The 141,684-nt window shown below is 38.1% G+C and overlaps 13 protein-coding genes and 3 pseudogenes across 16 annotated transcripts in view; 11 read left to right on the forward strand and 5 right to left on the reverse strand.

Moving 5' to 3' along the window:
• Positions 1 to 3,102: 3,102 nt before the first annotated feature.
• Positions 3,103 to 9,400, forward strand: LOC137731853 (Chaperone DnaJ-domain superfamily protein). The gene is made up of 8 exons (XM_068471099.2): positions 3,103 to 3,841; positions 4,636 to 8,083; positions 8,174 to 8,228; positions 8,362 to 8,444; positions 8,528 to 8,593; positions 8,686 to 8,775; positions 8,949 to 9,125; positions 9,227 to 9,400. The coding sequence occupies exons 1-8, from the start codon at positions 3,462 to 3,464 to the stop codon at positions 9,260 to 9,262; spliced, it is 4,335 nt and encodes a 1,444-aa protein (XP_068327200.2). The 5' UTR covers positions 3,103 to 3,461; the 3' UTR covers positions 9,263 to 9,400.
• A 1,104-nt stretch (positions 9,401 to 10,504) lies between these two features.
• Positions 10,505 to 13,053, forward strand: LOC137708267 (pentatricopeptide repeat-containing protein At5g66500, mitochondrial). Its single transcript, XM_068447312.2, has one exon. The coding sequence runs from the start codon at positions 10,661 to 10,663 to the stop codon at positions 12,266 to 12,268; it is 1,608 nt and encodes a 535-aa protein (XP_068303413.2). The 5' UTR covers positions 10,505 to 10,660; the 3' UTR covers positions 12,269 to 13,053.
• Positions 12,269 to 13,563, reverse strand: LOC137708277 (putative aquaporin SIP2-1). Its single transcript, XM_068447323.2, has 3 exons — positions 13,122 to 13,563; positions 12,732 to 12,992; positions 12,269 to 12,624 (listed from the first exon to the last, which is right to left on the reverse strand). The coding sequence occupies exons 1-3, from the start codon at positions 13,404 to 13,406 to the stop codon at positions 12,460 to 12,462; spliced, it is 711 nt and encodes a 236-aa protein (XP_068303424.2). The 5' UTR covers positions 13,407 to 13,563; the 3' UTR covers positions 12,269 to 12,459.
• Positions 13,564 to 18,507: 4,944 nt separating this feature from the next.
• LOC137711402 (uncharacterized) lies at positions 18,508 to 22,848 on the forward strand. The gene is made up of 4 exons (XM_068450641.2): positions 18,508 to 18,842; positions 19,241 to 20,076; positions 21,140 to 21,580; positions 21,989 to 22,848. Exons 2-4 carry the CDS (start codon positions 19,245 to 19,247, stop codon positions 22,162 to 22,164), a joined length of 1,449 nt encoding a protein of 482 aa, XP_068306742.2. The 5' UTR covers positions 18,508 to 18,842; positions 19,241 to 19,244; the 3' UTR covers positions 22,165 to 22,848.
• Positions 22,849 to 23,796: 948 nt separating this feature from the next.
• On the forward strand, positions 23,797 to 27,137 carry LOC137712449 (GTPase ERA-like, chloroplastic). 3 transcript variants are annotated; one of them, XM_068451520.2, is made up of 9 exons: positions 23,797 to 24,324; positions 24,432 to 24,577; positions 24,960 to 25,100; positions 25,174 to 25,290; positions 25,388 to 25,513; positions 25,958 to 26,056; positions 26,161 to 26,262; positions 26,528 to 26,608; positions 26,806 to 27,137. In XM_068451520.2, the coding sequence occupies exons 1-9, from the start codon at positions 23,961 to 23,963 to the stop codon at positions 26,890 to 26,892; spliced, it is 1,263 nt and encodes a 420-aa protein (XP_068307621.2). In that variant the 5' UTR covers positions 23,797 to 23,960; the 3' UTR covers positions 26,893 to 27,137. The 3 variants fall into 3 exon arrangements, with proteins under 3 accessions (XP_068307621.2, XP_088541875.1, XP_088541876.1); XM_088685749.1 differs by having other exon boundaries at positions 23,857 to 24,324; positions 26,764 to 27,023; XM_088685750.1 differs by lacking the exon at positions 26,528 to 26,608 and having other exon boundaries at positions 23,857 to 24,324; positions 26,806 to 27,023.
• Positions 27,138 to 29,109: 1,972 nt separating this feature from the next.
• LOC137724643 (mannan endo-1,4-beta-mannosidase 7-like) lies at positions 29,110 to 32,227 on the forward strand. The gene is made up of 5 exons (XM_088685752.1): positions 29,110 to 29,561; positions 30,066 to 30,260; positions 30,491 to 30,613; positions 31,013 to 31,215; positions 31,290 to 32,227. Exons 1-5 carry the CDS (start codon positions 29,229 to 29,231, stop codon positions 31,696 to 31,698), a joined length of 1,263 nt encoding a protein of 420 aa, XP_088541878.1. The 5' UTR covers positions 29,110 to 29,228; the 3' UTR covers positions 31,699 to 32,227.
• A 4,670-nt stretch (positions 32,228 to 36,897) lies between these two features.
• LOC137708995 (putative pentatricopeptide repeat-containing protein At3g47840 pseudogene) lies at positions 36,898 to 39,284 on the forward strand (annotated as a pseudogene).
• Positions 39,238 to 42,067, reverse strand: LOC137709003 (lipid phosphate phosphatase epsilon 2, chloroplastic). Of its 2 annotated transcripts, XM_068448152.2 has the most exons (5): positions 41,594 to 42,064; positions 41,168 to 41,393; positions 40,243 to 40,316; positions 39,599 to 39,822; positions 39,238 to 39,484 (listed from the first exon to the last, which is right to left on the reverse strand). In XM_068448152.2, exons 1-5 carry the CDS (start codon positions 41,936 to 41,938, stop codon positions 39,454 to 39,456), a joined length of 900 nt encoding a protein of 299 aa, XP_068304253.2. In that variant the 5' UTR covers positions 41,939 to 42,064; the 3' UTR covers positions 39,238 to 39,453. The 2 variants fall into 2 exon arrangements, with proteins under 2 accessions (XP_068304253.2, XP_088541879.1); XM_088685753.1 differs by lacking the exons at positions 39,238 to 39,484; positions 39,599 to 39,822 and adding an exon at positions 39,833 to 40,151 and having other exon boundaries at positions 41,594 to 42,067.
• Positions 42,068 to 49,257: 7,190 nt separating this feature from the next.
• On the forward strand, positions 49,258 to 50,115 carry LOC137713481 (GCN5-related N-acetyltransferase 5, chloroplastic pseudogene; annotated as a pseudogene).
• A 7,057-nt stretch (positions 50,116 to 57,172) lies between these two features.
• On the reverse strand, positions 57,173 to 73,388 carry LOC148690779 (uncharacterized; annotated as a pseudogene).
• A 2,045-nt stretch (positions 73,389 to 75,433) lies between these two features.
• On the forward strand, positions 75,434 to 77,467 carry LOC137728877 (uncharacterized). The gene has a single exon (XM_068467674.2). The coding sequence runs from the start codon at positions 76,505 to 76,507 to the stop codon at positions 77,258 to 77,260; it is 756 nt and encodes a 251-aa protein (XP_068323775.2). The 5' UTR covers positions 75,434 to 76,504; the 3' UTR covers positions 77,261 to 77,467.
• A 7,677-nt stretch (positions 77,468 to 85,144) lies between these two features.
• LOC137729043 (putative methyltransferase TCM_000336) lies at positions 85,145 to 87,182 on the reverse strand. The gene is made up of 4 exons (XM_068467867.2): positions 87,000 to 87,182; positions 86,495 to 86,902; positions 85,920 to 86,192; positions 85,145 to 85,568 (listed from the first exon to the last, which is right to left on the reverse strand). Exons 1-4 carry the CDS (start codon positions 87,159 to 87,161, stop codon positions 85,233 to 85,235), a joined length of 1,179 nt encoding a protein of 392 aa, XP_068323968.2. The 5' UTR covers positions 87,162 to 87,182; the 3' UTR covers positions 85,145 to 85,232.
• Positions 87,183 to 94,539: 7,357 nt separating this feature from the next.
• LOC137733947 (heavy metal-associated isoprenylated plant protein 43-like) lies at positions 94,540 to 95,659 on the forward strand. Its single transcript, XM_068473170.2, has 2 exons — positions 94,540 to 94,697; positions 95,051 to 95,659. Exons 1-2 carry the CDS (start codon positions 94,613 to 94,615, stop codon positions 95,356 to 95,358), a joined length of 393 nt encoding a protein of 130 aa, XP_068329271.2. The 5' UTR covers positions 94,540 to 94,612; the 3' UTR covers positions 95,359 to 95,659.
• Positions 95,660 to 98,382: 2,723 nt separating this feature from the next.
• Positions 98,383 to 102,344, forward strand: LOC137738229 (TIM-barrel signal transduction protein). Its single transcript, XM_068477864.2, has 9 exons — positions 98,383 to 98,730; positions 98,814 to 99,473; positions 99,934 to 100,140; positions 100,231 to 100,446; positions 100,564 to 100,780; positions 100,978 to 101,225; positions 101,381 to 101,559; positions 101,651 to 101,904; positions 101,994 to 102,344. The coding sequence occupies exons 1-9, from the start codon at positions 98,599 to 98,601 to the stop codon at positions 102,143 to 102,145; spliced, it is 2,265 nt and encodes a 754-aa protein (XP_068333965.2). The 5' UTR covers positions 98,383 to 98,598; the 3' UTR covers positions 102,146 to 102,344.
• Positions 102,345 to 122,300: 19,956 nt separating this feature from the next.
• Positions 122,301 to 127,379, forward strand: LOC137721069 (uncharacterized). The gene is made up of 4 exons (XM_088686906.1): positions 122,301 to 125,549; positions 125,618 to 126,003; positions 126,073 to 126,297; positions 126,646 to 127,379. The coding sequence occupies exons 1-4, from the start codon at positions 123,977 to 123,979 to the stop codon at positions 127,285 to 127,287; spliced, it is 2,826 nt and encodes a 941-aa protein (XP_088543032.1). The 5' UTR covers positions 122,301 to 123,976; the 3' UTR covers positions 127,288 to 127,379.
• A 9,675-nt stretch (positions 127,380 to 137,054) lies between these two features.
• Positions 137,055 to 141,684, reverse strand: part of LOC137739937 (abscisic acid 8'-hydroxylase 4-like) — a 5,196-nt gene continuing 566 nt past the window's right edge. Inside the window, exons 2-9 of the mRNA XM_088686596.1 lie at positions 139,548 to 139,872; positions 139,277 to 139,426; positions 138,766 to 139,017; positions 138,584 to 138,670; positions 138,352 to 138,430; positions 138,020 to 138,126; positions 137,704 to 137,822; positions 137,055 to 137,501 (exon numbers count right to left, since the gene is read on the reverse strand). Of these exons, the coding sequence (XP_088542722.1) occupies positions 137,408 to 137,501; positions 137,704 to 137,822; positions 138,020 to 138,126; positions 138,352 to 138,430; positions 138,584 to 138,670; positions 138,766 to 139,017; positions 139,277 to 139,426; positions 139,548 to 139,872 (1,213 nt within the window). The 3' untranslated portion in view covers positions 137,055 to 137,407. The remainder of the gene's footprint in view (positions 137,502 to 137,703; positions 137,823 to 138,019; positions 138,127 to 138,351; positions 138,431 to 138,583; positions 138,671 to 138,765; positions 139,018 to 139,276; positions 139,427 to 139,547; positions 139,873 to 141,684) is intronic.

Below are 141,684 nucleotides of genomic sequence, written 5' to 3' on the forward strand. Positions count from 1 at the left end.
CTAGGACTCCTCAAGTTCAAATTATAGATTTGCTACTCCCACAATCCCCATTCCTAGACCTGGCAATTTCTTACACGACTCGTTAACACAACATATAAATGACACCAGAATAAAGGGTTTCGTGTTAAATATGATAACTAATCGAGTTGTTATTGGGCCACATGAGAAGAACCCCCTTAATAATGGGTCATTCACAGATTTACATGAAGGTGACATTTGGATAACCTGTTTCGATACGTTAAGAAAACAATTATTTTGATGATTTTAATTTTTTATACTAAAAAAACTTACTACAAAATACAAGCGTCATAGACTATATATATATATATATATATATATATATATATATATATATATATTGTATATTAAATCTGTATTATTATTCTATATAAATTTTTAAAAAAATTAAGTTTTATTTATTTTTATAGTACACAATGGGCAAAGAGTGAGTTCAAAAAATTATAAAACATATTAAAGTCTTAATGAAAATATCATCAATATAATTCTTGAAGACAATATATGTCACATCCCCGCCCAGGATGAATCACTTCTCGGCCCTGCTCTACCACCGTAGCACGATATTGTCCGTTTTGGGCTTACCATTCCCTCACGGTTTTGTTTTTGGGAACTCACGAGCAACTTCCCAGTAGGTCACCCATCATGGGATTGCTCTAGCTCCCTTCTCGCTTAACTTCGAAGTTCCTACAGAACCCGAAGCCAGTGAGCTCCCAAAAGGCCTCGTGCTAGGTAAAGATGGGAATATACATTTAAGGATCGAGTCCCTGGACGATGTGGGATGTCACAATCCACCCCCCTTAGGGGCCCGACGTCCTCGTCGGCACAAACGCAACCAGGGTTAGGCTCTGATACCAATTTGTCACATCCCGGCCCAGGACAGATCACTTCCCGGCCCTGCTCCACCACCGTAGCATGATATTGTCCGTTTTGGGCTTACCATTCCCTCACGGTTTTGTTTTTGGGAACTCACGAGCAACTTCCCAGTGGGTCACCCATCATGGGATTGCTCTAACCCCCTTCTTGCTTAACTTCGGAGTTCCTACAGAACCCGAAGCCAATGAGCTCCCAAAAGGCCTCGTGCTAGGTAGAGATGGGAATAAGGATCACTTCCCTGGGCGATGTGGGATGTCACAATATATCAAGCTAAAATTTCAATACTATTTCCTTTGGTGATAGATGAAAATGGAATGGTTTAATTGTAAAATACATGCAAGGTTCCTCAACCTTGAAACACACCCTTTATTTTACATATCCTTGAACATTTGGTATTTTGTAGTAATGTACTAATATTTTTTTCGTTAGACTCTTATTTTGGGATATGTAATACTTTTTTTTTTTTTTGAGAAAGGGGTATGTAATACTTGAAAGATAAATATTTTTTATTTTTATTTATTTTTATTTTTTTATGTTTTGAATTAATATTTATGTGACAATGTGGTATGCATATACTAATTTTATAATATTTTTCTTTTATTTTTTTGTCGAATTATGTTTTTCATTTTCATCATTTATTGGTTTAAAATATATTTTATTTAATGGATAACGGGTCAGGTCATATTACCTATTAATTTTAACGGGTGGATTTCAAGTTGGGTCATATTGCCCATTTACTTTAATTGGTGTTACATGACACGATCTGTTAAGATATCAAATATGTCACAAACATGAAAAACACGACACTAATGTCAATACCAAGACAAATGCAACTTATTTTTTTATTTTTTGTTCAAAGACAAATGCAACTAGTTACTCACTTATAAATTGCCAAAGTTTCCCTCAAAGTTCATCAATTTTACAAACCCACCCCACAAAATAGTGAAATACTAGCAAACAAGGCGCCTTGTCATTCATTATTCTCTGTAGCAAGTCCTTCCCAAAGTGTTTATGCGGGAACCAGGTATCTGCTCATCGTACTCAAATTGGGACCCTTTTTGTGGACATTTTGATGCATTGAAATTGAACCTTATCTAAAAGATTGCAACCCAAATTGCCCATTCCCAGTTGCCCTTTTACTCATTTCATTTTTTTTAAAAATGATAAACATACACATTTTATAGCAGCTCGTCCATACTTGTGTTTAGTTATGTTCGTTGTTTTCGTTTGATTTATTCAACTAGATGACCATAAATAAAGAGAGATATGTAAGAAGTCAAAAGTCACACTGCATGTTAGTAATTTATTTATAATAATTATATCTATTTAGTAATACTTATAATATACTTATATCCATTTAGTAAGGGCTGGTTTAGAGTTCGTGTTTGGTAAATGAAAAAAAAATGTTTTTTTTCTTCTCAAAATCATGGGTTGAAAAAGACCAAAACAACATAAAACAGAAGCAGATCTACACAAACCTCTCAAAATTTTTTTTTTTTTCATTGAAGACGGGTGAACAGAACCAATTAATGAAATTTTCATATTAAAATCCTACCTCATCTTTGACACCCTTGTTTTTTTTTTTTTTTTTTTTCTTTTTTTGCTAAAAACACTTTTATCATTGTAGTTTACCAAATACTTACCTACTTCTTTTCATAGTTGTTTATTCTCATAGCATAGCATAAGTAGTTTTAAAAAAAACACAACAACCCCAAACTAGCCCTAATATTTATAATTAAATACAAAAAAAATAAACGAAGGAAGCACTTTTATGCATAAGTTAAAAGGTAATTTGCTGTTAAGTAAAATGTCTTAGATTCGATTTTTGTCAAATGTGAATTTGAATCACATTATTGTTAGCACATTGTGAGGCTTATCCACTCCCCCGCCCCTTAGTGTAAATAATATCGTTTATTAAAAAAAAGATTATTTGCTGTTGGTATATCAAGAAAGTTGTTACCTTGGACTTTTCGGAATGTTCACGTAACTTTTAACTGGAGTGTCAGTTTTTTAGCTGAACAATAAGAGCTCATTTGAAAGTACTTTGAATATTCCTGAAAGAGTTTTTGATAAAAATATTTTTTGAATCAATCCTTAGTTAAAATACAAATAAATCCTACAAAAATACTACTAAAATACTTTTTGAAAGAGTGTGCTTCTTGAATAAAGCATCCAGTATATACCATACGCACATGATATACGAAAATTCTCGTTCAGCAAATAACATGTTGTACTCAAAAGTTTCTAGTTGTCCACCATTTACCGGCTAAACCCCGTCACTTGTCCAAATCCATACAAATTGCCAAATCCGAAAAAAGGGAAAAAGGTGAAAGGAAAATTCGTCATGCAATTATACGAGTCCTTTTTGGTAATTTCAGACTTTCCTTTTAATTCCACTTTCGTCGCCCTGTGTCCGAGTTCTGAGTCCTGAGACTCTCTGCAAGCAGGAGGGACTCAGCGGCGGAGAGAGAAAAAAAAGTTAGAGAGAGAGAGAGAGCGAGCGAGAGGGAGGAAAACGAAACGCCTCGAAGCGCAAAACCCTAGAAACGCGAATTTTTCTTCTCTCTCTCATGGATAATTTATCACATTCTCGGCATCCAAACAGGTCTTCTTCCGCGAAAATGATGAACAATGGCGGCCTCTCAGCCAAGACGCTCTACGACGACGTTTACGGCGGTCCGCCGAAGTTCGGCCTCTCGTCCCTCTCGCCCCGCCTGGAGGACTACAGCGAGATTTTCGGGAGCTTCCACGCGTCACGCGCCTCGTCGATTCCGGTGCTGGACGTTCCCTCCGTCGACGAAAACGAGGTCTTCTTCGATGTGCGGAGCTCCGGCTTCGACTACAGCGAGGTCTTCGGCGGCTTTAACGGCCTGGATTTCGCCGTCGCGTACGACGACCTGGCTGATCAATCCCACGGCGGCGGCGGCGGCGATTCCTCCGACGAAGCCTGGTATGATCATGCATGTTTTTGTTAAATTCTCAGTCAAAATTTGTTTCCTCAGTAAATATGTTATTTTTATTTTTTACTGAAATGTGAATAGCATTTTGGGGAACATTTTTGAGCAATTTGGGGAAAAATCTATGTCTTTCTATTTTTTGTGAGTTTTGAGTGGGAACTGTAAACTTGGTGACCAAAACAAAACAAAGTCTTGTGGATTTAGGTATTGGGGTTGATTTAATGAGGTAATTAATAACATTTGATCTGGGTTTTTTCCGGGTTGGATAAGTAAGAAATAGTGACCGCGAGGAACTTGTAGCTGAAAGTGGTTAAGCGCGTTTACTCTTGCACCCGAGCTCTGTGTTCAAATCGGGCCTCCCGGAATATGGATTGTATAGAAAAAAGAAAGTAAGAAATAGTGTCCAAGGGGAGGTTATTTATTTGATAAAAGTTCGATTGAAGTAAAATTTTGACTTCTATGATTGTAGAAAGGCGAGATAAATGTGTTTACCCGGAGTTGGAGACTAACTTCTCTGTTAGGATCTGTGGGTTGTTTTGGTTGAAGGTTGTGACACAGCCCGTGTTCAACACCTCTCTTGATAAGCTTCTTGATCAATCTAATCATGTACTAATGTATCTGAGTGAATTTCTTTACACATGGAAGTATGAAAGAACAAGAAACATAATTGTTTTGTCTATCATTGCAATAGTAAATGAGGAATAAAAAGATTTTTTATTCTTAATTTGAAACATGCAATGCTATAATTTGATGTTAGAATATGTTTTTCTGGTTTCCTCATTCATAGGACTCCTGCAGAATCTGGTTCTCTGTCAGAAGGGTCGGATGATTGCGGAAAGAACCAATGCTCAAACGGAGATCCTTACCAGTCATTTGATGGCAGTACAGATTTCAGCATGGCATATCATACAGCTCATCAAACAGGCAGTAAAGATTCTCTGAATGGGATGACATATGTAACTCAGGCACATGTTGTTCCTGGATACACATTTGTGCTGGATGAAATCACTCCCTCCCAACAGACAGAACATGAGAATCCAATCTTTCAAGTAGCTGATGATAGCAAATTAAATATGAACTCCAATGTGGAAGTGGTGAATCAAAAGTATCTCAAAAAGACCATGTCACACCCCCCTAATGGTAGTTCTTCCGGACAGGCATTTGGAGACAACCTTAAACATGAAAGAGGACATGGTAGATATGGTTCTCATCATAGAAGGCCGTTTGTGACTGTATCAGACATAAGCCTTAGAACTCAGCCCTCTCAGTTGCCACCACCCTCTCGACCACCACCCATACTGGATGGAAGCAGTGGTGATTCTGGTAGATTGTCCTCAAATTCTAACTCGATTGCTTCTGATGGGACTACAGGTGATAGTTCACCCCGGTTCTTTGATGTCGAAGTGGATGCAAGTTCATCTGCAGCAATCTCTGCAGCTGCTATGAGAGAAGCAATGGAGAAAGCCAAAGTACAACTGAAAAGTGCAAAAGAGTTAATGCAGAGGAGGAAAGACGGGTTCCAAACCTGTACAACATCGGGTTCAAAGAAAGAAATGAAAGAGAAGGAAGGAATGGTGGGTAAAATTGTTGATGACTGCAATGGTGTGAAAGATGAGGGAGTGCAGGGCACTTCTGTACGAGAAGATGGTAGAATGAAATTTGTTGTTAAGAAGGAAAGGCGGAAATCTTCAAAGACGACCAGAGAAGTTCCAGAATTTTTAGAAGATGAAATATTATTAAATGTGGCTAAACATTTTGAACAAGAGAAGCATGGGAATGGGTCTTTCAAAATTGATGACGCTAATGAATGGCAGGAAGAAACACAATATTTTGAATTGGCGGCAATTGATGAGTCCAAGAAGGCTTTTGAGCAGGAAAACAAAGAGAAGATTTTGGTTCAGAGCAGAAAAAGTCACGAGAACAGGCATAAAGAAAAGGCAACCATGGAAGCATTAGAGCAGAAAGAAGAAATCGATAAGAAAGTAAGAGCAGTTATTGAAGAGGAACCAGAGAAGCAACCTCGTGGATGGGAGGAATGCAATGCAAGACCCAAAGCGTCTAAGGAGGCATGCAGTCGAAAAGAGCATGACAAAAAGGTGAAAGTGGCTGAAAAAATTCATGAGAACGGACAGCATGAGATGAGTTCTAGAATGGGGACTCTACCTGCAGAACCTGAGAAGCAAAGAGATGCTGAAAAATCAGAAAAGCATGACATTGTGCTGGAGGTTCAAGAGCAGGCCAGGAAGCAGAAGGTAAATGATAAAAGAATTAGAAGTGACAAAAGACTCAAGGAATCTCGCGGCACAAAAAGTTTTGAACAGAGACAACAAGAAGCTTTGAAGCAGGAAGAGAAGGAAATAAGGCTTAAAGAGGCATTTGAACAAGCAGAAAATGAGAAGAAACTGAAAAAGGTTCTTCAGCAGGAAGAAAATGAGATGAGGTTAAAGGAGGCTGCTCTTGAGCAGGTAGAAAATGAGAAAAGGCTGAAAAAGGCTCTTGAGTTGCGAGAGACTGAGAAGAAACTAAAAGAGGCTGCTGAACGGGAAAATAAGAAGAAACAGAAAGAGGCTGCTCAAATAGAAGAATATGAGAAGCGGATAAAAGAAGCTCTCGAGAGGGAAGAATATGAGAAGAGACAACAAGATGCCTGTGAAAGAAAGGAAGCTGAGCAAAGAATAAAAATGGCCCATGCTTGTGAGCAGCAATATGACATAAATGGATTAATGAAGGCTCGGGACAAAGAAGGAGCTGAGGGAAGATTAAATGAAACTTTTGGGCAAGTTAGAACTGAAAGCACGTTAGAAGAGGCTAATGAGTCAGAACAGACTGGGAAGACTGTTAAAGTTGCTGGTGACTGGGAAGAACTGAATGTCCTAAACACAGCAAATGAGGGGACAGAGAGGAATGAAAACGGTCAGACCTTGTACATGAAACAGGAGGATCTCAGGGTATCTGGTGATACATGTAACCAGGATTGTAATCAGAACTCTCAAGCGACTCGACTATCCAATAAGCATGATGAAAGCAGTGAAACAGTGGCAGCAACACAAGAAGTCCCTGCTCATGAAGGAAATGGAGAGAAAAGGACTGAACACAACAATAGTGATACACAGCCAGAAGTAGTACGAGTAAGTATGCTGATTGATTTGGAACTTAAAGCATCTGACGCATCTGCACACCATTTAGAAAATGGAGAGAACTGGTTCAGAAGGGAAGATGCCAGTGAGTCTCTTCCCGTAGATGACAGTGTCAAGAAAGCAAGTGAAGAAATTAGGGCTGAACCTAAAGCTAGCAAAGGGGAATTGGGGGCATTTGAAATCGACAATGTGCCGGTTGATGAAAAGCTCAAAGAATCTGGCATGGCCCAGCAAGGTACACAAGAAGGAAATAGCCAAGTTGCAGTGGAAGATGCCTATGAGTCGGTTCCTTTAGACATTCACATGAAGAAAGCCGGAGAACCTGGCAGTCGCTTTGGACCACCACGGGTTGAGCAATTTAATCAAATGGATTTTGATCATGAAGCTAAAAAGGACTTAAAGGAAGTTGAAGCTGCCTCAATCAGAGAAGAAAACAAGAAAGAATACTTGACACCTAAACTGGTGAGAGAGTTTGTTGAAAATAAAAGGAAAACAGCAGCAGCTCATCCAGCCATGACAGAATTAAACAGCCAGAAATCATCTGGGCAATTTAATGCAGGTCAGCCACCAGAGAGAAAAGAGAAGAGTCTTAAAGAGACCGTTAAAAATGGGGAAAAAGAAAATGAAAGATTGAAAAGAGAAAGAGAGCTTGAAAATGAGCGCCTTAGAAAGATAGAGGAAGAAAGAGAAAGGGAGAGAGAAAGAGAAAAAGATAGGATGGCTGTTGATAGAGCAACACTTGAAGCTCGTGAATGGCCGTTTTTGGATGCTCGTGATAGGACAGAATCAGCTGCTATTGAGAGAGCATCAGCTGAAGCTCGACAAAGAACAATGGCAGAGGCTCGTGAAAGACTGGAGAAGGCATGTGCAGAGGCCAGGGAGAAGTCATTAGCAGGGATGACAGCCATGGAGGCCAGGCTCAAGGCAGAGCGTGCTGCAGTAGAGAGAGCAACTGCAGAGGCTCGAGAGCGTGCTGCAGAAAAAGCAATGGCTGAAAGGGCTGTATATGAAGCAAGGGAGCGTGTGCAAAGATCTGTTTCTGATAAGTTCTATACTTCGTCTACAAATATTGGCTTAAGGCACTGCTCTTCATCGTCGGTGAGTATTTTTTTTTTCCTGCTGGATTTATCATCCTTTTAATTAATTCATATTGTCAAACAGCGATCTGAACTGGCTGGTAATTCATAGGATCTACCGGACAGCACTAGGGGATCAAGATATCCATATTCCTCAGTATATGGTGGTACGTGATTTTTAATGCTCCAATGGTTATTTAAGCAATCTTTCTTTAAACTTTTCATAGTTTCCATCAATATTTGAGTTATTGATTGGTTGGCTCTAAACTATTGTTCTTTTTTCAAAACTTTCTATTACAGAGAGATATGAGGTGGTGGAAGGTGAATCAGCCCAAAGGTGTAAAGCTAGGCTAGAGAGGCATGCTAGAACAGCTGAACGAGCGGTATGATTTTAAATCATTTATAATCTATGAGTGGTTTAGTCTTACCCGGCATTATAATTCCAAGCTTTATGGGACTGTTTCAGGCAAAAGCTCTTGCGGAGAAGAATACGCGCGATCTTCTTGCACAAAGAGAGCAAGCAGAGAGAAATGTAATTATTCTCTCTACATTAAATGAACTTTTATGACTTCGAATTGTTGTTTCATTTCTCGCTGATTGTCTCGGATCTAATTCTGTTTGCAGAGATTAGCCGAGACTCTGGATGCAGAAGTCAGGAGGTGGTCAAGTGGAAAAGAAGGCAACTTGCGTGCATTACTTTCAACTTTGCAATATGTAGGTGTTACTGATCTGCATACGTTTTGGCATTCATTCTTCATTGACTTCCTTGATCACTTGAGTTTAATTTAACAAAAATAGAACGTATCAGCGAATGAACCTGTTATCTTCAGTTGCATAGAGCTAGGCTCAATCAAGTGGTTAATTGACTAGACGTTTTTCATTGACAGATCCTTGGGGCTGATAGTGGTTGGCAGCCCGTTCCCTTGACAGAAGTCATAACAGCTGCAGCAGTAAAGAGAGCTTACCGGAAAGCCACTCTATGCGTTCATCCTGACAAATTACAACAACGGGGTGCAAGCATTCACCAGAAGTACATATGCGAGAAAGTTTTCGATCTTCTAAAGGTGCGTCAAGTGCAGTTGTCTGTTTGTGCCTTGAGTGATTTCTAGTTGTGCTTCTTCTTCTTCACTTGTTTGATTTTGTTCGTTGGTCTGGTTTAATACAGGAAGCTTGGAACAAATTCAACTCCGAAGAGCGGTAGCGCCGGCTTTTACGCATGCAGATATTATGTAATTTGATTTTTTTTTTTTTACCGCGAGTAATTATGTATCCTTGGCTCAAAAGAATAGTTGTTGGGTAAATTATAATTGAATGAAATATGGTGGTTGTATGTTCAAAATTTGGAAGACCAACGGGCACATTCTCTCTGAAGTAAAGGCATATGTAATAAATAAAAAGAAGGAGCATCTTAAATCTCCACCCGACCAAACTTAAAGACAAAAATTGAGTTATAAAAGCTAGAGAGGCTTACAGATGACTATTTTGCATGTGACAATCATGACGCCTCAATGATGTATAATTGCTGGAGTTTGACCCTTTTCTTGTTGATCTCTATTATTTTATACTGCTACTAATTATGATTGTATCTGTCTTTGCTTCTATACATTTGGTGGTTGTAAATTGTTAAATGTCTAGTGTACTGCCCATGTTCTCTTTTCTGCACTAGGGTTTAGGTCAATTTTACGTCATAAAAAATGCGTTGTCTCCCCGAGCATGAGTGTATTTTGAAATGTCAATATCAACTTTCATGTATTTTTAACTAAAAAAGGAAAGTACATGTTGTATGATGCTCGCATGTCAATGAGTCATGTGTCTCTTGCATTCAATCAATAAGAGTAATGTAGGGGAGACCATATTTTCTAGATGGTGATTCCCTCCACCTCCTTCCGTCTTTTCACAGTTTTTTTTTTTCCCCTTCTCTTTACTTTTTTCTTCTCTCTCCTTGCAAGATGAAATCCTGAGAATTCAAACAGGAGGGGAGGGAAAATCCTGAGCATTCAAACAAGAAGGGAGGGAAAAAAAAGGAGGGAGATAATCCTTGTTCATATTATTTTACCAACATTCATGAACAATGTGATGTGACAACTGACACATAACAAACATTCAATGACATGAACTTATTAATTTACGTGTCAAATACACATCACATGCAACATCATGTGGTAAAAAGTATGTGCCCTCTTTAGCATTTTCACGTAATTATTTTTTTCAAGACTATTTAGTTTTATGGTCTAGAGAAATTTCTCTTTGTAAGTAAGAGATTGTAAATTTAATTTTCATAAAGACGAATTCAAATAAAATTATTATGACTAGCTGTGAAACAGCCAAATTTTTCAAAAAGATGAATTCAAATAAAATTATTATGATTTTTCACTCAATATGAATAATCTCGTTAAGTTTATATTTTTTTCTAAGTTTGAATAACAATAAACAATTTGATGAGCCATGTGGATGCGGCGTCTCTTCCGGCTCTATATTTCCTTAATAACGCCGTATAAGACTTGGCTTCCATATCCTAACATGTTGGAGAAGGAAGCAAGCCGAGAGTGCCAGTGAGAGAGTATAACCTTAGATGTAAGACGTTCCCTCACCCCAATTGATGGCCGCCCTAACTCGTCCTATACGTTCCCTCCGCCTTCCCGCCAAATGCTATTTCAATGGTTTCCACACCCACCACCTGTTTGATGAAACGCCTCACAGAGATATCTACTCGCTCAACTCCCTGCTCGCCTCTTACACTCGCAACGGACAATTTTCCTCTACATGGGCTCTCTTCTGCCGCGTTCATCGCTTGAAATCCGACCTCAATGCCTACACTTTCACTCCGGTGCTTGGTGCCTGCAGGGCTCTTCCCCGCCCTGAACGTGGCAGGCAAGTCCATTGCCTGATGATCAAAAGTGGTTCCGAGTCAGGAACCGTGGCAAAGACTGCCGTCATGGACATGTACTCCAAATATGGGTTTTTGGAGGACTCTGTCAGAGCCTTTGAGGAGATGGAGTTCAAGGATGTTGTGACTTGGAACGCTTTGCTTTCGAGCTTTTTAAGGCATGGGCTTGCCCGAGAAGCGGTTGGTGTTTTTGAAGCAATGAGGAAGGAAAGAGTGGAGTTCAGCGAGTTCACTATGTGTTCTCTGCTTAAAGCTTGTGCCTTTTCCAAGGCATTTCGACAAGGCAAGCAGGTTCACGGGATGGTGGTTGTGATGGGCCGCGATATGGTGATTTTGGGCACTGCTTTGATTGATTTCTACTCTGCTGTTGGATGTATGAGTGAAGCCATGAAAGTGTTCTCGAGCTTGAATTGTCGAAAGGATGATGTCATCTTCAATTCTCTAGTTGCCGGGTGTGTTCGAAACAAGAAGTACGAAGAGGCATTGTCGATTATGTCCGCCATGAAACCGAATGTAATTGCACTTACTAGCGCTCTTGCTGCTTGCTCAGAGAATTCGAATTTGTGGATTGGGAAGCAGATACACTGCGTGGCAATGCGTCATGGGTTCATATCCGATACCCAAATGTGCAATATTTTGCTGGACATGTATGCAAAGTGTGGGAAAATTTTGAATGCTCGATCTTTGTTCAATGGAATTCGTAATAAAGATGTGGTTTCGTGGACAAGCATGATTGATGCATATGGAAGTCATGGGAATGGGGTTGAAGCTCTTGATATGTTCAACAAGATGGGGGAAGAAAGAACTGGAGTGTTGCCGAATTCGGTGACTTTTCTTGCTGTTCTCTCAGCTTGTGGGCACTCAGGGCTGGTGGAGCAAGGTCGAGAGTGTTTTAATTTGGCGATAGAGAAGCATGGTCTGGGCCTGGGTCCGGAGCACTATGTCTGCTTCATGGATATGTTAGGCCGTGCCGGTCAGATAGATGAAGTGTGGTGTGTGTTTGATGATATGGTTAAGCATGGCTTTAGGCCTACAGCAGCAGTCTGGTCAGCATTGTTGAATGCTTGTAGCCTTAATCTGGATGTTAAAAGGGGTGAGCTTGCTGCTAAGCATCTTCTGCAGTTAGAGCCCGATAAGCCCGGGAATTATGTTCTGATATCGAATTTTTATGCAACCATCGGAAGGTGGGATTCTGTAGATGAATTGAGGAGTGTAATGGAGACGAAAGGACTGGTTAAGGAAGTCGGAAGTAGCTGGGTTACTGATTCGCACTACCATGAACATGCCACCAGCCCTTACTGTTTGAGAAATCAAGACTAGTAAGAGAACATCTTTTGTTATGGATGCTAAGCTGGGGAAGGGCCGAACCCTCCATTTCATAGATTACAAATTCAAAGGCACAATGATTTCAAATACAGGAGAAACTTGCTTAATTCAACCATCGTCGATCTTCTCTAAATGTCGACAGGTTAGAACGTCCGTAAGACATGGAGAAATGCAGTGGAATTTCTTCATTCTGATTTAGCCTTGTTTTCTACCTTCTCCTCTTGGACTGGTGGAACGACAACCCTAAATGTCCATATTGCCAGCAGAGTGGCCTCTATCGGGGCAAGCCAGTAAACCATGATATGCTCCTTGGTAATATGGTCGCCGCGAGCATAAGCCCATCCCATCACCTGCCAAAGTCCATAAAGTTCAGGTTTAGTGGATTCAAGTTTCGTAAATTAAATCTCAGCAAGCTGAAACAGATTCACAGACGTGAAGAATCGTTGTAGGTACTTACAGAGGCTGGGCTCATGCAACCACCAGTCAGATCAGAGCCAAGAATATGAAGAGTTAACTTAGAAACACTGGAAATCCACGTCTTCCTGAAGAAACTCCCAGGGATTTTTCTGGCGAGTCCAAGCGAGATAGTAACAATTGCAAACGTCAGCAATCCTTCTGTAAGAGCACCTCGATGGATGTCAACGTTCAAACGAGGCCCCAGACCTATTTCGGGAAAGGTCGCAATTAAGAACCTAACCCCAGCAATAGAGCCAATAACCTGAAGAGAGGTAAAAGAAGATCATCGACTTTCCATCTATCCAAACAAAATTTTCTATCTAGATTCCGTTATTTTACTTAAAATTTTCTCTCTATCCAAACAAACCATCAACAAGTCAAAGGGGGTCACCTGAGCAGGGATTCTGGCAGCAACAGTGAAAAGAAAGCGCCTGAAACCCCCGGTAAACGCGCCGGTCAACACGGTCAAAGGATTGTAGGTGCCACCGTTGGTCACCTTACCCAGCAACGCAAAGAAAAACAGGTTCAAAATCGAAAGGGCGCACTTGATAATCTCCCCGCTGGGTCCGTGGCCAAACCCCAGAAAGCTAAACACGTAGATCTTAATCAGGACGCCCGACCATACCCACATGAACGAGATTACCAAATCCGACGCGAGCAAACCAATCCCCCCCATTTCTGCCGCGCAGCAATCTGAACCGTCGGTCGGTCAGCCGGGCCGGGCGGACGATGGTGGCCGAAACTGCCTTCCGAGAATTTGAAGGAAGACGACTGGTTTACTTCGACGGGAAATAAAAAATGAAAATCGTTGGAGGGACGACATTGACGCTTGTATTTTTGAAAGACGAGGTCAGAAGACCAGAATAACTTTCGCTGTTTTTTCTGTCGGATTGGAGATTCTTGGGCTTTTTTTCTGCTTATTTTACAAGCCCACCATAACGGGCTTTTTTTTAATTTTGGGCTGAAATCGAGAATTAAAAATAATAAACTGTTTTCGATATTATCTGAATGTGAGTAATCATGTATTCTTTAATCACGACCATAAAAATATTTCTGTAAGCCAATATTCCTACTTTCCTTTCTTTCTTGGGATTGGGATCTTTGTAGAAAGGCAGTTAATGCGTGCCGTTAATTTCCGATAAATTAAAGTAATTAATTTAGACAAAGACAATGTAAATAAATGGAGTCTGGCGAGATAATATGAGGAATCTAATGCTCCCTCCACTGAACGAGATTTAGAATCTTGGTGACGTGGACGAAGTTATGGTAAGTGGTAGAGAGACTATGGTTGCGTCACGTTTCAATATCTTAAACAAAAACTTTATTAAATGAGTTAATTAATTAATTTCTCCATTTCTCTTTCCTCTTCCCTACAAAATCTTCGTTGACATTTCATTGCATGCGTCAGCAAACTATAAAGCATGGAAACCCTAGATTTGCCTTGTCCTTTTTAACCAATGAAAAACTTTAGTACTTGCTAATAAGATTATTTTTAGCAAAAGTAATTGTAAATAAAAGTGGTTTACAGAGAAACAATCTTAAGCATGTTGTATTACGTGACTAGGTTGCATATCTAACCCGAAGAAAATATCAAATATTCAATTTGGATCCGCAAACCACTAAGGATTTTTCAATATAGGGTGGTAGTTGTTTCCACTTTAATCGGAGATAGTTTCAAATTTGACTCATTACATTAGAAAACTATATGTTATTTGTAAAACATATCTTTGTATAAATCTTATCGTATTGTCCCATTTGTCCAAACAAATACTAGTAACCTTATTGGAGGTAGGATGTCGTCACTAAAAAACTAGTAATTCTACTTTCAATTGGTAGAATAATTTTACATTCTTGTTCGGATTAATTTTATCTTAAATTAATGTTTTTCTTTTGCTTTTGGAATGGATTTAGGTTTACTTCCGTGCACTTTACTTTATCCGATTATATATTATTATCATTTATTTCGAGGGATCTAAAACTAGCGAAGGTTCTTTTGTCTGTTTCTAAATCGCTCAAATGATACAATAATATTTTATCCGTCACATCCAACTTCTTTTTTTTTTTTTGGGTTTACGATGCTTCAGAAAAAGGCCGGGTTTGATGAGTTTTTTATTAGAGTCCCATGCTGAAATTTATAAGATCGGTAGTTTGCCTCAAACTATAATTAAAGTTGAGTAGCTGGATTTGCACGTCTGGATCTTGACCGTTGCAATCCTGTTTCAAATATCGGTGCGCTCCATACGCTGTGTAATGTAAAAAAATTCATAAATAATAGGGAAATAAGGTGTTAGAGAAATTCAAACGTCCAAAAGCAATTGAGGAAAATCAAAATCCCTGAATGATTCGCAATTTCTCAATTCCCACTTAACAACCAGGTCATTCATTCTAAGAGCATTCCTAGTGAGGGGTTTTATATGAGACTGGAAAAATGGTGGATATGATCTATTTTAGAGTTCAAAGAAATCTTTGGAGCTTTATAAAAGAATCTCTCTCAATGAGGGGCAATTTCTTCCGAGCTCTATATAGGGCTATATTTATTTATTTATGTAGTAATTTGATTATGCAATGATTTTTTTTTGTGTTAACTTTACTTAAGTTGATTTTTGGACGTGCTATCTTTTTTGTTTTTGTTTTTTTTTGGTTTTATTAATCTTTCAACCTAAAAATGTTCAAATTGTGATGAAGTTAGATTTCATCACTTATGAATCATTCATTGGATTAGATTCTCTTATCTCAATCTCATCTATTGAAAGATACAAACTCCCACTTCGCCCTCTGAAATAATTTGATTTTCACGTATAGCACAACAATTTACCTAGCACCAATTGGTAAATTAGTATTAGACAATTTTGAATCAAATTTATTTGAAAATTTCACCCATCAATGCCCATGAACGTTAAATCAATTTGAAAGTTTTAATTCTTATGAAATTTAAAACAATCATTAATTTGCCAAATTGCAAAAAAAAAAAAATGTAAGAAAAAAGAATTATAAAAAAGGGAATAAAATGAGAGTATAAGTGTATTCACAAGTAGAGAGATAGTGATATAATTTTGCTCACGTAGGTTACTACTTTTTCTGTGGGACCGACTGTTTTTTGGGGCGAGATATAGCCCAATTGTATGCTATCCAAAAAAGGAAGTTGATAGCCTTAGTGGTGGATCTAGCCCCACTGGGGATGAAATTTCTCGCTACATCAAAATGATAGTTGATAGCTAATGTGACAATTTGACATTTTGTATAATATTTTCCTCCAACCGATATGTTAAATAATAATGTTATTTAATAAACTTTTTATCTTTTTGTGGAGTCCAATGATTAAGGGAACCAATCAAATATTTAAAAAACATAACAACATTTATTATATATTATATTAATCTATCAAAATATCATTTAATAAATTTGACAACTGCTATCAAATTTGACAGTAAAAGGCTTTGCCTTCAAATGACTCAGCGCCATCTAAGAAATTGAAGGCTCGGTTGGAGAGAGCTTGCTGCCATTTTTCATTGTTGTATGCCTACGTAGAAATTTTGACATCTCATTTGGAGATACACTAAGACTTAAAATGTAGTAGCTTTATGGAGGATAAAAGACCCATTAAGGATGCTCTAACTCTTCCTCAAGCTAAATGTTTTGACCCTGACCCCGCCAACGTTCCAACCGCCAGCAAACACGCCCTATCGAAATATAACAGCAGAAGAAACGTCACCGTACCGAGATTAACACAACTAAAACATGAGCGCTTATTGGGAAGCTTGAAAATCCATTCTACCCTTGACCTAAATCGTATATCGGCGGTCTGCTTGCCCACAAATTAAAATAACGCTTTGGACTTTTATGTCTTAACATTAAGAAAACCCTACGGGCTACTGCCAACGCAGCACTCAATTTTGATTTAATTTAATTAATACATGACCAAAACAAATGAAAAATTGCACAAATGGACCTGAACTTTCCCAGTTTTGAGAAATTGCGATATAAATGAAATGTTTTTACAAGAACACCCAAATATCATGTTTTGCCACTATTTGTCACTTATACTTCTCATAATATCTTAGAGCATCCCCAATGACGGCTCTATATGAGGTTAGAAAAGTGGTTGATATAGGCCAATTTAGAGGTCCTATGAATCTTTGGGACTCTAAAAAAGAATCTCTCTGTGCTAGCCCATTGTGAGACTAAACACACAATCTCTTCTTTAGTGTAGATAATATTGTTTGTTAAAAATAATCTCTCCCGATGAGGGGTTATATATTTTTTGGGCTCTATATGGGGCTATATATTTATTTCTGTAGTAATTTGATAACGCAATAAATTTTATTTTTGTCTTAACATTTATTGAGTTGATTTTTGGACGTGTTATCTTAAATCTTTTTATAAACTTTTCAATACTAAAAAGTTCAAATTTTGACAAAATTAGATTTCATCACTTATGTGTGTGTTATCTTAAATTTCATCACTTTTTATGAATTTTTTTAACCTAGAAAATTGAATACAAAGCACAACATTTTTTTCTTTATCAATAACACAAAGTACAATATTTTTGGATAAGCATAAACACAAACAAACTACAACATTAAGAAAGGCAACAAACTACATTAAAACAAATACATCATAATCAAATCTCTCCAGGATACTCCTCTAATGCAAATGGAGGTGATAGTCACCCTCAAAGTTTAAATGGCATGCAATTCTTTTTTTTTTTTGAACCTCATTTTGTTGCTCTCTTATCCACTCTCTCCTAGCCGGAGTCTTAATCTTTGAAGTTGCTCTTATTCTCAAGAAAACCTATCCCATCTTAGGATACATGTCATTTTCACAACTTGAGTACTTGAAAGTTGAAGTTAATTAACTCAATACATGCCCACTTTATTGCAGTTAAAACAGGTGTTTACGTGGTTTTTTTTTTCTCAAAGAAAAAAACTCAACAATTTCACTTTAGGTTTTTTTTTTTTTTTTTTTTAATTTTGTTTTTTTATAAATTTTTAACTTATTAAACCTATTTTGTAGTCGAGTGAAATGATGACAATAACCTTAAAAACGAGAGGTTCTTGTGTCCAACTAGTCGTATGCATGTCCACAAATTATTTTTGATCGGGTCACCACATTAGCTCTGGCAATATATACCACGACTAGTTAGCTTGACACTAAATGACACGAAAATAATAGGTTCTTTGTTAACTAGTTAATGAGGCGGGTCTTTATCTGGCCACTCGTTAAGATAATGGGTATGACACGTAGACGACACGAACAAGACCCGTTTGCCAAGTCTAGACATTAGGCATGATAGTTTCTTGCATGACCCATTAAATTGACACGATCCATTAACGAGTTGGGTCCATATCGGATCGCCTATCAAGAACCCGTCAAGATAGTAGATTTAACATAACACGATCTGTTAAGATAACGAGTATGACACAAATACAACTTGTTTGCCAAGTACACCCTACATGCATGAGGTGGGATAGGGGGTTCTTGTGTAACTTAAGGTTTGACCAACAAACTTTTTTGAACAATCGATATTATCTACATTAAGGGAGAAGAGGTGAGTTTAGTCTCACAATGGGTTAGCAATAATGTGGTTCAATTGCCTTTGGTGAGAATCGAACCTAAGACTTCTCACTTACAAACAAAAAGAAGTACCACTAGACTATAGTACTAGTTGGCGGTCTGACCAACAAACTTTATACTCTATCTTTGAACAAATGGTAATTGCAAAATAGAAAAAGTTAAAGTAGCATTGTGTAAATTTGAAATATTTGCAAAAGCTTGGTGTACACTTCTAGGAATAGAAAAAGGGACGTTTGAAATATTTGCGGGGACCGTGTGAGAAGGAGGCTTCAAATAGCGAGCGAGAGAAGCTCTCAGAAAAAGAGGCGGTCGTTGCGATAGATTTCAAGACCCATCCAACCAACTCGGAGGTTCAAATATTCTCTCTCATTTGGTGAAAGGAAGAAGAAGGTGGTGATGAAACCCCATAAAACCTAAAAATCTCGATAATGTTTCAGCTCTGCAATTGCACCCTCTCCTCTTTCTTCCGCATCGTCCTTCCCTTTCTTCCTCTCACCTGAACCCCCTTCTCTCTCTATCTCTCTCTTTCTCCTCCCTGGTATGCATCTTACTCTATCTCCGATCTTACTTTTCTGTTTCTGCATCTAGTTTTCATTTCATGTTTTTTATGTGTATTTTTGTTTGTGTTTGGCTGATGAGAATCGGCGTCTCCCCGAAACCTGGAGGATTTTCTGATTTTTTTTTCTCGGCAACCAAACATAGCGTTAGGATTCTTCCAGATTCGATTTATTTGCTTATTTATTTATTTATTTATTTATTTATTTATGATTAGTCTGTTTATTGTTCTTGAAATTGGAATTTGTGCGGCTTAGGTTTTTAATTGAAGAAAATGAATCGGATTATAAGTGTTTAATTTTTGGATTATAACTGCACAGCTAGGATTGTATTTATTTTTTGTTGATTTGGATTTTTTATGATGATGAATTGATGATGCAGAGCCATGCCGACTTTCACTGTCATAGCTTTAGATAGGTTGTTAGAACCTGGAGCTTCTTCCAAATCTGCTGACATGTCATCTCTTCCAAATTCCAATTCGAAGCCTCTTTCGAGTTCAATGCCGGTTCCTGACTCCAAGCTGGAGAGGAGGAACAGCACCTCCGTTGTGGAGAAGAGGCCTCATCGACCTCAGATTAGGCCGGCCCTCTATGCTACTCCGGAGGCCACACCGCTCCCGGATTCGCCCACTTCATTTCCTCCCTCACCTTACATCATCAACCACAAGCGCCGTGGTCCAAGGCTTATGAAGAGTTACTCGGAGCAGGATGTGTCCTTGCACCAAAAAGCTGGAGGTGGAGAGAAGCTCAATGGGGATGTCAACCGTGCGGAAGCCAAGGCGGCAAAGCTCAATGGGAATGTCAGCAATGCAGAGGCAAAGGTGGCAAATTCGCCTATTGATGATTTGAATACTTTTACTTTTCAGAAGCCTGTTGAAGTGCATCATTCAAACGGTGTCCATCATTTTGTGAGCAGTAATGGGCAACTTAGAGGCAGTAATGTGGAACTAGGTAGTAGTAGCGAGCATGAAGATAACTTCTATGTGTCCAACAAGAGAAGCAGTAATGTGGAACTGAGTAATGGTTCTGCTAGGGAAGATGATTTGTTGAAGCAAGTTGCCATGAGTCCAGGGAGAGATAGTGAACGTGAAGATTTCGTTGATCCGAAAGACTCCATGAGTGTCTCAAGTTACAACACTGATGGAGAGGGAAATTTTGGGGCAGAGCGTTCTGCACAGACCAGTACGCCCACGGGGGAATTTTATGATGCTTGGGATGGTATGTAGCTTTGCTTTTTTGGTTAATTTTATTTCCTTTCATTTGATTATTAATTTTTCATGAATGTGCTTTGTCCATTTATCTGTGAATTAATTGAGCATCATGATTGAAGATTGGAATATGCTGATTTTGCCATAGTTTGGTATCTTTACATAGAATATGATGTATATTTCTTTTCCCCCCTCTATATGTGTAGGGATGTGCAATTTGGCGGGTCATACTCATATATTTTCATCTCTTATGTAAATCTAGATTGGTGTTGAGCATGTAATCGTTTACTCTACCTTTTTAATTAATCACATTAGATACCTTGACCCATTCGTTAACTCTGTCGTGTTTTGGTTGACATGCATATCTCATGAATTAGAAACTCAAGAACAGAATTTTCATTTCGAACCAAACTCATTTCTTATATTTCATAAGGTAAGAACCACCTGATCCAAGTATAGCGAGAACTAATCTAGTGCGTTTGATATTCTTGTTAATAATTTGTATTATATTTGGATTCATATCAATTGATAGTTTACTCTAACTCGTCCTACCATACATAATAATTAATCCTAGCTTGTTATTTCGTATTGGGTTCAAGTTGTGTTACTGTTTTGTGTTTTCTTGAAAGTTAATCCTTTCCAGTTTATTTTCATAAAGGGTTTGTGTTGTGTCATACTGTTGCTGAAAATTGACATCTCTGTCTATATGACATATAAATGGTTCATTATTCATGAGATTACTACTAAATTGCTAATTATGATTAAGGGCATTCACATGCTGGTTCTCTAGAGATGCCCGACTATGTGAATTTTGAAATTGCATAGGAGGAGAGATTAAATTATGACATTCTATGCATGTCTTGTGTGTGTTTGAGAGCTTTTTGTTTAGGTTATGCATTAAAAGAACACTTCGTTTCTCCTGTTCAGAAGTTCAGTTTTAAATTACAAAAGGGTTTCCAAGTTTTGTATGCTTAATCTCTTAATGTTCTGTAATCCACCTTATTCTACTATGCACTACAATAATAAAGTTTTGGCATTAATGGACAACTTACTTTTATTGTTACTTTGTGTAGAACTTTCATCTGAGAGCGGGCAAGGGCAGCAGCTTTCTGTTTCTGACCTTGAAGTTGAATTGCGTGAAATGAGATTGAGCCTCATAATGGAGATAGAGAAGCGGAAGCAAGTAGAAGAATCCTTGAATAACATGCGAAGGCAGTGGCAGAGGATTAGGGAACAGTTATCTCTTGTAGGATTCACACTCCCTGAAGATCCCACTGTTGCAAGTGGTCACGAGCAACTAGGTTCTGATCCTGCAGAAGATCTGTGCCAACAAGTTTATCTCGCTAGGTTTGTATCAAATACTATTGGGAGGGGATTGATAAGGGCTGAGATGGAGATGGAGATGGAAGCTCAGGTTGAGTCAAAGAACTTTGAGATTGCTCGGTTGATGGACAAACTTCGTAACTATGAGGCTATGAATCAGGAAATGGTTCAGAGGAATCAGGATGTTCTTGGTGAGATTTCTATACCTTATGCCACTTGTTTATTTCTTGATTTCTAAGGCTTTAGTTAGTTATTCTATTGTTTATTAAATCAAATCATTTCCGATGCCTACCTCAGTCGAACTTGGTCCTCTTCCCCGTGTTTAACCCGGAACCCTCCATTAGGTGGAACATATTGTTTTATTAGTTTGTGGGATGCATTTAAAAATAATATGGGAACCCAGTCCTTGACGGGAATGTAACTGGAAATATTCTATATGGAAGTAAATTTTAACTGTTCTCTCTGTGCCCAAATATTGACTAAAATGCATCTGTGCACCTTCCTAATGCGCATAATGCAGCCCTTGGATCTAGCTCGCGTAATTAGCTCACCTAAGTTTCTCTGGTTTTTTTTTTTTTTTAAATTTTTTTATCATGTAGAGATGGCACGGCGTGACAGGGAGAGAAGGGAAAGAAGACAAAGATGGGTATGGGGCTCGATCGCTACTGCCCTGACTCTTGGCACTGCAGCCTTGGCGTACTCATATATCCCATCCAGCAGGGGATCGCCAGGCTTTGATTCTGAGGTTCCTGAAAGGAGTGATGCAGGCAAATGATAATCACTTTACGAAGCAACCGTGACCCAATGCCGTAACACAGGAGGAGAAAATAAAAGGTCTTTTAATATGCCACACCCTTTGTGGATCAACAAACATTCTCTCGCACTTTATACAAGTTAGATTTTCCTTTGATCTGAGGAGGTACGGTTCTACAGAAAACAATTCAAGTTTTGGCCATTACTGGCATATTGGAAGGTTTATAGATCACAAGTAGGAAGTCATAAAGTTTGAAGCTTCGGGTTGTCTCGAAGCGATTATACGCAATTTGTTTGCCCGTTAAGTATTCGGTTTTAGAAATAGTGCTTGTTCACGGTGCTGCTGCTGCACCAGTGCACAGCCCCTGGAACTTTTGGTCGAAGGCTATTTGACCTGCACTTTGATTTGCCCGTATTCGATTCCGTGTTTTTGCAATTTCAGTTTGAACTGAATTGGGTTTTCGCAGTTGATTCAGCAGCTACTTTTTTCCCTTTCACTCACCGGTCACCCTTATCAAGGGAATCATGCTTTGGCTTAAATCCTAACGACCAGATCTATTCGGCTTTTCGTTCACCCATAAGGAAAGTTGTAGGTTGTTTGCATGTTTTTAGTTCGTGAAGCAAAATATTTGATTTTGTACGTGTAAAGAGAGATTATTATTTGAGAAATTTTATTTAAATTCATGTAACCTCTTTTTACATCCAATTTGAAATTTTAAATGTTAATTGTCTATTTTACCCTATTGCATAATTACTATTAAGTACAAAATGAAATTAATAATAAAACTCAAATTTATCAATAAACCCAAATACTATAATTAAACCTTACGATCATTCTTTATTTATCTTACGTTCATTCTGACTAAAAGCCTAATAGCTCTCATAGAGAAAAATAAGTTTTTTTTTAATAGATGGATGGTGATTTTGAAGTTTTGAATCCTCCAACTAAGGTATGACTCAATTTATGAACTTTTTGTTCGTTTGATTTCAAATTTTTAGAGTTTAGAAGATGAGTATTTTGGTTTTAATTTTTTTTTTTTTTCAATCAATCCCGCATAGTTTGTTTATATTTCTGCAATAGCAAATTGCTGCAGTCGGTCTCCCACTGTTCAACTGCACCCCAAAAAACCAAAAAGACTTGCAAATATTGCAAGGACCTTGGATTCCATTTGCTTTTTCTGTTTTTATATTATTATTTTTTTTCTTCTCTGTCGGTGTAGTCTGATTACACCCTAAAATCATGGCATCAACATGAGTTAAAAAGTAAAGCAACGTCTCTTGATAGTATTATATACAAGCAAAAAATAGAGTTAAAAATCAAATGGGTGTAAAAATAAATCCACATATTGAATTAGATTTATAGGGATATATTAGGTAGTAAATTAGGGTTTAAAGATATATTAATAGTTTAGATAAAAATTAAATGAGTGCAAAGAGTAAGTTGAGTGTAAAAATAATTACATGAGTTTAAATAAAATTTCCCTTATTATTTTGTTAAAAGGGAAAAAAGAAACAAAAATAAGTAATTTTGCTCACCATTCTAAGTGGTGGTTATGTTTAACATCTTATTTGTAAATTATTATGTTAAATGAGTTTAAATTTTAAAATTTATATCTATAAATTATATATAGATATTGAAATTTAAATTTATCTAATAATGAAAGGTAATCTGAATACAATTTAACGTGAATACAGGTCCCAGAGAAAAAGGTAGAGAAAATGGGAAAAATAAAAAAACGGCGCCGTTTTAGAGGTTTATCCACTGGTAAGATATAACAGAGTGGGAGGAGAGTCATCAGAAACTCTGGAGCTCCGACAATGGAGCTAGTTCTGCATATGTCCGCAACTCTTCCCAGAGAAAACCCCCTCACCCACTACCGCCACTCTAAATTCCTCGCAACCCAAAACCACCACACCTCTCTCTTCCCCCGTTTCTCTATAAACCCACAATTCCAGCCAATATATCGAAGAAATTGGACCCCAAAACTTGTGTATGCAGCCACAAATCACCGGCTCGGGATCACCGAACAAGAACAAGCCCAGGAAGAAGAAGATTACGATTACTCGGGGGACGAGTCGTCGTTACTGTCTCTGAGTGAGAAGCCAGACAGAAACATGGCTTTGCTGGATGAGTACGAGATGGAGGAGCTCGAAGATGCCGCTGACCCGAATCATCGGAGCGGTAAGAAAATGATAAAATATCTTCTGGGTTTTGTTTAATTTTAGCAGAGGAGTTTTGGGTTTTATTTAAGAGTTGGCATTGTGGATTTGATTGAGTGAAAAATGCAGGGTACGTGGCTGTGCTGGGGAAGCCGAATGTGGGAAAGAGTACGCTCTCGAATCAAATGGTTGGTCAGAAGTTGTCCATTGTTACTGATAAACCTCAGACTACCCGGCATCGAATTCTCGGTATATGTTCTGGCACAGACTATCAGGTAGCTGATATTATTGTTGGTTTTGTTTCAGTTGTTTATATGCATTTGTATTGAAGTCTCATTGAAAGCTATGAGAAATGTTGTGGTTCATATGTTGTTATAAACTATAATAACGGTGTAGTTTGGTTACTTAGCATATAAGGAAACATAAAGGAAATGGTAAATGCGGTTAAGTTTCTGAGGGTTTGAGGTGTACCCATTTGATGGTTCCCCGAGCAGCGATTTTTGCTTCAGGATTCATATTTTTAGGTTCAAGGTTTAATTTTGTAGTCCCTTATAAATAAGAGCCAACTAGTATCTTGGTTCGGACAGAAATAATACTCTATTGATGGTTTCGGAAGTTTTGGTAAAGTATATGGCTTTGACATTGATATGTTTGCAGATGATACTTTATGACACACCGGGTGTTATGGAGAAGAGAATGCACAAGTTGGATTCTATGATGATGAAGAATGTTCGCAGTGCTGCGGTTAATGCGGATTGTGTTGTTGTTCTTGTTGATGCATGTAAAGTGCCTGAAAAAGTATGCTTCTTCATTTGTAGGATTACCTATGAAACTTTACCATCATGTCCTTAGATCGTTTTCTTGTTTCTAGATTGATGAAGTGCTGGAAGAAGGAGTGGGTAACCAGACTGAAAGCTTGCCACCCATTTTGTTGGTTATGAATAAGAAGGATTTGATTAAACCTGGTGAAATTGCAAAGAAACTGGAGGTCAGTATTTGTTTACATGTATAACTACACACGTAATTCTGGATCTTGTTGTTTAAGCTACCTGTTGAGCCTAAAATAAGAGTTACATCTTTTACAGTGGTATGAGAACTTTACAAATGTTGATGAGGTCATACCCGTGAGTGCCAAACTTGGACAGGGAGTGGAAGACGTCAAGCAATGGATTTTATCAAAACTTCCTTTTGGGCCAGCATATTATCCGAAGGTACTTGGAATTTCATGTTATAGACTCATGGTTGCCTTTCCTTTCTTTTCAAACGGAATTTCTTAATGGTGTTCCTATTTTATGGCTGCGAATGTTCTATTCTTGCCTTATCCCAACCATCAGGAGTCGTGTCGAAATTGCACAATGGTTATGAATGTCATAAGACTATCCATACAATCAGACCTCACATTCTAAGGGAACATAGAATTAATAAAAGAAAATAGCTTCAGTTGTAGGTTTTCTGGCATTAGTTTCACAATGCTTTCCATCCCAAAGAAGAAAACTATATCAGTGTAGAACTTTTGAAAGTTAGTTCCTTTTAAGCAGGAGTAAAAATCCATCTTCTGTATGCTTATTCAAAGTGGATATTTAGACGTCAAGAATATCCACAAGTGCTATTTTCATGTATGGAAATACTTATCTTTATTCTCTATGAGTCCTTAGGACATTGTCAGTGAGCACCCAGAAAGATTCTTTGTATCCGAAATTGTTCGAGAAAAGATCTTTATGCAGTACCGCAAAGAGATTCCTTATTCATGTCAGGTATGTAGTATAGAAGCTCAAAAGGTTTGGCTTGTGAGGAATGGTATCCAATCCCTAGAAAGAAACAGAATAAAATGATAATATTTATAGTTTCTTTTCTCCAGGTGAATGTCGTGAGCTACAAAACTAGGCCAACGGCAAAAGACTTTATACAAGTGGAAATTGTCGTTGAAAAAAACTCACAGAAGATCATTGTTATTGGAAAAGTAAGTAATCTTCAGTTGCAATACTGTGTCTACTTTTTTTTAGCTATTATGAAATAATAAGCTGGAAGATGAAATTTTCAAGTGCAAATGCTTGCAAAAGGACGTGCAAATTATATTCAAATTAATTTATCTTTTATTTACTTGATCAAAGATTTAATATGGGGTGTAAAGGCATGTATCACACAAAGCCACAGAGCTTTCATGTGCCATCACTGTAGGAAGAGATAGCTTGTCCGCTGATTTTGTGTCCTGAATAATTTCGTAGGAAGGGAGAGCTCTGAAACTACTTGCAACAGCTGCGCGGCTCGACATAGAAAATTTCTTGCAGAAGAAAGTCTTCCTAGAGGTGCCAAGTTATACCATGAACAATCTTTGTGCACAAACTATGTTAACTTTATCCTTTAATTGGCCATTGTCCTGCACTTAATGCATTGTCACCGTGGGCAGTTCAGCTGCTGCATTATCTCCTCACTTTTACTTTTTTCGGCATGTCTTATATAGGAAATATCCACCTTACAGGACTATTATTCATGCTTTAAACAGGTTGTAGTGAAGGTTAAAGAGAATTGGCGGCAAGACGAAGTGCTTTTGAAGAATTATGGCTATGGGGGTCAAATTCAAACATTATGATGTCAGGGCCAATCCGTATCCATTGGAGTACACAAGTGACGATGGCCGTATCATTTTGCCACAAAATCGTATGTTATCTCTGAGATGATTTTGATGTCGTTGATTAACGTAGATGCCTCCCGTTTCTTTTTGTTATATGGAGTAGGGTATATTGTAATCTCATTGGGAAGATAGTCTCAAGCATTCCTGTAAGGCTGTAAAGCAATGGCATTTTCCCAAAGCCAAAGATTTTGTTACTTGTAGAACCCCCTTCAGTCTCTCTCTCTCTCTCTCTCTCTCTCACACACACACACACATGTGGGCTCAGTAAGCCCTCTAATCTTGCATCCCAGGCTTTTTAGAGATGCATGTCACTGTTCAAACATATGCACAATGGCCCAGAACGAACGTGGCATATATTCCGTATGCAGTTAGTGTGCCATTGTGGCATTTCGATTTAATAATATGAAAGGGCAAGTGTTAAACCCTACACTCCCACGATGCCATTTGCGTTGCAATGGCATCCCAGAAGTGTAGGTAAGTTTCCCATAACGTGGGATGTTTGAGGCAGTTGAATGGTGGGAGGCATCGTCACTTTAAGTGATGGTCAGACATGACTTTGCCTTGCCACGTGTCACCATCATGTCAAGACCCGCAGATGGCGCCAATTTAATGTAGGTCAAAGCCAAAGAGTCAAATTTTGACAAAAATAAAAGAAGCCAAAGAGTCAAAACAGATATAAATGTTGTGCGAAAAACTTACCTAGAAAATGATAATGCGTGTGGTGGCCCTGGTGGGTAGATAAGGAAACATAAAAAGTTAAAACCTTAAAAAAAATTAAAATAAAAAAAATGCTCGAATGGGTGTTGGTTTCAAATTTTCATAAACAACGAAAATGAGAAGACATTGAATAGATAGTAAGTCATATATAAATTAAGAATTGGTGTCTTTTGTCGTCTGTTTAGTAAGTTGTATACAAACCACGAATTGATCTCCAAATGTAGTAGAGAAAAAGAACGGAACTTTTCAGCAATACTGTACTTGTTTCTTGTATTGTAACTTGTAACCATACTAGTGTTACTGGTGTTTCTGAGACCATACTAGTTTGAGGATTACTAAATCTTATACTTGAATACAGGAACGAAAATACAACTCGTGGTATCGTCCATGAGTCGTAGTTACGATTAAGACTTGCCTTTAATATTACTTTGAAAACGTTTTCAAACTTAGTCTTTCAATGAACTCCACATGTTTGCCATTGAAGTTTCCATGGACATAAATCTAGCAAATAAATTTGGAACCATAATATTTTCTGCATTGTTGGAACAAGAACAGGTAGCCGAGTGTTTGACTACGGGACTAAAATTTATTTGGCGTCTACCTACAAATGTTGCATTGAAGCTCAGCAAAGAGGACAAGGCCTCCTCTTAGAGTAAGTTTGGGTGAAGAAAATGGGAACTTTAACGAAAAACTTCCGGTACTGTTCACTTTAACGAAAAATCATATTTTTACACAAAAAAGTCAATCCTGATACTATTCACTTTACCTTTTATTTTGTCTTTATTGTTAAAGCTCAAAATTTTCAAGTTATTTTCATTAGTTTTTGTGAAGAAAATTTACCATGAGGATACAATTGTATAAGGAAAATGAAATGTGTTCATTTTAGGCTTTGGTTTTGAGAGATTCTTGATTAGAGTCTTTTGTGTTATGTCATTCGTCTGCTTAAAATACACATAAAAAGGTTGTAAGACGGACGACCGCTAGGTGGGTAGGGTTGGGTGGATGGTTTGCTGCCAATCTTCCTAAACGCGCATGGGTGAAGCTTAGAGCGTTTGAAATTGATCACTACATCGTATAGCATGGTACACGATCGCGCTGTTTTTTCTGGTCCTTGCACTTGGGATTCTCTTGTGTGTGTCTAGGGCGGAGAGATGACGTGGCATGGAATACACCTAAATACAGGGAATCCCCCCCTAGTGCCGTGTGTGTCTTGGCGAACGAATGAAATGGCACCAAATAAACCTTAATGCAAGGACTTTCTGTATGCGAACAACTTACAAGACATGGGTACACATCATCTGCGTCCCATGCCTATGACACAATGACATGCGGACAAAACTTTACACATTTCTTATTTCATTGACACAAGATGCAAATGTGACGGTGTACCCATGTCATAGGTGACTTGTCACATATGCCCCTACCAAATTCGGCGGTTCCGCTGCTCTGCTGCATGGATTACTAGTTTCCTTCTTCTCTATTTATTTGCACATTTGCAATTGTAAAACAAGACAACCAAATTCACCTCCAAGCTTTTTATCCAACTGCAATAACATTACATCTACATTTTAGAGAAGATGAAGCATCCTTCTATTGCTCTTCTTTTAGCAATTATAATACACCAACAATGTTTTATTAGTCCCATCCATGTTTCAGCAGCAGGTGATGATTTCATCAGAGTAAGGGGAGTGCATTTTCTTCTCAACGGCAGCCCTTACTATGCAAACGGCTTCAATGGCTACTGGCTCATGTATGTGGCTTCTGACCCATCTCAGAGGCACAAAGTCTCGTCTGCTTTCCGCGAAGCAACTAGCCACGGACTCACCGTGGCTAGAACTTGGGCTTTCAGTGATGGAGGTTACAGGCCTCTTCAGTTCTCCCCTGGCTCCTACAACGAGCAAATGTTTAAGGTTCCTCTCTCATACTTGGTCTGCTTTACTCTTTGTTTTTCCTATCTGTCACTCTCGACGCCTATGATTGGATTGGATAATTCACTGAACTAGGCCTCGTTTGGTCTTTACAATTGGATTGGAATGGATAATGCACTATATTGAAGTATGCATACAGTGAGTTACCAATTCCAATTCACTCATAGTTACCAAACAAGGCCTCAAGGTATGCTGAAGTAAGAAATGAAGGCCAACTATCAAAGTTTGTCCCAAATGAAAGAATTAGATGGATTAATTTTATAACTATAAGGTGTTGATCCTACCATTTTGTGTGGATTGAATGAGATGAGTTTCATTCACAAGTGATCCATCATCCATCTAATCCTAGGCCATTTCTTCTTTCAACATACTTTGAATTTGCTGAGTTATCTAATCCAATCTTAGCCACCACGGGCGCAAAAGATTTTTGAAGTTTGCACTAATGGTGGGTTTCGTAAATGTTTTCCTTCGGGTTCTGGTTTGAAGGGGTTGGATTTTGTGATAGCTGAGGCCAGAAGATATGGGATTAAGCTGATATTAAGCTTGGTAAACAACTATGAGAGCTTTGGAGGAAGAAAACAGTATGTGAATTGGGCAAGAAGGAAAGGGCAGAACTTCACATCTGATGATGATTTCTTCAGGAACCCTGTTGTGAAGGGTTACTACAAGAACCATGTAACCGTAAGTGAAAGCAATAAGAACTCATTTAGTCTCTATGATTGGATTGGATAACTAATAAAATCCCACGTAAGTTGAAGATACGAGTTACTCAACATACCTTGGGTATAAATATATTATCCAATCCAAATCCGATCCTAGGCACAACGATCCTTGAGAGTATGCGACGAGCCTTTTCTGTTTATGAATATGCATGATCTTCATTTCTAATTTTGATCCATTTTTTTTTTCAGGCTGTTGTTAACAGATATAACACCTACACTGGAGTTCATTACAAAGATGACCCAACAATTATGGCCTGGGAACTTATTAATGAGCCTAGATGCTCAACAGATCCTTCAGGAAGGACTATTCAGGTTAAAAAAACAAGATACTGACTATCAAATTTCATCTTTCTTAAACCAAGTTTCAGGAAAAGCAAAAATATAAACTAATCATACCTCTTATAGAGGATAAGGCTGCCTGACTAGGATAACTTTCACATCGGGTGGGACGAATGTGAAGTTAGGTGAGACTAAAATACAGGGAGTCCCATGTTTTTGTGAGAGCTGCCTTATAAATGGAGTGCTGGTGGTGCCCCTGCACAAGTTTTTCTCCTCGAGAATCAGAATAAATGCTAAATAGCAAAGCATAGATGGATAATATGCTAATTACCAAAATTGCAGCTACCATTTTTATGTGTTGTGCATTGCTAATTTAAGATGGATTTTTTCTTTTCATGTCAGATTTTTACTAATTGGTGTTCATACTAACAGGCTTGGATAATGGAAATGGCTTCACATGTGAAGTCAATAGATAGAAACCACTTATTGGAAGTTGGTCTAGAGGGATTTTATGGACAAGCAATACCTCAAAGGATGAGTCTCAATCCTGGTTATAATATTGGAACAGACTTTATTGCGAATAATCGGATTCCTGGGATCGATTTCACAACAGTTCATTCTTATCCTGATCAATGGTAAACATTCCTTAACTTGCAGGATCATGTCAACTTTCTTAGCGGTGTACTTATACCGGTTTTTGCTTGAGCAGGTTGGGTAGCTCTAATGATCAACATCAGCTCGCTTTCTCGAACAACTGGCTCAACACCCACATCCAAGATGCACAGAACATTCTTCAAAAGCCGATATTCATCGCGGAGTTTGGGAAGTCATGGAAAGATCCCGGTTTCAGCACCTACCAAAGAGACTTGCTCTTCAACACCGTGTACTCCAAGATATACTTTTCGGCGAAAAGAGGAGGAGCAGCTGCCGGGGGACTATTCTGGCAACTTCTCACTGAAGGCATGGACTCTTTCCGTGATGGATACGACATAGTTCTGAGTCAGAGTCCCTCAATAGCAAATGTGATTGCTGAACAGTCTCACAAGCTCAATCAGATTCGGAAGATCTTTTGCGCGGATAAGAAATGCTCGGATGTGGAAGAGGGCAAGGGCCATTAGAAGGGATGAATGGTTGGGTAGAAACTGTTGGTTTTATTTATTTAGATTATAAATAAACATAATCCACCAAATAGGAGATGGATTATGATAACATCTTTAATTATTTGTTATAATTAAAATGCAAGGAATATGCTTGGTATTATGGGCTTGCCTTAGCATCCAAGCCTTCACCCTAAACCCTAGCTAGACCACTATAATAGAGGTCTTAAGGAATTTCCTCCTCACTCACAAAACCCTCCCAAACACTCGGTTCACCAAGATGGAGGGGGAGACTTAAGAGGAAACTCTTAGAAGCAATTCCAAGTAGCCAAGTCACCGCCCTATGTCTCAAATTTGTACACGAAAGCCCAAATTCATGCGTGTTCGTGGTTCCTCGCTCGAGACGGTCGTAAGAACAAGAAGGTTGTTTGACATAAGGTTTTTCTGCTAAGTATAATCCCTAAATCTTGAGAGTATTTATATATGTTGCATATTCATATATTTCTAATAGTGGTATTAGAGCTAATAGCTCTTGTTTTTCGCCATTCAATTGATATATGAGCTGAGAACCTTCATCAATACTGGATGTGGCTTGAAACTACATAAGCCATAACATACAAAAAAATGTATTGTGCAAGAATCCACAATTCCCTTTTTATTATTTATTTACTTTACTAAAACAAAGACACTCTAGTAATTGCCGTAACTATAGTAGTTGTCGCGTCATGTGGAGACTCACGACCACAACCTTTTCTTTTATGATTTCACTTCAAATACGAGTTGATCTCCAAGTTGGATGTGAGACACAAGCAAAGAAAATTAAGAAGCTATGGAGTTTGATCGAGTTCTTAGAAACTTCTCAGTTTGTCCTAGTGGGACTTATATATAGAAGTTCTTGGATGTCACCATATGAGCCACTCTTGAACTCAAGGACATCTTGGAAGAGAAAGAAATGCCTTAAGACTAGGATATACATTTCAAGTAAAATGAGAGAAACAATAATTTTTTTCTATAATAGTATGGAGTGCTATGTCATATGATATGTGACTAAATTTTTTGTCTTATGCAAGTTGAAAAGAATTCTATGATGCGCTTGATATTGATATGAGCGATCATAAATTATGAGCGATCATAAATTAACCTAGAGTTTATTGTGTTCGTTAAGCGAAATTTTGAAAATACTTGTGTGATTAAATGAAGAGAGTTCTTTAATATCAAGATGGGACCATTGCCCTCTCTATTGGCCACCTTGATGTGGACTAGAGACATCCCTTAAGGATGGGCAATGAAAAGAGAAATAAAGGCAACATAGTATGAGGTGATGCACCTAGATGTTCTCTCAAAGGATGAGAAACAAACTTATATTGACTAACCCACTTTATATAGAGTTCAAGTTAGCCATAAACCTTGAGGGTAGGGTACGTAGGGGGCGTAGCTTGAAGTTTGAAGACGAAGTTTGAAGGATCTTGCAAAGACTAGATAGCCCAGAGATGAGAAGCTATACTAGAATGCAGAAATGGAACTGCTCTAGCCCACGCCTAAAATTGCTTTAACCAGAAATGATTGTTTCAATTAGAAGTGCACAAAGAAGATGCAGTCCAGAGACGCATCTTAAGCAACTAGCATGGTTAAAACCATGACTAGAGTTGCTTTTTGACATTATGATTGATGTTTACTGCCTCATTTCATACATGGAATTGAAATGATGCAAACACATCTTTATTATGTCACCGGACTTTGAATGGGTTCACTCACACGAACGCTTCACCTTGGCATCTTTAGATAACGAGCAAGTTGAAACATTCATGTCCTAGACACATATAGTGCATCCGGACATATCCTGGGCGCAGAGAATGCATCCCGACGCGCGCATTACTTAATTGGTACAACAAAGAATGCACGTGTATTATCTGATATGTCACCTTAGAGAGCGAGGCCATCTCCAACCGAGCTAGCCAAATGGCTATAGGGCTAAAAATAGCTCGGAATGACATGAAAACCGTCTCCAACCAAGGGCTAGGCCAAAGGGCTTGTGGACCCCACCGGCCCAAAACCCCCAAGTCAAGCCAGCTGGCCATTTCTAGCCAGCCAGCCAGCCCTCCAGTCCGACCCACTTGGCGTCAGAATGTCAAGCATGACTTTGTGGCAGGTGTAAGAATACCACGCTTTCTTTGTTATTGTGCTTTCTTTATGCCAAAGGGTGTTTCAATGGACAATTTTCTAACTCAAGACGAACTACAATAGAATATCAAAACAAGTGAGATGAAGGAGAAAGAGAAGTAATCTGGAGAGTTACTCACTTTAATGACACATGTCACTTGAAATCCCATTCGACAAATTATTGAGATTACATAAAGATAAGAAATCTGGAGAGTTACTCACATTAGCAACACGTGTCACTCGAAATCCTATCCGAAATATTATTGAGATTGTATAAAGATAAGAAATCAGGAGGCTTATTCATTTAGCGACAAGTGACACTCAAAATATGTCTGAAAATCTTATTTTAATATGGTAATTTAATTTAATTAACCATATTAATTCAATTAAAATAATAAATTTTTGAGGAGGTTATGTTTGGCCTATGACTCTTTGGCCCCCTCGATTGGAGATGAGTTTTTTTTGTCAAGGGGCTATGTTTGGCCTATGGCTCTTTGGCCCCCTCGGTTGGAGATGGTATAAAATATAGTTTGGCATTATTCATTAAAATATAATTTCTTGCAAGGCTATAGGGCTAAACATGGTCCTTTGGCCATCCTTTGGTTGGAGATGGCCTAAGATGAGACCTTATGATGGAGAAGGTCGATCTTGGCATAATTCCTGTAAATATTTCCATGACTCCAAGTAGCCTGGTTATAGCTGAATGTGAATTGTCTAATATAGGAGCCTGGATGGCATCCATGCTAAGAAATTCAGGTCTAATGCTAGCATAGCAACTGCGCTCAGAGTCGTATGACGCACCAAATATATGTTTCAAACAAATTGATATGCTCGTATTTGAAGTATGAGATTACGTCATAACATACATGTTTGAGACTAGAGTCAGACAACCATATGTGCTTAAGTTGACCAAAAAATAGTTAGAGTAATGAATAAATCACTTCTTCAGTACTGTGTGAGCCACTGAATGGATTAAAGACTATGTCAGAAAGAGGATACTTGCCGACTGTTGTTTTAGCGTACTTACTTGAAGACACTCATCAATCATTACTGTCTAAGGGGTGTGTCTAGGAAAGCGGTCAAGTCTACTTGAACTGACATGAGTGCTTAGGAAAGACTGTTTGTCATTACACCACTTTAATGTAACTCATTAGCTAGCCAGCATTTGCGTAAAAGGCGAGAACATGATTACATTTAATAACATGATTACATTTAATACTTGAGAGAAAAGACATTGCTTTTTCACGAGGGATTAAAGAATGTCTTGTTCTGAGTTTTAGAAAAACAATTTAGGGTATAGACGAAACGCTATCGAGAGAACGTTTTCATTGGCTATGCAAATAGTTTAAAGTTTTCTGTTCCTATGCTATACATATTTTCGTTGGGTCGCGTCTTAATCCAGTCTTTGTGAACGTCAGAATGTTGGGAACTTGGGATGATGACAAGTGAATGTGAACGTGAGGACGCCACTCCTATTTGGGTGAGTGGGAGATGTTAGTTTTATTTATTTAGATTATAAGTAAACATAATCCACTCAAACAGGAGATGGATTATGATAACATCTTTACTTATTCATTAATAATTTAAAATACAAGGAATATGCTTCGTATTATGGGACGCCAAAGCATCCCGCACGCAAGCCACGTCCGAAATTCCCAAGGAAATTTACCACGGTGAAAGTGGAGGCTCAAATCAAGAGGAAACTCCTAGAAGCAATCCTAAGTAGCCTCTCACCACCCTGCGTCCCAAACCTGTACACGAAAGCCCCAATTCATCATGTGTTCGTGGATCCTAGCTCGAGTATGGTTGTAGGAATAAGACGGTTGTTCGCCTCATCCGCTTGGTATAATTCTTGAGTGTATACATACATACATATATATATATACACACACATATATGTGTGTGTGTGTATACACTCTTTAAAAAGGCAAGCCTATAGGAGATTGATCAAATGCATTACACTTGTGAGGCTTGCTGTTATGGTTTCTCTGTTAGAGATGATTCGGATGAACTTTTTCCCTCCAGGAAGGAAACTTGTGTTACACGTATAGTTTGCACTTTTCTTTGCCCTACATGTCTCGACGTCTCGTACTTATGTTGTCACTTGTCAAGTGTGAAGTTGGTTTTCCAGGAAGTTTTCTGGTTTGTAGAAAACCAGACAGCTTCAAAGTCAAACATGTTATTTCATTCTGTCAAGCTTGTAATGCTGCTGCAAAATGAAAACCCTAATTTGTTCTTGTGTTGCTCTTTGTGGGATGAAATCTCGAGGCTACAATGGTTGGAGATCGATGTGACTTAGAGTTTTGTAAGCCTGTTAAATCTCAAGGCATGTAGCATATCGCTTCGACTATGGAGCTTAATATTCAACTAGAGTTTTTTAGTGTGACTATCATGAATTTACGTGAAGTTACTAATCGATTTATATTATAACATGTGAATTTATTTATTATTACTATTATTATCATAAATTGATGTTATATTAATCATGTCGTCTATTTATATTGTAACACATGAACTGTCACATCCAAAAGTTTTCTTATGCTATTACGAGTGTTGTTCATGGAACACATAGAACATGAACTCATGACCTCTTCAAACACAATAAATTTTAGGGTTCATTATGAAACCATCATGTTGGGGTTTTACAAATCCACTCACGTTATAACAATATAACATGTGTTTTATTTATTGATACGAAACACATTATGCATGCTATATTATAATATATGAACTAATAACGTTACGCGTCTGTGTTACGAGTACAACAAATCCACTCACGTTATAACAATATAACATGTGTTTTATTTATTGATACGAAACACATTATGCATGCTATATTATAATATATGACCTAATAACGTTACGCGTCTGTGTTACGAGTACACTCGGAAAAGTGCGCTCAAACAAATTAGTCTCCCTCGGTGCCAAACCAGTCGCAGAGTATTTCTGATTGAGATTGAGTTAATCCCATGTCCATTAGACAACAATAGCCAGAAAAATATTCCGCGCTTCTAACCTGTAGGCGCCAAATGTCTCTCATGGTCGCTCGATAACCAGAACATGATTTTATCAATTAGACCTCATATTCGACGAATATTTACAGCTTCAGCCTTCGCTCACGCAGAATGCAGAAACCTTCTTCTTCCGGATGCAAAACCAGACCATCTACATCAGAAGACCCATTTGGGTAATCATGTAGATATGCTTGAACTCAACGCTCAATTAACGCAGCTAGTTAAAACCAGTAATGTTGGCGAAGCCCGGCAGATGCTCGATCAAATGCTTCCGAGAGATATGATTTCATGGACCAATATGACTTCAGGCTACGTTGGTCTTATGGGGAAGTAATACATGGATACTCGATGAAATCGGGTTCAGTATATTTGGTCTTCGTGGGCAGTGCGCTTCTTGACATGTATATGAAGATTGGTAAGATTAAGAAAGGATACAGGCTTTTTGACGAAATGCCGATAAGAAATGTGGTGTCTTGGACTACTGTTATAACTGGCTTGTTCGTGCCGGTTACAATGTAGAAGGGTTGGAGTATTTTTCTGACATGTGGAGGTCGAAGGTGCGGTATGACACATATGTGTTTGCTATCTTGTTGAAGGCGTGTGCTGATTTGGGTGCCTTGAAATATGGGAGAGCAATTCACACGCAAACAATGAAGAATGGGTTCGATGAGAGCCCAATGTGACAAACTCTCTTGCCACCATGTACAACAAATGTGGCAAATTAGACTACGGGTTGCAGTTGTTTGAAAAAAATGAGGATACTGGATATCGTTTCATGGACATCAATCATTACGACTTATGTTTGGACAGGTCAAGAGTACCGTGCAATCAAAGCCTTTATAAGAATGCAGGAAGCCGGTGTGAGTCCTAATGAATACACTTTTGCAGGCGTCATCTCTAGAGTTGCCAATCTTGTTAGAGTTGAATGGGGTGAACAATTGCATGCCCACGTTTTACACAGGGGTCTTATCTCTTTGTTGTCGGTGGGAAATTCCATTGTAACCATGTATGCCAAGTGTGGGCGTTTGGCTTCAGGTTCTAAGGTGTTTCATAAGATGAGCAGGAGAGATATTGTTTCATGGAGCACTTTAATTGCCGGGTATTCTCAAGGAGGTTACGGGGAAGAAGCTTTTCAGTTTTTGTTGTGGATCAGAAGGGACGGACCAAAACCAAACGAGTTTGCTCTTGCTAGTGTATTGAGTGTTTGTGGAAGCATGTCGATGCTTGAACAAGGGAAACAACTGCACGCTCATGTTCTGTTTGTCGGTTTAGAGTTTACATATATGGTACAAAGTGCTCTTGTGAATATGTATTCGAAATGTGGAAGTATAAAAGAAGCTGCAAAGATCTTTGATGTGACAGAACTTAGTGATATTATTTCATGGACGGCGATGATTAATGGATATGCTGAACATGGGTTCTACCGAGAAGCCATTGATCTGTCTGAGAAGATTCCTAGGGTTGGTCTGAAACCAGACTCGGCAACCTTCATCGGTGTTCTTGTTGCTTGTTGCCATGCTGGACTGGTTGATCTTGGTTTCCACTACTACAATTCAATGAGCAATGACTTTGGGATTAATCCTGCAAAAGAACACTATGGCTGCATGGGTGATCTCCTCTGTCGAGCTGGACGGCTAAGTGAGGCAGAGGACATGATCAAAAGTATGCCAGTTCAACAGGATGATGTTTTTGGTCCACTCTCCTCAGAGCTTGTAGGCTCCACGGTGACGTCGACTGTGGAAGACGTGCTGCAGATGAGATCCTTAAATTGGATTCGAGTTCTGCAGCGACTCACATTACCCTGGCTAACATGTATGCTGCTAAAGGAAAATGGAGGGAAGCGGCAGAAGTAAGGAAATAAAGGTCGAGGATCGACCTTCTGCATTTGTCACTGGAGATCGGTCTCATCCACAAGCTGATGATATATACAGTGTGCTGGAATTACTAGCTTCAAAGGCAGAAGATACAATTCAGAAAATTGGTTCTTCACTAATTGACGTTGAAGGTTAGCATTTAAACCATAAAAAATTTAAAGCTAATCTCTTCAGTTGGATGAAGCTACGTCAGACTACATGCAAGAGTCCAGTTTATATTAAGTGGGATCCTCTTAAATTTAAAGAAATCTATGGAACCAAATGAAATTGCATCTTTGGCTGACGTTCAAGGATAGGAAGTCGCATGAAAATTTGGATCCGGGGTCGCATTAAAAGGTCAGGCATTATCGAAGACATACTCTCGAAGAGGTCTCTTTCGGCTTTGTCAACATCCGAGGGCTCTGCATCTCTAATTCAAAGCATGCCGGGTTTAAAGGCTAGCGCGCTGGGTTCAAAGTGTTTGGATTGCATGTAAGTTTCACTCCTATACAATTAACTGTTGAAACAACAGATTTTGTTCAAACCATTTTGTCACTCCTTTATATGCTTTCTCAAATTTTTGTATACAATTTTTTTTTTCTTCATCCATGCATTTTGTAGCTGGATAATCGGAAGGCGTTCAACCCTCTGCATGTCACCAGTCAAATTTCTGATTCATCAACTAAAACTGACACTCAACAGAAATTTAAAATTACCGACTACTTCTTAGTCTAATGGTATTTCTCTTTTCAATGCCCCGATGAGGATCCTCCGCTATAACTATAAGAAAGAAAAAAAAAAAAGCAGAAACGTAAAAGCCAGAAGCATAAAATGAGATCTACTAGTGGAAATGCAATTTACCATTATATCAAATCAATGTACGTGGTTTTTCACCTTTCATCCTTGAGCCAATAACGAATTACATGCACAACAAATCCTAGACAAAATCCAGCAGCCCCCACAGATACAACTATTTGAACCCATAAAGAGGAAACAAATGCTTTCTCCACAAAAGAATTCCATGTCCAGAACCAAAAGATGGCGAAAATAGTTCCGAATGCAGCACCCACAACAATTTGGCTGAGTGTATGAAATTTTTGAGAGACTCGTAACCACGACTGCAAAGACAAATAATAAAGATATACATAAGCAATCTAAATCCCCTTCAGTTCTGTTTACTTCGGATCTACTATCTAGTCAAGGCATATTGTTGCTTGTTCATTCTTTGCATGTCCAGCATTTATTGAGTTGAGAATAGATTTGCTCGCCACCACACGTTAAACGTCATTGGATGAACTGAATTTCTGAGATTCGTGTAACGGATTATATTAAATCAAACTCATCCAATGACACATAATATTGTGGTAATGTTCACCATGGTGAGCAAATTTGTTCTTTTGGGTAGGGCATCAACTGAAGATCTTGAACACTCAAGTATGTAGCTGAGCTTTTGACCAAAAAAAAAAAAAAAAAAAAGAGTATGCAGCTGAGCTTCAAAGCATTATTTAACTGAAATCAACACATGATTGAATACTTACAAAATATGTACCAAACGCCAAGGCAAATGCAGTGACAGTCACAGAAATCTCATTGATCCCTAGCCATTCCACAACTGCAATAGCAGCACACATGTAAACAGCATTGGATGAGAAAATAGAGGTAGCAGATTGATATTTGACTCACAAAAACAAGAAAACTACATGCCAATTCTCATCAACACCAACAAAAACACTGCATGCCAGTTATTCTCATAAATTTCATCCGGTTGCATTTCATGGTATCAGAGCTGAGACAAAGTCACACCAGAAAATCCCCTAAAGATGTACTCTTCGACATATGTTAAGAATTTTGCTAACTCCCTCATATCACACAGATTGAAAAATGCGACTACAATCCCACATAGCTGACTCACTGTCTTCTGGAAAAATCCTAAAAATTTAATCTTCACGAAACTTTAGAGATAAGATTTAAAGGCAGGCATCATCAATCTAATGACAGGTCATCTAATTCATTCAATGATGAAGATTAGAAGACATCTTGACCCTTAGATGTGTCTAGACTCTAGTTGCTCGGCAGATGGCAATCATTAGTGCCTTAAAAACTGACTATTTTCCCCTAAATATTCCTCTGACCACAATTTGAAATTGTAAAAGTTCATAGCTGTCATTAGCATCCTTCCCAATGACATTATGCTGCAAACTGCTCTATGAAACTTAAGCTATCAAGGAAAGGATGAACAATGTATATTAAGCTCGCATTCCACGTCAACATGATTATAGTAGTTTACACCAATCAGCGTATTATATCTTATAAACATACATTTTTTCAAGCAACAAGATATACTCTAATCTACGGGGAGGTGGATTCAACTTGAGTGCAAGAGGGCGGGGATTCTTCCGTTAAAAAGCATACAACATTCAGTTAACGGAGAAACACAATATCAAGAGGGATAAGAGAGATTACTTGACCAAACAGTGAACATAACAATGTAGAAGATGGATTGTGCGTGGGAAGAAGGCATTCCGGGCTCAGATTTCAACGACGGAATTGGCCTCTCCTGGTTCAGTATCCTTTTGAGCATAACAGATAGGATTGAATTTACAACAGACCCCATTGCAGCCCATATGGCTTCTCCGTCATGCCTCCATAGAATCACCACAGCAAATAAAGCAGATATAATCCACTTGCTCTGCATCCAACCCAAACCAATCCCTTAACATCATTCTAATTAAAATAAAACCCGACAACTATAAGTTTTATACAAAAACACTTTAAGGTCGTGCTCTAATTAAATTAATTATTAGTACTACAGTATTGGATTTGAAGCGTTTTTCTCTAAGTCTATGTAAAACACCCAATACTAAACATGAAACAGGCGATATTACCAACCAGTCGATTGAGCTTCGATTCCAACCCATTATCCACAACCAAAGGACTCAACTCCGAAGTCCCATCAATGTAATCTTCACGATGAAGCTCTCCGCCGCCGTCTTCGCCATCGGCGTTTCGAAAAGGGAGCATCTTTATCAGCTCAACCATGGAGTTGGAACCCATGACTCTGCTCCTCTGCCCTGAAACAGCTTTCTTTGGAACAAACCCACCTGAGGAATCCAGTTTTTTGGTGGGAAATCTGGGAAAAGAAATGGGTTTCAGAGATTTGAGCCAACAAGAACAGCGGGGGAAGATTCTGAGATTTGGGTAGTGGAAGAAATTGGTGGCTGCTGATGGTGGCATGGTTTATTGATGGTGCGGGAATGGGGTGGGTAGGCTGAGAGCCATATCTCAACGTTTTTATGGTGGAACCGGAACAAGTAATAAATGAGCGGCGCATAATAGCGTTGGGTGGTTTTGCCTTGGGCTAGATCTGTCCCTCACACAACTCTCCTGGATCTTGCCTATAAGGTAAGATTTGCCGTTTGGTGTACTACAATATAAGTTTGTTGTTAGTTTAAATGGTGCATTTGTTGGGCCTTTGTTAGGTCTTGAGACTCACAATCAAAACTAATATGGGTCTGAGCGTGCCACCGTTATCTTTGTATATCATATTGTTCTTCATTTGTTATTAAGTGAGATGATTACTTGCGCCACAAGTTATTTAGACTTCTTAGTACGATTGGATTGTTTACAGATGAGTTAAGTCTGTATAAAGTTCTTTTCTTGCCTTGTAAACAAGGACTTTTACTCATAATATCATATGTCCAAATAAAGGGAGTTCAAGGTCCTTCAAATTATTTCTTTGATTACGGTTAACACTAAAGAAGCAAGGTTAATTAGTTTAGCAAGATTAACCATAGATGAAACCTTGAACGAAAAGCAGTCAAAAATGATATAGGAGTTGTAATCTTTGGAGATCTACCTTATGTAAGTACAACAGAAATGCATAAAACAACAACTCTACTTTATGTAAGTACAAACAGTCAGGTAAGAGTATGACCTTGTCAAGCAAGGTTTGTCTTCTTGTAACCATTTCTCTTTGTGTTTTACAGGGGTTGTAATCTTTGGAGAGTGAATTACAAATCGGGTTTACTAAAGGAATTTGATACTACAATACACGGGAAGGGTAACAGAGCTTCTAAAACTTGACAAAAAATGGCTTTCTATGGTGCACCTGCAGCTAAAAATGATAAAGTTTGAACAAACTAAAGCTTTATGGTTTCTTGCTTTGTTAAAGTGCAAAGTTGGATGTTTTTTTATTGATTGGTTGAGTATCCTTCTTCCTTGTGTCCTTCGTTGCTTTTAGACTCTCTAACCCGACTGTCCAAGCCTCCCCGTTTTGGTGATGGCCTCCAGAGCATGATGAGTCACCGTTTATTTACCTATCTATGCCCTTGAAAAGTACTTTTTGCTGGTGGTGAGTTGTCATCTGTCTGTCACTTCTCAAATAGGCTTGTTGCCTATTTCTTGGCAAAAATGATTTTCAATTCTTCCTGGGCTGCCAACTGTCTGAGCTTAATCCTCCTTCTATTTTTTGCATTCTTGGGCTTCCAATTGCACTAAGCCCAACATTAAATATCCACTCAAATAGGTTTTGCTGAGAAAAATTCAAACACGGATGTGTTATTTTCCGGGAAATTCCAAAATGGCATCAAAATATTATTTGTGGCACAATGGCAACATAATGTACATATTAAGGCATGACTCGTGGTGCTTTCGTCACTCATATTTTACCCTAATTTTTGGATAATATCATGCAAATAACTTCTTCTTTTTTTGAGTATATCGATATTTTTAAACTGGGAGAGGGGGTGTTCGGCTAAACCACACAATGGGCAGCCTAATTTGATATCGAATTTTCCATTCACGAGATTTGAACTTAAAACCTCTCACTTTTAAGCAAAGAGGAATACTACCAGACATGCAAATAACTTTTAGTTGACCTAATTCATAAACGTCTATTTTTATTTACTTATTTGGAATTAAACTTAGAATAATGTGTTAATTGCAACGCTAGTAGTTTGGTTGGTAAGAGCATATCGTAAAAGCAATTTTTGGATTTCATATTAGATTTCTTACATTGTATATAGTTTTGTGTATATCTCTATCATCACGTAGTAACATAATTTTTTTTGTAAGAGCCATTAACATATTTTGTAAACAACATTGCTTGGTAATAATAACTTGATAAAATTGAGAATAGATCATTTTCAACATGAGATTATTTATTCATTGCTTTCTTTTCATTATAAGCGATAGTACTATTCTAAGCTACACTAAGAGAAGAGAAAAAAAAATTGATCTTGAAACATAGTGTGTTGAAGAGAAAGTCCATTAATTAATAGAGCAATCTAACACTAATTCACTACTATTTATTTATTACATGCGTGGTAGTAAATGATTTGCTGAAACTTATAGTATAATACACACGCGTGTTTATTTTGTTTTCCAATTTACCTTATTATGTATATTTTTAGGGGAGTATTTTTGCTCACCATCATTTAGTGTGGTGTATGCTCACCACCCTATTTATCACCGTTAGATGAGTTTGAATTTCGAGATTTGTGTAGTGGATAAACATAAATCTCAAAATTCAAACTCATCTAACGGTGATAAATAGGGTGGTGAGCATACACCATACTAAATGATGGTAAGCAAAAATGCACTCTATTTTCACTGTTGTATAATAGAAATTAAAGTAATTTAGTCAAAGATCAATAAAACTTTACTATTTGGCAATATATTAGTGACATATTTTTGTTCTAGACTTAATCAATGATATATTTTTATTAATTAAGTATAGATCAATGATAAATGCTACATGGGCTTTAAGGCATTATCAATAGTCAAAATTTTATCCTTCTCTCCTTCTCTTTCATTTTTTTTCAAAAAAATTGTGACTACATGCTGCCCGATCTTTCTTCTCCACCCCACAACCAACCGCTAAGTAGATTTGCGAAATATGCAATCTAGCCGTCCACGTGTGCTCACCACATCGATCTCTCTTAGCCCTCTCCCACTCCCAATCCAGCAACTTGTTCTTGGTGGGACTCTTTGACGACGCCACACCACCGCCACCACCTACAAGAGAAAAAAGACTTGAAATCAAACCCAAAAAGCTCTAATTTCAATACATACACCTCGCTGCCACCATCTTTCACCAGCAAGGCCTTCTCGTTGAGACTGAAACGGGTAAAGCCGTGACAAGGATCTGCGAGGGATGAATTTTGGGTTGAATTTTATGGGTTTTGATGTTTTCTTCTTTTGGGTTTGAAATCTTTTTGTGTTTTGATTAATTTGATGGGTTCTATCTCTTTTTGTTCTATGATATGAAATTTATAATTTTTTTAAAAAAAAGTGATTTTATGGGTTGAGAGAGACTCCATGAAATGTGGAAAAGATTACGCGAAGAAGAAGAGAACCAGGAAACGAACACTGCAGTTCAGCGTCGGAATAGAAATGTAAAAACAGACCCAGGAAATGGACATTGCATTGTATTGTCTAACTCAAAATGTAAAAAAGAAAAAAAAAAAGAACTAGGAAACGAACACTGCATTGTAGTGTTTGAATCAAAATGTAAAAAAGAAAAGAAAAACAAAACCAAGAAATCAAAATGTAAAAAGGAAAAAAAAAAAAAACAGAACCAGGAAACAGACACTGTGTTGTAGTTTCTGAATCAAAATATAATACAAGAAAAATAGGACATGGAAAAGAACACTGCATTGCAGTGTTTGAATCTAAACATAAAAATAAATAATCGCTCGAAGAATGAAGCATAGAAGGCGTGTGAATGATGGAAAAAAAGGGAACTAGGAAATGGACACTGCAATGCAAGGTCTGAGAAGGGGGGTGTCAATTGAAGTAGGTGCCAGCTGTAATGGCAGATTATGTAATTTTTGTTTATTTTAAATGCATTTAAGTGTCATAATACATGATTGACCTATTTATAATTAACATAAATATTGTTGATATATTGTCAATATGATAACTTTGTATTGATTTTATACAAAATCACCCTATAAATTAAGTGCATTCTCCTTCTAACTTGTTTTAATTTGTTCATGAATAATAAATTCACAGCCAACCACCACTACAAAAAGCTTAAACAAACGAAACAGCTCACATGTACACTTGAAAAAAAAACCAGAAAATTCCAGCATTAACACTAATTAAACAAGTAGCATAAGATTCTAACTGTGGCAAAGCGTTCCTAATTTGTGCATAATCTTGAACGCCATTCAAGTAAAGTAAGAAGAGGTTAGCAACAATACTGCAGTCGTCTAGTAGTTATGAGAGAGAGAGAGAGAGAGAGAGTCTTGATGTTGGAAAACAACAGCAGTCGTGTAGTAGTTACGTGTGTGTGAGAGAGAGAGAGAGAGTCTTGATGTTGGAAAACAACAGCAGTCGTGTAGTAATTACGTGCCAACAACAGCAGTCATGTAGTAGTTACGTGAGAGAGAGAGAGAGAGTCTTGATGTTGGAAAACAACATCAGTCGTGTAGTAGTTACGTGTGAGAGAGAGAGAGAGAGTCTTGATGTTGGAAAACAACAGCAGTCGTGTAGTAGTTACGTGTGTGTGAGAGAGAGAGAGTATTGACAAAGTTGAAAGTCCTTTTTGGTGCCCGAATTTTTTTTTTTTTTTTTTTGAATAAGTTGAAAGTCCTGATAAAGCTTTAATGTGGCCACTTAAATGCGCGTTATTCTCTATTGTATGCATTTTTCCCATATAAATGAATATCGTACATATTCGAAGAAAGGTGTTTTTAGTTATTCTGTGTCGAATATGCAATGCTTGCCTGACTTGATCGTATGTAGACTTTAGCCCAATGTATCCGTTTAATATATAGTTCTCTCTCTTCTCATTTTTCTTAGAATCATCTGTATCTAATATGATTTATAAACATAGTTTGTTAAAAATAAAACATAAAGAACTTGGATTGGAGTATTCACATTTTGTCGCCCCTCCCTCTCAAGCATTTGTTTCTCAGTTGACAGTCTGAGTTGGCGCCGATTTTCGGACTTCTTGTTGTTGCATAATTGATAGAAAAATGGAAGAGAATAATTGACTGCTAGGGTTTTGCATTAAAAGTTTTTAAGCCACATATTATTATGATTTAGTGATATTTTTTTTACTTATAAATAAGAGATATTAAATTCGAATATCAATGTGAGTTTGAAATCAATTTATTCTATCATCCTGAGTTTTAGAGGGTTTGTGGGCTTTAAAACTTTGGAAAACGAGTGACTAAAAACAAGGAACCATAAGAGCAAGTCCACCCCAATGGGGTAGGTTAGGACAAAGCCTAAAAAATAGGCTGGCTTCACTCAAATCCCCTCCGGCTAATCCAAATAGGCCAACCCACAACCCAAGCCAACGTGTAGGTCAGCCCAAAATGTGCTGAGCAACACTACTACAATATTAGCTTTAGGTGGCGGATGATGGTGGCGAATATTAGAAAAATCTTGTTGGATAAATTATATTCGACACATCATTTAATTAGTTGCGCATATTAGAAAAATCATGTTGGTTATATCCGACATAAAGTCCTGGCGGATATTTAGTCGCAGATTCTGGCGGTTTTTAAGTTAATGGTGGCGGTTATAACCGACATAAATTGACTATTTTATTATTTTAGTATTCTGGCGGTTATTATTTTAGTATTATGGCGGTTATAACCGACATAAATGAAAGTTTTATTATTTTAAAATGTTATATTGATTAAAAATAAATAAATAAACACATATTTTAAATATTTTTTTTTCACTCATGACCCTAAAGTCTAATGAACCCAATTCCCACGGGTCATAAAATTTCTGAGAGAATAATAACAACATACTACAATCTGAAGCTCAATCATTTTTGTAATAAGGATTATGCTCCCTCACATGCAAGCAACAAGATACAAAGAAATTCAAACAATTTTTTCAATGCGACACAAAGCACATTGTTTGGCACATAAACACACATGAACATCTGGTGTACTCTATCATGTCTGATTTTATTATTTTAAAATGTTATATTGATTAAAAATAAATAAATAAATAAACACATTTTTTAATATTTTTTTTCACTCATGGCCCTGTCAGATATAACCGACAGGAACAAAGCAAAATTTTGGACGGCCGCCAGAATAATCTCTGAATGTTTTTTTTTTTTTTTTTTTTTTGCGATTTTTTACACATGCTATCTCGGAGTATATACAAACATATTTGACGGTTGGATAGTTGAAACTAGTTTCATAAAATGCATATCCTATCAAATTGATAGATTTAACAAACACTTAAGAGTTAACGTTATACTTCCATCAAGTATAAAATAAGATTTATCCACTAGTGTAAATATTTTAAATTGAAGATCGAATTCATTCATTGCATTCTTATAGGATCGAGGAGTGTAGCTGCAAAAAATCACCAAAATTGGAGCTAAAATAACCGTTAAATTGTGATTTTTTTGTTTATAACCATCGAAAACTTTTGTTCCGTGCCTAATCTCTGAATGTTTGTATTTTGCGATTTTTTACGTATGAGATCTTGGAATGTGTACAAACAAGTTTGACGGTTGGATCGTTGAAAAATGTTTCATAGAATGCGTATCACATCAAAACAGTAGATTAAACCAACACTTAGAGTTAATGTTATACTACCCCATCAAGTATAAAATAAGATTTTGTGGTATCCACTAGTGTAAATATTTTAAATTGAAGATCGAATTCATTCAATGCATTCTTATAGGGTTGAGAAGTGTAGCTGTAAAAAATCATCAAAATCGGAGCTAAAATAACCGTTAAATTGTGATTTTTCGTTTATAACCGTAAAAAACTTTTGTTTTGTTACCTAATATCTGAGTGTTTGTTTTTTGTGATTTTTAACGTATGTGATCTCGGAGTGTGTACAAACAAGTTTGACGGTTAGATCATTGAAAAAAGTTTCGTAGAATGTGTATCGCGTCAAAACAGTAGATTAATTAAACACTTAAGAGTTAATGTTATGCTTCCATTAAGTATAAAATAAGATTTTATAGTATCCACTAGTTTCGTAGAATGCATATTTATGGTAAATTTGCTAAATTTTGAAGTGGGAAAAGTAATTTGTGCTACATTTTTATTTATGTTTTTCAAGTATTGATTAGACAATATTTAGTTTGCGTGATGACATTTTTATTGTACAATTCTCTTTTTGTTTCTTTATCGCATATTTTACAAGGGATATTATCTATTAAACCAAAAGTGTAAAAATTATCTATTAAACCAAACAATTATTTATTTAATTTTTAAAAACGTATTCTATTTAAATACATATTATTTATTTATTTATTAAACCACAAAATTATTATTATTATTTTTTAAATCGTAACAAATTTTTGGGGGGGGGGGGAATTTAAAATTTTCGGAGGGAATTTTGGGGGGATTTTTGCCGCCATTTTGTTTCTGTCGGTTGTAATTGACAGTAATGAAAATTTTTTGTCGGTTTTTATTTTAAAAAAAATGTTTCTTTCGATTTTAACCGACAATAATGAAAATTTTCTGTCGGTGTTTATTTTAAAATTTTTTTTCTTTCGGTTTTAATCGACAGTAATGAAAATTTTCCAAAATAAAACCCCTCCATCTCTAAGAGCAGTAATGGCTTGGTTGCTCGCCGAGTCATTCGTGGAGTCGATACTTTTGCCTTCTAGGTTTGTGTCTGTGCTGGGCTACTTGGTCAAGCAATACTTGTTTGAAAGAATGGAGCTTCTTCCCAACACCGCCATGCTCATCTCATTATACAGAAAAAGAAAAGAAGAGGGCAAAGAAGAAGAAGAACAACTGGAAGAAGTAGAAGAAGAAGATGAAGTTGAGCTTTTGGCGGGGACTGTGGAAGTTTGCTTTAACAAAAAGGGTGTCGTTGCCTCTCCTCCTACACCAACTCCTCCCAAGAATTCGCCTTATATTAGTAAAATGGCGGTGAAAAAATCACTTTGGAGGTTTGTTTTGCTTCCCCAATTCAAGTTTTACTTTATCAAATGTTGTTTCTTGGGCATGTTGTGTGCTCGGCATAATTGCATTGCATTGTATTCTTGTCGTAATTCGCAGATTGAAGTTGTATTTTTTTTTGAACTGAATGATCACAAAACTACCCACATATAATACCAGATTTGAAAAGACAAAGCTTTAGTTCACTGTGTCTCAAATGAGACTTGATTTAAGATTATGACTTTGTAAATTTTCAGGATGAGCATTATATGGCATCTTTTGAAGGCAAGCGAGGAACTAATCTCGCAGATGAGTTCCTCAAAAGAGGTGTACTTGCATTGCAGGATGATTGATACAGCTCCATTCAACATGTATAAAAAAGCAGGATACGACATTGTAAACACGGATACCATTTTGATTTTGTTGCTGTTGTAGAGACGCAAGCACTTAATGTGCAAGAAACTTCCAGTCTTAACCAACTTTTCAGAATCGGATACGTTCTATTCACAAGAGGAATTAACACCATGAATGTTTACGTGAAAATCATAATATGTGTCTTTGAGGTACATGTAGTTGTTGCCATAATCTTTTTTTGTAGATTTGTATTGATAAATCATTATGCAGTAAATCTCATACTGTTGCCTTCTCTGAGCATAGTGAAAAAAACTAGGAATTTTGTGTCTTCTCTAAGCAGCAGTAATGGCTTGGTTCTTTATTGTTATGCAGAAATTAATACATTTGACAAGGAAACAAATGATTCAGAAAGTGATTTATATATATTTTTTATTATTAATATATTTTCTGTCGGTTTTATCCGACAGAGAATGCTCTTATTAATCATTATTAATAAATTCTTTGTCGGTTATATCTGACACAAGTTCTGTCTGTTTTAGAGTATTTTCTGTCGGTTTTATCCAACAGAGCTTCTTTGTCGGTTATATCTGACACAATTTCTGTTGGTTTTAGAGTATTTTCTATCGGAAAATTCATTTCCTGACGCTGACAATTCTGTTGCTTAATATATCCACCACTGCATCCATTTTTCTGTCGAATTTTGTTTAATATCCGACAGTAATATATGTTTCTTGTTGGTTATCATAACGATACTGATAAATGATTTCGTAGTAGTGCAATGTATCGGTTTATGTGACGTCACGCTGGCGTCAGCGAGGCCTAATAATTTTTTTTTTGTCGGGCGCGTGTTCCCGATAGAAAAAAGACGCAATAAAGAAGAGCGGGGAGAAGCCATGTGGCGTTTATTCGGCCGATGGATTTCCAACGGTAAAAAAAAACTTGAAATTCAAACCTAATGGCTAGTGACATGATGTGATATAAACTAACACACAAATTAAAACCTTCTTCTTGATAGTTGTAGTACGTAAAAGTAGGGATCGTTCTAGGTCGGGGATTAGAAAGGCTGCTAATCTACACAAATTAAACTCTAAATCACTAAACTAGACTAAAAAACAGAAAACTAAACTTAAAATGACTCAAAACAAACTAAACTGACTCAAATAACTCAAAACAAGCACTAAGGGGTGATTTGGACAAAAATCTAACTAAATTGACTCAAAACATGAGGAGGGGGGTTTGTTTGGACAAAAATTGACTTAAAACTAATAAGTTGCAGAACTAATTAAAGGTTACACGAAATTGAGGTGAATTAAAGGGTTAAAGGCTAGCTAGAGGGTCTTTCTCCACATATGACACATATGCATATAAATCGATTTCTAGTTATTATTCCTATAAACCATGAATGACAATGTCCCAAGTTAACTGTGAACTGCACAAATTAACCATCAAATTTTCCTAATTTCATTGAATTGGACTCAGCGACGCAATCAAATTATTCTTATCAAGTTCCCTATATGAACTGCATAATAGAGATACATATCAAAGATCATTAAGTTCTATGAAAATTATAAGCATTGACAAGGCACTCGTAACTATGAACTGCATGATACTTCTGCCATGGATTTACTAACACAATCATGACTAGTGACTTCCACTACTCGTAAATATAAGTTCATAACTATTAGGTGAAATTCCCTTATATTTTAGCATTAGATTCATGCATGCAAACTAAGTATGCATCCTTAATCAACATACAAGAATAAGTTATCAATCAAATAGATAAGTAAATCGCATTCATGTTTTACAAAACAATAACTGGAGGAAATCAATTCATATCACATATATGTTCATGGCTTTGAATTCACCTCTAACTAAAACGAAATTAGTTCCACATGTTTGCAATTAAACAAAACCAATCTAATTTAAACATTGAACTAAACCTAAGGATAGAAAGAACCTAGAAACGCTCCAGCACTTCAATGGTCTTGGATAGCAGGTCACGGCACAAAGCTCTTCTTCTCATTCCTCCCTTGCAAAGCTGCGACACAAAGTTATTTTTCTGATTTTCTCTCTAAAGCTCTCCCTCTCTATCTCCCCTAAAAATTGCGGCACAAAGTTATTTTTCTGATTTTCTCTCTAAAGCTCTCCCTCTCTTTTTGTGCAGCATAATTTATGTATATATAGGCTAGGGTTCACAGCACCAATCCTTGGAGGACAAGGATAGGGCACGGCACAATTCTAAGAGAAGAAGGATTAGGTTATTTGCATGATTTCAAGACTTCTAGAATCAGATATGCATTGTAAAACATGATAAGGACTCCTAAATTCAGATGGGAATGATTTAGAATAGGATAAGGACTCCTATTGTAGCTAGAGATGAGTTTAGATAATGTTGGATTAAATAGGATAATATTTGGATAATATGGGATAAGATAAGATAATAAGATAAGACAAGGTTGGATAAGATCTCCTTGTTTTCAGCTGATTCCTTGTTTTCCAAACCTTAATATAATTATTCTAGATTTGTAGCACATTTTTACCATTATTTAAACACCAAAAACGTCCATCCATTATTCTCCATTCACATGCTATCCAATCCAAGTCCAAAACTGCTCTAAATTGCTCATTTTGGCCAACTTTGCCATTTGGACCTGCAAACACACGAAAATGGCTTAAAACACTCTAATAAATAGAAACTAACTGAGTAAATGGAAGGAAATAGGTTAACAAAGTCGCATAAATATGCTCCTATCATGACATGGCGCGTTCTGGGCCGTCCGATTCCTAAATCAACGGTTCACGATTTTAGGCTAAAAAAAGAAAAAAGAAAAGAAAACGGTCATAATTATTACCGTTGGCCACGTGTCCAAATATTGGCTGTTAGATTTCAATCTTTTTCAAATCCAACAGTCTAGATTAATTAACTTAATAAAAATAAATAAAAAAATATGAAAAATTGTTTTAAAATATAGAAAAAATAAAAATAAAAATAATAATTATTTTTTCTATAAATACCTAACCATCATCTTCCACCTTATGTGATTGTTGAAAATCTTATCGAAATCTTGGCTAAAGGATTGTAAACAGATAGTGACACATGGCGCGTTGGGATTAGTTGAAAATCTTATCGAAAATCTATCCACAAAATATACTTTCGGATAATGACACATGCCGTGACAAGATTGGTTGAAAATCTTACTGTAATCTTGGCTACAGGATTGTAAACAGATAGTGACATGTGACGCGTCAGGATTGGTTGAAAATCTTATCGGAAATCTATCCACAAAATAGTACTTTCAGATAATGGCACGTGGCGTGACAAGATTGGTTAAAAATCTTATCTGAAATTAAAACTAATTTTTTTTTATAAAAAAATAAATAATATTTTAATACGAATTGACTAGACTTTATGCTAGCGCATTTTTTAGGGGTGGAGATGCATTTGGTCAATTACTGTTCATTGGGGTCAATTGCTATTCATTTGAGTGAATTAAATGGGCTGGGTGCTAGCGCATTTTTAGGGGTAGACTTGAAGAATAAGAAACCCTTGTTTCTTGTCCAACCACACATGAGAGCAAACTATTTTAGGTTGACGACCCTTTTTTTCTTTCTTCTTATTTTTTTTGGGGCATAGCATAGATGTTGGTGAGAGAATATATTTTAGAATACGAATTATCTATTTCTAAAGTAAAGAAATTAAACAGAAAAGCCGCTCTGGTCACTTTAGTTCCCTAATTATCAATGGTGTAGCCATGTTAAGGGCTACCTTGGGCTATAGCCTAGGTAGCTTTTCATAAAAAATTTATATTTTATGTGTAATTTTTATTGATTTTCGAATATGACCTATTATATATTTAGTTACTAATCTTAATTCTCTTGGTTTAACCATATAAAATTATATAATACAGTTTACAAACCATCACTTTTTGTTACATCCTTTTTCTCATCGCTTATTGTACATGTACAACTTTAGATTTGTTTGAATTTTAACACGTATTTGTTTAATAACAAAAATTCTCGGCTCACCTTGTAAAATTTTCTTAAGCTAGAGCATACTCCGAAAAATACAGTATTAAGTTTCTTTGTTTATAAAGATTTAAATCTTTAAGCTACCCCACATGGTGAAAGTTTCCTAGCTCCACCATTGTTGATTATAGTGATCAAAATAAGTCATTTAAAGCTTTGTCGAAGCCTTAGAGCTAAAATGTGTCATGCTAAGGGTCTGCACCAGCTCTAGAAGTAGAAATAACTATAGGATGCATTAGGCCGCTACTTGAGGGCTTCCCTCAAGAGGTAGTTTAGTCACTTTCTATTCTGGCTAAGAAAGGGAATATGTTTGATCGTTTAAGGGGAATGCGAGTTTCGATCCCGAGACGCATGTGTAGAAACTCAACACCCTATCCACCAACAAGTGATGGGAGATTCGAATTTAGAATCTCGTAAAAAATGAAGTGGTGACCAGAGAAGTCCCAATGCAAACTAAGGCCTAAGACGAAAATGAAATGAGATCGTACTAATTTAGTACCTTATCATGAATTTTTCATATCATATTAGAGTTATGAGAATAAGAGATTTTTCACTCTTTCTAATCAAGAATATGATGAATGATTAAAATTTTAAGATATATAACAAGCATATGGAGAAAATATGAGGATTAATTTAAATTGAGGTCCAAGGTGCATGCCTTGTGATCGTCTTGCCCTGGGTCACCTCTGTCGATGAGCCATGATATTAAAAACATTTCGGCATAGTTCAAAGTGTGAGGATGTGAAGAAACATCTCACATTGTAAGTTTATCAAATCTTGCATTATAAGGAGTTGGGCTATATTTTCATATATTCTCAGTTTTATAGTAAAACTTCCACTTTCTTCATTGTATCATAGTATGTTGGCACACGTGTGAAACCCAATAATTACACATATTCAACATCACTCTATCTGTGATGTCTACGTGTTAGGCTTGAAATTTTACTCTAAGCAAGACCTGTGAGGAAATGCCCCGCATTGAATGTTTACCAACCTTGCATATCCTTATGCATTTCAAAATTAAAATAAAATTAAAATCTTTGCATGTCTTGATAAGAAGTTGGATCATAGTCCTCATCTTATTAATACGCTTTATAATGAAATATTAATTTTCTTCATATAGGGCATTGAGTGTCTTCTATAATGGTAGATAGAGAAATACAACTTGACTAAGAGGTAGTTTGTAAACAAGCCATTTGATATTAAATACATGAACAAGACACTTCCCAAATCTTTTTGCAAAAACTAAAAAAAGAAATGAGAAGAAGATTGTGCATATGCTGCATGCTCTAGTCGTTCTATAGTATTATTAATGCTCATCTTTAATTAAGAAAAATGGAAGAAACAAATGTCATGTCTGTGTGGAGCTTACTAATACCACATAATCCACACCACTAAAACCAAACTAAAACGAATATATAACATATAAGAGTGTTTAACTCAAAGGTAAAGTGTTATCTGCAGCAGCCTTTACATATATTCTTCTGGTCTTTACAGCCAAGAAAGTTCCATTATGTTCGACAAAAAGCTTCAACCTTGAATCGATTAAATCACTTTCAAAAATCAAAATCAAAATTATGTTGAAAACTCTGCGAACAATGGAACTTTCACTTACTGCATGCAGATTCCGAAGAAGCAAATTTCCACCACTAAAGCTCCTTTATCTGTTTTTGTTTAATCAAAACCCTAGCTAATGGCTAAAGCTTTGTGGATAATATAAGATAATGATCAGCTGGCTCACCGCTCATGCCTTTGACAATTGAAATATTATGCCAACAAGGACAAGAGATATCTTAGCCTCAAATCCAAATGATAATACCAAGAATAAATAAAGCCAAATTAACTGCAGAATTTATGGAACAAATAAAAATGGAGCCCAAATAATTTGATGCATCATATATATCTCGTTTGAAATGGAGGTGGTGGAGGTGAATATATATAATCGAACGTGTTTGCCAAGTGGGTGATGAATAATACTACAGATTCTTTGATCATCTCCAAGGAAATGTTATTAAAATCTATATCATATATATAAATTAAGAAAGAAAAAAGAAAAAAAGAAAGAATACTCGATTAATAAACTTTTAAGAGTTTAATGAGAAATTATTGTGTATTTGTATGTGCCAATCTGGTGTCATGAATTCATTCAACTACACACAAAGTCATGGATTTTGCTAAAAATTTGTCGCTCAGATGCGAGTGGATGATTTTGACCATCAGACGAAATATAAATCTCACATGCATCAACTATATGTATCTGTAGAAGAGACTAATCTTAACACATAACATCTAAACCTTTTTAACTTAGTAATTGTTATATAATATGATTCGGGACTTGTAAAATTAGGAGGAATGAGTCAAAACTCAGAAGTGTCAAAGTTATCGAGCATTAATTGCTTTAATGTTGTGTGGGGGGGGGGGGGTGGGGGTGTGGTTGGGGAGGAGTTAGTGGTTGTGTGGACTGTGAAACAATGCCACGCGTGTAAGGAAGCAGATAAAAAAAGACAAGGAAACGTTGTCGGATCGGGAGAAAGAGACGGTGGAGGGCATGGAGTCCGCATCCATCACTCAGTCTCTGTCAATTATAAACTCGTTGCTTCTTTTGCTATCTGCGGAACTTAAGGAACTACAAGTACGAAGGATCAAAGAGAAGACTCCTTTACAACTGAACTGGACTGATCAACTCAGATAATACCTAACACCAGACAGACTCATTCACGGAAAATCTACATTCTAGGTTTTTCCCTACCCTACAATACTTGATCAAATTACTCCAAGTGGGTCCCATTGGAATGGATCCTATCTAATTTCGATCAGAAGAAATTTTGAAGCGTGACAGGTCACAATAATACCTAAGTGATTTGGTTATATTACATGATGAATACACCTGCAAACTGAAACCTAATTCAAGGAAGAAGAAACTCGACCCAGCCAAACAACCAGTTCTTTTATTTGCTGCTGTTTATATACCAAGATTAATCTATCTGCATGCATATTTCATTTCAAAAACTGAAGACTAGACAGTAGAGACAGCCAAATCCTCTTGTGACTTGTGAGGAGTTGTCAATAATAGTGTTCAATATTATTCATCTGGGACATTCATCATACATTGTCGACTACCACCTTGGCCAACGACCAGTACCGTCTCATTTCATTGGTTACTTTTCTGAATTAGTATTGCGAAATAAATAGGGTTGCGTCTCCGTCAAGCATCCTCTGCACTCTGCAGAAGGTCAGTTCCAGACAAATCTTCTTCAAAAACTGAAAAATAACAATTAAGGGAAGGAAAGAAGATGAAATTTTTCTCTATAGTGTTTAATTGGACAATATAAAGGAAATCATACTTTTAGAAAATACTGCATGATGTCATCGTTGATTATTAAATTTTGGGAGACTTTCGATACGGTCCTTAGCTATGAATATTCTTTGATTGAAACCTTGTTGGTTTTTAATTTTTGATCGAGGTCCTTGAAATTAATGTGATAATTTATTTTTATATACGTTACTACATTTTTTAAATTAAAAATTAGAAATTTTAGTTGTTTATATAAATGAGATTTTAAACAAAAAAACCAAAATTTGTGGGATTAAAAATATTAAAATATAAATATACAATTGTGTGTGTATATATATAAACATGGGTACATTCAACAAAATTAACCAAAAAAATTATTGTATCAAAACATGGGCACATTCTTCAAAATCACAAAAAAAGAAAAAGATATTAGGTTTAATAACGTTAGTAAGTTTCTTCGATTAAACTTGACATTGATACATTTTAAAATCAAAGAAAAAAGAATGTACCCTTATAAGTTTAAAAATGGATTAGAAAAAAATTGAATATTATATATATATATATATATAAAGGAATTGTTATTAGCACTCCAAAAATCTCATTATACACTCCAAACTTTCTATATTAGGAAAGAAAAATACATTTGTGAGGAGTGTAGAATAAGATTTTTGGAGTGCCAATAACACTTTCCAAAAAAAGGGTACATTTTACATATAACAAATTGGTATATTTAAGAATGAGTACATTTTAAGATCAAAAAGTTTTACATGAATGGGTACATATAATTAGCATGGGTACATTTAGCAAAATAAAAAGTACAAATAAAAAAAAATATATATGGGTACAAATACAAATAAACTTTAAATAATATGGGCACAAAAAGAAATTAACATATGGGTACAAATTAAAACTGAAAAGAAAATTGGTACAAATTAAAAAAGAATTACAAATTAAAAATGGGTACAAACTAAAGCTAAAAATATATGATAAAAAATTTAGTCATAAATATAAATATACCAATTGTAACATTGTTAACATTAAATGAATATATTTAGAAATAAAAAAATATTTTATTATTGAAATAATTAATGATGTTATAATACCCAAGGACCTTGATCAAAAATTGAAAATGAATAGGATTTTAATCAATGGAGTAGCAAAAGGAAGGATGAAAACCTAATTTCTCCTTAAATTTTTTATGTAATAATTTAAAGAAGGAACTTAACAATATTATTGAATTTTGGCTTTTTAACCAAATGGTCTCTGAGATTTGCATAACACATCATTTTGGTCTCTAAGATTGAAAATCAATAGAAATGGTCCCTGAGATTGTTTACCATCCATTATTTTGATCATTCCGTTAAAAAATCCGTTGAAGTGTCCCGGAGCTCTTGGCCGGAAGTTTGGGCAATTTTCAAAGTTTCGTAACTCAATCGTTTCTTAACCAAATTCGATTCATAGTATATCAAAATAAAGATAGGAAAGCATAGAACAAGATTATATCCATTTGGAAGCTCAATGGTTGTCGGAGATGGCCGGAAAATAGCCTGAAAGGTGACTGTTCCACGGGAAAACTGGAAAACTCGTCGGAAATTGGGTAAACTTTAAACATTCATAACTTCTTCAATACTCAATGAAATTGAGTGATTCGAAAATAAAAATCATACTTCTCGACGAGATGAAGAGAATAGTATTTTATAAAAGGCTAAATCGCCATGTTTTGGCCGTAAAATGGCTCGAAAATGGCTGTCTTGGTCATCGAGTTAGCCACTTTCAAGCCGTTTTATGGCCAAAACACGACGGGTTAGCCTTCGATAAAGGAACCATTATCCTTTTCTCGTTGAGAAGTATGATTTTCATTTTTGAATCACTCAATGAATTGAGTATTGAAGAAGTTATGAACGTTTACAATTTACCCAGTTTCCGGTGAGTTTTCCAGTTTTCCCTGCGGACCAGTCACCTTTCAGGCTATTTACTGGCCATCTTCAGCAACCATTGAGCTTCTAAATAGGTATAATCTTATTCTACACTTCCTTATCTTCATTTTGATATATTATGGGTCAAATTTGGTTAAGAAACGACAAAGTTACGAAGCTTTGAAAATTGCCCAAACTTCTGGCCAAGAGCTCCGGGACACATAACGAAGTTTTTAACGGAAGAACCAAAATAATGGATGGTGGAAAATCTCAGGGACCATTTCTATTGATTTTCAATCTCAGGGACCAAAGTGATGTGTTATGCAAATCTCAGAGATAATTTTGGATAAAAAAAACCTAGAATTTTTTAAGTAATAATTTAATAAGGGAACTTAACAATCAGCCGTAATATCGTATGATGTATAAAATATAGTTTAAGTAGATGGAATGGATCTATCTAGCATTGGTATATAACACCATAAGAAACCCTAAAATGTAGTGTGCTTCCCCAAAATCTTTCATGTCAAAACTACTGGAAATCATGTTTTTGGTTTCTCTAAGCAAATGAACATTAGAACGGGCAAGTAAAATGTCATCCACGTAGAGAACCATAAAGATAAGGTGGACTTTACCATTTTGAAATAAATGCAGTTGTTAATCTTGTTCTCTACGAAGCCAAAGTCTACCGTAACTTGATCAAACTTCTTATACCATTGTCTAGAGGCCTATTTGTGTCATATATTGATTTGTTAAGTTTGCAAATCATGTCTTCCTTCCCCCTTTCAATGAATCCAGTTGGTTGCTTCATATATATCTCTTTATCGAGACCACCATTCAAAAATGCTATCTTAACATCCATCTGGTGTAGTTCAAGGTCAAAGTGAGCAGTGAGTGCCATGATCACTCGAAATGAATATCTTTGGTTGAAATTGGAGATAATGTTTCATTATGATCCGGACCCTTATTCTATGTAAAACCCTTGGCTGCCAACCTTGCTTTATATCTCTCAAGCCTTCCCTGTGAGTCTCTTTTAGTTTTATACACCCACTTACATCCAATGGGTTTGACAATTGTTGCAGGCATAACCAATGTCCAAACATTGTTCGTTTGCATTGAATCCAATTAATCCTCCATGGCAACTTGCCATTGTGAGGATTTGGAGCTCTCCATTGCTGCTGATATGTGGTTGGATCATCATGATCACCAATGTCAAATTCAACTTCCTGCAAGTAGCACAAATAATCACTTGGAATAGCAAACCTCTTAGGCCTACTAAAATTTCTTGTTTGAATTGGTAGGGTTTCGAGGACAGGTGCTAAAGTTGATGTAAATGCAGGTATGTGCTGAGAAGAATTGGGAATTGAAACAGAAAGAGATTGTTGTAGTGTAATATCATGGAAATCATGCTACAATGGATATGTAATAACATCTTGTATTGAATTACTTGGTGGAGAAAGCACATGTGCAAGATTCCATGTTTCTGAACTCACCATTGACACAGGTATCAAAACACTCACAGTGGTATTTGGAGTACACTCACTCTCAGTGATCTGAGGTTCTTCACATTTCTCTTCAAACACATATGAAGTTTTGGAATAAGAGTGCATATCACTGCAATCTTCAATGAATTTGCAATTGTTACTCTTTACTATCCTATTTAATGCATTAGGATGGTAAAATCTGTAGCCTTTGGACCTTTCTGCATACCCCACAAAATAACAATTAGTGGTTATCATGTCCAATTTTCATTCAGTTGGATTCTAAAGCCTGGCTTCACATCTACATCCCCAAGTATGAAAATGAGCTAGGTTAGGCTTCCTACCTGTCCATATTTGACAATGAGAAAGCATGCTTCTAACCATTTCCTTCAGCGTTTTATTTCTTCTTTTAGCAACACCATTCTGTGATGGTGTCCCAGGAGTTGTAGACTGTGTTGCAATTCTTTCTTGTTCCAGAAATATGGCGAATAGACCCTTTTATTGTCCTTTCTCTATGTACCTTCCATAATATTTACCTCCACGATTGGAACTCACAATCTTAATTGATTTTTCCAATAGTTTTTCAACCTCTAATTTGAAATTCTTAAAACAAGTTAAAACTTAGGGCTTTTCAGAAATCAAATATATAAGTGTATCGTGAAAAGTCATCAATGAAGAGAACAAAGTATGAATTTCCACAAATGGTTGGTTGGAAATGGTCCATAGACATCTATAAGTATGATCTCTAAGAGACCATTGCTTCTTGTTGCTGCACACTTGTTTGTTGAGGTCTTAGTTTTGCCTTTAAAATAGTTAATACATTCCACAGTATCATTAACGTCCAACTTTGGCAATATTCCTTTCTTGATTAATCTCATCATCCTTTCTCTTGAAATATGTCCAAGTATTTGATGCCAAAGCATGTAAGACCTGTCATTTAGGGACATACATTTTGAAGCAGAATGCTCAATACTGAGACATTCTTGGTGATAAGAACATTCAACTTGCCAAAGATCATCATTTGGAAACACATAACCGAGTAGATTGTCAAACTGATTTTGAAAATAAAACTTAATTTGATCAATATCCCTTACAAATGAAAAACCATCTTTTACGAATTGTATAGCAGAAAACAAGTTCATTCTCATAGAAGGAACATAAAGTACATTATTTAAAGTTAAAACATAGCTAGTTGACAATCTCAGTTTGACAGAACCAACAGATTCAACTGCAACTTTATTCTCATTTTCAACATAAACATTGTAGATCTCCTTACTTGTTCTCTCTTGGCTTTGAAATCCCTACAAAGAATTTGTTATATGTATAAAATAACCTATGTTAAACCACCAAGAATGCTGAAGAATAAAAATCATTTTTGACTTTACTGTCACATAAACATTTATTGTTGTTTTACCTTTCTTGATCAACTAAGCTTTAAAGCTTGGACAATCTTTCCTCAAGTGATCCTCAGAATGACAAAAATGACATTTTTAACATTATTGTGATTGTATTTAGGTCTAGAAGCAATGGAAAGTGCATTTGACTTGATAGGTAACACAGTGGACTTGTAATGCTTCTTAGAACCAGAAGTTGTTCTAGCAGTTGATACGAACTTCTTGAATGCAAGTGGCTTCTTTCCCTTGAAATTCTCATTCGTGTTGACACCAGTGACCTTCCCCTTTCCTTTTCCGGCATGCACAAAGTTAGCAAACTCACTGTTCTCAGACCTCATCTTCTTTAATCTTTCCTCTTCTTGACTGCAAATGGCTATCAACTCGTTAATGCTCAAAATCCCCTTTTGAGTGTTGTAACTCACTTTTAGTTACTCATAATCATTGGACAATGAGTAAAGAGCCATGTGAATAAGGAACTAATTTGTTGGCAATGTTAACCAATTTCAGCAAGTGTTCACGAACACTTCCTGATCCATCATGTTTGGTGTTTATCAGTGTTGATAGATAAACACCAGTTTCAGCCTTGTTTGATCTTTTGAACTTCTCCTCTATTTTGTCCAAATAGTTCTTAGTCAAGTCACAATTAGGAATCCCTTCTCTCACATGTTCTTCGATCGCATTCTGCATTATGAACAAAGACATTTGGTTTGCCTTTTCCCATTTTGCAAAATGTTCCCTTTCTTGTGCAGTACTTACATCTGTCAAGGCTGCAGGTTGAGGAACTTTGAATGCAATACTAAACTCTAACATGCCAAGATTCATCTTAAGTTGTTGCTTCCATGTTTTGAAATTGTTGCCATTCAATTTCTCTATATTTACCAGGCTCATCATATTGAAACCTGATTTAAACCATAAGGAATTTGGAAAAATCTCATAAATATATATGACCAAGAATGAATTCTTAACTTCTTGTCACACTTCAATTATGGTTTTAGTTACACCTTTGGGCAAGAAACTAACGATACATAACTATGAGTTCCAAATTTGTTGCATAACCAAATCATGAAAAAATTCCAATACTAGATGTAAATGTCACCTTTGGGTGAGTATGAGTCCACAAATAACATGTTTTTCATGATTCCTTATACACTGATTATACAAAAGAACCCAGTAAACTTACTTCTTTGGAAGTGGTTAACCTGTTAATATTTGCATATCACCATGATCCATGCTACTACATTATTCTGAGATGATTATTTAACCCTACACTTTGGTGTTATACTTAATTAATCTCAGAATTCATTAGTCTGATATGTTTGTAGATACATATTGATAGGATTAAAATCACACCACAAAGTAGCACACAAATGTCCTATTGATTTTCCTTATTAACACTAAGATTTGTCAATTGTAGCATATGAAAATAAGGGTCTTTCCCGCAGAAGATTGTTTTATCTAACTACTTAAAATGTCACAAAAACTGGGCTACTGTCCCTACTGGCCAGCCACTGAAAAATAATTATTAGACCGACTTACACTTATCTAAAGTCTACGAAATTTTATACGCAAACACTAGACACACAGAGCTACATTCACACAAACATAACAGAAACAGATTTTAAGTAGTTCACAAATTAAGAAAAACGAGTTAGGGGAATTGCTATCCACCACCAAATAATCATACAAACATGTTATGTTTCATTCAAATTCCTTTTATTTCCGGATGAAGATGCTCAAGTTGGCTCAATGTTAGAACTCAACCTATTACTCTTTCTTATGTAGTTGTTAAGAAAATGGCGTTTTCAACTTAATTTAGTCCCTAGCATGCAATCTAGAGTGGCGTTTTCATAGATTTAACAAGTAGAAATCATTAAGAACGAAAAGAGTTTGAGTCATCACAAGGCATCGTAAGTACTGGCGTTGTCTTACTTATCCTAGAAATTGGTTCACATGTTAATCGCAATTAACAAGTACTACTCTAGAACATATGTAGGTCCTCATTCGACAAGGGCAGACACATACATATTCATAGCATTAGAATCCTAGATATGCTTACTAAGTATGCATTCGTAGAAAACACATAAAGAATTCATCAATGAGACAAGTAGTGAACCAATTTTCATCCATTCATAAAAGTAATTCAAACAAAATATCATAACAAACTTGCAATCATATTCGGGCCTTCAAACAGCCCCTAACTACTAAAAATTTAGTTACACAATCCTTAAGTTAAAACAAAAGATAGACATGAGTTTGAGAAAATCGAACTGAAAGAAACAGACTGAGGCTTCCTCTTTCCTTCCTTCCCCAACGCTACTTTTAAACCAATTCTTGCTGCATCATTTTCTTCTCCTTAACTCACCCACTAATAGCCATTTAGTGATGACAATAAGTGAGAGGAAATGGTAAAACAATTGTAACTCCCTGGGTAGCCTTTACGCCAATTACTCCCTCTTAATCCTCACCTTTAATTCCATTTCCTATGATATTTGAATAGGTGTCAGCTGGTTTGTTTTGCATCAATTTTGGCTGCTAGATTTATTGGGTTTATTGCTTTTATTGCTTTCTTGTCAGTTACAAACTGCTCAGCCTCTCGGGAACCTTTTAGTGTTAAAATGGCCATAACTTCTTCTAGAAAAATGATATTAACAATCTGCAAAATGTTCCAGAAAATAGGCATCCGTACCTTTCCAAGCATATAAGGCTCATTCTCTAATTCATTCTTACTTGTTCGCAACTTCTTCCAAAGTCAGCTGATCTGCACAGGCAGTTTTGACGAATTTGTTACTTAAAATCTCAGTTGTGCTATTTTTCTTTTCTTTGCTTGACAAATCCTACAAAACAAAAAAACAAAGTAAATAACTCAAAAATATAAGGAACTAACTAAGAAAAGACAAGTGAATTTGATATAAAATATATATAAATATGAGCTTATCACATATTGCATGGAATTTGTCATTATCATAATCGTACTCAATTGCAAACCAGACATAATATAGGTAGGTGAAATGAATATTGTTTTTCAACAACACTATAAACATATATGTAAACTGAAGAAATAATAGCAGATCCAAATGTACATAGAATGAAGAAATACATGCATGCAAGGTTCATGTACCAGTTATCTGACTTATCGATGTGTTGGACTTAATCACATTAGCATGCACAGCGGAATACTTGAAACAAGTATGATTTAAACGAGGTTTAAATTGTGTGGCTTTGATACCACATGTTGGAAATATATGTATAAGGATCGTTAACAATCCCTCGTTCAGAAATCTTAACATTGAATGATAACTGCTACATTTATTATGTCGTTATGCATGCAGCGATTACTTACTTGTAGAAGAAGACATTGACACCAAGTTTGATCACTTGTCTTTATATATGGTCCTCTATGTGGATGACATTTTACTTGTGAGTTCTAATGTTCATTTACTTAGAGAAACCAAAAACATGCTTTCCAGTAGCTTTAACATGAAAGATTTGGGGGAAGCACACTATGTTTTAGGCATTGAAATTGCTAGAAATTGGTCCAAAAGATGGTTAGGCTTATCACAGAGAGCCTACATTGATAAGGTTCTCAAAAGGTTTACTATGGAGAATTGCAGTGGTGGAGATTTACCACTTGGAAAAGGTGATAAGTGGTCACAATCTCAATGTCCTATCATTGACTATGAAGTGCAAACAATGAAGGATAAGCCTTATGCTTCTTTAATTGGCAGTGTGATGTATGCACAAGTTTGTACCAGGCCTGATTTGGCTTTTGTGTGAAGTGTGTTAGGAGAATTTCAATCAAATCCAGGGTTGGCTCACTGGAGTGCTGGCAAAATGGTGTTGAGATACTTGAAAAGCACTCAGTTGTATGTGTTGTGTTATCATTATGTTGAAGATCTAGAACTGGTATGTTATACTGATGCAGACTTAGGTGGATGTATTGATGACATAATGTCTACCAATGGCTATATTTTTCTAATGTGTGGTGGTGCTATCTCTGAGAGAAGCATATTTATGCGAATTTGTTAGCATATTTCCTTGCATTTACTCAGTTAGTTCATATTTATTAGAGTGTTTTAAGTTATTTTCATGTGTTTGTAGGTTCAATTGGCAAAAGTGGCAAGAAAAGGCAATTTGGAGCATTTTAGAGCAATTTTGGTATTGGAATGGATAGCACATGCATGGAGCAAGGTGGATGGATGAATTTGAAGTTCAAGAAAGGCTAAGAATATGCTACAGAGATGGAAGAATTAATTCAAGACAAAGAAGATTTGGAGCTTAGCAAGAAAGAAGGAACATGAGCCAAACTACCTTATTTTGTCTTAGCCCAATCATAGTCCTACACTACCTAAGTTCCAGCTGCCAGGGGGATCCCTAATTATATTAGGACACCTAAATATATGATTCTAGAAGGCTCAATCCTATTCCTACAAGGGTACCGCACCTATTCCTTCTAGAACACCCATTCCTTGCTGTGCATTCCATTCCCCTTTCCTTTAGGATCTAGCAGCATCTTTCTTTCCTTTTCCCTCTTGGATTCTGCATTTAGTTAGCCTTTTTCCTTGTGGATTTGGATTGCAAATCCTTCTCCAAAATTGATTAGGGCCGTGCCATTCTCCGTATAAATTTATGCATTTTTTCGCACCAAAAAGAGACACCACCCATCCACCACACACAATAGCCTAATTTCAGAGACAAACACCTTTGTGCCGCAATTTTGCAAGGAATGAGAGGATAGCTTGGAGTCATACCTACCATTCAAGACTTTTGGATTGTTGGAGTGTTTCTAGGTGTATTTAATCTTTTGTTTTCAATGTTTGATTTTAATTATGTTTGTTTAAATGCGAACATGAGGAGCTAAACTCGTTTTAGCTAGAGGAGAATTCAAAGCCATGAACGTTTATGTGATATGAATTGATTAAGTCCAGTTATTGTTTCATAAATCGTGAATGCAATTTCTTTAACTGCTTGATTGATAATTTGTTCTTGTATGTTGATAAGGATGCATACTTAGTTTGCATGCATGAATTTGATGCTAAAATATAAGGAATTTTCACTTAATAGTTATGAACTTATATTTGCAAGTAGTGGAGGTCGCTAGTCACGATCGTGTTAAGCAAATTTATGGCAGGAGTATCATGCTTTTCATAGTTACGAATGTCATGTCAATGCTTATGATTTTCATAGAACTTAATGATCTTTGATATGTATCTCTATTGTGCAGTTCATATAGGGAACTTGATAAGAATAATTTGATTGCGTCGCTGAGTTTAATTCAATGAATTTAGGAAAATCTAATGGTTAATTTGTGCAGTTCACGATTAGCTTGGGGCATTGTCATTCGTGGTTTATAGGACTAATAACTGGAAATTGATTTGTATGCATATGTGTCATGTGTGGAGAAGGACCCTCTAGCTAGCTTATCACTCATCAATTCACTCCAAATTCGTACCCTTTATTTTGTTTCTGTAATTTGTTCGTTCAAGTTTTAAATTCGTCAAAAACCAATTCCCCTTTAATATTTCGTGTTTATTTAGCTAGGACCTGTTTAAATCTGTTTCTTTTAGTGTTTTGAGTCAAGTTAAATCAGAATTCGTCCAAAGTCACCTTTAGTTTCTGTTTTGAGTCAATTTGCTTGTTTTGTGTTGTTTTGAATCATTCTAGTTTGTTTTGAGTCATTAGAGTCTAGTTTTCTGTTTTTGAGTCTAGTTTAGTGTTTTAGAGTTTAAAAGTGTGTATATTAGCATCCCTTCTAATCCCTGGCCTATAACGATTCCTACTTATTCATACTACAACTACATAGTGTGCTATTTTGTATCACATCAATCTCATGTAGGAATAAGAAACAAACTACAAGAGCAGTGTCCACTATGGAGTCTGAATATATTGGTTGTTTTGAGGCAATGAAACAGTGTAACTGGATGAAGAACTTAATCTATGAGATCAAGATTATGAGAAGCATTGAAAGACCACTCAAGCTCTATTGTGATAATACAGTTGCAGTATTTTTGCTAAAAACAATAAGAGATCAGAGGCATGAAGACTTATGAATATCAAGTATTTGAAAGTTCAAGATAAGGCTAGAGAGGGTGTGATTGATATTCAACATATCAGCACACATGACATGGTTGCAAATCCAATGACAAAGGCCTTGAATGTTACAACCTTCAACAAACATATACAGAAAATGGGTTTGCAGTCAAAATTTGATGTTCTTTAAATGTGGTTAAGCCATCAGTAATGTAATAAAGTTAATACATGTGCTGTAATGCTGAAGGTTAATGTCTTCAAAATGCTTAACAATTATTTAAGTGTTAAAGGTATCTGCAGTACCTTGTGACCAAAGAAATGTGGGAGTATTTAACTTGCATGCAATTATGTCCCAAGAATTTTGTTCTTTTGAATACAACATAGATATATTGGAGTTTAATCAGTTTGTGGTTTTAGAGTTTTGACATTGTATTCAATGTCGAATAGCTTTAAAACTCAACTGATGAATTTTCAGTATATAGTTGTTAAGGTCATTGAGAAAATGCAATCAGTGATCACATTTGTATGTATATTTGCAATTCAGAATGATGAACATATTTTGCTCATATGGGAGATGTAAGAAACCCTAAAATGTGGTGAGCTTCATCAGTTCATGTTTAGTGCAATTATATAGAACAAAATGGTTGTATTTCATTTAGGACTTATATGTGTGACTCATACGGGATTGGAGCCACAAAGGAGAGAAACTTCAAGTTACAATTATTTGAATTTGGTGATAGTTAACTGAAGGAAACTGCTTGTAACTGCATCCTTGATGAGAGGATGAGTTGCAATATATATAACACTTTGGTCTCTTTTCTCGGGTGTGTGTGATCCATCATGAAGAAACAGTCCCATTGAGTGTTCTCGAATCAGTTTTTGTAACCAAGAGAAAAAAAGACATAACATACCCCGACCGGAGTTGAGGCGTGTTGGCCATCACGCGAGAGTGACATAGCCAAGAGTGCAAAAGAAGTAATTAAAAATATGAACAAATTAAAACCAAATTAAAACTTATTTAAACTAGAAATAAGTAAACATGCGGAAGTGATCAAACCTGACGTACAACTGTCCAGAGCATAGGTAACATAAAGGTGCAGATGAACTAATTAAGTACTAAATACACAACAAGAGAGGAAATATCCCTACATTATTTGATGGAGTGTCAGAACCGCCGATTAACCCTCATGTGCCATAAAGGAAGACAAAGGACAACTATCTAGGACTTGGATGGGCAAAAAACAAAAGGGTGAGTGGGCAAAAACAAAGCTTTAGAAAACACATTTTTTATTTATGAAAGTAATAACCCTTTACTGTAAAACCCGTATAGTTTCCAAAAAATAATACTACATAATATGAAAATGAATGTACAAGAGCTGTGCAAATAGAAGCACGCCATGCCACAATATCTCAGCAGTAGTAAATGTAAGCCAGGTGTAAAATCAATCTAAACTAGCACGCCAGTCGGAGTCACCTAATGTGACCTGTACGACTGGACCTATTGCTCATCAGTTTATGCTAACACACGAGTCGAAGTCACCTAGTGACTTGTACGACAGACTGGGTGTAAATATGTATGCTCTAGTGCTACGATCACGTGATGGCTAGTGATAAATCGCGGGTCACCTAAGAGTCAGAATTGCCTATTACAGCCTTTACGACAGGCTAGCACCTACTTGGATCCATGTCGAGTGTGCGGTGCGGGAGGTGAACATACACGTGAAGGCTGTGCCCTGGCCCAATGCGGGAGCACAATCACCGGGGTGCAGCAATGATGAGCACTAAATGAATATATGCATGCTCATATAATGCAATCATTTCAACCACATAATAACTCACCTGAACTTACCTGCGCCTCTGTATGATCATTTAACATAGTCACAATTCTCATCATAATGCAATATTTAAATATAACACATTTAAATCATGGCATGCTATGCAAATCAATTTAAAACATTTCTAGAAACCGTATATATATCCATTCATTGATATGTCGAAGGATCGTCACCCCCTAGCCTCGCTTGACTGCTTTTGTCCTCAGGGTAGGTTTCCCCTATATGCGAAACAACTATTTTTAGTTAATTAAATAGCACATACACAAGAATCTAGGAATAACTTCTCATAGTTTGCTCAAACGGAAGGTTTGAATATACAAAAATGGTCTACTCGAAGTCACGGACCCACATGTAAAAACCACTCGCCAGCAGGAGGCTGGACGCGCCCTCACGCACCATCCAACCCACGGCCATACGCGCAGCCACGTGCACAGCATGCGCAACGGAAACCCTAACGGACGTTAGGAATATTCCGTCAGAATAGACGGTTTTTGGTTTGTCGGTTTCTGGGAAATTTTGCTGAATTCTCTTAAAAGTCCAAAATCAAATGAAAAACAGCCTAAAAATCCCTCGAAAGTTTTGGCCAAAACTAAAACTCCTCGAACTCACTTGTTCTGACGTCAACTTCACTCCAAACTTACTCTAGGGTCTTTAGGGAGTTGCGTAGAGGCTTCTTCACGTCCTAAAACCTTGAAATCTCGTTGGGATCACGACGATACCAACTCAATCGAGTTGGAGCTTTTGAGTTAGCGAGTTAAAACTCGTCCGTTCGTCGATTAGATGGTATGACTGGGTTCGTGAGGTCGAGATGAGTACGATGGTGGTATTTGCAGGTTCGATCTGTAATGATTTGGTGATGGTTGTGTTGCGGTGGTGTCTTGGTGTGAGAAGGAAGAAGAAGGTGAGAGAATGAGAGAGAAAGAGAGAGATAGAGAGAGAGAGAGAGAGAGAGAGAGAGTACCTGATTGAGCAGAGAGAAGAGAGATATAATCTGAATGGGCTAGGAAATAGGAACTAAAATAATTGGTGAATAAGGTTAGTGATAAAAATAATGTAAAACTGCATATGTACATCCATGTCACTTAGGCAACTAGGGTATAATCGTCATTTTACACACTCAGGGAGAAAATTATATAGAAAATAGGGACGGGTCGTCACAAGAAAAGTGATCAAACTTGGTGTCAATGTCTTCTTCTACAAGTAAGTAAACCCTTATTACTTGTTATAATCGCTGCATGCATAATGACGTAATAAATGCAGCAGTTATCATCATTCAATGTTAAGATTTCTAAACTAGGGTTAGGGTTTGATTGTTAACGATCCTTATACATGTATTTCTGACAAACGCAAGTTAAAAATTAATTGGCCGTAGTATAAATTTCAAGAGAAATTTTACATTGTGCTTGTAACTTGATGTTACATCACAAGTCATTATATAAATGAATGAAAATTTTATTTTTTAAATTGTTATTTTTTTTAATACAAATATTTCACTACTTATATAATAATAAGTAATGTACCATCCTATATTCTACACTAAAAAATCTGTCAAGTTTCAAGTTATAACATTTTCATGCACTCATTGTGCCATGCACTGTGTACGTACGTGATTCACTGATGTAAATGCACCGTGGTTTGTGCATATAAAGGGTTTGTCTCCTATCCCTACATATATTATATATTCGGGTTTTGGTATATAGTCCTCTTTGAAGTGATTGTATGCAACCGTGGATTGACGATCATCAACCCAATTAGTAGGCATATCATTTATTAAGAATGCACTTTAATTTAAAAAATTGAGTAAAATGATGAAATCAAATCTCAATTGTTCAAATACCGACTATATCGATTAAATACTAACAACATAATAATTAATATTAAAGATATAGTGATCCAATATTCACGATGAAGATATATAATTATTTCAGCAATTGAGATTTGAAAATAATCATTTCAACTAATTTTCTTATTGATTTTCATGTTTGACTTAAGTACATATAGCCTACCTTGGTTATCCATATCGATTCTATGGAATTATAAAGGATCTTATAGGGAAATGAAAGGAAGTAATATACCGATTAAGTAATTTGCATCAGAGCTCATTCTCTTTGAAGATATATACTAGTTTTCAAATTTGAATGCATTCTTTGTTCAAAACACATTTATTTTTGTTATCTCCCATAATCTACATTGACATTTAGGCAGTACTTAGTATAGTCAGTCTCAATTTCCAAATCATAAATCATACTAATTTTATTTTTACATATACTATGCATGTGCTGTTGAGGGACAATTATTTTTTAAGGCAGAAATGTTATGGAGACTCTTTTAAAATAAAAAATTTCATGAATTCTCTACCACCTAATAGTTTAATGTTGATTACTGTGCTAACATTATAAAACATTGTACAAAAAATCTGAAATGGCAGAGAATCCATAGAGTCCCACTTTTGAAAGAGTCTTCTTAGCATTTATCATGTATAATAAAAGAAAAGAAAGCAAAAGGAGATAAACATGAGAGAATTCATTTGTTTATGTTTTTTTTTTTTAATGAACTCTTCACTTGTAAGTGAGAAGTATTAGGTTCGATTCTCACCAAAGACGAATTTGAACCACATTATTGTTAGACCATATGATGCTCAGTCCACTCCTCCACCCTTTTAGTGTAGATAATTCATTTGTTAAAAAAATGACCATTGATTACTGTTCAATTATTTTGACATTAACTTCTTTTTATTAATGCAAAGCAAACAAAGGCACGATTTTGCACAAAAAATAGTTGACGAAACAGACTTCTCTTAAATTATAGTAATACAAATCGATAACCCTAATGTGTCATCGATCTAGCTAGGGTTTCAACATAAGGGGAAGAGTTGTTTTTTTTTTTTTTTTTTTTTTTCTTGTTTGAAAGAAAACGATAATAGATTATTGATTGAGGAACGTCATGACATAGTTTGAGATACAATAAGCCAAATCAAGGCAACACACATTCTTCCAAGAGTAAATCAGAAATGAATAAAGGAGGGGAAACATCCCATTCACACTCCTGGCTCATAGAGAGGCCAAAACGTGCTAGCCTATGGGCAATAGAGTTGGCTTGGCAGTGGGTATGGATAAAAATAGCCTCAGTGATTGATGGCAGTAACGCTTTAATATCTTCCATAATCTGTCCAACTGAGGATAACTTAATAGACGACACCTTAGACGCTTCCACAATCTAAAGCGAATCACTATCACGTTATGTTTTGAAAACCCCCTATTCCCCGCCCATCTCAAGCCTTCTCTAACTGCCATTGCTTCCGTTTGAAGTGGAGAGAAAACATCCACACAACACTCACTTCTTGCTGCTACAAAACTACCAGTGTCCCCACGAATAATGATGCCAAAACCAGCCAACTTCTTTTCTATATTCCAAGAGCCATCAATGTTCATCTTGAGCCTCCCCGTTGGAGGTGCAGTCCACTTTGGTTGACTCATTGCGTGGGGTATAGGGCCCGATCCTGCAGCCTTGTAGTTGCAAAATTCTTGCCTCCAAAGTAGAGTCCCTGTTACACGGATATCTGGAGAATCGCATTGATCAACACATAACCCTAATCTTCTATTCTATTATTGACCAATTCTTAAGTATTCTTAAAATTTGGAAATAGGAAACTGGAGACAGCGGATATGCTATCCCCAAATTTGTCTCCATTTTGTATCCTTTCTAGTTTTTTGACATATGTACCTAAATTTAACTCTATTTAAGACAATCTCTAACTCTTGGGATAAAACCTGAAATTTTTAACCTAAAACATTTAGGTTTTAACACAAAAATAGTTTTTCTCTTCCAACCCTCTGGTTTAAATTTTTAGCCTAAGATTATAAAAGAATGAATTTAGGATAATTTTTTTCTTAAAGTAACTATTTTTACAACAAAAATTATGCAGCCTATCCTAATTTAATTTTATGAACATTTTAACCTAAAAATATTTAGATTCCGATAAATACTGAAAAATTACTAAACCGACACCATGAAACTCGTGGAACACTACGAAAGAATATGAAACAAATAAACGTATTATTTTTTTTTAATTTCTTTTAGCTGTTGGATTTAAATTTGAATCATTAGATTTTTTTTTTTTTTATCATTGGATTTGATCATATTAGATCTTAGTCTGTATTCAATGAATTTTTAAATATAAAACTAAAAAAAGTACACTATATGGTGGGTAATCCCACTAACCCAAAAGAAATCTTGACCTATATTTGCCCCAGAAATGAGTTTTGGGTTAAAACTCATATTTGTCTCAAAGGTTAAAGCAAGTTGGGGTAAGTTTAGAACATAAAATTTGAATTTTACTCTAAGGGTTAGAGTAGGCGTTAAATGTTTTCTAAAATAAAACAAAAAAACTAATTGTTAAGGGAAAACAAGCATCTAACTGCCATCCAAACTCTACCACCAACAGAACTATGCCGACAACCACCCACCCCAACTACACCATTCCGTTGGCGACACACAGCTCATTATGGTCGGAAAATCTTCTTTTCTCTCTCTCTCTCTCTCTCTCTCTCTCTCTCTCTCTCTCTCTCTCTCTCTCTCTCACATAACTCTTCTTCCTCTTTGTCTCTCTTTGAACACGCGCACTAAATCGTGATCAATCCAGCCCACCATAAAACAATTTTTGGTGAATTTTGGAATTTGGGATGATGAAGAAACCTGATCAATAGATCGAGATTTGAAACGAGGTGAAGAAACAGTTCGAACATCTGATGGATAAATGCGGCTTCACTAGTGAGGGGAAATCGAAGAAAATTGAGGTTCCACCTAAAACCAATTGGCAATAAGGGGAATAGTCCAACCTCTTATAAGCTCGTGTAAGTTCTCTCCTCCGATCCATGTGAGACTCATTCTCAACAGGAATAAAAAAAGAAGAAAATAAGCTTTGTTGGTGGTGAGGAAAGGAGTTGCAGCCAACATATGGGCTTAGGTTGATGTTGCTGTTATTCTCTTCAATTTTTAATTTTGATTTTATTTTAATTGATCTTATAAAAAGTTAATATTGTCAACAAAAATTTAAGTAAAGTGATGCATGTCAAAAAAATTACAAAGGAGACACAAATTTGGAGATAGCAGACTTGAAGGAAGTAAAAGAAAAAAAGAGTGAAAAAAACGACATAGACCAAGCAAATCATGGAAGGCACAGGGAAGGAAGGAAAGGAGAGCATTGTTGTACGCGGCGCCGGGGGGGGGGGGGGGGGGGGGGGGTGGTGGTGGGGTGGTGGGGGGGTTTGTGTGTTGAATTGGTACACACCACATGAGGAATATGTTCGTTTCGACATGGAACCAAAACAACCAGAACACATGATGCGCGCAGAAGCGGTACCACTGTACTCTACTGATCACTGATCCTTTCTTATTTCAACAGGCAACTGCAGAGCACCTCACGTGAAAAACTTCACATCTTGTCATCCTATTCCTACCTATCACAAATTTTCAAACACGTTAACCAAACATGGTTAAAAAGAAAATTGAAAGGGTGAACTTAACAAGAATATTGAAAAGGTAAACATAACACAATATCAAAGCCATCTATTCACACATTGCTAACTTGGGAGTATTATCGCCCATTAGAGATGAAAGTCTTGTATTAATGCTTAAAGATTTTGAGCTAATTCAGGCATTGCTAACTAGTTTAAATTGGATCCTTGCATTCTAACACATATTAAAATGGACTATTCACATCTTAATATATTTATAAGAAAACAGTTTTGTGTACTGCAAACACAATCATGTAGTATTCTAATTTCATGTGTTATAATATAAGTGGATGACATGATTGATATATTTCTTGCTTAAATAGTATATTAATAAATAAATAAAAATATAAATACAAGTGTTATAATTTGAATAAAACAGTAATAACATATCACGTTTCGTTGTAACAATATTCCAAGTACATTAAAAAATTACTTGTCTACAAAGGAGCCCTATATTCTTTCATCATGCTTCTTGTATTAAGTTGTTAAAATTCCTTCAATTTATATTTCTTCTCTCTCTTCACAAAATTTAAAACTCAAAGTGTGCTTGGAAAATATATTATGAATCAATATTAAGTTGCTAGTCACTATAACCTATTCCTCTCTCCTCCTATTATTTGTATTGTGAAGCCGAAAAAGGAGATCATAAAGTACGGTTGGAGGACTTTTTTCTTTTGTATTTCATGTTTTTGTATGTTTAAACTAAGCTTCCTTTCACTAGTGATCTTTATTGTAATGAAAAATTAGATAAATAAAAAGAAAATAAACCATTACCTAAAGCAAAAGGATTTCTTGCAGAGTGCAAGTCTCTATAAAACGCAAAAGCATGGTCGGCTTCTCACTTCATTCATAGCTTCCAAACCCCACGAACTCACAAACCATCTCTCCCTCTGTTCCTCTCACGTAACGTCCAGTCCATACAATTTCACTTCCAACTCCAAACATTTTCCCGAGAAATCAAGACTTCCGCGGAAAATCACCTCCAATGCCACATTAAACCATCTCACAATTAGTCACACGTTCTGTAATCAATTTCCAACTCCAACCAATTTTCCCTTGTTTGTGTCTCCCCGAAAATGGAGTCGTGGGATTTCGACATCGTGAAGGCAGAGAAAGCCAGCGCCATGCGGAGGTACAACCGCCTCCGCACTGCCGCAAAGCTCCTTCGCTCCGCGGAAATTGGCGCCGGCGTCCTCTTCCTCTCCTGGACATTCGCTCGCCTCCCCTTCGCCCTCACCCTCTCCCTCAACTACTTCCTCCTCCTCTCCGGCGTCGTTTCGAGCCCCCTCTTTGTCTTCCTCCTCTGCCACGCCATCATCGCCTCTTTAGTCCTCAAGTCCCGCCACTTCAGCTCGGCCGATAGTAATAACAACGCCGTGGAGGCCGAACTCTACGCGGAGTTAGTCGAAAGCAGCGCCGTCGGAACGGACAGTAGTACGAAGTCTCGTTTAGAAGACGACGTCGTCGTCTCGCGCGGGGTAGTGGAGGTTGTGTACCAGGACAAGCAAACCATTTCGGAGGTGAACTCGGCGGATCCTAAACAGGAAACCGAGTCGAACTCGGACTCAGACTCGGAGATTACGAAGAAGATTCGGAGGACGAAATCGGAGAAGTTCGGGAGGGAGCGAAAACCGGAGAAGCTGCGCAGATCGGCGACGGATATTGGCCCGAAAATCGCGAGGCCCGGCGAGGAATGTGCGGGGGAAGATACGGAGGAGGAGGACGATTTGAGCAACGAGGAGTTTCAGCGTTCCATTGAAGCTTTCATCGAGAAGCAGCTGAATTTTCGTCACCAGGAATCTGTGGCCATTGTTCTTCAGAACCAGAGCTAATAATAAAAAAAAAAAAAAAAAATTCCTAAAAAAAGTTAAAAGCAAATGAAGAAATTAAATTTGAGTGGATGTAAGCCAAGGGTACCTACTGTTATGTACAGTATTTTCTGGTTGAGAAATTTGTGGGAAATTATAAAAATAATTTACTACAATTAATCTCTTTTTGTGTTTTATTTTTATCCGAGCCGTCAGATTGGATTGGGTTGAGATGGATCCGACTGTGCATGGAATTTTATTTTGATCGTAAGCGCGGGAATATTATTGAAAATATGAACCATGTGCTTCTTGCTTGTGGAAACAGCATGAAATTAAAGGAATATATGCTACATGCATTATATTTGGTATTTTTTGGGTCTATTTAATCAAATGGTGGAATATTTGCCGAGGAATCGAATCGAATTCCAACGTCCATAGAAAGAGTGATATATGCATGTGACTATGCATTGTTGTTGAAGTTAGATTCGGTGAAGGGCGTCAATTGTGAAAGATGATGGCCACAAGAGGAGCAGAGAGCTGCTGGAGAGGACGGTATCACGGTAATCTAATTCGAGTAATTCTGGAATACAGTTTCGGATATTAGGTGGACCTCACCCATTTTTTTATTCTCCAAATGTTAGTAAACGCTAGACTGTGTCAGGAGTAGTGCAATTCCATTTCTCTCGACTCCTGCCCCGTTTGGTAACACACCAATAAGGTTTTTCTTTTTATTATATAATTATGGGACAACATTTTACTGTACAAATGTTAAAATTGTTCATTCTATTTATCATTATTTAAACATTATTTTTAGAAAATTTTATTCACTTTGAAGAACGTTTAATCATCCATTATATGTTGCAAACATCGACGATTATGGTAACAAATAAAAAAGGATTTTAATCATTTTAAAATGATTAAAAGAGGATTTTAAATTATAATAAAGAAAATAAATTGTTTTGGTCATAACTTTTCCCTACTGTCATATAAAGATGAATGTCTCCTTTTATATAAGGAGTCAATCAATGTCCTTATTTAAGCCCATCTCATTTATTTGTTTAAAAACAAGTTATGTTTCAGTACAATCATAATTGTCACATCCCGGTCCAGGCTCGACTCCGCCATAGCACGATATTATCCGCTTTGGACCCGACCACGCCCTCACGGTTTTGTTTTTGGGAACTCACACGAGAACTTCCCAGTGGGTCACCCATCATGAGATTGCTCTCGCGCGTACTCGCTTAACTTCGGAGTTCCTACGGAACGCGAAGCCAGTGAGCTCTCAAAATGTCTCATGCTAGGTAGAGATGGGAATATATATATATAAGGCTTACAGGATCCACTTCCCTGTGCAATGTGAGATGTTACAATAACACTTGTCATTGATGCTATCAATCGACATGTCACAACATGTGTTGTGTATTTAATTTTTTTATACAAGGATATATATACTTAGGCCTCGTTTGGTACACCGTATAACACACCGGATATGATTAATTATACGGTATCAGGTTTTTGGTGTTCCTGTGTATTAAATAGTCAACCGACTAAATACTTCGGCCCAACCTATTCTATACGGTTGACACCCGCTTAACTATCCTTTCCAGAACACGGTATTATTTAGTCGGGTTGAAAACATGGCTCTCTCGCTCTCTCCAACTCCCAGGTTATCCTTCGAATCCCAGGTTCTCCTCAATCTTCTTCTCTCATCTGAATCCCAAGTTCTCCTTCTTCGTCGTCTCCTCCTTCTTCTTCTCTCATCTAAATCCTAGGTTCTCCTTCGAATCCCAGGTCCTCATTCTTCTTCTTTTTTCTCATTCTTCTCTGTCATCTGAATCCCAGGTCCTCCTTCTTCTTCTCTCTGTTCCACCCTTCTCCTCCTATTTTTCTTCTTCTTCTCTCTATGTTCTGCCATCCTTCTCTTATTTTTCTTCTTCCAGATCCGAAAAAAAAAAAAAAAATTGATCTGAATGTTGAAAATTGCAAAGATCCTAAATTGGGTATGTTGAAAATTCGAACTTGGTTGAAGAAATGGGTTGAGCGATTTTTATATACTCCTCGTATCTGGAATAAAGCTTGATGAATTCATAATATCAATGCTTGTGCTGGTTTGGCTGCAGCAAGATCTGGATTTGATGTAATTCCAGTATTGTTCAAAATTCATCATTCATCAATATAATAATATTTTTAAGTCTTTCTTACCCAATAGAGTATCCAACCAAACATAGGATAAATAATACGGTTATTAGTCCGATATTACACCAAACGTCCAACTAATTTAGTCAGTACTATCCGATGACTATTTATCTTATCCATCTAAAATAATCAGTACCGTTAGAGTTGCCAAATGAGACCTAAGAGGTATCAAATTCGCATGTCCTGTATTATGCTGCCACTCATAGTATAACACGCTATTTAATAATGTTAGGTGTGCATGAGTGTGATCTTTTAAGAATTGAAAGCTCAAAGCTCTAAAAATTTATAGGTTTAATTTACAAATGAAGATTATGGTGGCTAAAATTCATGGATAATTCAATTTCTCTTTTGATTGCCACCAAACTGGTTTTTCCATCCGCAACTAATTTACAAACATAATGGACAAGAAATGCTCATTTTCTGAAAAGTTCCACAGTTGCTCCTAGTAGGTACGATTCATGATTGATCGTGTAATCATCACTCGCACTAAACTTTCTCAATAATAATAGTAATTCCTTTAAGCATTGTCTCACACAGGGATCATATTTTTGCTGTTAAGTGAATACAATTCTCTAGTGGATAAAACAGCACCAATCATCGTAAAATTATATGGCAATGATCTTCCAAACTAAAGTGTACCTTAAACTATCCCTTTAACCTTCATACAGAAAGTCATTTACACTTTTTTCTGACGAGATTCGATTCTTACTGAAGTGATTTTCAATTTTAACAAGCCTTTCTTTTAATCATATATAAGTTTGTGTACCACTGCACGTATATTTGCTGACTGTATTTACTGAAGTAAGACTCATATTTACAAATAATTTCGGTGGTGAAAAAAACTGGTATAAATGGTTCCATTTCGTATTTGCTAGAAAAAAAAAATTACACCTCTTGATTTTCGTGTCTTAGTTATCACAACTTATATGCTTTTATTAGCATCCTCATAAAAGGAGACGTCCAATTATTTTAGTTTTATGTTTAAGTGATTAGGTGGAGGGGGAAACTGTAAGTGGTAGGTGCCAACCAGGAATGTAATTGCTGTATTATTTCCCAGAAGTTGATGAAGACCTTCACTTGATATCTTCTGAAATTTCGAGAGGTCATACTTCTGATGATTTATATATTTGTTGATCTTATTATAATTGGCATAACACAAAACGAAAATAATTAGAACTTGAGCATGTTTCTTCCTTGTTGGTTTCAAATATTTAGATTCTTAATTAGCTTTAGAAGGATCATGTTGCGTGCTTCTGTAATGCATAAGATTTTGTGCTGATTGTGGATGATGCATATGCGTCTTTAACACTATCTTCAAATTAGTAATTAGTATTAAGATATATCCCTATATATATATATATATATATATATATATCAATTAATTAGCTGCTGATGATAATTAGAATAATGCCTTTGTTCGGTAGTAAGAAATTCACTTTACTGCTAATATGCCTTTGCCTGTATTTTAGGTCCCAGCCCCACTCACTTGGGTAAGTAATTTAAGCTCATCTAATATTATGCACACCACTTCTCTCATAAAATGTTTATTTAGATATAAAGTGGGATTGTAAAATGTACACCAGTATATCAGAACAAATTTAGGTTCCAGCTTTAAATACTGTGTATGACAAGATCTAATTACTATCCACTTAGGAATTGATTATTACTTTATTTTTAATTTGTACATTTTGTGCTTAAGATGTGAAAAAATATATAGAGGAATGAGAGATAAAGAAATGTGGTGGGAAGGAGGCAAAGAAACAAAAAAGGATGAATGAAAAAAAGTTTTTAAAGTGAAAATACTAAGAATAGTTTCTGATTATATTTTGGTTTTTAGTTTTTAGTTTTCATTTTGTGTGCTCATTTCTTCATAACTTTATTCTTCATCTACCTCATGATCCTACCTTTACTAATTAAAACAGTTAAATTCATATAATAAAATCGGTCTTTATAGAATTTACATTAAAAATAGAAAAATATAATATTTAATAAACAATTGATTGAATCACATTATTGCTAACCTATTGTGAGGCTAAGCCCCACCCTCACCCCCTTAGTGTAGATAATATCGTTTGTTTAAAAAAAACAATTATTTGACAATTAATTTAATCACATTGTTCACCTTTTTGTTCTCTTTATATATAGATACCTAACTTCAGCCACCAATTATATGGGGAAAGATCAGCCACATACTAGCTAGGTGATTGATGAGCCAAAAATCCTGTACCTTAATCATCCATAGCTACCATCAGAGATTATCTTCCTCCTGAAAGCTTGCATGTCCCTCTGCATCAAACACATACAATTATGTGTATGTTTCCAGTTACTTAATAAAAAAATAGAAACATAATTATATACAATTAATGATACGTGTATGTTATAACAAATTTTTCCAATGAACATTGATTCCAACACAGAACAAAAAAGAAGTGATGCATTATTATTTATACCGCTAGATTAAAACTGTCAAAGTTCGGCTATGCAAATCCTACCGTCTAATTTTCGACATCTAGTGCCGAATAGAAAGTTGTGGCTATTCTGCAATGCTACGTGTCCAGCAGAAACCATATTCAAATTAACCAAAAGGGACCCGTGGGACAAGAACTGACAAAAGAGACTAAAAGAAAGTGAAGACAATGTAGATTTATAGACAGATATAGTGGTGCAAGTCGATTTTGGGAGAAGGGCTCACATGTCACATTTATGCTGTTACTTGATGTTTTATGTCAATAACATAAGAATCTCAGTTAGTTTATGTCTATAAAACTGTATAATTGATCTGATATGTCATGTTGGTGATTTCTTCATGCCATATAAAGTTGCTATCCGAATTAAAGTGGAAATGGCAGTGCAAAGCTAGCTTCACCAAGCAACAAATTTGGTGAGCCTGATGTGAAATAGTCATATTTTTATTAGAAATGGGGCATGTTTATTATTGGGAAAATACCAATGATATAATTGTATGCTTCACCAGAAACTAGGAGGAACCTCGTTGAATCTTTCAATCACATCCGTTCATCGTATATCATACGGTTAGAAATTATTGTAAATTTTTTATTTAAAATTAAATATAAACAATACCTGACAAAAACTGACCGCACTATATACAATTAACGAATGTGATTGGAGAATCCCAGAATTCTCAAAAAAAGTATCTGGCGAGGAACCTCTTTCCACCAGAAGGAAGTGTCCCGTATTATTTAGGTCAAGAGTTTGATCGAAAAGGAAAGTGGGATTTGGTGATGAACATATAGGTAGTAGAGGGGACTTTTCCTAAAGAAAGGGTGGCTTGGATCATATAGCTTTGTGGCTTCTGTAATTGACAAAACTTGTCACTTGTAAGGAGTGTCTGGTCTGTGTGCTATATAGAGGACCTATACTAGACTCTTTGCTTCTGTTTTTGAATAATTGTCTTCATCTTAAGCAGCCAGATATTCTTGTTGTTTCGAAAACTTCTTGTTCTTTCAAATTTGCATTTAAATGTAAGAAGAGGAGATAACATTATATATGTGGATGCAAATTTCCGTTTTCTTGATCTTGGACAAAATTGCACCTACAAAACAATTAACACCTTAGGTCAAGGCCAAGAGCCTCAAGCGCCCACGATGATTGGGGGGGAACTTTGGCTGAAGAACCTCCGATACCAAAGTTAGAATTTAGAGAGAAAAAGTGTTTTGAGAGTTTTTTGAGTTTTGCAAGAGTGTGGACCTCCTTCCTTTTCAAAGAAAATGGAGTCCTATTTATAGAGCATGGCTGGCCCTCTTTGAAAGAGAGAGTGGCTGACCCTTGGATGTTTTTTTGGGGTGTAATGGTGATTAATTTGGTGATTAATGGATTAATTAGGAATTAATCCATTAATTAGCCTAATTAATTTAATTTATGTGGAAGGTTTTGAAGGTTATGGAATGATTTCCTTGTAGAGGATATGGAGTAAATATGGATAAGATAAATTTGAACTTGTTACCTATTTTGGGCACTCTTGACTCGGTTATGGATGATTCTCCACTCTTCGCATGTAGGAAACTCGGTGTGTCTCGAGAGTAATTTTGTAATATTCACCTAAAAATCCAAGTGTCGCCTCTTGATTATTTTTTGCTCCACAACGTATAATTTTGACATTTTAGAGTTTTTTGCATCTCTCTATGCATTCCAACTTATATCCAATCTTTTTGGAAATGTTCGAATTCGAAAGGAAATTTTGATGGCAGAATTTGAAATTCTATTTCAATTTAAACCCCTAGCGCCCACTTGCAAATATGTTCCACTTTAAGGGGTTCTATTTGCGAGATGTAAGAGGGTAGTCAACTGACAATACATAACAAAGGGTACGGATCTTCAAGTTTTTCTAGACACAAGGCGTAGGTCGGTTTTTCAATCTATTCTCTCCATGGTGAGAACCTTTCATTCCAAGCTGAGAGTTTTCCTCACTGTTTGTGTGAAGTTTTCAAACTCAAGAAAATTTGGTGTCACCGACCCTAGCTTTGGCCAATGTCGATTGCCGTTTCCTCCTTGCTTTCTTTTTCTTTTGTTTTCCTTGCCTCTACTGCTTTTTCTCCCAAATTTTTACTTCGATCTGTTCTGTTCCTTTATCCCTGAGGATATACCTCTTCCTAATTCTGATCTTCATCCATGCATCCCACTAAGATCGTGCGTAGAGTTTCTGTGTATCCACCGGCTTGGGTGTTTCCAACACCACCACTTTCTCTTTGTTGTTTGCCAGTACCAGTAGTGTCATTAGTGGGTTTCCACGAGCTTCATACTAGTAGTTGGCTTCTCTTATTTTGTTGCCGGCTATGCCTAGTTTATGGTTGTGCTCAGGTAGCAAATCGGGGTTGGATGGGGCATTTGATGAGGCGAGACTCGGCGGTGGACAAGGAATCGGATGGATTGCTTGAAATTGTGACGGTGGAGAGAGCTATAGAAGCTTCTGGTTGTGGATACTTTGTGTTAATTTTGGGTCTAACTGTTTTTGGGCTCTTTTGCTTGTATGTTGTTTTGTTGTTTAATAAAAATAACCTTTTACCAAACAAATAAAAGGCGTAGGTCAAGCCTAATAGAACAATAGTGATTCCAGTTAAAAGGAAGTCTTCGGTAGAGTTGCCTCATGCCACAACTCACTCACACAATGTGAGACTCTTACATGCGGATCTCATTCGGTCTCAGTCTCACCCTATTATGGTGTGCTGCAACACAAGGCAAACTCAAACCAATCTCTCCCCATTAAGACACTGGACCAAAAATTAAACCCATCGCAATGTTATAAAATTTGAGCCAATCCAACCCAATGAAAAAATTGGAGTAGGTTTTTGGCAAATTCATTTCTGGCTTAAAGACATAAAGCCTACAAGAACCCTAAAATAGAGTGGAAGGTCAAAGAGTAATAGAGTGGAAGGTCAAAGAGTGCAACGATATTGATGAGGAAAAGAAAGAATTTGAATTGTTGTTTCGACAATACTCCACAGATATACATTTCTTTTGGTAATTTTCTACTCACTTGAATTTTTATCCTTAACCTCATCAAAGACTTTGATATTTTTCTAGATTATCAGCATGAATTGCTTCGAAGGATTTTTCAGTCTGTGTTTGTTAGGTGGATAGCGATTTTGACACTCATCGATCTTTTAGTCATTTGCACTCATAGGAGGAATGAGGGAGGCTTCAGAACGAGGGTTTGATAGTTTGAAATGAAATTATAAAATAGCAAAAGCAATATTCAAGAACTAGAATTTTCGTTGCTTCATCATTCCAAATCAGAAGTCAAAACCACAAATATCACAGTGCGATCAGATTACTTGGGCAATCATAATTTTCTAAGTACAATCCCAAAAGTGATGGGCTTAATCTCTTCTTTAGCCGCTTCTTCATCCACCAATCTCCCAAAATTTTCAAATAAACGGTCCAAGATTCCTTCTCCAAAATGCTGCCCAATCATTGGTTCTTGAATAGCCCTCACAGTCATTGCAATACTAGTTCCATAGCTCTCATCGTTCTTGCCATGCCTCTGATCCAGACAAAACATCTCAAACCTGTCCAATTCAAAAGAACCCTCCTTCCTCACTTCATGTTCTATTTCATCTCTCGATGGAGCATAGAAATGCACATCATATGAGTCAAGCTTTTCCTCCTCAACTTCACCCTAACACAATCAAAACAAAATTATTCTCAACTGGCTAAACGCATTCATGTAACTCTAAACATGTGCCCATATATGTTCGATTCTCCCTCCTATAGTATCACTTATAAAGTGTCTTAATTTATGCAAAATCAACTGTGACAGCATCCTAGCGGCACGACCACCTCATAGTTCCCTCTACTACCTACCTAATTTTCAATTTAAATACCGCGTGCTGCCTATCCCAGTATTGATTTTTTATATTATCTCTTTTTCAATTTTTGAACGGGTGCCACTGTGATTCTGTCTTGGATATAAAGACATACATTTGATAAGAAATTTTGGAGTCTCTTGGTGTGCATAATAAATTAGTACCTCGGAAACCAAAATGGCAATGGACTGAGAAAGAAGCTGCCATAAGAAACAATTGCCTCTATCAACATGATCTGGGCCACTCCTTCCCAACAAGATCAGCACCATTCTTCCTCCTGCAGTCAGCTCCTCAGACCTTGACTTAAGGAACAAAGTGAAGTCCTCTTGAAATTGCTTCAGGTAAGCTTGAGAAACTCCAACAGGGCTTGATTCAGAAATGTAAACATTTCCTTTGTTTATAGACTTCCCCTCTTTGCAGTAAATTTTTGGAGGAACCTGCATGACATCATAGTCAAATAGATTTGACCACTATGTTTTAGGGCAGTTATTTTTACTCTCCTGTTTTCTCTTTCTGCACTCATCCTCTGGTTGCTATCCCTTTAAAGGCTAGAACCTCTGGTTTCTATCCCTTTAAAGGCTAGAAAAGAAAGAGAGGAGTGCCGGGAGAGAAAAAAGAGTGAGAATCAGTTCCCAAGCAAAGTAGATTTGAAATAAGAAATGGAAACTGTAGGATGAGTAGATAAAGTGCAATGTATTGTTGGGAAAAAGTCTTCCATAAAAGAATATCAGATTCTTACCCTAGATAGCCAGTGCAAACTGTAGGATGAGTAGACAAAGTGCAATGTATTGTTGGGAAAAAGTCTTCCATAAAATGAGCCAGGATAGGCTCCTATATAAATAGAGGGAGATTTCCCATTATTTCTTTCGTCGCTGAGGTCTTTGGAGAAGTCTGGCAAGGCCTTGAAGATTGAGTTGAAGTCATTGGAGGGAAGATCATTGAGGTGAACTCTGAACTCTGGTGATGGTTGAAATGTTTTTATACTGAAGCCTTCAACTGCTTCAATGATTTCTTTGATGATTGATAAGGTGTTGGGTCCGGATGAACAGCCCAAATCAGCTACGCCTAAGCTTTTTGGAGTTGTTGTGAGGTAAAGTTCTTGTATTGCCTCTAAAGTTATGTTCTTTACCATATCAGATGCCTTCTTCTGTCAATCCAGAATTAGAAAGAAAAAAACATATAATTAGGAAATAAACATTCTGAACACACACACACGTACACACACAAACATATTGGGAGAGAACCTGGAGTGAAGAATTTCTGGCATAGCTTGTACGGCCAACTCCTCCAGTCATGTGGAAGACATTCTCTACACCCATGCTAGCTTGTTGCAGCTGGTTCTCTGCTGCCTTTGAACTTGGTGGAGCTTGCTTCGTATATTTTGAAGGCAAATTCACATGATGCATATCTTTTCCCCTGGGGCAACTATCTTTATATACATATATATATATATATATATATATATATATATATATGTCTCTTTGGCATGGCAGTTCAAGTGGCATAAAAATATAAATAATTCCAGTGTCATGATTATAAGTACATTTATGGATTGAAAACATCTGGTGCTTATGAGAAGCGTGACGACTGAGGCATTGTCTTTAGTGGTAGGGTAGATTATTTAGGTGCAAAATCCATCCTAAATGTATTAGATGTCATGGTTATGGATACAATTGTAGTTTGACAATAGCTGGTGTTTATGTGCAGTGTGATGACCGAGAGACTCACTAGGAGATATATTTTTGGCGCAGGACAGATTATTTCGGTCCTAAACACATCATAAAATGTATCAAGTATCAAGATTTTGGATACAATTGTAGAAATAGCCAGTGCTATGAAAATTGTGATGATTAAGGCACTATCTTCATTGGTAGGATAAAATATTTGAATCCAGGTTGAAATATATCTACATGTCATGATTTTGGATACAATTGTGGAAATAGCTGGTGTTATGAGAATTGTGATGACTAAGACACTATCTTCAGTGGTAGGATAAAATATTTGAATCCAGGTTAAAATATATCTACATGTTATGATTTAAAGTGTCATGATTTTGGATACAGTTATGGCTTGACAATAGTTAGTATTAAAGAAAAACGTAATAAAATAGACACGTCCATAGAAATATATCATCGAAGATAGAGTTGAATCCCTCAGTGCTAAACCATCTTAATCATGGTCTCATAGCCAAGTTGCCTAAGCATGACCCTTGCAAAACAAGCACTAATTATGCTTAAGAGTATTAGAGACTTGTCTCATAAGTCTGATTTGGCTTATATTTGTCACTTTCGCTTTTCAGTTAAGCTGCTGAAATGAAAAGTTGGTTTGTTGGCCAATGGCTAATTAGTTGCTTTCGTGTGTGAACCGAAGTCATTGATGGAGATGGTTCGTACTTTAAGTGCACGATGATAAGGCTCTCAGAAGGTTGAGGTAGGTATGCTGCGCTATAGTTGGCTTTGGTCCCAAACTTTCCCAAATTGTCTGGGCTGAACCAGCTTTTTTGAAACTTGCAAAAATCACTGTAACTGTTAGCATGCGTGGTTCTGAGATACTTGTTGTCCATGTCTTGTCACAAACAGCAAGCTTTGCTGGGACACATGTCGGCTGAGGGGGCAGTAACTGGTGCTATGAAATGCGTATTTGAGTTGTTGCAGCAGATTCATTGAACATACCGTGAATCATATATGATGGAGAATGACAGGTTCAATAGTATATGTGGACTGGACACTACGAAACTATAATTTGTACCTGTTAATTAGAAATGGGGACAAAAATTAAGAATTTTCACATTTAATAATTAGGAATGACAAATATTAGAATTGTACTTAAAAAGAATGTTGCTATTAATAAATAATGACGAATAAGCATTTATTTAAGCCTGTAATAGTTTAAATGTCATATAGGCAAGTCTGATGTGCAAATAATATTAAGGATGCATGTTTAAAGTATTAGAGATGATTATTAAGGACACTACTTTATTATTTATTTAATGCATTTATATTTATTATTATTGCATTTTAAGAATTATATTAATTAAAAATGTTTCTCAATCTCCCATTAATTATTTGATTGTATTCTCATATTTTTAGGATCAAATATGTTTACGATTATTTTTATTTTCCTTCACCACCCTATACGAAAAAATTAATATTAAAATGATTCACACTTCATTGATTTAATACAAATGGTACAAGTATCATGAAGAAATTTAAGCCTATTAGATACAAATGGTAGTCTAAACAAAATTTATATGTCTAATCAATCTTCTGCATCCAAACACCGAAATGATGCAAAGTTAAAAGCATGTGGCTTCCATAATCCATCTTGTAGATACACTGTTACATCCTACATCGTCCAGGAGAATAGATCCTGCAAGCCTTATATATATATATATATATATATATATATATATATATATATATATATATATATATATATTCCTATCTCTACCTAACACGAGGCCTTTTGGAAGCTCACTGGCTTCAGGTTCAATGGGAACTCTAAAGTTAAGCGAGTAGCGCGCGAGAGCACTCCCATGATGGGTGATCCACTTGGAAGTTTTCGTGTGAGTTCCCAGAAACAAAACCGTGAGGGCGTGGTCGGGACCCAAAACGGACAATATCGTGCTACGGTGGAGTCAAGCTCGGGATGTGGTGGGGGCTCGGGCGGGAATGTGACATACACTATAGAAGGTAAAAGAAAATTAGAGTAAAACTATTTTTAGAAAAAAATAGAAACAAAACAAGCAAATTAAGTAGAACTCACAACCCAGAAAAGAAACGAACAAATTAAAACAATCAAATTATGCACCTACCTTTCTCAAAACATTGAGAAAACAAAACCTACAAAACAAACAAAAAAATCAAACCTAAATTAAGCGAATAGGGGTTTATGATGTAATTGTCACATGCCGGCCCGGGGCGGATCACTTCCCGGGCTCGTTCCACCACCGTAGCACGATATTGTCCGTTTTGGGCCCCGACCACGCCCTCACGGTTTTGTTTTTGGGAACTCACACGAGAACTTCCTGATGGGTCACCCCACCGTCAAATTTACCTGCAAAACAACAGTTTGAGAGAGAAGAAAAAAAAAAAAAAAAAACTTCAATCAAACTAAATAAATTTAGCTTTTTTCTCTACTACAAACCTTTTTATATCTCTCTTTCGCTATATTAGACTCATCAAAGGGAATATTAAAGGTAGAAAATTAAGAAAAAATAGAGATGAAGAGAAAACAATATCATATATGGAACAAAAAGTGAAGAAGGAGGATAAAAATATGAAGGAACAAGAAAAATGGAGATGAGAAGAAGAATATGAAGAAACAAGAAAAATGGAATAAGGTATGAATCAACAAGAAAATGGAGATGAGCAGAAGAATATAACGGAACAAAGAAAAAATGGAGATGAGAAGAAGAATATGAAGAAACAAGCAAAATGGAATGAGGTACGAATCAACAAGAAAATGGAGATGAGGAGAAGAATATAACGGAACAAAGAAAAAATGGAGATGAGGACTTTGTGCCGTGAAAGAAAGATCAAGAGAGAAATATAGGGGATGTGCGTGTTGGTTATCCTAGAATTAAGGTTTTGATAAATGTCTTATTTATTTGGTTAATAATAAGAAAAAAAAAGTTAAATATAAGGAGATAAATGCTTCTAATGTAATTAAATTAAAAAAAAATGAATTAAGTTAAAAATATACATATATTAGAGGTTCATTCATCCACCACAAATCACTAAATTTTGTAGGTGTGATTTTTTTTTCACCCCTAAAAGTAGTAACACTAATAGGGGCATTTATTGTATCGCCTCTATTACGATTAATAGAAACAAATCTATATTTCTGTTCCTAATAAAGCTTAACAAGGAAAATTTTTTGTATCCGCCTCTAATCCACCGTCCCTAACAATCACTATTCTTGTAAGTGGTATTTTTCATGCTCTCATTTTTTTATGCATTCCTCTATTTATTTCTATCAACTCATTCTGTTTTGAGTTGAACCAAAGATAAAACGGGGAGCAAGAAAATCAATTTCTTTTTGGTATTGTTACTTTAAAGTATTGTGATTTCAATTTTGTCACTTTTACCCTTGATTTGGTTTACTTTTGATACTAATTTTGCTCAATTTTGGCCTATTTATATAACTTGGTGTGCACATGTGCTTCATGTGCCCTATGTATTATTAATCTTTCAGTATTAAATAACACTTAATAACTTTAAAAAATGCAACAACAAACTGTGAAACACAATTTTTGGACAAAAAGGGACTTGGAAACAAGTTTTTGCTAGAATTTACATAGAGTGAAACTAGCTTTACTCCAAACAAAAATAAATTCAACCCAAAGTAGTTTTCTAAGTTTCAAGAGATTGAAGCCAATTTTGGAAGGAATGAACTACAAAATGCTAAATAGCAAAGATTATAAATGTCTTTCATGATCATTTACAAAAGCATGTGAGCGAAATTTGTAAATGCCTTCTTTCAAGCAGTGATTTGCAAATCCCTCTTACATGCCTTTCAATGCTCATGAAAAGGTTTTCCAATCTCCTTCATCTAATATTTTGTAGTATACTAATGTGACCTCAATCTCTTGAATCTTCGAAATCCCTCACCCAAACATAATTATAGGATTTAAAGCTATAAACCAAAAAACAAACTTCTTTCCATCAACAAAAATTTCTCATTTGCAAACCTTTTTTCGCTAGTGGGAACCCCATAATATTATACTTGAAAATGTGGTAGAAAAAAATGCCTGAACATGAATCACCTTTTTTTCTTCTTCCCACTTACAAGTTACAACATTCACACTACCAAGTTTACCAGAAAATTGGTATACCTATATGGTACTTAATTATATGTCAAGTGGTGAAGAAGTGCTTGATATCATATGTGAAGTGGTGAAGAAGTGCTTGATATCGTGGTGTTTATGTCCGCTTAAAATAATTACTGGCATATGAACCGCTTAAAGAGGAGAAAAGAAAATGCCAATACTTCTCAACTCTTCTCGTTTTGGTTCGGGCCTTTTATTCTCCAATATAATGCGATTTTGCAATCAGTGCTAGCTTTACTTGCCTTCGTGGGTCTCAAGTAATAATAACCTTCTGAATTGACCAAAAGATAATTATAGCCTTCTGGACAGTACACTTCTAGTGCACATAATCATTCCCAATTTCCACAAAATAAAGCAACAAGAAACTGGGAATGCCGTAGTTGATGTATGCCATGACAAATTTTAGTTAGAGCTTGCGTGCAAGTATTTATATTTTAAGCGGTACGATACCTAATTTGTACTTACGATAAGAGATCGATTCTCACTTCTATTATCTCTTAAGTTAAACGAAAATAAAGGTATAATATATCACAAGTTTATTTTTTTCACCGGAAACTTTGCTCCAATGTGTGTCATACTTCATTCATGTTGATACCAAGTATTTTTATTCATACCTGACTGTTATTAAATTTTCATTATTTCTTTAGAAACCCTTATATAGCATGATGAATTATCTTAAAAGAAAATAAATTACAGTTAAAAAGATACCTATCTTTGTTCACAACGATAATTAGGTGGTCTATCTCCTAATTAAATGGTTTGTTCTTGTTGGTTTGTGCTTAGCTATATATTATTTTCTTTTACAGGAAAATATTATTTAAAAAATGAGAATTTTAATGAAACACTCTCGTTACTGTTCACTTTTAACGAAAATAATATTTTTATCTTAAAAAATCACTCCTAATACTATTTACTTACATATTTATTTTGTCATTTTCATTAAAATTAAAATTCTTTTATGACTTTCGTTAGTTTTTCTTTAAAAAATCCTAGAGTATCACTCGCAAAGAATTTCTTGATACTTTGGAGACATTTTGTATCCATGACAATACATGTCCAGACAAAAATGAAGCTAAATATTAATTAATTATTCCTTTATCAATTGTCAAAAAATCACTTCTTCTGTACGTATCTTGGCTACTTCTTTGCCAAACTCTTCGACATAGAGTCAGAGTTCATTTCTCTTCTTTGGTTAAATAAAATTAACAACATTTGATAAACATTTAAGATTAATTAAATACTTAATTCTTTGGAAGCATCTGAATCATACATAATTCTTAATAATAATAATAATAATAAAGGGTTTTTAGTTCTATCTATTCATGCCCTTAAGGTTAGGAAAAGATCCTTTCCGGATCATTTTTGTGAGGATTAGGAGGATCAATTAATCATGATCGTTCATCGTATATCGTGCGGATAGAAATTATTTAAAATTTAAAATTAAATATAAATAATATCTAACGAAAACTGATCACACGATGTATAATGAACGATCGTGATTGATGGATTATCTGGATCCCCACAAAAATAATCCGAAGATGATCCTTTTCCCAAGGTTATACTCTGTGGGGACCAGCATATAGCATTACACAACAACATGGGCGGTCATTCTCGGCAATAGTGTGCAACAGCTCGAGTATGCGTTGCCCATTGTAATGGGCAAGGACTCAAAATTATTGTGGATTCTTTTAATTGATTGAGAATCAAACAACCGCATAGATTATACATAACTCTTTTCCTTGTAAGCCACCATCACAAACCGGCCATCAATCCAACCACTTAAAACCCCAGGAACGAAGGAAACCGGTGCTCCATCGCCCTGCAAACAACACCACAAAATCCACATACAAAAAACCAAGGAATCCAATGGGAAAACACAACACACCGGAGACAGAGCCAATAAAGGCAAACAGGAGGAAGGAGGTGGTGCGAACACCTGAACCATAACTCTACTCACCTTCCGATAAACCCGCAACAAAATGTGGTTAAGAGATGTGATTGCAAACCGTGGAATTGTGAGGGGATGGAGCAAATTGGTCCCAGGTTCTAGGGTTTTCTTGTTTTGTTTTTGTTTGTACTGGACTTCGAGACTTGTTTTGGGCTCTTTTTTGTTTGCTTTTGAGGCCCAATTTCTTTTATTATGTACTTAAGTTGTGTTTGGACATCTGTGTAACTTTACTTGGCATTTGCCCTGGAATAATATTTCCAGTTTACCAAAAAAAAAAAAAAAAAAAAAAAAACTATTTTCCTTGTTTGAGTTACATATCATTTGGCAAAGTACTTGGCTTTTTCATACAACAGATCACAATTTTATATATTTATGAACTATTTGCATAATTTTAATGAGGTATTTTTACATGTACAAATAAATTGTGATTTACAAATAAAGAAAATATATCTTTTATTTTACATATAAGTATGACAAGCAAATTTGACCTCAACTAGTTGACTTGTATACAAGTGCACGAAACCTAAATAAAAAAACGCTTTGTTTGGCATGCTCTCCACTTTGTTTGAATAACAAGGCATATCTTGATGATTTCATAATATATGTAAGCCACTTTGGAGAAATTAAGTGAGGAAAAAGATTATATATGGATCATAGCATATAGTCAAAATAGTCCCTATCCTTTGATTGATCGGATTACTTTGTCAACATATACTTTTGTTTTTTTTTCCTCTCATATATTTTTTATTTAGCTTGTGTCTTGAATTTCCTCACATATTGGTGTATCTAATATAAATGACATATGGTGGATGGTGGTTGATCGCATGGGAATCAAATTGGGTCAAATAAGAACAAGTCAATGAAACATATAGGTTTCATCTCCTTAACTTTGGCAGGCTTGATTTTGATCAAGTTGGTGATACAAAATATATGTTGTTTACTTAGGATTTATATATATTAAGGCCAATTGGACAAAATCGACCAGCTTAATTGAGATGAGCTTATGTGAGAGAGAGAGAGAGAGAGAGAGAGAGAGAGAGAGAGAGGGGGAGGGAGAGAGTTGAAGCTCTAGCTCTTCAATGGTACAAAGGACTGTCCTCAAGGTTGATATATCATGCCTAAAATGCAAGAAGAAGCTCCTCAAGGCAGTGTCTGGCCTACAAGGTAACATAATCATGTCCCCTCTTGAATCTTATTTCCTTAATTTCCCTTGGCATAGATGAATTATGCTTGTATCACTTCTTAGTTATTCAGGATAAGATTAATTGCGACTTATCGTATGAGCGTAGTATTCAACATGTGATATTGTTAGCAATTCATGCGTCCATAAATAACTACTAATCATTGATTGATAAAGAACTTCCATAATATCAATGATTGATAATCTCTCAAGCACGTTTGGACATCTGACTAAAATAAAACTCGAGAGTTTATTAAGCATTTAAGCCTCACAACGTCTAAACCAAAAATGTACAATAATATCTGTCATATTAATTAATCACCTCTGATCATTTCAGGTGTGGATAAAGTTGAAGTTGATGCAACCAAAGGAACTTTGACTGTAACAGGCAACTGTGATCCCTATGAAATAATTGTTCGAACTAGAAAAGCAGGTAAATTTGCTGAAGTAGTGAGTATTGGGCCGCCTCCTGCTCCACCTAAACCTGCAGAAAAGAAGCCCGAAGTGAAGAAACCTGAAGAAAAAAAACCAGACCAGAAGGTCGAACACCTTCACATGCCCCATAACTGTGAAGAATGTCAAAGATTGGCCATTGTAAGGCTGGATCCTAGTTATGATCACAACCCCTCCTGTTCTATCATGTGATGATAAAGTCAAATAACCCATGATATTGTCAAGGTCAATGATTTTGTATGATCTATCAATTTGTCAGTTTGGGTTAGAGTTTGTTAAGCTTAATCATTCGCCTGCCGATTAGTTGGAGACTTTTAATAGTTGATGTATGCATGTGAATCTCATTGTGGAACTTACATGCATGTTGAGTTAAAAATCGTTATTTTACATGAACGACTGACGTAATCATAATCTATAGAGCCATGTGAATTGTATTCACAAACAAAAATAATCATGTGTAAGACTTAAAGCTCGTAAAAATTAGAGTGATAATATTGATGCCATTCATATTGTTCACACGCACACCTTATCATTTATCCCTTGTTGGTTTTTTTTGTTGGAATGCTTGGATAGGCTTGTTGATTTGCATAATGCTTTTACGTTGACGTTTCTAAATAAGCTGGGTAAACTGTCAAATACCCCCTCTAACTATGACAAAGCTATCAATTACTCATTTAAATTATTTATTTTTTTTGTCGATTTACCCTCTTAACTAGTATGAAGCTGCCGATTTTAGAAAATCTCATCCAAATTTGCAGTGGTGGAGCCAAATGGAGACCAAGATGGTACTGGCCTATCCAGAAATATTAGTTTATATATTTTATCTGTTGGTTTTATAACCACAGAATGTGTGGCTCGGTGGTTAAAGTGGCTTTTGTGTTCCTGCACGTCAGGGGTTCGAAACTTGCTGGTGAATCTACTTCAAGTTCCTTATCAGCAATTTCTTGTTTTTTCGGTTAGTTGATACAAAACAAGGTGTTGTAAAAAATTATGAGAATGATTGAATGCCCACATGGGAATAGTTTGTTGTGTTATGCTTTTTTAAAAATGGTTTATCACATATGATTGTTTGATTTGTCACGGGTGATTTTCATTCTCTGTAAACCTGCGGATGTGGTTCTATAAATAGAGCACTCTGCGGGTGATGAAGATACAACAATTGAAAGACAATTGAAAGAGAAAAGAATTGAAAACAATAATATCGGTATCACTACCTTCCTCTTTTTATCTGCAATCTTTTTGTGTTATAGTTATGAAACAAAACAATGTGATATTTTGCACCCGCTTCGCTCTTGTCCTTAACAAAGGTTATCTCTCAAACTTTTGCCTATTTATAACACAAGGTTAATTTATGTTGAAGAAAAATCTCATAATAATAGTTTTGAGCCATGATTTTAAATTTTTGTTTGAAATTAATGTTAACTTTATTGTTAATCTCGTAACAATTTTTGTTTCTATGATATAATTATTTTAATACTAAATTTTTCATACATATTAAAGATCTACCAGTCTTGTTTGATTAAAATTTTCCATGCCAATACAAAAAAGGAACCTTTAATTTTCTCTCATTATTATATTGCTATATTTTTTTTGTCTAACTTTTTTTTATATGATTTAAAGGCCCCCTGGTTTGAATTTCTAGCTCTGCCACCGCAAATTTCCGTTAAGTGGCGTCATGCGAGCGGCATGTGACATAGTTTCACGGACAAACTTGGAATTCGACTCGAGAAAACAATAAGATTCAAGAGAATTTTATCCATATAGTTCGGCAGAGAAGGGCCAAGTGATGAAATTCTCTTTAATTGAAAGTATGATAGTTCATGGGGCTTTATGCACTCGAAAGTATGTCACTCACTTAGCGTAAATTTGGATGAAATTCTCTTAAATTGAACGGCCAAGTGATGATTCACAACCTTTTTCTAGTTAAGGGGGTGATTAGCTGAATAAATAGTTTTAGGGGGTAATCAGCAACCTTGTGATAATGGCAGTTTACCCAAATAAGCTAGAACTAAAACATCCCAAGAAAAAGCGATTCCTAAGTGAATATTTCATTGTTCTTCCAGCTACTCGTATCTGCCTTGATTTTCTTTTGGAGTGCTTCCAGTAGCTATGGTAATGATTGAAGATGATTGGTAATGATTGAAGATGATTGGCTGATGTCGGAAAAGAATTGGCGCGAGAGGTTGAGGTGCATGTTTAGCGGATGAGAGTGCATGGACTTTCGTTAGTGTTGTGTTGGTTAGGCTTGAGTTTTAGAAGAGATGATTTTTGGTGGTGGATGAGGTTTTCGCTATGGTGGTTGGAAATGGAATTCCAAAGAGTACGACAGTGGAAAGCATGATGCTGGATTTGTGCCAGTGGCTCTAATGTGTTTCCTATGTCAATTTTCAATCTGAAAGAAAAATTGACATATGATACGTATTACTGAGCGGTTTGAAAAATCAACGATTTATATCTTGCATAAATTCAATGAATTTTACAATAGTTTATTTTTTTTGAACAAACGATATTATTTATATTAAGGGGTATGGGGGCGTAGCCTCATAATGAACTAACAATAATATGGTTCAACTTTACTTTTGACGAGAATCGAACATAATAAATTTTACTATAGTTAAATCTTGCATAAAAGTCAGCATTAAGTGAGACCTAGCACTGTAGCTGAAATTGTAAAAAACATAAGAACACTGCCGAAAAGGGAAAACTTTTGCACTTAAAAAATAAAAATAATAAAAAAAGTGAATGATGCGGAGTTTAAATCTTATGCGCCTATTACATTTTTTTTTGAGCTCTATCTCCAAAGTAAACATTAAATTCAAAACATCAAATTTTAGTTTGATAATTGATTTGATAATTTGATATATTATCAATATTTTATTTCCACATGATATACCAAAAATTATCGCTTCATTTATGTTTTTTTTTAAGTTAATAAAAGTTAGGTTGTTGTTTGTTTAAAAATAATAAAATAATACTTAAATATGCTAGCATTCTAAGCAAACTAAGTGGAATGTCTTTGGAAATAACAAAAATCAAATTTCAAAATAGCTTTGAATTTGATATTTTTTTTTATCCATGTTAGCTTAGTCTTATTTTCTGTGTCGTGTTTAATATCTCGATTAGAGTAAATAATACATCATTTATTACTATTATATATTCATGTAAATTTTTGACATCTTTTTTAAAAATGTTTATTGATTGTCAAGAGTCAATCTCACGGATACAGACCACACCACATGAGATTTGGTGGCGGTGACGTGGCTCCTAAATCCAAACTTCGCTTGAAATTGCAGATTTACCAACCACCGCGGAACGCGCGACATTTTGGCTCAGTATTTGCTTCCAGAAACCGTCCCTGAGAGCACCGATCAAGTAAATACTAAGTTCTCATTGGTCATCCTCAACTCAGTTGTATAACTCGGACGCTTCGAAATGCCGGCCGGTAATAAAAACTCCCGAGTTTTCTGTATCGGAACCGTCGATACGAAGCTCGACGAGCTCCGATTCCTCGCCGAGTCGGTTCGATCCCATCTCAACGCCTTCTCCACAGCTTCCTCACTTAAGGTAAATCCTTCTACTTCTCGCCGTTTATTTATTTATTTTTTAAATCCGATACAGAATCTCAATGTCCTATACCGAAACGGCAGGTCAAAGTATCGGTGGTGGACGTATCGGCGAGTCGGACCGAGACCGATAGAAATCCAACCGATTTCGAATTCGTTTCGAGGAAGGAGATTCTCAGTCACAGTTCTGAAGCATCAGCCGATCAGATTCCGGAGGACAGGGGCGAAGCGGTTGCTGTAATGAGCAAAGCGCTCGAGAACTTCCTATCCAAAGCTCAGAACGACGGCATTTTAGCCGGAGCTGTAGGTCTCGGAGGCAGCGGAGGCACGGCACTGATATCCTCCGCCCTAAGATCTCTGCCAATCGTAGTACCGAAGCTGATCTTATCGACCGTCGCGAGCGGGCGGACCGATCACTATGTGGGGACTTCGGACCTGGTGTTGTACCCGTCAATTGTCGATGTCTGTGGGATTAATAGCGTGAGCAGGGTCGTATTGAGCAATGCTGCTGCTGCGTTCTGTGGGATGGTGGTTGGGGGAGTTGGGAGGGGCGGAGATTCACGCGGTGGCGGTGGAGGGGTGGAGAAACCGACGGTGGGGCTGACCATGTTTGGGGTGACGACTCAGTGTGTGAATGGGGTTAAAGAGAGATTGGAGAAGCAGGGGTATGAGACATTGGTTTTTCATGCCACTGGGGTTGGAGGGAGAGCCATGGAGTCTCTGGTTAGAGGTGGATTCATAAAGGTAATACCTTTTGTTGGAAATTTATTCGCTTGTATGTGTTGGTATGTTAAATTTGAAGATTTTTCAATTTGTTTGAGTAGAATTTTCGGAATGGATATATAAAAATGTGAACTTGGTCAGCTTTTATCAACGAGAGCGCTTTACAGAACAAGGGAATTTTGATTGTTTGATTGTTGAAGCTCGAGATATGATTTGTTTCGCATAGTTTTAATGTAAATACTTGAAAAGATGTAGGTATTTCAGAGCTCATTTCGAAGCGTAGGCCTACTCTTTCTTATTAATATAATACAATTTCATCTCATTTAACTATCGACGGGTATATGCATTGTTTTGTTTCCGCCGCAGTTTGCTACGTGCGAAGTCCAAACCTTTATGTAATTTCATTTCATTTAACCTTAGTATTGCGTTAGTCTTTTTGTGTAAGTTTTGTTTATTTGGAAGGTTTCCTTGTTTTACTTAGGGGGTTTTGGATATCACAACAACAGAGGTTGCAGACCATGTGGTAGGGGGTGTCATGGCTTGCGATGCTTCCCGCTTTGATGCCATCATAGAGAAAAAGATTCCTTTAGTACTAAGTGTTGGAGCTTTGGATATGGTAAATTTTGGAGCTAAGGATACCATACCATCCAATTTTCAACACAGAAAGATTCATGAACATAATAAGCAGGTAATAACTGATAAGTCTCTAAACATAATATGACGCTCAAAAGGGTTGTCTGTGTGTGGATAACATGGAAACAATACTCGTCATTTTCAGGTTTCACTCATGAGAACCACTGTAGATGAGAACAAGAAATTTGCTGGTTTTATAGCAGATAAGTTGAACAAATCATCATCAAAGGTGGTTGTTTGCCTACCGCAAAAGGGTATCTCTGCTTTGGATGCACCGGGGCAGCCTTTCCATGATCCAGAGGTCAATGCTTCGCTGATTAATGAACTACAGAGGCTGGTCCAGACAAATGAAGATCGGAAGGTACAATTATTTCCCATTGAATGGTGTATTTATTTCAATGCTCGAACCGTCTCTAGTTGCTTTGGTTTCATGCGCAAGACCAACATTACTATTGAAAATAGTGCATGTTTTTAATAGGTAAGGGTGTACCCTCATCATATAAATGATCCTGAGTTTGCAAATGCATTGGTGGACTCATTTTTAGAGATTAGTACAAAGAGTTCTATCCAGTCTACTCCACCACAAGTTCATGAATCAAACCAACAAGTTCATGAAAGTTCTGTTTCGAAGATAAATTTGTCAAGCTCTGAGACCGTTCCACGTAACCTGAGTGATTTCCCAGATGCAAGACCAGGTTGTAGTTTGAACTGTGTTCATTTTCTTGGAGTAAATTAGAATCATATTAATAGGAATTCAATTACATTGAATGATTTGGAGAAGGATTTAATGATTGAATATTAGAGCAACTTTTCTCAATGAATAGAGCTGCAGATTTGTTTTATGTCATTATTGGATTCAGATCTAACCAGTAATGCGTTACTTCTGTGACAGAAACTCTGGAAAGAACTAGGGTGGTGTTGCAGCAACTCAAAGATCAAATAAATAGAGGAATTCCAATTATAGGGGCAGGTGCAGGGACAGGCATATCTGCAAAGTTTGAGGAAGCTGGTGGTGTTGATCTGATAGTGGTGTACAATTCAGGGCGCTTTCGCATGGCAGGAAGAGGTTCATTGGCAGGCTTATTGCCGTTTGCTGATGCAAATGCTGTAGTACTTGACATGGCCAATGAAGTTTTGCCAGTAAGTTTCAACCGCTCTGTAGTATAAAACTTTATAAGAGATCTTCAGTTCTTTACTGAAAGACTGACAATTCAAATTAGTAGTGCAATACCTTACCCGTTCCTATGTCCCTTTTAAAACACTTTTTGCTGATGTGGAGCTGATGATAATGATAGGTGGTGAAGAAGGTACCTGTTCTTGCTGGGGTGTGTGGCACCGATCCTTTTCGCCGAATGGATTTCTTTTTAAGGCAGGTGGAGTCAATTGGATTCTCTGGTGTCCAAAATTTTCCAACAGTTGGACTCTTTGATGGTAATTTTAGACAAAATCTTGAAGAAACTGGAATGGGATACCGGTAGGTATTAAACAGAGATTTTTTTTTTTAAAGACTAATATTATAATTTATTGCATTCTGCACATTAACTTTTTCTTAATGGAATGATTAGATTGGAGGTTGAGATGATCGAAAAAGCACATAAGATGGGGCTCTTGACAACCCCATATGCTTTCAATCAAGATGAAGCTGTGCAAATGGCAAAAGCTGGTGCTGATATCATTGTGGCTCATATGGGACTCACCACATCCGGCTCTATAGGGGCAAAGACGGCTGTTTCACTGGATGAAAGTGTAGATCGTGTACAAAATATTGCAGATGCTGCAAGTAGGATCAATCCCAACGCCATTGTGCTTTGCCATGGTGGTATGTGCTCATGAGCTTTTCATTTCTTGTTACCAAGTTTTCTTTTTATCATATTAATGAACATGAAGATCGTTTGGTGCAATTTGCAGGTCCAATCTCGGGTCCAAGAGAGGCAAAATTTATACTAAAGAACACCAAGGGAGTTCATGGGTTTTATGGGGCGTCAAGCGTGGAGAGGCTACCTGTTGAACAGGCTATCACCTCCACGGTCCAACAGTACAAATCGATTTCCATCAACTGAAGTTTGATCTGCTTGTTTTTGGTAAGCACAGATGCTTCGTGTTGTGCTTGTATCCCTATTATATTTGCTTGGTTACATTAGATAAAAAGGAAACTAGCGTTGATATAAAAGTTGATGTCGCTGTTGCTTTATAGTGGTTTCTTAGTACCACTTGTAATATTATATCATCTGATCAATAGTAACAATATTTTGGCAAAAATTTGTACTTAAGATTTTGCAAAATGAGTGACAAGCTTCCCGATATATTTTTTTATTTTTTTATTTTTTTTGAACGCCTTATTTATTTATTTTATTCCTTTCTTTCTTGCTTCTTCTTCTGTTGGGAAAAAGAAATGGTTTGTTGGATTTGGGCCTTAATACTTAGCCCATAATGTAAATAAGAGGGGACGGAGACCTTTGTTCCTTTAGAAGAATCTCACCCTCACTTTAGGGGAAGGAAAACCCTAACCTCTCTAGCAATAAGCATCCATGTACAATTTATCCCTCATTTGACATAGTGGAAACTGGATCTATACCAGTGTGGATATAATAAACCACGATATATCGTTGAGTTCTTGTGTGTGAGTGCGATTTACGGTCAGATTTATGTTGTTCCAAAGTCCACTAATTTTGTGCATCAACATGCTTCATTAACACAACAAACTAGCGGAACAAGCAGCAATAGTATGAGACTAAATCCACAAAGTAGCAACAATAGGTGCTACAAAACACAAATAATATGTTCTTGCACAAGGAGCAGCCTTCGCAGCCGGCGCTAGCCACGGGGTAGTGATTGTCCACACAAATGGCAAGTTGCCGGATTATTGAACCCAAACTTTAAGGCATACGAGGTTCTACTCTCTTACAAGGCCTTCAAGGTAATGGGCAACCCACTGGCTAACCTTGGAACGAATGACATCTTTTCCACGCTAGGATCCCAATCTTGTATTGTCCAGCTACACAATAAGGGGAAAGAGTTTAAGATTCATCAATAAGATGCCCACACTCCACAGAGTGTAGGCGAGCTTTTATCGTTGCTCAAAAGCGAGTCCCAAAACGAACGACCATAAATTGCACATACACGCATGGGCACTAGCAGTAATGTTACTCATACAAGATAAGAAAAAAATCAAATGATGGCACCGCAAATTCTCACTCACCTGTATCCACTTACTACACGGTATAAAAACATCATAATTGTCGCCTTGGCCATATTGGTTCCTAGGCTTGACCTGGTTCCTGACCCAAATGGTGTATAGCTATACGGCTTTTGCATTTCCTGGAGAAAATTGACACAGTCGATATGGAATACGTCAGTCAATGTCAATACCTTGGCAGCCATGAAAAATAAAGTGTTTGAAATTACAGTTATGGGTTAGGCCAGTTTGCTGAGGCAATGAGCATGCCCAGTTTCAACCATGTTTAGATCCTCTTCTCCGCAGATTTAAGTGGTTCAGAATAGTTCTATGTATAAAAGAAGTTAAAAGAAAAACGAAGTGTTTGGGTAGAGAGACGGGTACATCAAATCTAGATGGGTTGAACTGCATCGGGTCCAGAAGGAGTTTTGGATTCATGTGTATGCAAGTCATGTCAATATTCACCCGCCACCCTTTCTTTATTTCAAAACCTGCAATTGCATTGTGATGAATTGAGATTAAGCAAGTTTTTGTTAAGAGAAACATTGAAAAAGTGACGGAAAGCATTTCCGCTGTAGTGCTAGCTGTGGTAACTGGTAACTCATGGCTTTGAACATCTATAAACAGAAGAAATATTTGTATGTGCCGGTTATTATAACTTCTCTAGGTTAAGTTTATTGTGACTTGCCTTCTATAGTGTAGTCATGGGTAGCTTCGCGAGGAGTCCACATAACAACATTTCCCAACCTCAATGTCTATTTCATAAACTGGAGAAAAAAAACATATGGACCACTAAAGATGTCAATGCATTTGTATGCAAGATGTCTCCGCTATCAGTTTAATTCTGGTGAAAAGCTGCATTATTCAAGATCACTTTTCTACGTCGAATTTAACAATCGAAATTTGCTAGGGTGTGGTGCTAACCTTGAGACAGTAGGGCATGTTTTTAATATCCTCATATGTAGCTCAGGCTCCTTCTGGCCTAGCTCTGGCTATTGCCAACTGTTCCTCCTGTATGTTCATATATTCTTTCTTATCTATCTCAACGATACTGAAATTGCTACCGTGATTTATATGATATGAAGATACACTTCAAAATTCCTTACTCTGAGTCTGTCCAAGACTTCTCTGTTCTCGCCAAGAAACTTAAGGCTCCACATCATTGCAGCTGAAAAGGTGGCCTGGCCTCCAATTATCAATGTCAATAGGCTGTCCATAATCTCCGAATCTGTCAGCTTTTCATTGTCAGGGCATGAATCTCTTTCTATCATCGACTGCAGGAAGCCATCTGAATACTCATTTCCGCTTCTCCACTTGGCGATCATGTCTTTAAAGGCTTTCATAACACGCCCTTGTGCCGGCTTTGATTGTTGGAAAACTAGTAGTATATAATATTAACAAGTTTCCTATATTTACTAACAGGTGTTAACATGATACCTGAGGCAGCCATTGCAGAACAAGAAATAAAAGCATCTCTTCTACTCGTTGAAAGACTTAATGTTCTTAAGGTGATAGAAACCAATAACGCAGAACTTTTCTTTATGAGCAGGGAGTCCTTATATAGATTAACATTCACCAACTTCCCTTTATCATGGAGAGTTGGTTTTTGTTAGTTAACAGCAGTTTCATCAAATAGTGGGATGTAAGTTATCTCCACAATTGTTATCCATATTTCCTTAATAGGAAGCAGTTTTTCCACGTTTGCAACTTACATCAAATTGTATTGTTATCAAATACATTTCGTCCTTCACCAAATGAGAGTTTAGCCCAATTAAGTTTCTAATATTCTCCCACTTGGACATAAACTAATCATTTTATCGAAATGTTATCACAATTACAATATTGACTCCTTAGTGATCACAACCAATTAGACATAACTTGCTTCCCCACGTCTACCAGTATTAGCTCAAATGTCGAATTCTACAAAATCATGTGCAGCTCATCGGCACATGCACTCTACTGTCATTTGAATCTAATCTGTATGATGTCAAACTTTCAATGAACTTGACGTTCATTTTTCTATGAATCAATTCAATCAACTTTATGGATCATCTTTGGATGATCATTGTTCCCTTTATTGAATTGAAAATCATATACTACTTGTGTTATGTAAGTTATATAACTCATAGTAGTCATAAATATTCAGCACATATATATTTATTACTGCAACTCAGTCTTAAACCATCACTTCATAATTGTAATGGCATACTGATAATCATGCAAATACATATAAATATACATTCATACATGCAATTTATATAAGGGTTTCTTACTCCCACATTTTAGCAGATTCCAGAGATTTGTGCACACCTATCTTCATGACATGTTCTTTGAATACTCCCACTGCTAAGGGTTTTGTTAATGGATCAGCTATCATAGACTTTGTCTCAATATGCTCGATCACAACCTCACCCTTTCTCACATGTTCCTTGACTGACAAATGTTTGATGTCCATCAGTCTTGTAGCTTCTGACTTCTTATTATTTTTAGAGTAGAAAACAGCTGCCTTATTGTCATAATATAACACCAATGGCCTTGAAATTGAATCCACAATTCCCATGAACTTGATTAAATTCTTCAGCCACAATCCCCTCATTGTGGCTTCAAAACAAGCTATAAATTCAGCTTCCATAGTTGATGTAGCCAAGGCCTTTTGTTTTGCACTTCTCCACGATACTGCAGCTCCAGCTAGGAAATACAAATATCCACTGGTTGATCTTCTGTCATCTATACAACCTGCAAAATCTGCATCAGTGTAGCCAACCAGTTCCAAGTTCTCCACTTTCTTATATACAAGCATGAATGACTGCAAGTATCTTAATACTTTCTTCGCTGCAGCCCAGTGTTGTTCACCTGGATTAGATTGATACCTTCCCAGCACACTTATTGCAAAAGCCAAATCCAGTTTCGTGCAAACCTATGCATACATTAAACTCCCAACTAATGATGCATAAGGTTTGTTAATCATGCTTTGTTTTTCTAAGTCATTTCTCGGGCACTGGGACTTATTCAATCTATCTCCCTTCCCCATTGGCACTTCTCCATTTAAACAACTTTGCATATTGAACCGATGCAATACCTTCTCTATATATGATCTTTATGAGAGTCCTAACAAACCCTTTGATTTGTCTCTCATTATCTCAATCCCCAACACATATGACGCGTTTCCCATGTTTGTTGGATATTGGAAAAAGAAATGGTTTGTTGGATATTGGGCCTTAATACTTAGCCCATAATGTAAATAAGAGGGGATGGAGACCTTTGTTCTATAGAAGAATCTCACCCTCACTTTAGGGGAAGGAAAACCCTAACCTCTCTAGCAATAAGCATCCATGTACAATTTATCCCTCATTTGACATAGTGGAAACTGGATCTATACCAATGTGGATATAATAAACCACGATATATCGTTGAGTTCTTATGTGTGAGTGCGATTTACGGTCAGATTTATGTTGTTCCAAAGTCCACTAATTTTATGCATCAACATGCTTCATTAACACAACAAAAGAAATGCTTCATTAACACAACAAACTAGCGGAACAAGCAGCAATAGTATGAGACTAAATCCACAAAGTAGCAACAGTAGGTGCTACAAAACACAAATAATATGTTCTTGCACAAGGAGCAGCCGGCGCTAGCCACGGGGTAGTGACTGTCCACACAAATGGCAAGTTGCCGGATTATTGAACCCAAACTTTAAGGCATACAAGGTTCTACTCTCTTACAAGGCCTTCAAGGTAATGGGCAACCCACTGGCTAACCTTGGAACGAATGACATCTTTTCCATGCTAGGATCCTAATCTTGTATTGTCCAGCTACACAATAAGGGGAAAGAGTTTAAGATTCATCAATAAGATGCCCACACTCCACAGAGTGTAGGCGAGCTTTTACCGTTGCTCAAAAGCGAGTCCCAAAACAAACGGCCATAAATTGCACATACACGCATGGGCACTAACAGTAATGTTGCTCATACAAGATAAGAAAAAAAATCAAATGATGGCACCGCAAATTCTCACTCACCTGTATCCACTTACTACACGGTATAAAAACATCATAATTGTCGCCTTGGCCATATTGGTTCCTAGGCTTGACCTGGTTCCTGACCCAAATGGTGTATAGCTATACGACTTTTGTATTTCCTGGAGAAAATTGACACAGTCGATATGTAATACATCAGTCAATGTCAATACCTTGGGAACCATGAAAAATAAAGTGTTTGAAATTGCAGTTATGGGTTAGGCCAGTTTGCTGAGGCAGTGAGCATGCCCAGTTTCAACCATGTTTAGATCATCTTCTCCGCAGATTTAAGTGGTTCAGAATAGTTCTGTGTATAAAAGAAGTTAAAAGAAAAACGAAGTGTTTGGGTAGAGAGACGGGTACATCAAATCTAGATGGGTTGAACTGCATCGGGTCCAGAAGGAGTTTTGGATTCATGTGTATGCAAGTCATGTCAATATTCACCCGCCACCCTTTCTTTATTTCAAAACCTGCAATGGCATTGTGATGAATTGAGATTAAGCAAGTTTTTGTTAAGAGAAATATTGAAAAAGTGACGGAAAGCATTTCCGCTGTAGTGCTAGCTGTGGTAACTGGTAACTCATGGCTTTGAACATCTATAAACAGAAGAAATATTTGCATGTGCCGGTTATTATAAGTTCTCTAGGTTAAGTTTATTGTGACTTACCTTCTATAGTGCAGTCATGGGTAGCTTCGCGAGGAGTCCACATAACAACATTTCCCAACCTCAATGTCTCTTTCATAACCTGGAGAAAAAAAACATATGGACCACTAAAGATGTCAATGCATTTGTATGCAAGATGTCTCCGCTATCAGTTTAATTTTGGTGAAAAGCTGCATTATTAAAGATCACTTTTCTACGTCGAATTTAACAATCGAAATTTGCTAGGGTGTGGTGCTAACCTTGAGACAGTAGGGCATGTTTTTAATATCCTCATATGTAGCTCAGGCTCCTTCTGGCCTAGCTCTGGCTATTGCTAACTGTTCCTCCTGTATGTTCATATATTCTTTCTTATCTATCTCAACTGAAATTGCTACCGCGATTTATATGATATGAAGATACACTTTGGAATTCCTTACTCTGAGTCTGTCCAAGACTTCTCTGTTCTCGCCAAGAAACTTAAGGCTCGACATCATTGCAGCTGAAGAGGTGGTTTGGCCTCCAATTATCAATGTTAATAGGCTGTCCATAATCTCTGAATCTGTCAGCTTTTCATTGTCAGGGCATGAATCTCTTTCTATCATCGACTGCAGGAAGCCATCTGAATACTCTTTTCCGCTTCTCCGCTTGGCGATCATATCTTTAAAGGCTTTCATAACACGCCCTTGTGCCGGCTTTGACTGTTGGAAAACTAGTAGTATATAATATTAACAAGTTTCCTAGATTACTAACAGCTGTTAACATGATACCTGAGGCAGCTATTGCAGAACAAGAAATAAAAGCATATCTTCTACTCATTGAAAGACTTAATGTTCTTAAGGTGATAGAAACCAATAACGCAGAACTTTTCTTTACGAGCAGGGAGTCCTTATGTAGATTAACATTCACCAACTTCCCTCTATCATGGAGAGTTGGTTTTTGTCAGTTAACAGCAGTTTCATCAAATAGTGGGATGTAAGTTATCTCCACAATTGTTATCCATATTTCCTTAATAATAGGAAGCAGTTTTTCCACGTTTGCAACTTACATCAAATTGTATTGTTATCAAATACATTTCGTCCTTCACCAAATGATAGTTTAGTCCAATTAACTTTCTAACATTCTCCCACTTGGACGTAAACTAATCATTTCATCGAAATGTTATCACAATTACAATATTGACTCCTTAGTGATCACAACCAATTACACATAACTTGCTTCCCCACATCTACCAGTATTAGCTCAAATGTCGAATTCTACAAAATCAAGTGCATCTCATCGGCACATGCACTCTACTGTCATTTGAATCTAATCTGTATGATGTCAAACTTTCAATGAACTTGACGTTCATTTTTCTATGAATCAATTCAATCAACTTTATGGATCATCTTTGGATGATCACAGTTCCCTTTATTGAATTGAAAATCATATACTACTTGTGTTATGTAAATTATATAACTCAGAATAGTCATAAATATTCAGCACATATATATTTATTACTGCAACTCAGTCTTAAACCATCACTTCATAATTGTAATGGCATATTGATAATCATGCAAATACATATAAATATACATTCATACATGCAATTTATATAAGGGTTTCTTACTCCCACATTTCAGCAGATTCCAGAGATTCGTGCACACCCATCTTCATGACATGTTCTTTGAATACTCCCACTGCTAAGGGTTTTTTTAATGGATCAGCTATCATAGACTTTGTCTCAATATGCTCGATCACAACCTCACCCTTTCTCACATGTTCCTTGACTGACAAATATTTGATGTCCATCAGTCTTGTAGCTTCTGACTTCTTATTATTTTTAGAGAAGAAAACAGCTGCCTTATTGTCACAATATAACACCAGTGGCCTTGAAATTGAATCCATAATTCCCATGAACTTGATTAAATTCTTCAGCCACAATCCCCTCATTGTGGCTTCAAAACAAGCTATAAATTCAGCTTCCATAGTTGATGTAGCCAAGGCCTTTTGTTTCGCACTTCTCCATGATACTGCAGCTCCAGCTAGGAAATACAAATATCCACTGGTTGATCTTCTATCATCTATACAACCCACAAAATCTGCATCAGTGTAGCCAACCAGTTCCAAGTTCTCCACTTTCTTATATACAAGCATGAATGACTGCAAGTATCTTAATACTTTCTTTGCTGCAGCCCAATGTTGTTCACCTGGATTAGATTGATACCTTCCCAGCACACTTGTTGCAAAAGCCAAATCCAGTATCGTACAAACCTATGCATACATTAAACTTCCAACTAATGATGCATAAGGTTTGTTAATCATGCTTTGTTTTTCTAAGTCATTTCTTGGGCACTGGGACTTATTCAATCTATCTCCCTTCCCTATTGGCATTTCTCCATTTGAACAGCTTTGCATATTGAACTGATGCAATACCTTCTCTATATATGATCTTTGTGAGAGTCCTAACAAACCCTTTGATCTGTCTCTAATTATCTCAATCCCCAACACATAGGACGCGTTTCCCATGTCTTTCATCTCAAAGGTATTGGACAACAATTTCTTAGTTTCATGTAAGAGGTTGATATCGTTGCTAGCTAATAAATATCATCCACATGCAAAACAAGAAATATAAATTTCGAACCACATTCCTTGAGATATATACAATCATCTATTTTATTCTCATTGAAGCCAAGAGACGTGATTTTCTCATCAAATTTCATAAACCATTGCCTGGAAGCTTGTTTCAAACCATAGATAGACTTTCTCAACTTGTATACCATATTTTCTTCCTCCAAATCACCATTCAAGAAGGTTGTCTTTACATCCATTTGATGAAGCTCCAGATCATAATGAGCCACCAGTGCAAGAATTACCCAAAGTGAGTCCTTTGTTAAAACCGGTGAAAAGGTTTATGTATAATCCACCCCTTCAGTTTGTGTGTAACCCTTTGCAACCAACCTCGCCTTATGTCTTTCAACCTTTCCACGTGAGTCTTTCTTTGTTTTAAAAACCCACTTATTTCCAATTGGTTTAATATTGGCTAGGAACTAAAATCCATATGTGATTTGTTTGCATGGATCTCAATTCTTCATGCATTGCCTCTAACCTATTTTTCACACTTCTTCAATAATTATTTTGAATTTTATTAATGTTGCACTCAAATATAAAAATATTATTCATGAGTGTTTGCATGGTTTTAAAAATCTAAACGACAATGTAATCATCATCTACACGTGGAGGATGCAACAACAAGCGTTTATATATTCTTTCATATTTTTCACACTTGTATATTAATTATTTTGAATTTTTGTTTATTTTGAACTCCCTAAAAATACTATTCATGAGGGTTTGTAGCATTTAAAAAATTCAAACGACTATGTATCCATCCTCAAAACGTATAGAATGCCATCACGAGCATTTGCATATTTTTTCACATTTTTTTCGCACTTATAAATTAATTATTATAATTTTTGGAATGTGTTTGGTATTTTTAAATTACTTTGCTATTTTTATATTTTAATGTGTTTTGTAATGTTTTAATCTCACTTTTAAGAAGATAAAACATTTATGAGTATGATTGTATGAGATAGAATAAAAAAATTTCTTAGGTCGTTGATTGTAAAATTGAAAGTTTGTCTCTTTGCCTATACTAATATATACCAGTTGATTTGAATTTTGGGGAACATGTCAAGTTGTATAATTAAGCTTTGTTATGAAATGAAATCATTTGTTATTGATAACTTTTTTTTTTTTAAAACTTTTATAGAATAATAACACTTTAATGCATATTTAATGTACAATATATATTCTATAACTATTGCACATTATAGTAAGCTTTTTTAGTAGTTTAACTTTAAAATCATCAAAATAACTTTCTTTTTAGGAGAACTTTAACGAAAAGCCCCCAGTACTATTCACTTTAACGAAAAACCACATTTTTACACTAAAAAGTCAATCCTGGTACTATTCACTTTACCTTTTATTTTGTCCTTATCGTTAAAACTCAAAGTGTTCAAGCCAGTTTCATTAGTTTTCTTTTCTTTTTAATGGGTCGAAACGGGTTATCCAAAGGGTTATTGTGTAAAGTTAAGAACCCTAATTAATTAAGATCTCGTAGTTAACAGGTGACCCAATAACGACCCAATTAGTTATCGTGTTGATCTAAAATCCGTTATTTTCGTGTCGTGTTAACGAGTTTTGTCAGAAATTGTCAAGTCTAATTTTAATAAAGAAATACACAATGACAAAATATTCGAGAGGTTTTGTTTTTATTTTTGTTTTGATGATAGGAGCTAGCATCGCTGGTGAGAAAGGCTTCAGGCATGTATATTTGGTTTAAACTAACATTGGTAATGAATCTAATTGGTTCCAATAGTGCATTTCATAAACAAATGCAAAATGTAATTTTATTTATTTATTTATTGTTGTGGCCTATATTTAATTGACAGGGAGAAAATATGGAGAGAGATGTGTTTGTAGGGTTGTGTAGAGAATGTGTTATTTCCATTACGCAGTGCCTTTATTTATAGTAATAAGGGAGGGAAGAAATCCTTCTCCTCCAAGGAATACAAGTCCTAATAGGGAAAAATAGCTAAAATAAAATCTAATCTAGGATTTACACAATCACACTTAAATAAGAAGTTTATAACACTCCCCCTTGAGTGTGTAAATACTCAAGGAGATTCGACATCATGTAAAGTTGAAGAAGTCGACTCGTCGGCACTGATTCTGAGAATATGCTAGTCTCAATAAGGTAGGAACTTCCATAAGGAAGTAAGTCTCACAAAAAACCGTATGGCTATGGTAAAAACCCGAGTAGGGACAAAATTCATAGTCTAAGGAAAAATGCATGAGTAATGCAAAGTCAAATGAAATGTCATCAGGAATATGTTCAACCCAAGGTAGGTGCCTCGTCAAAACCTCATTAGGTAGCAAAAACCTAGTGGGAAAAATACTTCTGAAAAGTCGCATTCGGTAGTGATTTGGTGAAGAGGTAGCCATATTGTCTTGTGAACAGATTTGCGTGACTTCAGTGCAATGTGTTTAGTGTTGTCTCATTTGATGTAACCCTTCTTGAGCTATTCGATGCATGATGCGTTGTCTTCATAAATCATTGTCAGGATGTCAACGATGGGGTAAAGAAAACATGAGCTTCAAATATGGCCTACAACTGCTCTCATCCAGAAGCATTCCCGAGTTGCTTCGTGTAAGGTGAGAATTTCAGCATGGTTAGACGAAGTAGCATTCAAGGTTTGTTTAGTTGACCTCCAAGATATTGTGATGCCTCTAACGGTAAAGACATAACCCGTTTAAGAGCATGCCTTGTGCGGATCAGATAAGTATCTTGCGTCGGCATAGCCAATAAGGCGAAAATCAACTCGAGATAAGGGGGTCGCATCACTCGAGGATTTCTAGGGATAGAACAAGCCCAAATTCGTGGTACCCTTAAGGTTTCAGAAGATGTCTTTAACACCAGTCCAGTGTCTGTGTGTTGATGCATTATTGTATCTTGCCAAAAGATTAATATTGAATGAGATGTCCGGTCTAGTGCATTGAACTAAGTACAATAAAGCGCCTATCGCACTTAGATAAGGAACTTCAAACTCCCAAATCTCTTCATCATCCTCCTTCAAACGGAATGGATCTCGTTTTGCATCTAGTGATCAAACGACCATAAGAGTACTCAAAGGCTTCACTTTATTCTCGTTAAAGTGACGCAACACCTTTTGGGTGTAGTTCGTTTGATGTACTACGATTCCATCTAAATGGTGCTCTATTTCGAGACCGAGACATTATTGTGTCTTCCTAGATCTTTCATCTCAAATTTTAACTTCAGGTGCACAACAGTTCTCTGGAGTTTTTCAGGAATTCCAATGAGATTCATGTCATTGACATCTACTACAACAATTGCAAAACCGGAATGTGACTTGTTAATGAACATACAAGGGCATAGTTCGTTGTTCATATTTCCCTGACTAGTCAAATACTTACTCAGACGGTTATGCCACATTTTTTCGAATTGCTTCAAACCGTAAAGTGAACGCCTCAGCTGAATTGAGAGCGTGTTCTGGGGTTTGGAAATATTTGATCCAGTCAATGTAAGTCCTTCGGGAACTTTCATATAAATTTCAATATCAAGATCCCCATAGAGATACACAGTTACTATGTCCATCAGTTGCATACTCAGTTTTTTAGAAACTACTAAACTGATAAGATAGTGAAAAGTAATTACATCCATAACGGGAACTTTCATATAAATTTCAATATCAAGATCCCCATAGAGATACACAGTTACTATGTCCATCAGCTGCATACTCAGTTTTTCAGAAAATACTAAACTGATAAGGTAGTGAAAAGTAATCACATCCATAACGGGTGAATAAGTTTTGTCATAGTCAATCCTGAGGTGTTGTAAGAAGCCTTGCGCAATAAGAAGATCTTTGTAATGCACAATTTCATTCTTCTCCTTATACTTCCGAATGAAAACCCACTTGTAGCCAACGGGCTTTACATGTGGAGGAGTATGAGCTATATGTCTAACCTTACGTCTCGTAAGTGAATCAAGTTTAACTTGGATTGCTTGTTTCCAGTTTGACCAATCAGTTCTACGTCGACATTCATCAATGGAATGGGGTTCAATGTCATCGCTCAACATGATCTCAGTAGCTACTGCATATGCTAATGCATCGTCAACGATCATCTCATTTCTACACCAAACATCATCCAAGCTAACATAATGGACTGAAATCTCTGATTCTCGGGAGGTAGATTTGTCTCTTCAAGGATGCTTCCGTAATCTAGAATTTCCTCATGAGTTGGATATAATGAGTAAGTGACAATCGGATTCACGGTAGGCTTTTTAGGGACCAATGTCGTGGGTTACCTCTTCTGCGGGTGTGAATCCTTTGAACCAAGTGGTTTGCCACACTTATGTGCAGGGGTAGATGATTAGCTAGCCACTGATGTACGTAGATCAGCCAAATTAGCATCCCAGGCCTCTAGGAAGGAAGTCCGCCATACATTTGGTACATCTATCTTTGCAGGCACATTTGCAGCCGGAATATGTGATCTTGTCACTCGCTCTAGATCGGTGAAAGCATCTAGCATGCTTTGAGCTATGCCTTAGAGATTTAATATGCGCTACGCTTCAGTTTTAGACTGAGCAGTGTGGGGATCTAAATGAGACAAACTGGGAGTCGTCCATAATAATTCGTGTTATTCTTCATAAATGTTGACATTCTTATCTCATCTTAACGACGGGAAGACTGTCTCATAGAAGTGACAATCCACGAAACGAGCGATAAACAGGTTGCCCATCAAAGGTTCTAGGTAACGAATGATCGAAGGAGAATCATATCTAACATAGATTCCTATCATTCGCTAAGGCTTTATTTTTGTATGTAAGGGCGGTGAAATCGCACATAGACTGTAACTAAATGGCGCTATGTCGGGTTCGTATTCAGTAACCAACTAAATGGCGCTATATGGTTGGGTCGCAACAGGCCTCAGGCGGACCAACATGGCTACATATAATATTGCATTGGCCCAAGTAGCTATCGGGAGCTTGGTACGTATAACTAACGATCGAGTAACCATTTGTAAGCATTTAATGAATGCTTGTGCTTGGTAGTTCTGGGTGTGAAAATGAGGTATTAGATGTTCAAATTCAACCCCAACATACATGCAATAGTCATCAAAAGTTTTAGATGTGAATTCTCCAGCATTATTCAATCGGATAATCAGGGTGGTGAGCCCTAAGCTTGATAACCTGAGCCAACAATTTGGAGAATGTAGCGTTCCTTGTGGACAAAAAGTACACGTGTGACCAACATGTGGAAGCATCAACCAAAACCATAAAATATCTAAATGGTCTGCAGGGAGGGCGAATCGGTCCACAAATGTCCCCCTGAATCTTTTATAGAAAAATAGGAGGATCCGAACGAATCTTTTCATAAGAAGGCTTAATAATAAGCTTCCCCATTAGCAAGTTTGACATGCGATTCCTTAAATCGAACCTAAACTTTGGGTTAGTGGATGCCCATGTGATGATTTGAGGATACGACATATGGTTGTTCATCTAGGGTGTCCCAAATGATCATGCCAAAGTGTAATTTCGTGCATAGTCCTAAAGGTAGGGCCGACCACATAGTGGCTTTCTATATGGCGTATGGTCATAGTATATAGGCTACTCGGGATACGCTTCATCTTCTTTAGAATACGCTTCTGACCATATTCGTAGGAAATGATGCACAAAAATTCAACTCCATTTTCTACATAGGTTTCAGCCTGGTAATTATTATCTCTAATGCCCTTGAAACTTAACAACGTTTTTCCCGAAACGTGAAGAATAGAGTGCCTTACCAATGGTCAAAATTGTACCATTGGACAACATTATACGTGCCTTACTGTATCCTTCGATCAGGATGGATGGTCCTGAGAGGGTTGTTAGAGGTGCATTCTTAAGCTAGTGAAATAGATGCGTTCATGCAAAATGGTGTGCGTGGTTGCACTATCAGCCAGACAACTAACTTTCATACTAGTCATACCTAGAAATAAAAATTAATTTGAATCGGGCACTTGCATAAAAGTTCTAAAACAAATATCCATTCAAAATAATTTAAGTATTCAAGGATGGCAATTAATAAAAATTTAATATCCAAAAAATAAATCACCAACAAATAATTCAAACATAAAGGAAAAGTGTGCAAATTAAACCAGAAAACAAGAGGGGGTTCAGCTGCTTAATGGAATTCAGCCCCATTGTTCCAACTTCAACTAAAAATTAGTTTATGTCTAGGATTCTAATCTTCCATAGGGGTGGTATCCTCCTAAAAGTCAGAAACCTCCATCTTGGTACTCTCCGATTCATCCACTTGCCCAAAGTTTGATTCAAACTTCTTACGACGAGAATGATATTTTGCAACCACCTTCTAGGGAGCTTGGTAAACACGGGGCCAATGGTCCTTTGAACCACAATGGTAACACCTGTTCGCATCTATGGTTTTAGGTGCTTAACCCTTATTCTTGAAGTTTGGGGCCTTGGGAGTGAGGTTAGGGAGTTTCTGGGCTCAGTTTCCTCCTTTAGGTGGGCCTTGGCTCTGTTGACCTTGACGAAGTGGTTCTGGCTGCCCCCTACTATGCTTATGTTGGCGTTTTGGGTGCTGGTTCGTGCTATAGTGTGCTTCAGGCACAATAGTCGTCCTAGTAGGTCGAGCTTGATGATTCTTCATTAACAACTGATTCTGTTTTTCAGGGAGAAGTAAAATAAAGATGAAATCTGAAAACTTAGTGAACTTCTGAGCCCTAGATTGTTACTGTAGGACAATATTGGTAGCAGAGAAGGTCGAATAGGTATTCTCTAGGAGATATTCTTCAGTCAAGTTCTTGTTACAAAATTTGAGAAGTGATCAGATTCGACAAACTTCAGAATTATATTCATTCACAGACTTAAAGTCTTGGAAGCACGGATGCTGCCAATCATGTCTTGCTTTAGGCAAGAAGAGGTCATTTTGGTGATCAAAATGATCAGCCAAAGTGACCCAAAGTGCTTGTGGGTCTTCCTCAACAAGGTATCAGTTTGCAGTACATCATGAATGTGTCTTCGGATGAAGATCATGGCAGTGGCTTTCTCAGCTTCGCCAACCGGGTTGTCAGTCTCATCTTCAATGGCGGGGTGTAAATTCTTTGCGGTGAAGTGGAGCTTCACATCTTGGACCCACTTGAGGTAGTTTTTTTTTTTTTTTTTTTTTTTTTTTTTTTTTTTTTTTTCCAGAGACCTCTAAAGTGGTGAAGTCATGTTTATTCAAATTTGACATGTTCCTATCACAAAATAAATAGACAAGATGTGGTTAGTGTAATGGAAAAAAATCAATCCATTCACATGGGAGTAGAACATTTAGGTTCTAATAGACATGTATTGGTTTAAATTTTCATGAAAAAAACTTCGGGTTTTCATGGGTGATGTTTTTAAAGAAAATTTCAGGTTTTCAAATAAGGCATGTTTCTAGAAACTTCAAGTTTTGAAATAATTATGAACTTCAGGTTCATATGTTCCTACAGATAAACATAAATATATACAGAAATACGCAACAAGAAAATATGCAAATAGAACTTCAGGTCTTTATAATAATTGAATTAATTATTTGGACTTTGGGCCAAAATTAAAGTGCGGGTGAAAAATTATAAAACCCAAATTGTCTAAAAAAATAAACAATTAAAATCAGAGGCCCAAAATAATGAGCCAAAGCCCACGCGTGGGCTTATCAAATTTAGTACCATGGTCCAGGCCCAAAAGTTGGGCAAGGTTGGGCTCGGGCCTAACATGTAGGTATGCCCAGTATCACAAATAAGTGGGCTGCATGCACAAGCCCAAAATAGGGGCTTGTGATTTGGTGCGTGGGCTGGGATCTGGTACGGCATAGACACACATACACTAGCAGAGGCTGTGATTGTGTGTGACGCGTTGCATGAGAGAAACGACTAGAGCCCAGAAGGGCTTAACTGGTTCTCGAGCCGAGTTATCACCAAAGCCCAAAGGGCTGGTAATGCGGGTCAAGGCTTTAGGCACACGTAAGCCCAATAAAAAGGTTTATGTGCATTATGGACCAAAAGGAATCTAAGGCCGTTATGGTTCGAGTTGGATCTTAAGGCCACCCCAACGGCACTAGGAATGGAGATCCATCTGAAAGGGTCGATGGCGCTGCTTCAGGCAGCGTTCCACGGTCAGTGCAAGCCTTGGTTCATCGGAGAACCAAGATTAGACGACAGAGGTTGAACCTCAACGTCGGGGTATGAGAACCAAAGAGATTCGAGTGAATTCTACGAAAAACTCACAAAATCCTTCTGGAATTTCGAAGATCGTTGGTGAAAACACAAATCACACGACAGCTAATTGTGTTTTCGTTGGAAAAGTCGACGGGGATGACCTTGGCTTTAGGCTGAGGATTTGGGATGGGAACGATGGTGCCTAAAACGCACTGTTTGCTTATAGGCTTGTAGCCTTGTAGTTCGTGCCTGGGCTTGCCAAGCCGATGCAAGTTGTTGGCATGGTGCTGGCGGCTTATACGGCGACGCGGCATGGAGCCGGTGATGCTAGGGTTTTACAAAGTTTTTTTAGATTAATTTAACATATAATTTAATGCATGAGCAGATATATGATGCAATTCATGGCAATATCAATTCACATAATTCAACTATTATGGATATAATGCTTACACAATTATGTAGAATCTAAAATTCGAAAAGTGTAGAGTTGGGTCATGCATTTTGGTGAATGTTCATGCTATCAGGGCTACACAAATATCGAGATAAAAATTGTTGTTTTGAAAGAACCTGATTGCGTGATGATATTGACAAATTGATTTGATGCAGAAAACTTCGACGTTAGATTCCTAAGCGCAACGGTAGGAGCGTGCTGATAACATGTTATGACCCATATTTAACTAACAGGGAAAGGGGGGGGCCGGCGGCATAGAGAAAAAATAGAGAGAGATGTGTTTGTAGGGTTATGTAGAGGATGCGTTATTCCCCTTGCATAGTGCCTTCATTTATAGTAATAAGGGAGGGAAGAAATCCTTCTCCTCCAAGGAATACAAGTCCTAATAAGGAAGAATAACTAGAATCAAATCTAATTAAGAATTTACACAATCACATTTAAATAAGAAGTTTATAACATTTATTGATTTTTAGGAACAATGTAGTTTTTCAATGAGACAAAATGTTAGAAGATCTCTCTCTCTCTTAATGTTAGGAGCATCTTTGGGGAAGATGCTTAAGCCAAATATATTTGGATAGATTCACATTGGTATGTGAAAAGACGACAAAGACAAAATATTAGAATTATATCTTTCTCGTAATGTTAGGAGAATCTTAGGGAAGATGCTTAAGCCATATATATATATATATATATATTTATTTTTTTTTTTTAACGAATGATATTAATTTTATCTATACTGAGGGGGAAGGGAAGTGGGCTAAGTCTCACAATGAGCGAGCGAGCCATAATAATGTGATTCATATATTTACCTTTCAAAAGAGTCGAACCTTAGACCATAGTATTAAGTGGCATTTAAGTCATATATATATTTGGTTAGATTCACATTGGTGCGTAGAAGACTTTTATGACAATGAGACAAAATGTTAGAAGATATATCTATCTTAATGTTAGAAGCATCTTTGGGGAAGATGGTTGAGCCATATTTATTTGGTTAGATTCACATTATGTAAAAGACGAGTGCATTAAGCCAGACGTTACAATTTATAGTATAATGTTAATGCAAACGAAAAAATTCAAACAAGTCACACCATATGCTTTATTAAAGAATATTCTAGTATTGGGTATCTATCATACACATTAATTAGGACACCATGTTGGGTCATTAGTTGTAGGATTGGATGGTGACGTGCCCCTATTTTTTGTTCTAACATATTACATTAAAGAGAAAAAAAAACAAGAATTGTAAACTAGGAGGGGTCATGATCACTGATGAGGTGGCTCATCGGGCAGCTGCACGGGGGCCTGTTGGGACGACTGTTGGGGAGGCTCTTCGAATGGTGGCACAATCTCGGGTGACATTGGTGGAATCGTAATGCCAGAAGCTGATAAGCTCTGGGATACGACCATGAAGTATTGGCGGATTAATTCCTTTTGACGTGCTAGCTCCTCCTCCACATGCTGAAGTTGAGAGTCGGTCTTAGTCATTGCAGTAGAACTTGATGAATAACAAGACTTGACTTCCCGAACCTAACCTGCTCCAAGGCTGCGGATTTCCTTGTCCTTCATTCGGCCAACCCTGTCCATCAGCACTTGGAGAGACACTCTTGGATCGGGTGTTAGCTTCTCTACAGGCATGTCAGGATGCTGCTAGGAGAGAATGGCGAGGACCTTGTCATTCTTTTGTACCATTAGAGCCTAAAAAAAATACAAACAATATGAAGTTAGATCAATTGGAATTTAAACCATAATTAAAGCCTTTAAAAATAAAATACAAAGTTATGAAAGAATACTTACATAAATCCCTTCCACGTTAGCATGGGTCTTCCCACACTCCCCCCCCCCCCCCCCCCCCCCCCCCCCCCCCCGGGGGACCACCACCTCCAAGAACTGTTCCCCAGCATCCCATTCCTCGACCAGGTAAGAAAGGAGTTAGGAATATGAATGGTGCACGTATGCCTTTTGATCCCGACCACGACCTCGTTGCCATAGTTAGCATGGGTCTTCCCCCCCTTCTTTCGACCACCACCTCCAAGAACTGTTCCCCAGCATCCTGTTCCTCGACCAGGTAAGAAAGGAGTCGGGAATATGAATGGTGCACGTATGCCTTTTGATCCCGGTTTCCCTTATTTGTTGCCGATTTTTTCTGTACATTAAAAAAATATTAGTTTAAATGAAGATAAAAAAAAAAAAAAACACAATACATATCAAATTAATATAAAATTAAACAAAAAATTATTACTCGGAACTTTGCATTCTCAAATTCAGTGCAAAGCTAGTGCCACTCATGCATTAAAAAAATATTAGTTTAAATGAAGATAAAAAAAAAAAAAACACAATACATATCAAATTAATATAAAATTAAACAAAAAATTATTACTCGGAACTTTGCATTCTCAAATTCAGTGCAAAGCTAGTGCCACTCATGCACCCTCTCTAGGAACTCTTTAGAACGGTCCGCCCGTGCTGCCTCTATTGTTGGACAAAAGTCATAGTAGGTGGAGCTTGTACTTCCACTCCTTGTACCAATCGCTCCAGACCTAGTTGATGTAATCTTCACATGCTTTGTCCTCCTTATTCCAACTGAAATTGGTCTGCACATTTTCATTAATGAGAAAAAAAAATGAACTACACATTTTTTTTATTTTTTATTTTAAAATGATTCTAATCGTTAGTTAGACTTACAGAAAGCTGAGAGCACATCGCGTCACGAACCTGTTGCTGATGGGAAATCCATAAATCAACGTTCATGGGGCATTTGCTCCGGATCAAGGCCCCGCAATCGTGGGTCAACAAACTGTTAACATGGGCACACGTTCGACATTAGTTGGGAGGTAGATAATTGGGATTGGGGCCTGGGTGGTTCGAGTGATCTGGTTTATCTTTAGGCCCTGACAAATGCCTTGGGTCTTCTTATTCCTTGGCCTGGTAAGGGCTGTCTTTCTGCCTGTGCCTAGGTCGCGACTTAGACAAAAAATCGATAACTTCCATTTTGCATTTTATTTTTGTTCAATAAATTGTAAGAGACTTGTTGAATACTTGGATGAACACTCATTATATGCTTGTTCTCCATATTTTCAATATGTTATAATACTTTAATCTATATGTCATTTTAGTTTTCAATTCATAATTTCAATACATAATGTTTTTTAAGTCTAAATAGACACTTATTTATACGATACTGTTGACCCTAATAATTACAAGACCTACGTGGCGCGCAGGCCGAGCAACTAGTAAGCTAACTACGTCCTTCGGTTGAATGCGGGGCGTGCCAACTCGTCGGCCGAGCTCGGCCGAGGAGTACAATTTGTTGATATCGCTTGGAGCGCGTCGTTGACTTCTGTATCTTGCGATTGCGACCGAGGAAGGAACGCTCTCGGTCTCTGAGTTCTACAGCCTGAAGACAAGGCTGCCAATTCTGCGGAGTTCAATAATCGTCGGAGCCCGATTCGGTCACTGTGATTATATTCGTGAGAGTATAAGCACGTCGAATCGAGACCAAGGTGTATGGGCACAGGTACTCGAACGTGATATATGTCTTGATGGTAAACGTAGTTCGGCCGTCGGAATGCCGAACCCTGAAACTCACCTGTGAGTATCCAATCATAAAACCACTCGGCAACCCGTACGCCGAGCAATGTAATTCGTAACACCTAACTATGCCGAGAAAGCTTAGTAAGGTGACCTCTGCCAACAAAGGTTCGAAAACCTTCCTCGACCGAGACTTGGATAGATAATCGGTCGGCCTCGACGCAGTGCTGTTTATCCAAACTGAAGATGCCTCTTGGTCGGCTGATCCTGCGGCAGCAGTGCTGTTTATCCAAACTGAAGGTGCTCGCCGGTTGCTTCCACAGTGCTGTTTATCCAAACTGAAGGTGTGTCGGCAGGAAAAAGAAAAGGAAAAATCTCAAGGTGATTGAGAGGTTTTGCGCAGGGCAATTGTATGCTGAGTTGAAGGTCCTTTTCTGTTGCATGATTTCTTGTATTTATAGTCCCCCATTCCTTGAATCTGACTCCGATTTGGATCGGGAGTCCTTTTCCCAATTCGCCTCTTCCTCGAACAATCCTACTCCTACTGGGATTCTGAATTTTCCTTCTTTTCGGGACTTCATTCCTTGCTGGTCGAGAATCCTAATTGCATCAGGTTTCCTCGACCTTTCTATTTATCCGGATTACCTCTGATGGGATCTGGCCGACCCTGCCAGCTGGCCCGGGCCTTATTATTCGGCCCATAGTATTTATCATCTCCTTGGGCCGAGCACATCCTGCTGCTCGGCCCAGCAATAATATTTCGGGCCCAAACATTGCCCCCTCGCTTCTGAGGTCGCCGACTGTTAGCTCTTGGTCGGGCCTCGACCTTGAAGAAGCGAAAACGTTTATTGCTTTTTTGAACTTAATGACCGTTATTCCTGTGCATTTATGAAGCATGATTGCACTTTTCTTGCTGCCCCCAAAGCGTGGCCACGTGTCGATTCTCCGCCGCTCTTAAAACTTTCAATCGTGGGCCTCGAAACCGTGCGCTAACTGAAACGTCTCATCCTTATTAATGCCTTAAAACTGGCGTCGCACGCAATCGTGCGTCCTGGATTTTCGACTCCTCGATCCCCTCTTCGCAGTTTCCCAAAATATCCGAAATGATTGAGCCTTTCCCGGTTAAATTTCCCCCCAATTTGAACCAGTGCCTTTTGAATCCCAGACGTTTGATATTCATCCTGAAAGGCCTATAAATACCCATATTTCTGCCATTTGCCTTTTACGCTTTCAGAAATTCTAAAATCTCAAATTCCTCATCCTTGTTCGTTCAAATCAAACCTTCCAGTTCTTCTGCAATACCTTCTTTTTCCAGAAACATCACTTCTCCACAAATGGCCTCCTTCATTTCAAAGTTCTCTGATGAGATCAACAAGTGCAAAGATTTCGTCGACCGGAGCGCCGTCAAGACGCTACGATTTGAAGAAGACATGACCACGACCCACCAAATTCTGGGTCCCCTTTTCAGAGACACAGTGCCGTCGTCTGTCACTAACCTGCTCAAGGAACAGTGCCTAACACCCCTGCTGCAGGGGTTCGACTGGTCGAAATGGACTCTGGCGCGGCCTCAGGGAGCCTGGCCGTCGACTACTGCGGCTTGGGCTGCCTGGGTCGACCGGATGAGCACATTCTTCTCCAAGGAATGGAAGGCTTTGGGTATTTATGATGCCATCATCCTGTCGACCATGGAGGTCGCCATGGATAAGGAGCTGCTTATGGCGGCCCTGAGTCTATGGTGTTCGGCCACCAACACCATGATCCTGCCTTTCGGCCCACTCGGCCCCACCATCCTTGACGTCTCGGCCATCCTTGGGACTTCCCCGACCGGCCTTCCTATTGACGCTGCCCTTTCCGGATACCCTTCTCCTCTCGACCTGAAGGCACTATTCGACGAAAGGGCCGTCGAGACGCTAAGCCGGGACGACCGGGAGCCCTCAAGGGAAGAAGTTCAGAAGCTGCACAAGAATTTCTTCAACTATAACACGCTCATTCTTCACTTCGCCGGCCGAGGCGAAGAAGGTCTTAGGAAGGGAGAGCACGAGGCCTTCCTCTTCTACTGGTACAACAAATTCATCTGTTGTACCAGGTCAAATAAATGCCTGGTGGAGAATATGCCGGTGGCCCAGGCACTGGCTAATGGTCGCTTGCTGGCGCTCAGTCCAGCCATCCTTGCCAACCTCTACCGCTGCCTGGCCGAGGCGACCATTGGCAAGATCGACCCGCACCAGAACGGACCCCTCTGGGTGTTCCAACTCTGGTTGCAGGTCTACTTCTCCACCCTTCGACCGGAGGTTCCTGCCTTCCAGCGAACGGCCGCCCTCGGCCTTCAACTGGCCTCTCGACCAGCGCCACCTCACCGGGCAGCCGAGGTTTTCAAACACTTCCTCAGCCTCGACGTCCTCTCGGATGACGAGTTCTTGGTGTGTCGGCGCCAGGAGTACCCATCCTCGCTTAGACTCCCTACGGCAGCATGGGCCGAATCTGAGGATGCGGGCATCCGCCAGCGCTGGGGGTCGTTTGTCTTGGCTCGCGACCTTCCTCTTGGTTGCGATGCTCGCCGAGCCAGCTGGGAGGTTTATCACCCTCATTTTCTCGCCCGGCAGCTCGGCTATCTTCAAGGCTGTCCAGTCCCCCTGCTCGCCTCTCGGTCGCTCCTAAGTCGGGGACGTCTTACTGGTTCCTCTGAAAGGGAATGCAAGACGTCAGACCAGGAGTTCCAGGAGAAGTGCAAGAAATTTCGGCTTCGGCCGACGGTTCCTGAGTCTTTCGGAACTGACACCTTCGGGGATTGGTGGGAGGAATATACCGGAGACTTCTTCGGCGCCCCGGCCGAAGATCTGGTAAAGAAAATCTTCGGCGATCGGCCCAGATCAGCATCCTCGACTCACCCTAAGGAGTCGGCCCAAGGTAGTATTTCCGTTTCTTTCCTCCTTTTGTTTTATCTTTCGTCCCTGTTATTAATTACTTTGCTCCAGGGGGTCGTGGGTCGAAGGCGGTCGAAGTAGTCGCTGCGGTGCCAAAGGCGAAGAAGCTAGTGCCCAAGAAGGCAATCCTTGTCACCAAGCGATCGGTGCCTTCCAAGCGCCCCCACCGAGAGGCCGAGCCTGCGGAGGAGACCCCTCGCCCTTCTAAACGTGTCAAGAAATTGGCGAAGAAGGGCGACCGGGAAATTCATGTCGTTCCCAGTGATACTACTGGGACGCCTGCTCCCGCCGGCTCTCCATCTGTGCCGGCAGCCGCGGCCTCCCCAACCTCGAATCCTCCAACCGTTTCCCCGGCAGATCCAGACGCCGCACCCGCTCTAGCTTCGGAGTCGGTCGCGGCACCTGAGGCACCCTTGTCTCCACCGGTCGTTTTGGAGGTATAATTCTGTTTTCACTTGCTTCCTTAGGTTTCTGATCGTAATGCTAACTGTTCTCTTTTTGTTCAGGATGTCGAGAGCGAGAGTGACGAAGTCCCGCTGCAACGCCGCCGTCGACCAGTCAACTCTCCTGTCCATCCTCCTCCTGTAGTCGAGGTGACCGCTCGACCACGTCCTACTGCGGCGGAACTTGGCAAGAGACCCATGGTCGATCCTGAGGCCACGGCTGAGTCACCGATCCACCCGCAGGACGAAGACCTTCCCATTCCTCCACAGGAAGTCTCTTCGGCCTTTGTAAGTATTGTTTCTTTTGTGTTTTGAGTTTTTGTGACATTGTTTTTGAAACGATATTAAATGTCAGGTGCCTGAACATTCATTTCACCGGCAATTTTACGCGCCGAGGGGCGTTGTCTATATTTCCTGGCCGCCGTCGTGGCCATCAAATGTAGATAAACTCCATCGGCCGCGTGAATTGCGTAGCGGTCTAAGGCACTGGGCTCGGCCATTAAGCTCCCTGGGTTCGAGCAATGACCCAGAGGGCATGGCCGAAGTCTCCTCTCAGCAGGTCTAAAACAATCCCCTTTTTCTTTATGCACCATATCACGCCTTACTTTCCCTCACATTTTCCTTTTATGCGCACAGCCATCGTGGGAAGTGGAACTTGACGCTCTGCTTCAAAGCACGACCGGGGAGGTCGGCTCCTCTGCAGCTCCGGCCGAATCGGCAGAAGACACGCCCGCCGAAGTCTTCGTGAAGCTGCACGAAGTCCTATCTCTGACTGCTTCCCAAGCTCTCCGGAGCAAGGGCCTTGACTCTGTTGGGGAGTGTCTTAATGACCTTGCCAGCGGTGGTCACCTTAGCCCGGAGGGCATCTCTTTCCTGACCGACCTCCTGGAGCGGACTCGGCAACACTTTCTTATCTTTGAGCGTGCCCTACAGGCCGAGGACGATTTGAAGGTGGCCAAGGTTGCGCATGAGGCTGGCCGAGTAGAGATGGAGGCTTTCAAAGCAAAGAAAGCAAAGCTGACCGAGTTTGATCTCCAGATCTCTGACCTCCAGCGTCAGATTTCTGACCTTCAACGTCAAAGGTCGGCTGCTGCTTCCGAGCTTGAGAAGGATTTTGAGGCTAACAAGGCTCGGCTGACGGCCTTCGCTGCCGGCGCACGACGTATCCAGCAACTGCAGTGCAACAAGAAAACGCGGCAGGCTGAGATAATTTTGAGCGAGGCGAAGTGGCTGGAGCTGAAAGCTGCCCTTGAGACTTACCTCCCCTCGACCCCTTAGGAGTTCATCATTGTATTTGTACTTGTAATGATTTTCTGTTATCAATACAATGGTCGTTTTGCTATACAATGGTCGTCTTGCTCTCAATACAATGGTCTTACTCTTGCATTTCCCATGTAATTGGATAGTACTTCTTTAAAAACTTTCCATTAATCGGTAATTTGTGAACTGAACCCGTCCGATCTCTTAGATGATATGCCCCCTTGCCGAGGACTTTGTGAACGATGAATGGCCCTTCCCAATTTGGCGACCATTTGCCAAATCTGGGGTCTTTTATTCCAACAGGCAACACAGTTTGCCAAACCAGCTCTCCCTCGCCGAACGTTTTTTGTCTTACACGCTGATTATATGCTCGCTCGGCAATTTTCTTTTGTGCTATCAACAAGTTACCCGCGTCGATTCGACTTTCTTCCAAGTCTTCTAACTCTTGTCGCATCGCTTGACTATATTCAATACTGCACAAATCATTCTGCTCAATTACTCGCAACGAGCTTATACTCAATTCGACTGGTAACATAGCGTCGTGTCCATAAGTCAACGCGTAGGGAGTGGTTCCAGTAGCCGACCGGGGTGAAGTTCGGTATGCCCATAATGCTTCATTTAACTTCAAATGCCACAACCCTGGTTTCTCTTTTACCATTTTTTCAAGGATGCCGATCAACACTTTATTGCTTGCCTCGGCCTGCCCGTTTGCCTGTGGGTAATACGGCGTAGATTGCTCCAGTCGGATATTCAAACTTGCCGCGTATTCCCTAAACCTATCGGCCGTAAATATAGTGCCATTATCAGTTATGATCGTTTCTGGCACGCCGAATCTGGTCACAATATTCTCTTCTACGAAGTTGCATACTTCTTTAGCAGTTAATTCGGCGTATGACCTTGCCTCGACCCACTTGGTGAAATAGTCAGTTGCTACCATTATCCACGCGTGTTTCGCTGCCCCTGATGATGGCGTGATTTTGCCAATTACGTCCATTGCCCAACCCCTGAACGGCCAAGGTTTAGTGACCGAGTGTAGTAATTCGGCCGGGGCTCTCTGTACAGGTCCATGAATTTGGCATGGGACGCATCTCCGTGCATATTCGATACAATCTTTTAATATATTGGGCCAGAAATAACCGTGTCGTCGGAGCAACCAACGCATCTTTCGTCCGGACTGATGTGCCCCACAAATTCCTTCATGTACCTCGGCCATTACTTGGGTGGCCTCTTGTGGGCCGAGGCACAATAGTAGTAACCCGTCCTCGCCCTTGCGGTATAACTCATTTTGGTACGACACGTAATTCGTGGCGTGGACCTTCGTTCTTCGGTCATGTTTCCCATTGGGGTTATCGAGGTATCGTAACATCGTCCTTCTCCAATCATCTGGTTCTACTTCGACAGCACATATTTCCACGGGATCTCCTCGTTCTAGTAAGGATGGGAGAGACATTACCCTTGTGCGTATTACGTGTGCGCGCTGGAGAGTTTGCCGATTAATCAAGGCTGGGTATGAGCGCAGACTTGTGACTGCAATTCGGCCTAGCTTGCCCCCCTTGAGTTGTGCTCCGGAGGCGATCTGGGCGAGTTCGTCGGCGTCTGTGTTGTGGATGCGTGAAATGTGTTCAAATGTGATCCGTTCGAACGACTCGGCCAGGTAGGTGGCGACCATGTGATAGGGCGCTAAAGTACAACTCATGCAACGAAACAGGCCGTTTATCTGGTTAATCACCAGTTCGGAATCACCGAGGACGAGAACGCGGGAGGCCCGTAGATCGTGTAAAACGTGGAGGCCGATAATGAGGGCTTCATATTCGGCCTGATTATTGGTGCAGCTGAAATCCAACTTGAGGGAAAAATACCATCGGCAGTGGTCAGGCGATTGAATTGCAATTCCCACACCCGCCGAGGTCGAAGTGCTGGAACCATCAAAATGCATAGTCCAATGACTATCACGCGTGGTGATGAAACCGATATCGACGTTGTCTCCCTCAGAACCATAAGGAGAAGGGTGTTGGGCCAAGAAATCGGCGAGAGCTTGCCCCTTGACGGCCTTTTGGGGTACATACTGAAGACTGAACTCGGATAACGCGAGCGTCCATTTCCCGATGCGGCCTTTGACAATAGGCCGAGTGAGCATGTACCGAATTACGTCTGTTTGGGCGATGACCTGCGTTACTGATGGGAGCATGTAATGCCGAAGCTTGGACGCAGCAAAAAACAAAGCTAAGCACAGTTTTTCGACAGGGGAGTAATTGAGCTCTGGTGAATTCAGATTTCGGCTAAGATAAAAGATCGCTTGTTCACGCCCTCCATTGTTGTCTTGAGCGAGGAGACAACCAATGGATTCAGTAGCTGCCGAAATGTATAATTTCAAGGGTTTGTTGCGACATGGTGGAACGAGCACGGGTGGGGTTGAAAGAGCCACCTTGATTTGTGTAAATGCCATTTGATGTTCTTCGCGCCATTCAAATTTGTCGGTATCCTTAAGTTTCAAGAGCGTAGAGAATGCCTTCATCTTACCCGCCGAATTGGCGATGAAGCGACGGAGGAAATTTATCTGCCCGAGTAACGACTGGAGCTGCTTCTTTGTCGTTGGTGGTGGGGCGCTAATGATGGCGCGAGCTTTATTTTCGTCGACTTCGATACCGCGGTGGTGCACTAAAAATCCTAGGAAATTACCGGCCGAAACACCGAAAGCACACTTGGCCGGGTTCATCTTGAGCTTGTTCTTGCGCATGCGAAGGAACGCTTGCCTCAGGTCGTCCAGATGTGTTTGACGACGTTTGGATTTCACGACCACATCATCGATATAAACTTCGACGATTGTACCGATTAAGTCGTGGAAGATCATATTCATGGCTCGTTGGTATGTGGCGCCGGCATTCTTGAGGCCGAAAGGCATGACGACCCATTCATAAGTACCAAGTGCCCCCGGGCATCGGAAAGCCGTCTTGTGGACGTCAGCTTCGGCGATGAAAATCTGGTTATAACCCGCATGACCGTCCATAAAAGAGAGCAGTTCATGATTAGCTGCGGCATCAATTAATAAATCTGAAATCGGCATTGTATACTCGTCCTTGGGAGTAGCCAGATTTAGATTACGGAAATCGATGCAAATGCGAAGGGCACCGCTTTTCTTTAACACGGGGACGATATTGGCCAACCATTCGACATACCGTGCGGTCCTAATAAATCCGGCTTTCAAAAGCCGAACTAATTCTTCCTTAATGCCGAGCTGTACTTCGTTCGAAAATCGTCGAGGAGGCTGTCGAAAAGGTTTACACCCCTCCTTGATGCGTAGCTCATGCTCTACAAGGTTTCGGTCGAGGCCGGGCATTTCATGATAGCTCCACGCAAAGCAATCTTTAAATTCGTGGAGTAACTTCCGTAGTTCGACCTTCATGGACGGTGGGAGTAACGCGCTAATAAACAATGTTCGAGGATCCTCGGCCGTGCCTACGTTAACTTCCTCCAACGGGTCCTTGACTTGAGGCCGATGGTCTTCGAGTTCGGCCGGCGCAGCCTGAACTTTATCGAAAGAAAGAACGGGGCCGTTATCTGCTTCGGCCAGAAATTCGATTAAATTGACGCCCGAATGCGGTTGCTTGGTAATGGCGTACCAATGGGCCAGCAGACGTTCCATTGTAGATGAAACCGCGGCCTGACGCCTTTCTTGCGTGGTGTGCTCAATCATCGGCGTTGGTGACTAGATCTGCCAAGCCAAGTCTCGCCGAATCCTGTTGGACAGTCTCGGCGCCGACCTCAATTACTTTCTGTACCGAAATTCTCGTCGGCCGCCCATCCTCGTTAAGGCCTTGGAGGGTGATGTAGCCGACGTGATCATCGTAATAGCGAGCCTGAATCATGTTGGTTTCAAATGGCTGGTTATCGGCTGGGTGGACCACGACCGATTTGCCATCCCAAAAGATGAGGACCTGGTAGAGTGATGACGGAATGCAACTGGTTTGGTGGATCCAGTCGCGACCAAGTAATGCGTTATAATCGGTCTTGGAATCAATGACAAAGAAAGCTGTCATATGTTGACGACCGGCAATGCTAACTTCCAACGGAAGTACGCCTTTGGTCTGAGACTTGTCACCGACGAAGCTGCTCATAGTAATCCCTGACGGAATGAGTTCACTATCAGAACGGCGTAAAGCCTTCATGACGGAGATTGGCATAATGTTGACTGTGGCACCGCAGTCGACGAACACCTTAGAAATGGGGAATCCTTCGATATGAGCCGTGACATACAACGGCTTCAGGTGTTGGAGATTAACCGAAGGGGAGCGGGGAAATAGCTCGGCCAAAGCTGCCGTAAGGTTGTCCCCGCTTCGGTTTTCTCTATCGTCGTCGTTTGCGACGAAGTCTACTTGCGTTGCTTCCTCGGTAACTACGTCCCCGTCCAAGAAATTCGACTGGTGGGTACCTGGCTGGAATTCGGCTGGTAGGACGTGGACCATACTGATCTCCATATGTTCGAGGACCGAGGGACCCATTGGCTCGTGGTCATCGTCGTCTGCAGAACTAGCCTCAGTAGTAGTTGGCGGAACATCCTGAATTAAACTTTTGAGTTCCTCGGTAAGAGCCGGTATCTGAGAAGTAGGAACCAAATCGAATGTGGGTGGGCGATTTCCTTCGACAATGTTGACTGCCGAAGATTCATGTTGATCCTTGGTTACACGGGCTCGTTCTTCATAGGCAATACGGGCGTTCCTCGTGTCTAGATACGTATCCAACCGTGCTATCCGTTGTTCCTCGTCGGCCGTGAGGCCGAAAAGCGATACAGCCGAGAAAACTTCGAAATGATAACGTAAATGCTGGAGGTCTTCAAGCGAGAAGGGTAATTCGGCGGTGTCGATATCTGTATAAGGATCGACCTCAAAACCCAGGACCCGAGCCTCCCGTATATGTTGAAACCGAGCTTTAATGGCTGGATCAGAAGTTTTCTGGATAATTTGCTCGGCATCAGGACAAGTCAGCGCTAAGTCGAGGGCTTCCTGACATGCCTTGGGGAGTCCGTACAAATCATTTGCGGAGTATTTCTTATGAAATTCTCGCATGTATTCCATGGATGCACCGAGGAATGGAGGGTGTAAGTTGCGCCGTATTTTGATAAACGGCTCGCGCGGTGGTAACGGAGAAAGTTTCCTTTCGGCCTCTTGTGTAAAGTACTCTAGACGAGCTCTCGTTTCCCCTGGCCGGAGAAGGATCTTAATACGTTTCTCAGCCTCCTCAATGGTGGTTTCGAAATCAGCATCCGCTACTTTCTTGCCTTCGGCTAACTCGGTCATGATAGTCGGGGTTGGCCGTTCGCTACTATCTTCCACGACCTTTTTTGGTTGCCATTTGTTGGCCGGGCTGGCCTGCGCTTCTCGTCGCCGAGCCATGCAATCTATCCGTTGACGACGACGTTTTTGGGATTTGGACAGCGCCGTATACAAACCTGTCGGAGAATTGTAACTGTACCAGCGTTGATCCGATGTCCTTGGTGGTTTGAAAGTTTTGCGATCAACTGGCGAGCCCGAACGGTTGGCATTGCGCGAATAATAATCCTCATTATAGAAGGGTGCGGCGAAGTCAAGACGCCGCCTGACCGAGGTCTGTTCTTTCGGCTTTACTTGTGGGCCGAGTCGGTCGAACACTTGACGTCGTGGACCTAATCCCTTTGATGACGCCGTAGGGGCCGTTGGTGGGGTTGAAGATTTCTTCCCAGGTTCAACTGTTGTTTTACAATGGTCACATAAAACCTTCGATCCACAAGTTTCGTCGGAATTTGACCTCGTCATCGGCTCATCGGCGGGTCGCACCGATTGTTCCGTTGGTGGTGCATTTGAAAATATATCAAGCTTTAGTCTTGTTTGACCATTCCCTTTACGGATATGCTGCACCGGGACATATTCGGCCTTCCCTTTGTTTCTGGGAAGGTGAGCATCCACCATACCAATCGTTGTGGAAGGGAAAGGATTAACATCGACCGCCATCTTTTCCGGAAATTTCAACTTTCCTTTTTCGATCCAACTTTGAATTGTGTCCCGGAACACAACACAATTATTGGTTGCATGCTTATTAGAATTATGATATTTGCAGTATATCTTTCCTTTTAATTCATCGGCCTTAGGGATAGTATGTCCCGGCCGAAGCTTGATGATTTTTGCTGCCAATAATTGATCGAAAATTGCATCAGCCTTGGTGATATCAAAAGTGTATACTTTTGATGACTTACTCGTTTCCTCGGTGGCCAAACGGGTTTTGGCGTCTTTGGTATTTACTTGCGCCAAGGCCTTGCAAACATAGGGTTTGTCTATTATTATCTCGGCCGCATCCACACTAACATACTGAGGGTCTTCACTTTCGGCCGATGCATAGCTCACCGTGGGGTTCTTATACAACGTCCCCCGGGATGGTGACTTGGATATCTTTTCTTCTCGGAGCAGATACTCATATTGTTCGACGTGTTGAGCAAGTTCGTACATATCTCGAATATTTGCCCCCAGAAACTTCTTTTTGTACTCCACGTCTAATCCGTTAAGGGCGATCCTGACGAACTCCACCTCCGGGAGTGGTACTCGGCACCAATTCCTGGCCGACTTAAACCTTGTTAGGTATTCCATTGGAGATTCGTCAGATGCTTGAGCCATCCTGGCCAACGACGATACGGACATCTCCATCCCTGGCCGATAAAATTGTTCATGGAACTTTTCGACCAACTCTTCCCAACTTTGCACGGAGTTGGGTGGAAGATTAATGTACCAGGCGAAAGCTGAGCCTGTCAGTGAAAAGTTAAACAACCGTAGTTTGTAGAAATCGCTATTGACGTCCCCACACTGCGCTGTGAACCGAGCCACATGTTCTAGTGAGGATAAAGATGATTCTCCGGCGAAGAGGCTGAAATCGGGGATCTTAAATCCTCGTGGGTATTCAAACCTTTCTACATAAGCTGGGTATGGATGGATAAACTTTGGAAACTTCGGCCCTTTCTTCAGGGCCGAGTCAATCATTCTCTGGACTTCGGTGATGTTTACGGAAGCGGCTTCTTCTCCCTGGCTTGGTCCCTCGGCTCTATTTCCTGGTCCTCTTCTTTCCAAGAGGACTGGTTGTGGCCGAGCGGACCCTCTCTCGGCTGGGATGGGCAAATTCGTCGGGAGCTGCCGAGGCTGGCCGACCTGGCCATCTTCGAAGGCTTTACTAACCAGTAGTTCAAGCATTCTGGTCTGTGTATCGCTGTTACTACGTATTGCGTCTAGCAAATCATTCATCTTCTGACCAATTGACTGCTCGACCTGACGATATTGTTCATCTAGTCGTCTCCGAAGGAATGTCCTAGTTGGTGGATCGGAACCTTCCCCACCATCGTCATCACAATCTTCCACAATCCCTTCCATGAACATCCCAGCTGTTTGATTCGGGACTGCGGGGTTGTAAGGTTGCCCGCCGAGACAGACCTCATTCTCTCGGCGTGTTACACTTGTGGCCTCGGGCGGCGCAATTATGATCGGATTTTTTGTAGAGTGCAAATCCTGCCCAAGGCCTTGCACTGGCAAGTCAGTCGTTGACTTTCCCATGGTTGTTTTCTGCTTCGTAGACCGTGTCTCAATGGTCATGAACTCCGAAGGTTTAGCACAAATGGTCCCACTGGGCGTGCCAAAATGTTGACCCTAATAATTACAAGACCTACGTGGCGCGCAGGCCGAGCAACTAGTAAGCTAACTACGTCCTTCGGTTGAATGCGGGGCGTGCCAACTCGTCGGCCGAGCTCGGCCGAGGAGTACAATTTGTTGATATCGCTTGGAGCGCGTCGTTGACTTCTGTATCTTGCGATTGCGACCGAGGAAGGAACGCTCTCGGTCTCTGAGTTCTACAGCCTGAAGACAAGGCTGCCAATTCTGCGGAGTTCAATAATCGTCGGAGCCCGATTCGGTCACTGTGATTATATTCGTGAGAGTATAAGCACGTCGAATCGAGACCAAGGTGTATGGGCACAGGTACTCGAACGTGATATATGTCTTGATGGTAAACGTAGTTCGGCCGTCGGAATGCCGAACCCTGAAACTCACCTGTGAGTATCCAATCATAAAACCACTCGGCAACCCGTACGCCGAGCAATGTAATTCGTAACACCTAACTATGCCGAGAAAGCTTAGTAAGGTGACCTCTGCCAACAAAGGTTCGAAAACCTTCCTCGACCGAGACTTGGATAGATAATCGGTCGGCCTCGACGCAGTGCTGTTTATCCAAACTGAAGATGCCTCTTGGTCGGCTGATCCTGCGGCAGCAGTGCTGTTTATCCAAACTGAAGGTGCTCGCCGGTTGCTTCCACAGTGCTGTTTATCCAAACTGAAGGTGTGTCGGCAGGAAAAAGAAAAGGAAAAATCTCAAGGTGATTGAGAGGTTTTGCGCAGGGCAATTGTATGCTGAGTTGAAGGTCCTTTTCTGTTGCATGATTTCTTGTATTTATAGTCCCCCATTCCTTGAATCTGACTCCGATTTGGATCGGGAGTCCTTTTCCCAATTCGCCTCTTCCTCGAACAATCCTACTCCTACTGGGATTCTGAATTTTCCTTCTTTTCGGGACTTCATTCCTTGCTGGTCGAGAATCCTAATTGCATCAGGTTTCCTCGACCTTTCTATTTATCCGGATTACCTCTGATGGGATCTGGCCGACCCTGCCAGCTGGCCCGGGCCTTATTATTCGGCCCATAGTATTTATCATCTCCTTGGGCCGAGCACATCCTGCTGCTCGGCCCAGCAATAATATTTCGGGCCCAAACAGATACATAATAAATTTACTAAAATCCACATAGTCTGCCGAGGCACTAGGCCCCAGCCCACCATCTGACTAGCGCATAGCGTCTTTTAGAATCTTGCCCATATTTTCACAGATTCAACAAAACACATATCTTCACAATTTCACAATTTCTTCACATATTCAACAGATTAAAAATTCCACAATTTCATCATATATTCAATAGATTAAAAATATTTCACAAAACACATATCTTCACAGATTCAATAGATTAAAACCATCAACATCGTAGAATCAACAGATTAAAACCGTAGACATCATAGATTCAACAAATTAAAACCCTAACCTTATACATCACAGATTAACAAATTTACCAAATTAAAAAACCGCTAACTAACAAATTATAATCCAATTCACAAATTATAATCCAAATCTAGATTATTATTATTTTATAATATTCCAGCGTCAATTTCAGGAAACCTTCCAATCCATATTTTTATTATTTTATAATATTATTTGTTGAGCACTCTGATATTCAATTCTTTCAATTTTTAATTTATGTCTAGAAGATCCTAAACTATTGAATCTATGATTGAATCCCGCGTTCGTCTTGTTGTATTCGTCGAGCTCGCCGCAACAACCATCAAACACACTGAATGCATCAAATGCAGTATATGGATGACATCCGGGTTTCTTTCTCCACCAATTTCACTTCTCTTTCAGCTTTGATTCTTTGATTGGTTGAGCGACTGCTCATCGTTTCTGTTGTTGCATCGCCTCCGTGATCAGCCATGGGGATAGTCGGGATGGTGTTAAAGAAGAAGTCAAGCAATATGGATGTGATTGTATTACATGCTTCTCAGCGGTCTGTAGTGATTATGGTTATGGGAAAGGAGAGACTGAGATTATAACATGGGCATGAAAATATGACTATAGGGTGGGTCTAGCTAGTGTCAAGTAGCGTTTTGTTTGGGGTGGGGGCGCTGGGGATTGGAAAGGCACTTGTAATATTGTATGATCTGATCAATAGTAACATAAATTTGGCAAGAATGCGTACTTATTCTGCAAAATTACATGCTTCCCGATGTTTTTTTTTTCTGTTCGGAAAAATAAATACTTCATTAACACAAGACGCAAGCGGAACAAGCCACAATATATAGTATGAGACTAAACACAAAAAAGCAACAGTAGTTGCTACAAAACACAAATGAGCCCCAAACATGTAGCTCCAGTAAAACAAAAACCCTAGCCCTAAGACCCACGCATAATATTTACTTGCACGAGGAGAAGCCTTCGCAGCTGGCGCTAACCACGGGGTAGTGACTATCCACACAACCGGCAAGACGCGGGATTATTGAACCCTAATTTTCCAGGCATACCAGGTCTGCTCTCTTACAAGGCCTTCAAGGTAATGGGCAAACCACTGCTTAACCGTGGAATGTGTGACATCTTTTCCAGGCTAGGATCCCAATCATGAATTGTCCAGCTACACAATAAGGGGAAAGAATTTTAAGATTCAGCAATATAAGATGTCCACACTCCCGTAGGTGAATTTTTACCGTTGCTCAAATGCGAGTTCCAAAACAAATGGTCATAAATTGCACATACATGCATGGGCGAATCACCTTAACATAGCTCATACAAGATAAGAAAAATAAAAAATGATGGCTCTGAAAACTCTCGCTCACCTGTATCCACTTACTACGCGGTGTAAAAAGATCATAATTGTCGCTTTGGCCATATTGGTTCCTAAGCATGACCTGGGTCCTGACCCAAATGGTATATAACTATATGGCTTTGGCATTTCCTGGAGAAAATTGACACAAACGATAAGTAACACATCTGTCAATGTCAATACCTTGGCAACAATAAAAAATGAAGTGTATGAAATTCCAGTTTCAACCATATTTAAATCCCTCTCATGCATATTTGAGTGGTTGAAATATTTTTGTGTATAAAAGAAGTTAAAAGAAAAATGAAGTGTTCGGGTAGAGAGACGGGTACATCAAATCTAGATGGGTCGAACTGCGTTGGGTTTGGAAACAGATCCGGATTCATGTGTATGCCAGTCACATCAATATTCACCCGCCACCCTTTCTTTATTTCAAAACCTGCAATTGCATTGTGATGAATTAAGATTAAACAAGTTTTTGTTAAGATAAATATTGAAAAGGAACCTATCATCTATCCTCTCCGGGTTTCTCTATGAGACGGAAAGCATTTCCACTGTAGTGCTAGCTGTGGTAACTCACGGCTTCGAACATCTATAAACAGAAGAAATATTTGTATGTGCCAGTCATATTTAACTTCTCTAGGTTAAGTTTATTGTAACATACCTTCTAAAGTGCAGTCACTGGTAGCTACGCGAGGAAACCACACAAAAACATTTGCCAACCTCAATGTCTCTTTCATAACCTGGAGAAAAACATACGGAACACTAAGGATGTCAACGCGTTTGTATGCAAGATGTCTCCGCTATCAGTTTAATCTGGTGAAAAGTTGCATTAATAAAGATCCTTTTTCTACGTTGAATTTAACAATCGAAAGTTTCTAGGATGTGGTGCGAACCTTGAGACAGTAGGGCATGTTTTTAATATCTTCATGTGTAGCTGAAGCTCCTTCTGGTCTAGCTCTGGCTATAGTCAACTGTTCCTCCTGTATATTCATATATTCTTTCTTATCTATCTCAACGATGCTGAAATTGCTACCACAATTTATATGATATGAAGATACACTTTGGAATTACTTACTCTGAGTCTGTCCAGGACTTCTCTGTTCTCGTCGAGAAACTTAAGGCTCCACATCATTGCAGCTGAAGTGGTGGTCTGCCCTGCAATTATCAATGTCAATAGGTTGTCCATAATCTCTGCGTCTGTCAGCTTTTCATTGTCAGGGCATGTATCTCTTTCTATCATTGACTGCAGGAAGTCATCTGAATACTCCTTTCCGCTTCTCCGCTCGGCGATCATGTCTTTAAAGACTTTCATAACACGAGCTCGTGCCTGCTTTGACAATTCTTTTAGTACACTCTTCAAGGTAAACTTTTTCTCTAGTCATATATTACAAAACACTCGGATAATGAGATGTAGTGAGATTTGTGAACTGTTATTTGAATGAGAGAGAGTTGATTTCCAGCCACATTTTTGGTCGACAATTTATATCATGTTAAGACCCCTAACTAAGCTTTAACAATGCGTTAGACGATGAACTCCAAAAACTTAAAACAGTGAATGAACTAACAAGGATGTACACGTCACGTACCTTCATGCCATTGTAATATCTAGTGCCCGGAATCATGACTGGAAAGGATATCATGGCATCTGAGACTAAGGCGCAGTCGTGCTCAAACATTCGCAGTATTTTATCATCTGTGACGCTCATTAGAAAGGTGCACATTGCGTCGGACGTTAGCTGCGCATCAGATAACATTCAGAGAGATCAGCTTCTTTTACCCTACTACTATATTCTATATATATATATATATATATATGAAACTCTTGTTTCTACAAGCATTCCAGAAGAATTTTCATACCTTCATACTCAAGGCAAGCACTGAAAATTTTTCCCCGCTTTCTTCTCTTGTTTTTAGCTCCTGGCACAGAATTTTATCAAACTTCTGAATGAACGTAGGTAAAGAACTCATGGAGAAAGGATCAGATAGAAGGCGCCTAATCCTTCTATGAGTCTCCTGAGCCACAACCAGCAAGCTATCGACTCCAACAGCATCTGACATTGGTTTCAAATACGCCTTGTCGAAGGTAGCAAAATCACTAGCAAAAATGGTTCCTGCACCCTCAGAACTTGGAACATAAACATGGATCTTGCCAAATAACCTCGTCTTAAACCAATCTCCATACCTGTACAGTTTCACCGCGAAAGTCAATTCAACGTTCCATCAGTATGAAAATGATTAGATATACATACTCTAACAACCAAAAGAACTTTTTTTAGTCTATTCAAGTAGGTTCTAAAGTGCATCCATAATATTGCATCAACTACATAGGGGTGTAAGAAATAATTCATCTCAGTAATCAATAGTGTTACAAGTTAGGAGTTTAGGTGCACTAGCAACTGTTTGGACCCAATTTTACACTATAGGCCCGAGTAATCTAGACCGTTGAATGAACATAGCTCTCAACCGTTGGATGATAGAATTGTTAAGATAATTGAAGGATATATTGTGGTTTTAATCATGATATTATCTTTATATTTTCTTGAAAAAGATGAGGTGCAGATTATATCTTCAACTTGAAAGTAAGCAGTACAATTCAATTTGATTTGGGGTTCTTGAAATTTAGACGTATGGTGGATTACAGAATCAGAGTATTTTATCAAGAGTCCTAATACAATGTGGCATTGGTTGGCAGATAGATTAATGCATTAGGCATTCATAAAGATGAGGATGCCAAATTGGATTTGGTCAGCCACGTGTGCTTGGCCGCGTAAACAAAAAAGGGAAATTGATGACCTCTACGTGTGCTTGGATTTGGTCAGCCATGCACGCTATAGTCATTATCATTTCGGTTAATGTTTTTTGTTTACCTAAGGTCGTGGAAGTTCCTGATAGGATTGGGTTTTTGGATTGTTATTATCCATTTAAAAGTGGGTGATAATGATGATGGATAAATGTTGTTATGCATGTGGCTCAGAATTGATCAAGATGGTCTGGTGAGATGCATGCATAAAATGAAATTTTGATAAGAAGCCTAGACGGATAGGATTTTGATGGTGATGTGATAAGCGCATATAGGCTTTTAATTTGTTTGAAAATGACGAATAGCCGTACAAAGGATAGATGATATGCGGATCAGTCTCTCTTCCAAGAGGTTGAGTTGCGGTTGAATTCTACAAATATCATCAGGCGAGTAGATATACAACCATTATAAATACAAGAGGTCGTGGGACACAAAGAGGACCTCCAATTCAACACACAAATGCCCTGCGCAAAACCTCTCAAAACATCTTGAGATTTTTTATTTTCTTTTTCTCGCCAACACATCTTCAGTTTGGATAAACAGCACTGTGAAGGCAACCGGCGAACATCTTCAGTTTGGATAAACAACACTGTTGCCGCAGAATCAGCCGTTCTCGAAGCACCTTCAGTTTGGATAAACAGCACTGCATCGAGGCCGGCTGGTTATCTATCCAAGTCTCGGTCGAGAAGGATTTTCGAATCCTTATTGACAGAGGTCATCTCATTAGCCTTCTGGGCAAAGTGAGGTGTTACCAGGTTACTAAATTCGGCACCATAAGAGCCAAATTTGATATTGAACTTCGCAAAATTAGTAGCCTTGTCTTCAGGCTATAGAACCCAGAGACCGAGAGTGTTCTTTCCTCGGTCGCAATCGCAAGATAGAGAAGTCAACGACGCGCTCAACGCGACATCAACAAATTTTACTCCTCGGCCAAGCTCGGCCGACGAGTTGGCACGCCCCGCATTCAACCGAAGGACGTAGTTAGCTTATTAGTTACTCGGCCTGCGCGCCACGTAGGTTTTGTAATTTTTAGAGTCAACAGCAACATAAAGCATCACCTTTGACAAGTTCCCCTTGAATGATTTTATTTTTATTTTTTCATAGTGTTGAAGGGTCAGCACAAAAGAAGAAAAATATAATTGGTAACATGGTCGATGGAGAAAACAACTTGATCGTGTACCCTCACTACTTGCA

The sequence above is a fragment of the Pyrus communis genome, chromosome 15 (genome assembly GCF_041283825.1).
Source record: "Pyrus communis isolate YQ-2024b chromosome 15, ASM4128382v1, whole genome shotgun sequence".
NCBI classification, from domain to species: Eukaryota; Viridiplantae; Streptophyta; class Magnoliopsida; order Rosales; family Rosaceae; genus Pyrus; species Pyrus communis.

Bases quoted from the DNA above. Each gene is read 5' to 3' on its own strand.
- LOC137731853 (XM_068471099.2), top strand. From the start codon at position 3,462: ATGGATAATTTATCACATTCTCGGCATCCAAACAGGTCTTCTTCCGCG. The intron at 3,842-4,635 runs GTATGATCATGC...CCTCATTCATAG, and splicing joins GATTCCTCCGACGAAGCCTG to GACTCCTGCAGAATCTGGTT. The intron at 8,594-8,685 runs GTAATTATTCTC...TTCTGTTTGCAG, and splicing joins GAGAGCAAGCAGAGAGAAAT to AGATTAGCCGAGACTCTGGA.
- LOC137708267 (XM_068447312.2), top strand. From the start codon at position 10,661: ATGGCCGCCCTAACTCGTCCTATACGTTCCCTCCGCCTTCCCGCCAAA.
- LOC137708277 (XM_068447323.2), bottom strand. From the start codon at position 13,406: ATGGGGGGGATTGGTTTGCTCGCGTCGGATTTGGTAATCTCGTTCATG. The intron at 12,993-13,121 runs GTGACCCCCTTT...ACCTCTCTTCAG, and splicing joins CTGCCAGAATCCCTGCTCAG to GTTATTGGCTCTATTGCTGG. The intron at 12,625-12,731 runs GTAAGTACCTAC...GGACTTTGGCAG, and splicing joins GTTGCATGAGCCCAGCCTCT to GTGATGGGATGGGCTTATGC.
- LOC137711402 (XM_068450641.2), top strand. From the start codon at position 19,245: ATGCCGACTTTCACTGTCATAGCTTTAGATAGGTTGTTAGAACCTGGA. The intron at 20,077-21,139 runs GTATGTAGCTTT...TACTTTGTGTAG, and splicing joins ATTTTATGATGCTTGGGATG to AACTTTCATCTGAGAGCGGG. The intron at 21,581-21,988 runs GTGAGATTTCTA...TTTATCATGTAG, and splicing joins GAGGAATCAGGATGTTCTTG to AGATGGCACGGCGTGACAGG.
- LOC137712449 (XM_088685749.1), top strand. From the start codon at position 23,961: ATGGAGCTAGTTCTGCATATGTCCGCAACTCTTCCCAGAGAAAACCCC. The intron at 24,578-24,959 runs GTAGCTGATATT...ATATGTTTGCAG, and splicing joins GTTCTGGCACAGACTATCAG to ATGATACTTTATGACACACC. The intron at 26,057-26,160 runs GTATGTAGTATA...TCTTTTCTCCAG, and splicing joins AGATTCCTTATTCATGTCAG to GTGAATGTCGTGAGCTACAA.
- LOC137724643 (XM_088685752.1), top strand. From the start codon at position 29,229: ATGAAGCATCCTTCTATTGCTCTTCTTTTAGCAATTATAATACACCAA. The intron at 29,562-30,065 runs GTTCCTCTCTCA...TCTGGTTTGAAG, and splicing joins ACAACGAGCAAATGTTTAAG to GGGTTGGATTTTGTGATAGC. The intron at 30,614-31,012 runs GTTAAAAAAACA...TCATACTAACAG, and splicing joins CTTCAGGAAGGACTATTCAG to GCTTGGATAATGGAAATGGC.
- LOC137709003 (XM_068448152.2), bottom strand. From the start codon at position 41,938: ATGCCACCATCAGCAGCCACCAATTTCTTCCACTACCCAAATCTCAGA. The intron at 39,823-40,242 runs GTAAGTATTCAA...TTGTCTTTGCAG, and splicing joins TGGCGTTTGGTACATATTTT to TCGTGGTTACGAGTCTCTCA. The intron at 39,485-39,598 runs GTGAAAAACCAC...TCTTTCTTATAG, and splicing joins TATTGGCTCAAGGATGAAAG to TTATAGCGGAGGATCCTCAT.
- LOC137728877 (XM_068467674.2), top strand. From the start codon at position 76,505: ATGGAGTCGTGGGATTTCGACATCGTGAAGGCAGAGAAAGCCAGCGCC.
- LOC137729043 (XM_068467867.2), bottom strand. From the start codon at position 87,161: ATGCATCATGTGAATTTGCCTTCAAAATATACGAAGCAAGCTCCACCA. The intron at 86,903-86,999 runs GTTCTCTCCCAA...CTGGATTGACAG, and splicing joins CCAGAAATTCTTCACTCCAG to AAGAAGGCATCTGATATGGT. The intron at 86,193-86,494 runs GTAAGAATCTGA...GATGTCATGCAG, and splicing joins GTTTGCACTGGCTATCTAGG to GTTCCTCCAAAAATTTACTG.
- LOC137733947 (XM_068473170.2), top strand. From the start codon at position 94,613: ATGGTACAAAGGACTGTCCTCAAGGTTGATATATCATGCCTAAAATGC. The intron at 94,698-95,050 runs GTAACATAATCA...TGATCATTTCAG, and splicing joins GGCAGTGTCTGGCCTACAAG to GTGTGGATAAAGTTGAAGTT.
- LOC137738229 (XM_068477864.2), top strand. From the start codon at position 98,599: ATGCCGGCCGGTAATAAAAACTCCCGAGTTTTCTGTATCGGAACCGTC. The intron at 100,141-100,230 runs GTAATAACTGAT...CGTCATTTTCAG, and splicing joins TTCATGAACATAATAAGCAG to GTTTCACTCATGAGAACCAC. The intron at 100,447-100,563 runs GTACAATTATTT...TGTTTTTAATAG, and splicing joins AGACAAATGAAGATCGGAAG to GTAAGGGTGTACCCTCATCA.
- LOC137721069 (XM_088686906.1), top strand. From the start codon at position 123,977: ATGGCCTCCTTCATTTCAAAGTTCTCTGATGAGATCAACAAGTGCAAA. The intron at 125,550-125,617 runs GTAGTATTTCCG...ACTTTGCTCCAG, and splicing joins CCCTAAGGAGTCGGCCCAAG to GGGGTCGTGGGTCGAAGGCG. The intron at 126,298-126,645 runs GTAAGTATTGTT...TTATGCGCACAG, and splicing joins AGGAAGTCTCTTCGGCCTTT to CCATCGTGGGAAGTGGAACT.